Genomic DNA, 144,179 nt, shown 5'->3' on the forward strand with positions numbered 1-144,179 from the left:
ATAACTACATATTCTACTTAAACACAACCCTCCATAACTGGCTGAGAAGGTCAGTGTAATTCCGAATCAAACAGGGAAAATGTCAAGGGTAGAGACATACTTACTGTTCTGCCAGTTCCAGTGTGTCTCCACCTCTTTTCTGAAAATGGGGGCACACAACACTAGTCAAACCCTCCCCTTTTTACTGTAAAACCTGGTGGGATCAGCTCAAGTGTTTGGGTTTTTTTTATTCATTTCAAAGAGATTTTGCAACTGATTGGCAGATCAACCCGTTGCCCCTCCAGGTGTGGACAATGGAAACACTTTGCTATAGGCAACTAGTGTGCTCACAGTCCAAGAAAACAGTGTGGCAAGAGTGACATAGAAGTAATTCAAGACACATCTCAGTGGTTCTTCTAACCAGGCCCTGGGAGTGCTTTTTTAGGTTTTCCGACTCCCTGCCCTTCAGACATGCAAGGCACTTTGATTCATGTTAGTCCTTCACATTTCTACAAAGCTGATGAAGACCAGCGAGAGGCCTCTAGTACACATAGCTATTGGCTTCAATTCTTACAGTGAGCACTACTGCATGGACACCCCAATGGAAAAGGTTTCACTTGCAGGGGTTTGCTATTTTATAATAGCAGACGGAAGACGAGGAAATCAAACACTGCCTGAAAAAAGAAAAATATTTTTTGACATATGTCACAATTGCTGCTACTGTAATTTTCTAGGCTTGGGACAAAAAGAAAAAAGAAAAGATAAACAGCAGAATGTAGCTCCAGATCTGTTTCTTGGATACTGCACTTGAAATAGCAACAGAAACCAAGATGAAAAACATTTATATTGGGGAAGAAAGTGAAAGATGATGAATTTTTGTGAGATGAACCAATATACAGTAGGGCCCTGCTTTACGGCGCTTCGCTAAAGTGGCGGTCTCAATTAGATGCAATTAGACTAAAGCCCCACTCATACGATGCTTGTTCCGCTTTTACAGTGGTTTTCGGGCATCGCGTGCCAATCTATTCAATGACTTCCACTTTTCAGCAGTTTTCACTTTACAGTGGGGGTCCAGAATGTTGGAATGTATGAGGTTCAACTCCAACTTGTGGGTTGAGGCTGCATGGGGGTTAAAAAGGGTAGCCAGAGAGGAGACCTCTTGGTTGCTAGACTATACCTATCTCTTTGATCTCCTACTGTCTCTTTCTTCCTGCTAGACTGATATGCAAAGGATGTTGATCCCAGTTCCTTCCCTCCTTCCCAGTTCTCATCTTTCTTGAGAGGGGAGCAGACATCTTTCCTTTGTCTCTCCCTCTCATCCAGCATGAGGGCCAGCACTGGGATCAGTGCTCACTGCTCCAACATAGCTAGTTAGCTAGATATAGGACTCTTCCCTATCAAACATGTACTTCCAGAATAAAGTAGTTCTTTCTTATTTTAAAGCTTAAAGTCTCTGTCTGACTAATTTGCAAGGAAGGTAGAATCTTAGCAAAGATTCAAACACACACACACAAGCTCGCTGAATACTCTCCGTTCCGCTACGCAACTCTCTGCAAGGTCCTACAGGGCATTGGGCCCAGCGTCCTATACAGAACATAACCTGCCGTATGAGTGGGGCCCTACTGTATGCAAAATATTTTGGCTCAAAAAACCAACACTCTTTTTGTGTTATTTATTCAAAAGCCACTGAGCCCTTTTTCTTATCCTTTATATAGTATTTGTTTCATATCATCCTCACTGTTGTGCCCCAGACGCAGGGACAGTTAGATCAGGGAGAGGAGTTAGATGAGGACAAGGTTCCTTGGGGTGTTGGAGGAAGGGAGACAAGCGGGGAGGGTTCTGGCAGCCCTCAGACTCCCATGGCCAGCACCCCCATCAAGGCAGTTCCAGTCCCACCTGTGAGTTCCCCACTTGGACCACTGGAAAGCGTCCCTTCGCTGGTGCCAATCACCCCTGTGCAGGAATCCCTGCCAGGCACTTCAAACGCTTCTCCGTCAATCAGCATCCCACTTTCAGAGCCCGCGCTGTCACCTAGTGAAGCCCCGCTGTTGGATGGGCTGTCTGAGGCTCAACCCGCACGAGGAGGCACGAGACTTTCAGACGGTGGAACTCTGTTGGAGCCCATCATTTACGCATGAAGACCTTCCCTACTTAAGCAGATGCCTCCCAAGACTCTAGGGCTGAGCCAACTCTTCCCACACGCTGCAGAGACTGCTTAGTTAGGATAGTTAGGGAAAGTAGTGAGTCAGGGTAGACAGGTATATGAAGTGCACTGCTTTGGATGTAACCATCACATTAATAAAATGAGAAACAGACCTCGCCTCATCACAGTCTGGTTCCTCCATCTCTGGGTTGGACACTCACAATGAATAGATCTCTCTTATCCCAATTTTATCAATGAGGAATTAAGGCTGAGAGAGGAACGGTGATATGACCAAAGCCACACAATGAGCCAATGGCTGAGGTGTGGCCTGAAGTCAGGTTTCCAAGAAAGCTCAGTTTGGGACTGCAGTGTTTCACTAATTCAAATTAGGCTGTGATCCAATACCTAGGAGTAAGCGCCACTGGACTCAATGGGAATTCTGAGTAGATGTGTATAGGATTGCACCATTAGGCTACAATCCTATACACACTTACCTAGGAGTAGGGGTGGAGGAGAAATTTGATTCAGCTCACATTTAAAGCCAAATTTATCAAATTCACACTTCCTGAAACAACATGAGAACTGAAATACAGCTATCCTTCAAAATTCACACTTACCTGAATTTTGTGATGCAGTTCTCCAACTAAGTAATGTTTGGAAAAAAGCATATAAGGGAGAAATGTGCATAAAAAATGAATATATTAGTGACAATAGCATAAAAAACCTTATATTAGGAGAAATTGCTTGCAAAAATGTACACATTCTAAACAGCATACAAAAATGTGTTTAGCAGGAGAAATTGTCACTAAAATGCTAAAGAATTTTCATGAATTTTTTTTTTAAAAAAATCTTAAATTGCTGCAGAAATATGGAGAACCAAATTAAAGATTGGGGGGAAAATGAGAAACTGAGAAAGCCAAAATTGGCAGATCCATCCCTACCGGGGAGTAAGTCTCATTGGACTCAGTGAGATATGCTTCTGTTTAAGAAGTCGGAATGACTTCCTTCAGTATGAAAGGAAGCAGTATTCCTCTGAATACCAGTTGCTGGGGTTTACAAGTAAGAGAGTGCTACTGAGCTCATTTCCTGTTGGTGGGTGTTCCATGGGCATCTGGCTGACCACTGTAAGAACATAAAGCTGGATTAAATAGGCCTTTGGTCTCTTCATAAGTTCTTATGATTCGTCACATTGAGCATTGCACTGTGAACCTCACTTGTGATTGTCCAGGTAACTGCCATGCCAACATGAATCCCAATGAGAGTAGAAACACTTAAGCAAAGGGACAGGTGGCATACCTATATGTGTATTAATGACACTCTAAGCTGATGAGATGGGTAGATAAATGAAAGGGTAGATATATTAAGGCAGCCCCAAATGAGCAAGAGTACTCCGCTCTTATACCATCAAGTGTTGTTTTGTTTCTTAACATAGTGGCTGCTGTTCTGCTCACAAGTTTCTCTCTGTCCGTTACGTTCAAGGTCAACATCCTTCATCTCCATCTGGGTGGACATCTTTCCTGAGCCAGGACTTCAGCCAAACCTCAACTGTTAATCAGGAGACCTGCATTTCCAAAAGCAATTTCCATGCAGAGCCTGCACTGAATGAACTCTGTGCCTTAATGCCTTTTCCTGAGCTGGGGAGCAAAGGCAGAACATAGGGAATGTAGTTCCTTTGCAGTCAATTAGCAATTTGACAATAAACTTTCATTATTAATATGCTCCATAATAAATTGCTGGTGGTGAGGCTGATGAAAATTAAAACTCTCCTAAACGTAATCTGTCAAAGGGGCCCTCTGGATGAAATTTGCTGGAAAGGCCATCTCACAAAGTCCGTCTCACTTGTTGCTTAATAGATCTATCTAGAGTTCCAGAAAATGGATTCATATCTTGGCTGGTCCATTGGACATCCTGATCATATTCGTTTCAAAAAGATTTAGTACTCGTCCAAACACCAGGTTGGAGCATGGAAGGTGGTCATCCAGGGAAAGTACTTATCCAGATATTAGTTTGGAGCTTGTTCTGTAAAAATAACCATGCTTCTGCAGACATTAGTGTGGATACAAATGTTACTTAATACTAGAACACAAAAACCTGCTTTAAACCAAGTCAGTATAATTAGTCCATCTACACCATTTAGTATTGTCTACATCAGTGGCTCCCAGACTTTCCCCCCATAGACCACCTGAAAATTGCTGATTGTTTTGGTGGATTTTCCTGCCTCTTTTAGCCATTTTAATGTACTGTATTAGATGCTGTATGATTTTTTGTTTTTATTGCTTCTTTTATTTCTTATATTGTATTTTATGGTATTACGATTTGTAATACCATAACCTACAATATAAGAAATAAAGGAAGCAATAAAAAATTAAAAATCAGTATGAATATTTAATGCAGACATGCTGCAGATCACCTAAAGGAAGCACACAGATCACTGATGGTCCCCACAGACCACAGTTTGAGAACCTCTGACCTACACTGATGGGCAGCAGCTTCCCAAACTTTCAGACAGGCTTTCTCCTTGTCCTACCTGGACATCCGAGGGATTGAAACTGGGACCTTCCGTATGCAAAGCATGTGATCTGCTACTGCTTGAATTAAGAGTGTTTTACAGAGCCATTCATCTCTTACCCAGGGCCGGATTATCCATTAGGCTTAGTAGGCTGAAGCCTAGGGGCCCGGAGCTCTTGGGGGCCCATGGGGCACTGGCCCGAGGGCCCCTGGAGCTACAGGGGGCCCTCCTCTCTCCTTCCGCAATCTGCGGAAGCATCCGTGGACCACCATCCCCCCGCTATCCCCCCACTTTACCTACCTTTCCGTTTTTTTTGCGGCACGCAGATTTGCCATCAATAAAGATGGCGGCCGAGGTTTCCTTAAGGGGCTGAAGCCTCTGCTGCCATCTTGGCTGATGGCACGCATGCGTGCTACACACGGGCATTGCTGCCATCAACTAAGATGGCAGCAGAGGCTTCAGCTCCTTAGGGAAACCTCAGCCGCCATCTTGATTGATGGCAAACCTGCACGCGCCGCAAAAAACAACGGAAAGGTAGGTGAAGCGTGGGGATAGGGGCCCCCAAACACCAATCAGCCTAGGGGCCCTCCTCAGCTTTATCCAGCCCTGCTCTTACCTAAACAATATCAGTGGAGTATTATCTGTTCTCAGGAGTGAGATGTTTATCTCATAGGGGTTGCTCTGTTTGAAGTTAAACTAGTTATGAGCCACCTTCCACTAGCAATATATGTGAACGACCCAAATCTGATTAACATTCCTCCCTACATTTTTTAAGTGGGGTGTCCACACACCCAAATGTGGGAAGGGCAGAGTATGAGAGGTCTCTATCCTCTCCCCCATGCTATTCAACATCTATGTAAAGCTGCTGGGGGCCATCATCAGGAGATTTGGGCTGTGGTGCCACCAATATGCGGATGACACTCAGCTCTATCTCTCGTTTAAGTCCTCACCAGAGTTGGCAGTGGACACCATTTCCAAGTGCCTGGAATCCATAAGTGAATGGATGGGAAGGAATAGGCTGAAACTAAATCCTGACAAGACCGAAGTGTTGCTCGTGGGAGACAGGGGCAGGTTGGGGGATATAGACCTGGTGTTCAATGGGGTAAAATTGCCCCTAAAAGACCAGGTCCGCAGCCTCGGGGTCATTCTTGACTCCCGGCTGTCCATGGAGGCTCAGGTCTCGGCAGCTTGGTATCAATTACATCTGATAAGGAGACTGCAACCCTACCTTCCTGCCCATCTGCTCCCACGGGTGATACATGCCCTGGTCTTCTCCCGCTTAGACTACTGTAATGCGCTCTATGTGGGGTTACCCCTGAAAACGGTCCGGAAATTACAACTGATACAGAATGCGGCGGCACGTTTGATTAAGAACAGTCATCGCCGTGATCATATCACTCCGGTGTTAGTAGATCTACACTGGCTACCAGTTGCTTACTGGGCCCAATTCAAGGTGTTGGTGTTGACCTTCAAAGCCCTATACGGTTTTGGCCCAGTTTATCTGAAGGAGCGCCTCCAGCAGCACCAATTATGCCGCCTGACAAGATCAGCCACACAAGACCTTCTCTCGGTCCCACCAGTTAAGATAGCGAGGCTGGTACGGACCAGAGAGAGGGCATTTTCAATTGTGGCCCCTACCCTCTGGAATTCCCTTCCTTTTGATCTTCGCCATGCCCCTTTCCTGATAGGTTTCCGCCAGGCCTTGAAGACCTGGCTGTTCAGGCAGGCCTATGGGATCTCTGGGGTAGGTTGTTTTTAATACAGGTACATTAATTACTGTTTTGGTTTTCATTGGTTTTTATTGTATTTTAATATGTAAATGTACGTCGCCTAGAGTGACCATTAATTCGGCCAGATAGGCGACTCATAAATAAAATTTTATTATTATTATTATTATCTAGTTGTGATAGAGATTGCCTGTTTATTTATTTAGTTATTACATTGATATCCCATCTTTCTCCAGAGGAGCTCAAGGCAACACACATGGTTCTCTCCCCATTTTATCAACTCAGTCTGGGTAGGTTAAGCTGAGAGATAGTGACTGGCCCAAGCTCACCCAGTGAGATTCATGCCTGAGTAGTGATTTGAATCTGGGTCTTCCCAGTCTAACACTCTTACCACTATACCACATTGGCTGTTCTTGTTGAAAAATAACATGAGGTTGGAATTAGCACAATCTACCACTCCCTCCTTGTCACTCACATACCCCAAACTCTTAGGGACTGATGATTGTGCACCTGAGCTGCCATGGAATAGCCCTGGGACAAAGCAGTACATACCCTCTAACTCTTGGCCAGTTAGAGCTGGAAATGTTGGTAGCTGAAAATAAAACTAGTAATCTACAATTTTATTTCTTTCATCCTGGGTCTTAAAGGATTGGGGGAACTGGGATCAAAGGATGCATGCTGTATGGATCATGGGGAGGAAGGACTGAGTTTGAAGGACATGAACCTTTAAAGTTAAATTTTCTTGCCCCGTGACTAGTTTGTAGGTCCTAACTGGTCTATTTTATATCTGGCTATTAACAAGGCAACATCTTATCCCGCATCCTTAGATAATAATGAAGAGAAAGACAGCTTTTGAGCTCTGACCAGCAAATGGTTTTGCACATGTGACTTGTGATTTTTGTGAAACATTCATTCCTTACACCAAGCCAGGATTTCAAAATACCCTGACTTCATCACAGGCGAGCCCATCCCAGAATTTATTCTAGAGTTGAAGGGCAAGGAGGATTCTGGAAGAAAGAACTGGAGTCTGCTTGTGGCTGTATGTAAAGAGGAAACCACAACATTCAACTGCGCCTGCTAAGCTGAGTCCAAAATCCAGTCATAGGCCCTATCAACACAACAGAACACTGAGTGGACGGTGGGTGTGGTGGCCAAACTCTTTCCCCAAACTGGCCATCAGATATTATCCATCCCCTGGCCACACACACAATTGTCATCCTTCTGTTTCTCTGTGATTGCCGAAACATCTCTAGTGCCTTTATTTTGGCAGGACTCCTGTGCCTTTGACAGCTATATGATAACAGTTTGTGACTTTCCTATGTAGTTGGTCTTTCGCTGAAGATGACCTGTTTTCCTGACATCCTGCTGATGTAGCTGTCGCTCTGCCCCCATCCTAAACACTTAACGCTAGTATAGCAAGTTTGGGGATCTGGCTACAAGGGGAGACTTGCACAAATGGCTTGCTATAGGACAGGAACTTGTGGCCCTTCAGATGTTGTTGGACTCCAACTCCTATCAGCCTGTTAGCATGGCCAATGGTCATTGGTCAGGGATGATGGCAGTTGTAGTCCAGCAACATGTGGAGGTCCACAGGTTTCTCCATCCTTTCTATAGGGCAGTATGCCCCATGGCAACCACATCTGATGGAAATATGCTTTGTGGAGAAAGTATCAGCCCATTCTCTATTTTTGATCTAGAACAATTTAGTTGTTCTTTAGGTGGATACGGTACTACTACATTGTCACTTAATCCAGAGCATTTTGGGTCCAGATCAGCCCTGTAGCCAGCTTTCCTTGTTAGGTGGGGCAACTACATTTCTAGGTGGGGTATTGAAGGGGGGAGAGGCTCATAGCACCAGCCAATTCCCATCTCCCATCCACCTCCACTGATGGAGAGGATGTCAGGACTGGGAAAGGAAAAGACAGTGAACTTCCCCCTCACCCCTCCTCCATCCAGAGAGTGTGTCAACTTACATGAATCTTACATAATCCAAGTTTAACTTGGATGGCTTTTAAAGAGGATTAGACAACTTCATGGAGGATAAGTCTATCAGTGGCTTTTAGCCATGATGGCTGTGCTCTTCCACCATAGTCAGAGGCAGTATACTTCTGAAAACCAGTTGCCGGAAGCCACAGGGGTGGAGAGTGCTCTGGTACTCAAGTCCTCCTTGCGGGCTTCCCATGAGTATCTAGGCGGCCACTATGAGAACAGAATGCTGGGCTAGATGGGCCACTGGCCTGTTCCAGCAGGTTCTTTTCATGTTCTTCATTGGTTGAATTGTCTCACCCTTTTTTGAGAGATCCCCAGGAATACCAGACTCAACATCTTTACTTTGCTTATAGCTACAGTCCTCTTTCACCTATGATCTCTATCCCTGTGTTCTGATTCTTCATGAACTAAACCACTTCGGTAATGAAAGTGAGCTCCTGAGCTTGGCTTTGATGCTATATTAGGTATCTCAATTTTAGATTCCACCTGAAAAACAAACTTGTCCATACCACAAGTTTAGGGAAAGGCTGGGAGAAAAAAAATACTTTAGGGTTAGGGTTAGGGTTAGGGTTAGGGTTAGGGTGTGTTTGTTAAATCCTCCTTGAAAATCTTTCCTTCTAGTCGTGTTCCTGACCTTTAGGTTTTCCTTCCTGTTGGACAATCAAGAGAAAGCTTTTTAACCTGCTGCTATTTAAGATATTCACTGAAATGAAATGGACTGCCTTCAAGTCGATTCCGACTTATGAATAGGGTTTTCATGGTAAGCAGTATTCAGAGTAGGGTTGTCAGGTTCAGGGCCTGAGACTGATCCTGTATCTTTAGAAGAGAAATCAGCCAAGTGCAGGTGTTCTTGCAACCCTGTAATGGGAAAAACCACAAGGTGGAATTTTCCCTTTCCCCTGCACAACTTTAATATTTATTCACTAATAGGCAAAAAACCTTGCGGTTTAAGAATGTACCTATAGCCCACAGCTATTTCTATCAAACTTTAAAAAGCAGGGAAATTGGGCAGCTATAGTGAATGCACCAGGGGAGCAGGAGACCTGAACTCCTCTCTGAGATATTGTACTGCCCTACAAAGTTGTCAAAATGCAAACACAATTTAGGTTGGTCTTTCACAGTCCAATCCACTTCTTGTGTAGCTTGGAAGAATTTGGTAACATGTGCCTCTGAGCATATGGTGAGTGGTGGCAACACCTGCCATCTCCAAAGATAGAGAATTATATTTGTCTCTGTTTGTTGGTGTTCTTCTTACATTCTTACATTGCTTCTTTCTTGTGTTACTAATGTTTCTACAGAGAATGTGAACTAGAAAATTTTATTTCCCTCACTGTTCATCCCAGAAATCTGTGTCAAATTTATTTTTATTAATTTCAAAGCCTTTTTATTGGTCAGTGTCATATGATGGTGAAGACAGCCTTTTGTGTTTCAAATTGGAGGTTATGTCCTATTTCTGTTTTAGGTGCATTAACAGTTGAATCTGAAACTGCAGTTTGATGTAAAATCAGACTGATTCCAATATGTTGCTACTTCAGCAATGACTAGCTGTTAGAAAAAAGAGGATGCATGTTTTCAGCCTGCTATGTTTAAACCATTTCATTTAAGGCAACGTGGGCACGGTCAATTAAAAACATAGAGCACACCTAGAATTTTGCTAGAATATATTTCACCTCCCACTGTTTTATCTTGTGCAAATTGAGACACTCCTGAGGTCCACTGGAGACTATTCTGCGGAAGTCAGTGCCCTTATTCCACAATTATGTTTGGAGTTTTTTTAGTGTAAATTTTGCAAAATGTTGCTGTACTTCACATATTCACAGAAATAGAAACAAAAGAAAATGATTTCCTATAGGAAATGTCACTATTGCAAAGGAAATTGCAAAGGAAATCACACATATTCAAAGTGATAATCTGAACTATATCAACTGTCTTAATGTTGCTTCCTCCCTGCTAAAACAAGATCAACACAGCACATGTCTTGTTTCTGTTATTTGGGCTGATTGCAGGTGTTGCCACCACTCACCATATGCTCAGAGGCACATTACCAAATTCTTCCAAGCTACACAGGAAGTGGATTGGACTGTGAAAGACCAACCCAAATGGTGTTTGCATTTTGACCAATTTGTAGGGCAGTACAATATCTCAGAGAGGAGTTCAGGTCTCCTGCTCCCCTGGTGCATTCACTATAGCTGCCCAATTTCCCTGCTTTTTAAAGTTTGATAGAAATAGCTGTGGGCTATAGGTACATTCTTAAACCGCAAGGTTTTTTGCCTGTTAGTGAATTTCCCTGCTTTTTAATCTGGGAGGTAAGAAATGGGATCCTGTCCTGTGCAAGTTTGCTGAGAATGGATTGATCATTTGCATGTTTATTGAGTTCAATGGGATTTGCTCCCCTGCAATCATGCTTAGGATAGGTAAAACTGACCAGGTGGGGAAGGAGGAAGGGCTGGAATGGGCAGGGGAGGAGGAAGAAGGAGGAGGGGAGGGGAGGAGGAAGGGAAAGGAGAGGGGAAGGAGAGGAAAAGCCGGTCTGATCATTTGCATGCTTATTGAGTTCAATGGGATTTACTCCTATGCAATCATGGTTAGGATAGGAAAAACTGACCATGGCGAAAAAGGGGGGGAAGGAGTATATTGGAGGGGGGCAAAGGAAGGGGGAGAGGAGGGCAGGTTTGATCATTTGCATGCTTATAGAGTTCAATGGTATTTACTTCCATGCAATCATGCTTAAGATAGGTAAAACTGACCATGGGGAGGAGGAAGGGGAGGGGGAGGAGGGGATTGGAAGGGGATAGGAATGGGGAGGGAGGGGCAAAGGGGCAAGAGGGAGAGGATAGGAGGGAGGAGAAGGGAGGTTGGGTTTGATCATTTGCATACTTCTTGAGTTCAACGGGATTTATTTGTATGCAATCATATTTGAAAATGGAAATGGACTGCCTTCAAGTCGACCAGACTTATGGTGAGCCTTTGAATAGGGTTTTCATGGTAAATGGTATTCAGAGGTGGTTTTACCATTGCCTTCCTCTGACGCTAAGAGGCAGTGACTGGCCCAAGGTCACCCAGTCAGCTTCATGGCTGTGTAGGGATTCAAACCCCGGTCTCCCAGGTCATAGTCCAACACTGACCCAGGGGAGGGGCAGGGAGGGGAAGAGGAGGGGGAGGGGAGGATATTGGGTGGGTGGGTGGGCACTGGGCAGAGGGGAAGTCCCTTTCCTTTCCAAACGGAAAACCTTGTGAATACCGTGGAAGACAAACAAAGGGACCTTGATAGGCTGGAGCATTGGGCTGAAAACAACAGAATGAAATTCAACCAGGATAAACACAGAGTTCTACACTTGGGAAAAAGAAATCAAATTCACAGTTATAAGATGGGGGATACTTGCAAGAAGGATCTTGGAATTGTCATTGATCACAAGCAGAATATGAGCCAATAGTGTGATGTGGCTGCAAAAAACACAAATGCAATTTTAGGCTGCATTAACTGAAGTATAGTTTCCAAATCGCGTAAAGTATTAGTTCCCCTCTATTCAGCACTGGTTATGCCTCATCTTGAATACTGCATCCAGTTCTGGTCTCCGCACTTCAAGAAGGATGCAGACAAACTGGAACATTCATTACATGCCACAGGGGGTTTGGAGCAGTTTAAAGCAGACTTTTTGGAATCTATTTGTGGCACTATCCTGAAGAGCAGGTGTTTAACAAGCAACAGTAAGAGTCACATGATGACACACTGAACATTTAACAGACATAAATTGTATAATATTTATTGATAAATCACCGAGTATTTAAAGGAAAGGAGTGAATTTAGAAGTTAAAGACTGTAATTCTATGTTCACTTTCACTTCAGGAGTAAGCTGCAATAAACTCAGTGGAACTTACTTCTAGTGATGTGTGTTCCCACCCCTGCTGTCTCCCACAGCCTACCCTTTCCATTGGCTCAATCGCCCTGCCCCCACTTGCGCTCTCTCCCACTGCCTGCCTTCCCCACTCGCTGAATCTAGCTTGAGGGAAGGAAAGAGTCAGAAAATGGGAGGGGGGAGCTTTGAAGGTCTGTGCAATTTTTTAAAAGTCTACTCAGAAGCTCTGCTCCACTTACCTGGGAGTAAGCCCCACTGAACTCAATGGGATTTACTTCTGAGTAGACAATTTTCCTCCTTCCTTCCTTGAAGCTCATTGCTAGCACACACATGCTCTTCTCCACTTACCTGGGAGTAAGCCCCACTGAACTCAGTGAGATTTACTTCTGAGTAGACATTTTACCACCTTCCTTCCCTTCAAGCTCATTGCTAGCACACAGAACCTCCACTTACCTGGGAGTAAGCCCCACTGAACTCAATGGGATTTACTTCTGAGTAAATTTTCCTCCTTCCTTCCCTGAAGCTCATTGCTAGCACACACATGCTTCGCTCCACTTACCTGGAAGTAAGCCCCACTGAACTCAGTGTGATTTACTTCTGAGCAGACTTTTTCCTCCTTCCCTTCAAAATCATTGCAAGCATACAGAAGCTCTGCTCCACTTACCTGGGAGGAAGCCCCACTGAACTCAGTGAGATTTACTTCTGAGTAGACATTTTACCACCTGCCTTCCCTCAAGCTCACTGCTAGCACACAGAAGCACCGCTCCACTTATCTGGGAGTAAGCCCCACTGCACTCAATGGGACTTACTTCCGAGTAGACTTTTAAAAAAATGCAGAGTCCTTCAAAGCTCCCCCCCATTTTTTACTCTTTCCCACTCACCTCCATTCTGCTGCTGCTTTCTCCCTCCATTTTCTCTCTCTCTCTCTCCCTCTCTCTCACGTGCTTCCTCACACAGAGCAAGCTCAGCAGAAGGCCAGTGTGAGTCACATGTCTGTTGCCCACCAATCACAGGGGAAGACTTCCCCTGCTTCCTCCAAGTAACTGGAAGGGGAAGGGGAGGGGGAGGCAGAGTGAAATGAAATAACTCTTCTACGCATGTGGTATGTTATGATCCACTGTAATGCATTTTTTAATAAATTAATTAAAATAAACCATGCCATTTTTTAAATTTAAACCTACTTCAGATGAAGTACTGTGTATGGGGCAAGCTCAAGGATTTAATTAGGGATACCTTACAGTCATCTCTGATTTTTAATGAATTTCAACAGATTATGTCAATTTCTCAAAAAAAAGTCCAAACGGCTTCTAGGTTTTTTTCCTCCCGTTTTTCACTTTAACCTGTGGATTCTCCATGGGGGGTTGTGTATCACCAAGAAAACTTCCAGAGTTGTAGAGCAAGCGATTCTGAATCCAACAGTATAAGACCTGTAAGTTTTTGTTTTGAATTGGGACTATACAAAGCACCAGAAAGGGGTGAGGGGGGTATTTTCATTTAACATGGTAGAATGTGAAAAAATCCCTACTGACTATAAGTATACAGCCACTCTCGTGGCTGTATAAATATTTAATATGTAATTCTTCAATGGTGATGTTACTATACAGACTGGTTTTGGGGGGAGATCACTTAAGTAATTATAGGGTGATTGTAATCATGAAAAATTCACACTCAGTTAGGGGAAATCTTGAGTGAGCAGACTTTGGGGCTCTTCCAGATGAGGCTTTTGTTATTCACTTATTTACTGAATTTTTCAGAGGGTCCTATTCTTAAATTGCTCCTGTTCTTAAAACAAGCTGTCATTCTTTAAATGGAGGTTGTCATTGTCATGTCACAAATTAAAAAGAGGACAATTTCCCAGCAAAATCCTGGGGGGGGGACCACAGCTCTGGGGTGGGGTAGCTCCCCCATTTGTCCCCCTCTATCTACAGGCCTGGTCCAGATCATTATTATTCCATTATAACTTGCTACTCAATAAATAGCAATTTGCTACACAGGACAAACGAAGGGGTGCACAGCCTTAACTCCCATTGGTAGGACTTGTGCCCACAGCCAAAACACACACATACACACACAAAAACCCAGCAAGGCTTGCTAGGTCCACGAGGGTTCCAATTCCAAGTGTGGCTTCTGTTCTTATTGCAGCAATGTAGTAGTCAAGGCTAGACCTGGTAGAATCCTCCTTGGGAACTTGTGAGCCTTCAAATGCTATTGGGCCCCCATCTCCCATCAGCTCCAGCCAGCATGGTTAATGTCCAGGGATGATGGAAGTTGTAGTCTAGCAAAATGTGGAGGGCCACAGGTTTCCCACCATCATCTTAAAAGTACAGAAGCCCTCCCAGGGGTCTGCCAGGATAATCTTCCCAGCAGTTATGCAGCACAAGTGATTGCTACTTAGCAGCCATTTTGTGCATGCAAGCCTCCAGTTTAAGCGAAATTAGCCCATCTGATTTTTACATCCCATTTAAAATTCTGCATATATGCTCTCCATTACAGTTTTAAGTTAATACTGATCTAAATTTAAGTGATCTAAATCCATATATTTACCTAATCTGGCCTGATTTTCAAAGACTTCCTGAAAACACAGTGCCAGGTGGCAGTAATTCCTGGCCAATGACCCACGACCCCTTGGGAAATTGTCTAAGAAGCATGACGTTCAGTGCGTCACTGCTGCCAACGCCAGGGGAAGTGTTCTTGTCTAGCCAGCTGGCACTGCACAAATGGGAGAATAACAAACCCATTTACTCCCTGCCCCTGCCCATTCAGGCTGCACAGGGCCCACGTGACCCATCAGGTCTGAAGCATGGAGCTTGCCTTGGCATCTGGACAGTTCCTTGTCTTGGAGAGGCTTCCAAGGGAACTGTAAAAACCAAGCATGGCAGGAGATTAATTAACTGAAACTGAAGACATCTGTTGTTAATTAAGTCCCCTAAGCATGGTTAACTCTTCAGAGCCAATGAAAGGCAGAGCCAACCAATACTAGTGTTGTCCCCAACCTCTTCCCTGTTAGGTTTTACAAAAGGAGCACTGAGAGTAAGGAGGAGGAAGCTGGCAGCCTGTGCATTGGTTATAAGTAAGAAGACAGGCAGCTGGCTGAGGACAGATTAAGCTTAGTGGGGCAGTGCCCCATTTGCCCTACTCAACCAACTGCTGCCACCGCTTCTCTCTCTCCACACCATAGTCATTTGCTCTTTTCTCATTCTTAGTATCATCTCAGGTCTGTGATTCCCATCTTGGTTACTTACCACTTTTTTGTTTTCTCACCCAAAAGTGTCTCTGCACCGCCATTTGTCAACTATCCTCTCACTCTCTCACCATCCCACAGGTCTCTCTGTATCCTTTGTTATCCCCACCCTTTTCTCTCTCTGTAGCCAATACTGTGCTGTCTTTTGCATCTCCAGTTTGTTGGTTTCTTTATTAAGAGATTTCTGTACTGCCCTTCACCAAAACGGGTACATCTGGTTTGCATCTACAAACACAAGGATAGAGTGAGAGATGAGGTGCTCCCACTGTCGCTATTTTCAGATGGGATTCAATCATATACTGGCAAATTCAGGTTACACAACTGAAGTTGATTTGGACCTCTTGCAAACAAACGATCAGACTTTTTGTGATAAGGAATGTGACAGGAAAATGCACTGGGAAATGTGGGATGACAGTTGTGTTGACAAGTCATCTAACAGCCTGCAAACAAATTACGAGAGCTCATTAAATAGCCAACATCATCTAATTTTCCTGCAAAGGAATCAGGATGAATGCTCAATAAACAGGTTGTTGGGAAGTGCCCACATTTCTGTGGGCAGGTCTTCCACAGATGCAGAGCCACCAACTGAAAAAGTTCTTCCATGGGTCCCCACACACTTCAAACCTCTTTTCACTCAGTAACCATCAGGAAAGTGTCTTCCATTAGCTCTGTCTTTATCTCTCCCCACCCAGTCTACATTCCTGTGTTGTAAGAATGCGCTGTCCCCTTAAGTGTGTAACCCACATTCTAGACTCCTTCACACCTTCAGACTAGAAGAATCCTTGCTACAGACCTGTCAAGGGTGGATGTCAGACGGAACCTGCTGAGGCCCACACCCCAGCAAAGGGCCAACTACGGACCTTCCTTCTAGTTGCTGCTGCCTGTTCACCTAAATGTATGAGAAGCAACAGCACCTTCCGCTTGCCTTACCCTCTTCTTTTGTGCACTGGTACTGATTGGGTCCAATGAGAGTGGGCAACCACATGAGCAGTAGTGATAGGGGCATGGAGGTGGCCCCACTCTGGGGGGGAACCCACAGAGGGTATCTTACCAAAACGCCTCCACAAAATCTAGAGCCAACCCTGAGACCTATGTTTAGAATCCTATCAAGATCTATATAACAACCCTGTTTAATATCCTTGTTACATTACAAACCCTTTTCTGGAACCTGAGTAGCTGACATTCGTCTGACACCCATCTCCCAGCCCCCCCCACTTTTCTCTTGGTTTTGCTCTGTGTCTCACCCCACCCACATCACTGAGTTCAACAACAACAGCACATGAATTTTTCACTCTCAACAATTTGCGCAACGAGGATGTCTCAGGCACATGGTGGGCCATGCTGCATAACTGGCTGAATTCCCCTGTGTGCCTCTGAAGCCAGGGAAAAGAGAAGGTATGTAGCAATGCAGGCATTTCCCAAGCCTCCCCCCCCCGAAGGTTTGTGGGCAGGCCTTAGGCCCTCTTCAAATGTTAACACCAGCAGCATGGAGCCATATGGCAGCAGCACTACTTCATTTTGCACCACTATGGTAACATGAGAAATCCCTCCCACATTGAAATGGAAATGGACTGCCTTCAAGTCAATCCCGACTTATGGCGACCCTATGAATAGGGTTTTCATGGTAAGCAGTATTCAGAGGGGGTTTACCATTGCCTCCCTCTGAGACTAGTCCTCCCAGCTGGCTAGGGCCTGCTCAGCTTGCCACAGCTGCACAAGCCAGCCCCTTCCTTGTCTGCAATTGCCAGCTGGGGGCAACTGGGCTCCTTGGGACTACGCAGCTTGCCCACGGCTGCACAGGTGGCAGGGCACATAACCCCTGAGCCACTCACTGTGGGGGTGATCTTTAGCTGGCTCTTGACACCCAGGAGACACAAGCGGGGATTTGAACTCACAGACTCTGGACTCCCAGCCAGGCTCTCCTTCCCACTGTGCTATACACTGTATCAGCTCTTCCTCCTCCTTTCTGGCCATGGTCTCCTGACATTACCCTAGTGGTATGAGAAGGAGCTGCACTCCTGTAGTTCCCACACCACAACTAACCCTATAAATTTAGTCATTCTCTGTTCCCAGAATGATGGGATTGTTATTGGTATGCTTGCTACTCAGCTGGCTGTTTGATCTGATGAGGCAGACCCTTTCTTCTTGTTTGCCCCCTTTCTCTTGTTCGCTCAGCCCCACCAGTTCTTTTCTGGGCATCCATGTTTCTTCCACACTCTTCCTTAATTGCTTCTCCCCCAATCCAGATTTTTTCTTCCTGCATATTCCCATTTCCTTTAGAATTTTTGCTCCATTGCAATGCTTACGCCTAACCTATAAAGCCAGCTGTTTGTTTTGATTGGTTCTGGCACTAGCCTGTGTCTGCACTGCACTTATAGCAGCTTATCAGATGAAGTGCAAAGGTTGCTGGCTGGACAAAGGGTTCCCATTAAATTGGAATGTGTGGATCGCACCAATATTTTTATTCAACTGCCAAAAAATCTTTCAAGCGGCATCATGTATGTATTACATGCCAAGGGGTGGGCACAGGGGCACGGGAAGTTAAAGCAGGTTGACAGAGAATTGGATAAAAAGAAAACAAAGCAAAAATGCTTTTCTACAGATAATGCAGAAATGTTGGACATGTATCTCACTGGTGGTGAAAGAACTCCACTGGCTGGTCTGTTTCCAAGTCCATTTCAAGGTGCTGGTGCTTACCTACAAAGCCCTACATAACCTGGGACCCGGGTACCCATTGCAATCCTTGTTTCCATATCAACTTGTCCCTACACTGCAATCAGAGTAGCATAACAAGCTGCCTTATATCATATCAGACTCATTACTTCCTCTAGCTCAGTATTGTCTTCCCTGACTGGTAGTGCCTCTTCAGAGTTTAGACAGGGAACATTCATAGCCATCCTACCAGGAGGTACCAGGGACTGAACCTGGGCACACAAAGCACGTTCTCTACCACTGAGTGATGCCCCTTCCCCTAAGCTACAACCATAGGCTGGTGCTCCTGCCTTCATAGGCAAGGTAGGCAGTGACTAGGGAAAGGGGCCTTTTCAGCTGTGGTGCCCCATTTATGGAGGACATTACCAGTGAGGCTTGCCTGGGGCATGCCTTGTTGTCTTCAGCACCCCAAAGACCTTTATTTGTTCTTCTAGGCCTTTAAAGTATGTTAAGTACTTTGAAGAAGCCAGTCTCCTGCTGTTGTTGCCATTGTTTTATGCCATTTGTTATTATTGCTTGTTTTGTTTTAACATGCCATACACTGTCCTGAAATCCATGATGGAGAGGCATAGAATTTTAAAATTAAATTAACAGATGCAACTCTTATTGGGTTGTCATTCCCCTACCCATGTCCACCCCTATTTACATAACCAGAACTGGTTGGGTGTCAAACTCTTGAGCTTGGGAGGATACATTTAAAACACCCAAGCAGCAAAAGAGGATGCAGCCATTGCTCTTTCTTCATCGCTTCCCACATCACCAATCTCTTTGCTCACCTTATTTGAGTGGGGCAAAAGTGAAACTCTCCTGCTGTTTGTTCCAGCAGCAGAGAAGTGAAGGGAGGCAAAGAGGAAATGATGAAACTGAGGTTATCATACTTTGGACATATAATGAGAAGACATGATTTACTAGACAATAATGCTGGGAAAAACAGAAGGGAGTAGAAAAAGAGGAAGGCCAAATGAGAGATGGATTGATTCCATAAAGGAAGCCACAGACCTGAACTTACAAAATCTGAACAGGGTGGTTTACGACAGATGCTACTAGAGGTCACTGATTCATAGGGTTGCCATAAGTCGTAGTCAACCTGAAGGCACATAACACACACACACAACTCCTATCATCCCCGAATCCATTGGCCATGCTCACTGGGGCTGAGGGGAGTTGGGAGTCCTACAACATCTAGAGGGTCACAGGTTCCTCATCCCTACCTTTAAAGCCACAGAGATGATCTTCAAGACACCGAGCAATCCTATCAACAATTACATTTTATGCTGGGCAATTGCTGATGAGACAAGATATTTTGATCTTTTCAAGGGCTGCCACTTCTCTTTCAAGTCATTTAAATCTGTGATCTGCTTGTAAAACTGAGGTAAATTCAAGGATTGAAATATTGCATGCAATTTTATCTTTACATTTGGGGATCTCACCTTGGAATAGTATCTCAGCTCTTCCTTGAAAACCAACAGTTTAACAACACATTGTTGAGTGGGTGTTTCCCTCCCTCCATGTTGTATTTAATACCTAATGATCTGCCATGGTATTTTTAGGAAATAAGATGTCCATGAAAGCTAATTAGGAACATGTTAGCAAGTCTGCAATTAATTACTCAACATATTCCATATTTTGTAGAGGGTTTATGCTATTTATTCTTTCTTAGCAAAATGCCCATCATGGAGGGAGGAGGGCCCACGATAATTTGCAGGGACTTGGTGGTGAAGAAATGATGCATCCCTCCAAGTGTACCAAGAGAAGACAACCTCACAGGGAAACAGAGGGGGAAGTCTAGAAAAAGCCTGGAGAGCAGATATGACGTGAAGCAGAGGCTTTACTATGCCATGCTCCAGGATGTTCCAGTGCAATAGATTCTTTTTGATTTGAAGAGTAGATACATCTTATGTGCTTCTTTCAGTGCAGGCATACTTACTGAAGTACTTTCTTAGGGACCACACATTCCCAGCCTACTGCTCTTTTATGATGGACCATTCCATGCAATTGTGTGTACTAGAGATGGGCAATATTCAGGAAAGCAAATTGTCTGCATCACATCCCACTCTCAATCTCAACTTGCAATGACGTAAAGACATCTGCAACCAGTTCCTTGTCACTTCCCCTTCTATTCAATTTTTGAAAACACTGGTGGGAGAATGTTAACAAGATTGACAAGACAGCAAAAAAAAAAAATGGAAATATAGAATATAGACCATGTTGCTCCCAATTCCTGCACCAAAGCACACTGTGGGGTTTTGTGTGTGTGTTTGTAAAAAGGTGTCTTTTTTAAAAATGTGGGTACTGGCTCAGAGGGAGGAATCTGCTCCTTGTTACTGTCACTGGCTGTTTGTTAAACACCTGGCACTGGAGCAAGTGCTGGTGAGCTGCCAACAATGGCTAATTAGCACCGTAAGTGAGGCCTGTGGCTGGAGTCCGAGCAGGGACTTCAGCTCCCTGCCAAGGAAGCAGATTGTCTGGGTTAAAAGATTTATTATTATTATTATTATTATTATTATTATTATTATTATTATTATTATTATTATTATTATTATTATTATTATTAAATTTATATCCCGCCCTTCCTCCCAAAGAAGCCCAGGACAGTAAACAACAAGCAATAAAACAATAAAGACATCTTAAAAATAATAGACCCAATGAACTTGGAAAAACATTTTGCTCTTCCACCAATTTTTATCAGGCCCTTGTATCTACCTTGCTTAACATACATGGGCTTTCCCCACATAATGTGGTTAAAATGAGCATTGTATCCATGAGACATAGGTAGGCACTCGGTCCAGGCTTGGAGGACAGAAATTACTTAGAGGTTGTGTGCTGTCTCATTGGGCCTTTCAATGCTCTTAACGTATCCCCCCCCCGTATTTAACAATGAAATATGTTATATGTTAGGCCTCACAGCTACAGTAGACCGTTACCTGAAAATAGATAATTTAAAGTAAAATCTTTTCTTGAAGGGATTCATGTAGGCCTAGTTCATACTATAGGTGATGTCTGGGTTATATCACCTAGATACAATCAGGTGGAGGCTCCCATGATTGAACACTCATGTATACAAGTAATTCTCTCCACATAGATGTCAGGGAGAAAGCTTGTAGCCAATTCTAGCTTTTACATGCAGAGACTTGGGGCATGTGTGTATAGCCCTCTTTGCACATTACTCTCATGAAGGGGCAACACAGATGTAGAGGGATAGCTGGACCACATATTTAGCCCTAGCCCAAAGGTTGTAGGGCTCCTCTCAGCCCCTCACACTTTGGATAATCAGGGTTCTAAATCATGTAGGGTGAAAGCCAGTGTGGTGTATTGGTTAAGGTGCTGGATTACAACCTGGGAGACCAGGGTTCGAATCCCCACACAGCCATGAAGCTCACTGGGTGACTTTGGGCCAGTTAGTGTCTCTCAGCCTCAGAGGGAGGCAAAGGTAAACCACCTCTGAAGTCCACTTACCATGAAAACCCTATTCATGGGGTCACCATAAGTCAGGATCGACTTGAAGGCATCGTAATTACAATTACAAATCATGTAGGGAGCCTACAGAGATAGAAGAAGTATATCCCTTAACACAGGAGGGGCTGGGAGGAGCCCTGCAACCTTGCCAGCAGGGCTAAAATCATTATCATAGTTTATTTAATTTTGAAACCTTCATCCCATCAGATCCCAGGGCAGTTTACAACATAAACAGATAAAATGCCACAGAACAATATTTAGCCTCCTTATCTAAACATATTACAATCATAAGCAATTTACATATAGCAGGAGGCAAAATGAAAACTGTTGGGCTCCACATAATGTTCCTCTCCCAAAAGCCTAAAGGAAAAAATAAGTCTTCAATTGATGTCAAAAAGATGACTGGAGGGACAGCTGCACCTCTACAGGTAAGGAGTTCCACAACTAAGGAGGCCACATCCAGTGTCACTGGTAAATGAGCTAAGCCTGTTGATGGGACTATGAGCAGGGCTCACCATGCTGCAGACCTCAAGGCATAGCCCATAAGTGTGCAGTCCCACCGCTACTTGATTATCTGTGTTGCCCCTTCATAAGAGGAGCAGGTGAAGATAATTTATATAGAGAAGTATTCAGTCATGCAAAGCCTTCACCTCCAGACTGAAGCACAGCCCAGATATGAACAGCTTCATGAAAACAGGAGCTGAGTGCATGGAACAGCCAAGCTGCTGAACCTCTTTTCCTGGATGCAGTATAATTGGACCTAAACTGACCTTTTTATCCAAACAGCTTCATCGCTAAATCCTGGGCTCCTGCTGGGAGGAAGGGCGGGATATCAATCAATCAATCAATCAATCAAAAATGCTAAGGAATTAACAGATGTGCAAAGTTCAACACCTAAACTCCCAAGTCTGCTCCTCTGGAGCAGACTTGGGGAGGGTGTGGGGCACGCACAGACGGAGGAAAGGGGAGAAATACCATTGTACAAGTGACAATCCTTGCGCTGATGGTACACCTTGGTTGAAAACTGCCCATAGTTGCTGCTTGTGGACATTTTACAAAAATCTGATGCTCCAGGACTTGGGATATCTTATTGTTCCATTCAGTTATTTTGATCATTAATCTTATGTAATCTGTGTCCAAGGTAAAGGGAGCTAGCCTATCATCATTAATTTAATTTTTTTTAAAAAAACACCTTGTTTCAGGGAATGTTTAAAAAAAAGATGTAGAGTGAAGCTAACTGAATCAGAGGCAATTCTACTTCAGGCTATTAATGATCAAGGGCACCCAAAGCAGCCACAGCTGAGGGACATTGCTGGTGGGTTTACCATTTTTCACAAGACTCGTGACTGCCACTGAGGATCTTTTTGCAAAGCATCATTGTATTTACTGCACATACTCGCACATTTCCAACTGAGCTAATTAAATATAGCTTTAAAGTACCCTTTACAGCTCCCTGCTCTCATATTTCACTTTCCTTTAAAGCAATTGCTGCAGTGGTAAGCAGGGGAGAGGCCACACAGTCCAAAACCAGGAGTTTATACCAGGCCCCAAGGGTGACCCAAAAAAGGAGTGGCAACAAAAGTGCTCATTCTCAGACTTCTGCATGCACACTAGCTAATCTGCACATGTACCCAGTTGTTCCTCCACAATCTGTCTGAAATAAAATCTAGCAGAACAACCATCATTCAGAATATGCAAGTCAGCATGTTGATGGCTTTATCTGTCAGATTCAGTGCTTTCAAGAAAGTCTGCAGCTCAGGTGGTTTGAACATATCTTTAAAGGGCTTCATGTGTACAAAGGTTCCTACTAGCTCTTATTTGTGGGGGATGCCATTCAACTTTAAAATCCAAAAATGCTCCAAGCGTTTTAGGATTCTGAATCAGGCTTTGAAACATCAACACCTAACTGAGACATACTGCAGGCAGCATTTAAGAAAGCCATCTGCCTGTCTGTCTCTCATTCACACACACCTTATTATGTCATGTGGGAAATAAACGCCAACAAATTTATCCCCAAGAGGCTGTTGTCTGCTCTTACAGTTAGGATGGGGTCAGAATTTTGCAGTTCTTTCCATCCATCCTCAGATTCATGGAGATATATCTAGTGAGACCCCTTTCAGATATTCCAATCCAAGTTTTACTCCCTACCTGTCTCCATCCAAAAGAACAGCTACCCAGAAAGGTCCTCCTCTAAATTTATGCTATTTAAAGCAAAATATTTTGTGCTTAGGTATGATGCCCAAAATGCAAAATATACACAAGTTTATTAACTGATTGTTACTAGCATGTATTTCAAACAAAAGAACACAGACAAGGTAGGTAAAGCTTCATATACTCAGATATGTGGCATGTGTATTTTGTACTGGGGTGTCATATCCCAATTGGCCTTATGAAAGATACTTCCCTACCAGTGTGCAGTAGTTTCACTCCTAAAGCCAGTATGCAACAATGAATTATTCTCTGGGCCAGAAGTGATTTTTATTTTTATTATTTACAGTAACAAATAAAAACAGACAAAATATAAACCCATCACACACAGAAAGGATTTGGGGGCCTCCGTATGGCAAGACTGCCCATATTTGAGGTGGTATCCGTTGGCCCACCCTGTGGTCTCAAGACAAGTTACCAATTTAGCTCTTTTGGTAGGCTATCCTGTCAGTGTCCAGTATCTTGTTAAGAAGTTATCAAATGGATTGTTGCCTTTGAGTTAGGCCTAGCATGTTTGCCTGTTGTGGGAAAAGGCAAGAGAAAGAGCATTCTTTTATCCTCTTTCACCCTTATACTGCATCCCCATCCTCTTTAAAAGTCTCTCATTCAAACACCGGAAATGGCAAAGAGATCCTCAAAGGAGCATGGAGACAGGTGTGTACTGACTGGATGGGGCTACCCATAAGCGCCAATACGTCCACAGCAAAAGGATTAGTAAGGGATGGGGGCGGGACAGGGATGAGATATGATTCCCCTAAGAGTTCACAGAACAGGTCAGCTCCTGTAGAGGGATGCTCACAAGTCCTTTTCTCATTGGGTTAAGGGCTGCTCTGAGGTTTTGGTTTCCTTTCATCATGCCATTGGAACAATCCAGCAATAGCTACAGCACCAGGGATGGGCACAGAGCAGCTGCACAAAAACATCCCATCTTGGCTAGGCTAACTGCCATTCCCTTGGGCACCTAAGATGCTCAGTATCCAGCCAGGAGACAGCAATATTGCCAACTAGTACACTTGTCAGTACACTTAAGGTACTTTCACCAACCAAAAAGCACCAGAACTAGAAAAAAAAAGGGTGGGGGAATCCAGGACTTGGACAGCAGCAGGATCTGATTGCCAGTAGGTGGCATAGCTTACTGGCACAGTAGATCCAAGCAGCACAGCATGTCCATGATCTATGATTCTATGAACTTTGGGCTCTGTGTGACTGCTCCAGATCTCTGCCAAACAACGTAGCTGGATATGCAGATATTCTTCTCCTGCTCTCGGCTCAGGCAGCAGGAACACCGCTCTTCCCCAGCCTCCATTAGGAGGAATCTGATAGGAAGGGAAAGAGAGAGAGAGAAAGTGAGCTCATCTACCACTTGTCCTTCAGTAATCCCGCAAATCTTTAGTGTCAGTCTGGAAAAAGAAGAGCCACTTCCAAGCACTTTTTGAGCCCAGAATTTTGGTTCTGATAAGAGTCAACACCATCACCTCCTTGAGGCTCATCTGCTGTTTCAAACTTAGCTTCTTTGGATCCAGATTATTTGACGGTGGGAGAGAACACTGGAGCCCTCATTATCAAAGTTTTCTTCACACTCAGTTTCTGTTCAGGGAATGAGATCTGGTTCCAGGAAGGTTTCAGGAAGAGAAGCACAGGCCACAGCACTCCATGCAGATCTCGAGGCAGTCAGCCGACTCGCAGCATGCATCAATAATGCCACAGTCCATGTCACAGGGCAGGTCGCAATCGGCACATTCCCCAGAGCCACAGCAGCAGCAGCAGATGCAAGAATCCTCAGAACTGCAGGAGCCGCAAGTGGCACAGTCCAGCATGATGTTGCAGAGGGTCAGGAACTCACAGAAGAGGCAGGAGAGGATGCAGTGGACACAGCAATCTGGAAGCAGAAAGAAAAGAAAATAACAAAAAGCAAGCAAAAGGTAGCTGAGTGAAGGAGGATGAAATAGAGCAGGAAGAGAAGTGATTGGGCCAGAACTGGAAGGCAAGAAGCAAAGGAAGATGCTATTGAGCACAGCTTGGGCTCAGCAGGATTCTGCAAAGACATTGCTCCAAAAGTTTACTGACACCAAGAAGAGCAATCATGTTGACACTAACCAATTACATTTCAATTTCTCAAGGCATTTTGGACCAGCCTGGTGATAGGGCTTCTCAACATCCTTGCTTCTACTGTGCTATACCAGCTGTTATAGCATACACTAAAAAATGGTAATTGGGAGCATCAGTGCTTCTGCCGTCACATTTTCTACCACCAAGTCACTGGTGTGGCAGTTCTTTCTACTTGGCCTCTGGAGGACCAAACAAACACTAACTATAGCTGCAACAATATTATGGTATGGGGAGAGGTACCTTCCTGTGCCTCAGTAGGAATCTGACAGGATGCAGATTTGGAGCTTCCTTTACTCTTTTTACTGATCTGGCTGTTGATAGAGTGATGAGACTGTAGCTTCCGATGAGGCTTCTGGGAGCTTGACAGCAAGTTGGGTTCAGTGCACAAGACACCATTCCCAGCTTCACCATTAGAACTGCTGAGGTCTGGCACATGTCCAGCACCATTCTGCAGCAGAGGAATGAAAGTTGGAGTTGGAGGAGTCCGGACGGTTACTCGGCTTTGAGGCTGGCCTGTTGGGGACAGGGAGAAACAGATTTGAGCAAAGTACCTTCACAGTTGTGGCGTAAATATATCCAGCATTCCACACTGCACTCAAAAGGACTGAGAAATTTTAAATTCTTCTATATTTGCTTCTCTGGGGGAAAAAACCCTGACTTGGCTTTGCAATGTTGTCCCTCCCCATTTTGCTTTTAGACCCCCTTATCTTTCTTTTCATCATCATAAAAATAAGCAGCAAATGAAAAAGATAAACCTGGAGTATTTCAGAATATTAACAATATATCCTTCTTCTAGGCGTATAATATGCCTTGTGCTGTATGGTTAATGACCTTCACAACTCCCTGAACAAAATCCAAACAGAGTTTTGTTATATGAGACTGTAAGCTATTTTTTTTTCAGTTGAACAACCCATTATAAGATCCATACAGTTAAAAGCTTTATACCTGTGGTTCGCACAAACTATTGCATCTGCCCAAAGACTGATTAGGAAGAGAGAAAGAGCAGCTGGTCCTTTAACAGGGCTTGGTCCCAATCCAGAAATGGTCACACATAGCAGTGAGCTATACACATAAAATCTGACCTACATTGAATAAAGGGCGCTGCCAGTTTTGGTATTAGGCAGAAAAGGAAGGGAGTCCCTGGAATCAGTTCTACCACATCAAATGAGTGACTGACCATGCTACCTATCAGGTGTGGTATGTACAAATGCCCCTGTAGTCGCTGACGTTCTGGAGAAAACATTTTGATTCCTGACAAAGGTCACTTCCATGGTAGACCATTTAGCAATGAGGCATGGCTTTTTTAGAATCTGCTGAAAGTGGAAATTGAAATAAAGTTTCCACAAAGCATAGTATAGCTCTACCATACAGAAGTGTCTTTCCCCATGGCCAAGTTCCTTCTATTTTGTTTACTCACAGAAACATTAAAGGTCCCCTGCGATGTTAATTATAAGCTTCCTTGAGAGCAAGATAAGTAATAAGAAATAAGCTTGCAAAGAGATGCAGTAAATTTGTCCCAAGGAAGGTGCGACAATCTTGTAACAAGAAAGTTTCGTAATAGTCAAGATAGGACGATAACTGTTCATTTTAGGATTGCTGTGTAAAAAGAATAGTTTACATTCAAAAAAGCTGATCAGGTAACTGAAACTCATAATCTGACTCAGCCATCTAAAAGATGTAGTTGTAGTCCCCACTTCTACTCTTGGTCTGGATGCACAAGTATGGACTATGTGAAAAAACAAGGCATTTCTACATAGGAAATAGCTTGCAATCCATGTATGGATTGACAGGTATGATAATCATACATGCATATCTCACTGCATGTAGTATCACTAGATGTGATGGTTTAAGCAGGGGTGAGAAACCTGTGGCCCTCCTGATGTTTGTCTCCAGCCCCAGTCAGCATGGCAAATAGTCAGAGATGATGGGGGTTGTAGTCCGATATCTGAAAGGCCACAGGTTCCGCACCCTGATCTACATGCACATTGCATACTGTTTCCTACAAAGTAAAAAACTTTTGAGAACCAAACTATACCAATCTCTGGAAGAAGATATCTTCTGCAAGATGAGAAAAACACCACAGCAAAGGATATCATTGCTAGGTAAAAAAAAAATGTTACTAAGTTTTTATCATGTATTTTTTCTTGAGTGGGTTTTATTTTTGTTATTGTCAGTCACCTTGGCTATTCTTTTGGATCGACAGGTCAGGTAAAAACATGAAAATATAAAAAAGACCCAAAAAGTTTCCATGCAAAAATGTTTGAGGTACCTCCAAGGCTCCTTTTGGGAGCACTGCTTGGTACCTTTTGTTTTCTGAACTGACCATTTCCTGTGGGTTCAGATATGTCTTCATGGGCCTTGGCAGTGTTTTTTTTTAAATACGTACTTAGAAAAGCGGGGTAAGTCATTACAGGAGCTTTGACCTATATATTACACAAAGCCATAGTGAAATTAACTAAACACAGTATTTTTGTCAGTGAATAGTATTTTAACTGATTATTTCTCCCCCTCCCCACTTTTTACTTCAATGATGTCTGAAAACAAAAAGTTATATTGGGTACAAAGGAGATGCTGTGGTTAACATCACATGCAGTTTTAACCATTCATACATCCACAGTAATCGAGAGGTATAATAAGTGGTGACTGCTGAATACAGGATATTGTACTGAATAGTAACACATGTGAAAATCAATATATGTGATGGCAAGTCTACAGTTGTGCATCTGTTCCCACAACATAAATATGTTTGCATGGAATGTGTGGTCCAAATAGTTCATTCATGTCCCTGAATAACTATGGGGATTTAAAATATCCATTCTGATGTTATTTGAATTGTACATACGATCACAGCCAAAGACAAACATTAAACCATCCTAAACAATGGGGCCATCTGGGAAAAAGCTGCTTGGACAATGCTGAGGTGGTTGTCTCCCATTTTTGTTCTTCCTTGGTGGTGGGGAGAACAGAATGTCTTGGGGGTCTACAGGCTGCTGTGGAGCCTTGGGAAGTGGCCGTCTCCATTTTATACAGCTGCAGTTTCCTTTCTGGGCAGAGCCAGACAAACCGCTACTATGAAAGGCATGCATCTGCTGGACTGGGATCCCCTCCTAGCCTCAACTATAAACCATGCAAGAATAAAAGAGCAATTTGATTACAGATCATTGTTTGGTTGTGTCAATTTGGGAGCAGTTACGTGGGATGTATGGCAGGAGAGGCATATGCACAATAAAGGCCCCCCACTGTTCTGCCACATATAATACTGCACTAGCAGATTTCAGAACATGTACACCAGCTCATCAAGAAGGGAGAATGTAAGCAAACACACTCAGATCTAAATGGCAGCACTCTATTGATTTCAATGCAACACTTACGGTGATGCAACTTTCTTACTTGAAGTGTAAATATACATAAAATGAATTTAAAGAGAGACAGGAAAGTGAAGCAAGGATGTTAGCAACATGCCAAAAGCCACCATTAAGTAGGTAGCAAATCTGAAGTCAGTTGTTTCTAATAGCATTAGTTTTTATTATGATATTTATTTATTTATTTATTTATTTATTTATTTATTTATTTATTTATTTTATATCTCCCCCCCCCTTCTTCCCAGAAGGAGCCCAGGGTGGCAAACAAAAACACTAAAAGCACTTTAAAACATCTTAAAAACAAAAAAAAATTAACACACATTAAAACAAAAAATCTTTAAAAAACAACTTTAAAAACATCTTAAAAAGCAATTCCAGCACAGATGCAGACTGGGATAAGATGCCTACTTAAAAGGCTTGTTGACATGTCCAGACGCCTTATTTGTAAGGGGTTTTCACACACCGCTTCAGTGCAAACATGCTTTGCAATCCAGATAATACTCAGGAGAGAACATGAAACTAGGTATTCAGGCAGTCAAATACAAAACAGTCTTATAAAAAATAATCCGAAGTGATCTCTCTACTATCTTAACTGAAACTAAGCCAAAACTTCACCAGAAAAAAGGGGGTGTGTGGCAGGGCAAAATGAAAAGCTGGAGAGAAAGCTGTGTGTTGGGGAAACGACTCAAATCGTTTTCAGGGGGCAGACAGCTTACCTGGAGACAAGTGACAGCTGTCCTTCCACCCTCTTTTTAAAAGTCATTGCTCTGCTGCTACAAATAACATCCCTGTGGCCACTATATTAAAATTTTGCCAGGCTAATTAGAATTGCCCCCCCAAAGACTGATCTACCAAAACTTTAATCAGTTAAAGTTTGGCTAGATTAAATAGCTGATCTTCCAATAAAATCATGTTCTCCTTTAAATGTTTAATGAAAAGCACTCCCATTGGAAAACAAAGAATGTACTGCATGTGAATACAATGAGCCCATCTTCCCTGCCTGCATACAGAACTGAAAACCATAAGTGAACTGGGAATGACTAGCTCAGAAAGGTGGAAGTTGTGTCCCAAAGCATCTCAAGGGCATCAGTTTACATAACGTTGGTGCACTCACATTGTACATGCGTTTTCTGCACACTGAACTGTAATACTCAAATAATGGGGAAACTATAAAGTTATGAAATTCACAAACCTAGAGCCTTCTTTAAAAAAAAGGGGGTGCCAAGGAGGCAGGGTGTTCCCCTTAATTCAAGCATGATAGAATTGATAATATTGAATGTAAAATGTGTAAAGCATCCCTAAGTGCAAGAGATTACAAACTGCAGTTTAGCAGTTGCCAAGTCATGGAAACAATAATTTAAATGGTCTTAGCCAAGAACGATATTTTGGGATTTGCAAGCACAATTTGAACCTGCACCCCTTATGTATGCTTCTAATTTTCAGTTAGAAGCAGACAGAATCTAGATCAGGACAGGGTTAGGGAAAAGGACAACAAATACCCCTCCACACCTTATTCCACCCATCACCCCAGCTAAAACTTGCAGGGGTTTTTTGTCTGCTAGACTTTACATTTCTGTCCTCTCTCTGATATGTAAACATGCAATGATTCAGTAGAAAGGCTTGAGAGCAGAAATTATCTTGAGCCAATCCAGGGAATAAACACTGCATTCTCTTTGGGGTGTCAGCTGGACAGGGCTCCTGGATTTTTGGGATGAAAAGGGCCAGGACTGAGTCATAGTGAAAGCATGATGCACAACCTTCAAACACAACATGTTTCTTGTCTCATGATACTGGAGGAGCCAGGCAATGCACAGTAGGTGGCAAAAAAAGGCAATCTCAGTTTCTCCAGTTTGGGTAACCTACCAAAAGGTGTTAAGTTTACACAAGATTCTATTATGACACACATAAGAGCTATAGGCACTGAGAAACATAGCTGCCATTTCTCCAAGCTGAACAGAGAAGAGGACCTACTGACCTGATTTTGGCCCTGCCAATGAAGGCATTTACCAGATACAGTAAAAGCAAGCTGTGCATGAAAACTGAACTGAGCTTTCTACCTATCTCCTCCCATCCCACACCTGGTCAAAAGGAAATTGACACTGTCTGCTGATGCCAATATTGGTTGGTAGTGGCATAAGTCCTTGTGTATGTACAGCTTGGTGTTGCAGGAGAGCATCTCTGGATCAGTATCCATAATTTTATAACTGCAAAGCACCGGACTGGCCACCTAGTTATCCTTCATGATAATCTGTTCCATTGCTCAGAAAGCATGTGAAGTCACTCACACGGAAAGAGGAATGGCAGACATTACGTAGGAGAGACAATTCCTTAAAGACTTGTAGGGAAGTATTATGGAGCCCTGCATTAAGCAAAGAGTTTCAGCCCAAAGACACCAGACCTCGCACATAAGGGTACGCTAGACAGGCAAAGCATCAAGAGGATTCTTTGCACTGAGCTAGTGCTGTTGGTGTTCAATAAAGGCCTCATAAAATAAGCATGGGTATATATATGGGTAAGTTCAATTTTGCATGATCTTCTCTTAAGGCAGCCTTTCCCAACCAGTGTGCCTCCCGATGTTGTTGGACCACAATTCCCATCTTTCCTGACCATTGGCAATGCTGGCTGAGGCTGATGGGAGTTGTGGTCCAACAACATCTGGAGGCACTGGTTGGGAAAGGCTGTCTTAAGGTTTTACCTAGGAACTGGAAAAGTGGGCCTTGCTCTTTGTAAGGGTTACTTTTCTGGTGGAGAGTTCACGTTCAGCTGAGGAAGACTGCTGGCCAATCAGTGCATTTCATCCTCTATCATTGCTGTTTTTATTTATATACGAGACTTCTATACCACTTTTCAGTCTACACTCTCAAAGCAGTGTACACATCATATAAAAACATTATCTCAATATTAGAAACTGCAAAAGGTCCCAGGTTCAATCCACAGTGTCTCTGGGTAGAGCCCCCCTCTAGGATGCACACCTTAACGTCGTGAGGGGGTTTGAGAGTGTTGAAGAAGCTAAGAGCAATGCCGTCAGGAGTCTAGACCAAGAGGCTAGACTCTTAGCAGGGGCACCCAAGGCGGAATCGTCAAAGATGAAACACGAGACTAAAATGCATCCAAACTCAGAGGAAAGCAATGGTAAGCCACCTCTGAATAGCACAAAATCCCTATGAACAGAGTATCCAAAATGTAACACGAGATAGTGCTGGAAGATGAGACCTCCAGGTCAGATGGCACTCAACGAGCTACTGGGGAAGAACAAAGGACACATACATGTAGCGCTGTGACTAATGACGCAGCTGGGTCAAAGCCGAATGGAAGCCCAGAGGCTAATGCACACAGATGCAAAAGGAGAGTCCGGAGTTGTACAATGCACACAATAGGAACATAGAATGTGAGAAGCATGAACCAGGGAGAGTTAGAAATTGTCAAGCAAGAAATGGAGCATATCAACATTACAATACTTGGCGTGAGTGAACTAAAATGGACGGGAATGGGACATTTTCAATCAGGCAACTACAAAATATTTTATGCAGGAAATGAGAAATTAAGAAGAAATGGGGTTGCTTTAATAGTGAGAAGTGAGGTAGAAAGAGCAATTAGGAGATACAATGCAAGGTCTGAGCGAGTTATATCAATGAGATTAAATGGGAACCCTATCAACATAACCATCATCCAAGTCTATGCTCCGACGGCAATTGCAGAAGAGGAAGAATTGGAGAGATTTTACGCAGAAATTGATCACACACCAAAACAAGATGTGCTGATAATCATGGGTGATTGGAATGCAAAAGTAGGGAACAGAGAAGAATTAGGAATTGTGGGGAAATGGGGCCTAGGAGACAGAAATGAAGCAGGAGAAAGACTTATTGAATTCTGTGAAGCCAATAATTAGTTTCTTGCGAACACATTTTTTGAGCAACCGAAGAGACGACTGTACACATGGACATCACCAAATGGTCAATATAGGAATCAAATTGATGATATAATTTGTAGCAGAAGATGGAGAAGATCCATACTTTCTGCAAAAACAAGACCAGGAGCAGACTGCGGTACAGATCATGAACTGGTCGTATAGAAAATCAGAGTAAAGCTAAAAAACAACAACAAAGCAATCATAATGCCAAAATACAGTTTGAATAACATCCCAGAAGCATATAAACATCAAATAAGGAACAGATTTGAGGCTTTAAACTTAGTTGACAGAGAACCAGAAGAAGTATGGAATGAATTCAGAAACGTTATCAGGGAAGAATGCAAAAAGACAATACCTCTAGTTAAAAAGAGAGAAAGACCTCAATGGATGACTGAAGAAACTCTTAAAATGGTTAAAGAGAGAAGAAAGCAAATGCAAAAGGAGATAGAAACACAGTCAGAACCCTAAATGCAACAATACAGCGACTAGTACGAAGACACAAAGAGAACTATTACAATAGTTACTGTATAGAAATAGAAGAGGACAACAAAAAGGGTAGAACAAGAGCCCTGTTCCAAAAGATTAGAGTAATAATAGGAAAATTTAAACCAAGAGTAGAGATGTTGAATAATCAACAGGGCAGCACACTGACTGACCGAGATGAAATCAAAGGAAGATGGAAGCAATACACTAAAGAACTCTATAAAAGAGATGCCAGGATGACAGATTCATTCACGGAGGAACAGTATGATGAAGAACCAGAAATTTTAGAATGTGAGGTGAAAGCTGCTCTTAAAATACTTGGAAGAAACAAATCAGGAATAGATGGCATACCAATAGAGTTGCTACAAACTACTGAAACTGAATCTGTCCAAATTTTGACAAATCTGTCAAGAAATATGGAAAACTAAACAATGTCCCACAGACTGGAAGCGTTCCATATACATCCCAATTCCAAAGAAAGGGGGTCCCAGGAAATGCAGTAATTATCGAACTATTGCTTAATATCCCATATAAGTAAAGTAATGCTCAAGATTCTACAACAAAGGCTCTTACCATATAAGAAGCCAGATGTCCAAGCTGAATTTAGAAAGGGAAGAGGCGCCAAAGATCATATCGCAAACATACGTTGGATAATGGAACGGATCAAGGAATTTCAGAAGGAAATCACCCTGTGCTTTATAGATTACAGCAAAGCCTTTGACTGTGTAGATCATGAAAAACTATGGAATGCTTTAAAAGAAATGAGGGTGCCACAGCATCTGATTGTCCTGATGCGCAACCCATACTCTGGACAAGAGGCTACTGTAAGGACAGAATATGGAGAAACCCATTGGTTCCCCATCGGACAGGGTATGAGACAGGGGTGTATTTTATCACCATATTTATTTAATCTATATGCAGAACATACCAAACGGAAAGCAGGATTGGACCGAGATGAAGGAGGTGTGAAAATTGGAAGGAGAAATATCAATAATTTAAGATATGCAGATGATACCATACCACTAGCAGAAACCAGTAATCATTTGAAATGAATGCTGATGAAAGTTAAAGAGGAAAGCACAAAAGCAGGACTACAGCTGAACGCCAGAAAGACTAAAGTAATGACAACAGAAGATTTATGTAACTTTAAAGTTGACAATGAGGACATTGAACTTGTCAAGGATTATCAATACCTTGGCACAGTGATTAACCAAAATGGAGACAATAGTCAAGAAATCTGAAGAAGGCTAGGTCTGGGGAGAGCAGCTGTGAGAGAACTGGAAAAGGTCCTCAAATGCAAAGATGTATCACTGAACACTAAAGTCAGGATCATTCAGACCATGGTATTTCTGATCTCTATGTATGGATGTGAAAGTTGGACAGTGAAAAAAGCAGATAAGAGAAAAATCAACTCATTTGAAATGTGGTGTTGGTGGACAGCTTTGCAGATACCATGGACTGCGAAAAAGACAAATACTTGGGTGTTAGAACAAATTAAACCAGAACTATCACTAGAAGCTAAAATGATAAAACTGAGGTTATCATACTTTGGACACATCATGAGAAGACATGATTCATTAGAAAAGATAATAATGCTGGGAAAAACATAAGGGAGTAGAAAAAGAGGAAGACCAAAGAAGAGATGGATTGATTCCATAAAGGAAGCCACAGACCTGAACTTACAAGATCTGAACAGGGTGGTTCATGACAGATGCTGTTGGAGGTCACTGATTCATAGGGTCTCCATAAGTCGTAGTCGACTTGGAGGCACATAACAACAACAACTGAGTAGAGCTGGGGAAGACTCCTGACTGAAACCCTGGATAGCCACTGCCAGTCAGGATCAACAATGCTGATCTAAATTAATGGTCTAACTTGGCATAAAGCAGCTTCCTAAGTGCCTATGCCCTAAAATATAAACATGGACCAACAAGCACAGCTATAAAACATTAGAGGTTAATCATTTCCAAAAGCACAACAGAACAAGATCATGTTAACTTGCTACCAGTTTACCATATATGAGAGAGACAGAGAGGTGGGGGCTAATTGAATAGCCCACAGAAAAACATTTAAAGCATTGGGGTGACTTTAGAAGATCCTCTCCTATTTGTTGGACAGGTGCCAGATATTGTCACTGTTTATAGTTGCTAAAGATAGTTTCCAATGCCAAGTATAGACTGATAACCATGCCTGCAGTTAAAGGAAAGGAGGAGAGATGGAAGGAAGGACAGGTCTGAGCTTGCCAAGATGGACAAAGAGACAAGAGCCCTTATCCAAGTGTTCTGAAGAGTGTGTGTGAGGAGGAGGGAAGAGCATGCACAAGTCTGCTAGCTCTGCACCCTTCCCTGCCACCCTCTGTATGTTCCAGAGTGACTGTTGGCAACAGGAAATCCTCCAGGACTTGTGGAGGCTCCCACATGAACCCTGAAAAATTATGATGAGAGCATGAAATCCAGCCCAAATGAAATTCAGAAATCCAGCCCAAATGAGCTCAGGGATGCAGAGGCAGGCTGTTGGGAACATCACAGAGGGGGCAGAGCCAATGGGCACACCCCTGCTCTCCCTCATGCAGTGTGAGGGGAAACAACTGAATGAGGTTTAAGAGGGGGATATGAATCTTGTTGCACTTACCCACACCCTATGTCCTACTCACTCCACCACACTTGTCTTATTCCTACTGTGACATGGTTAGGTACTAATCTGCTAGCACAAGTTTGTTTGCCAATGTCGCTCTTGCTAACAGAAAGCCTTTTCAAATTAATCTGTCTATTAAATAGAATAATTTTTGATGCATCCATGACCTGTGTGCGCAACAATCAGCATTTTGAAAACAGTTTGTGCTGAGGTTTTCATTCTGACAGAATGCTAGTTGTAAGGTTTCTCACTGCCTTTTGACCTCAGAAACCACACATTAGCAGGCTAATGTTAGCAGGACACCCACTGACCACACCTGAAAGTCTCTCGCTCAGTGAAAATGGATTGCAATATCCAAGCATACCTACAGCTCCTTGGCTCCAACCTGATGGCAGCAGATGCTTTCTTTTTAGTTAAAACTTTTCTGTGAGGGAGACACTCTTTGCTATATGCACATCTGTCTAATTTTCAGTTTCAGCTTAAGGCTAAGAATGAATTTCACCAGCTGAGTTCAAATAGAGCCCATGAGAATATGGGTTCACACACTGACATGACCTTAAGTGCAGTGGCATGAGTGAACCATTATAATCATCATTATTTCAGGGATAAAATTATAGAGTGGTGAGTCCCCTAATCAGATAATTACAGGTGGGAATTCCACTGATGATAAGAATTACATTCTCAGACATTTATTACGGTTTTTTTCCCTGGCTTTTCAGCACAGTCTCCTTTCTCAATCCAGGCCAACACCCAATACACCATTAGCAACTTGGACTGTTTCAAAAGGTCTCTGTGTTCCAGGGGTGAATAAAGGGCAAGTAGCCTGATGACCCATTTGGTACAATCTACAGGGAGCGTCTCTTATGCAAGCCCACCAAAGTGAACAGGAGCTGCACGCATATTCTATTCATACGTCTTGTTTTCTGGAAAAAATAAAAATGAATTTAAAAATTAAGCAAAATTTTATAAATAAAAAATCTTTTAAAATAAAAATATTTTAAGCAGGGATGACTAACTTCTAATCTGACCCTGAAGCAAATTTTCCTGGCCTCCCAGGGTGGGGGCAATATTCTGCATGGATCAGCTGAGGATGAGGCCTGTGGGCCTGTGTATGAGAGAGTGTTGGGTGGCCACGTCCACTTTTATGTTATTTTATTTATTTATTGAAGTATTCATAAGCCACACTTTTCATAAAAGTACATCAAGGCTGCTTACAACATACAAAGACATTATAAAATATTTTTAAAAGTAAAAACCAATAAAAACATCATTAAAAACAAAAATAAGAGCATCAACAAATACTGCATCGGTTGGGGAAAAAAACCATGTTATAAGGGTTGTCTAAAAAGTTCAGCTTTCAAGAGATGCCTGAAAAAAAGAAGGGATGGTTCCTGCTGAACCTCTACTGTTAGTGAGTTCCACAGGGCAGGTCCTGCCACACTAAAGGCTCGGTCCCTGGTGGAGGCCAGCAGAACATCAAATCCTTCGGATGACCACACTCGCCATTGGCAAGTGGCCCCAGGAAGGTTGGCTAAGAGTGAATGTGGACACCCTCCCCCCCCCGTTTTTAAACAGAAAGCATAATCAGAAATATATTTTTATTTTAAATTTGGAGCAAACTAGATTTTGTTTTTCAAGAGAAGGGATATAGCTTTTGGGATGTTTTTGGGAAGGGGCATTGTTGAGTGGTAGAGCAACTGCTTTGCATGCAGACAGTCCCAGGTTCAACACGTGCCATCTCCAAGTAGAGTTGGGAGAGACTACTTGCCTGGAATCCTGGAGAGCTACTGCCAGCCAGGGTAAACAATACTGAGCTAGATGGACCAATAGTCTAACTCAGTATAAGACAGCTTCCTAAATTCCTAAGAGTGTGTTTTTATAGTAATGAAACAAAATCAAAATCTTGGTTTCTCTCTACCCAGTACCAACTAAAAAGTGAAGATCCTACCTGCTATGTAAGCATAGCAAAAAAATTCTGATGTAAGTGCCACAACTAACAGAAGTATCATACTCTGGTAGATACAGTAATGCCATGATTATTCCCTTGATTTGATCGCCCTATTCATATTGTTGTAATATAGCTAGCATTAGATTAGGGGTGGGGAACTGTATCTGGCCAGATCCTTCTCTCCCCCACCACCTGTGAGCCAAGTCTGACAAATCAGCCGACACCTCAAACACACCAGAGTTACAAAGCCCGATGCACTGCATTTTGAAAGCCCCAATGATCAGTTTATCATTGGCGCTCACAAAACCTCACTGTACACTATGCTTTGCAAGCCCAGATGATTAGCTGGTTGTCTGCATTTGAGAAGGGCTGATCAATGGTATCAGCAGTAGTTGCAAACTCCCTTCAGCTCAGCCACATCTCTACCTGCCCCTCACCTGATGACATGTATGACATCAGCGGTAGGGCAGGTAGGCGTGGCTTGGCCTGGCCAAAATGGAAAGGCCTGGGGAGAGGGGTCTGCAAGCCAGAAGTTTCCTACCGCTGCTCTAGATTAACTAATTTATTTCAAAATGGATGGTTTTATTCATAAAGTTACAAACATACACACTAGCACCAAATCCAAGAGAACTGGGTGTTATACAAAGCTGCTCACTACTCCGATCTGCCACTGAATTTTGTAATGCAACATTCTGTTCTCCATGCATCAAGTGGTAGGGTTGGGTTTTTACATAAAAAATAAAGTAATCAGTGAAGCTCTTACAAGTAAAGATGCTACCATTTGTAATAAGTGAGCCAAAGTGTGTACCTGAGTACTCCTTTAACACAATTTCATATTTTTTTGCATTTACTTTTTGCCAAAATTTAGTTTTGTTTTGAAACTGATGGATTGGAGTGACTTAAATCAAACAACAAGGCATTGCCAGTTTAAGATGACTGGTCTACTTCAGGTGACCTAGTCATGATGATACTGTGAGAAATAATTCACATACCAATCCACTTGAATATGGAGATGTGCCATGGATCAGTGGTGCAAAAAAAACTTTACTCTCAGTGATGAGCTATGTGGTATAGAGAATTGGCACAATTTATAACATATATACAAAATCAAAAGGTTCTCTTAAGGAGAAAAATCTCTGCTTACTTTCCTTCAAGAAAATCACCTCAAGGAGTGGTCCAAGGGCCAATAGAGGTGTGTGTGCATGTGTGCATGAATGCTTGCGTAAAAACCTACAGCAGAGGCACAACTTCTGGGAGCCTAGCTGCTGAAAGCTCACTCTCTGCAGAGGGTGCAGCATGACTGCAGAGTGACTCATAAATGCAGAATGTCAACAGGCAAGCAGCCCAGCATCAGATGCTCACAGGCAAGCATGTGGCCTCAGAATTGCACATTGGTTCATTGCGACAGTAATTCTAGTACCTTTTCCCCAGTCATCTTTTGTTCTACACATCTGGCTATACAACGGACGATTTGCAGAACTCATACAAAATCTCTCTTCTTGTTCTCCTCCTAAATGGGGGAAATCCTTTGTGTGACATTGGGGATACAAGGCCATTTTAGTACACAGAAGGAATTGATGTTCTTTGGGCAATGCATAATGGTAACCCAATGTTGTCCCCTGTTGGATGTTGGATCTGACGCAAGCAGATGCCCAGGATGCAGAACAGTATAGTGACAGGCTAGATGCCAGTTGAAGGAATGAGCCGGACAAGCAATAAGTTTTAAGAGTTACTTTACTGACAATACATCACAGCTCTCTCTGTACAAACTCCTCGACCCCCACACTCACAAGTGTCTGCTGGCCCTCTATATAGATAAGGCCAGCTGCCCGAGCCTACGTGTCCTTGAAGATGGCTCGAGCTCTGCCAACTTTCGCTTCTAAGTCACGTAGCTCACTTGTGGAAATTTAACCTCTGCTTTCTCGGTTTAACAGCCAACAATCCCCCATCTTAAATTTCCACATTCAGCCAGTTACATTTCTCTTCCATTTACATGTGTTACATTTTACATGTCATTACATTTACATCATTTGGTTTTATTCTTCTGATACATTTCCTTTTATTTCAGTTTACATCACTTTCATTTGTAATACAGTTACTCCATTGCAATCTCAGCATCATTTTCATTATATTTCATTACTCTTCATGATTTCCATCATCCCACTTTTTCCAGTTACTGAAGTCTATATGTTTAATGGAATTTATTTTAAATCTAACAGGTGGAATACCTTTTGTTGTTCTCTCTGATCTGCGTGGTTGTATTTCTGCCTTAGTGTCTGTGTCTGTGTCAGGCGATTCCTCTGTTTCTCTCTCAGAGCTAGAACTTGATTCACTACTGCTGCCTGTTTCTTCTTGTTTTATTGGTACTGTGTCTGCCTGTTCTTGTTCATTACTACCTTCAGTGTTTCCCAACTCCACATATGTTTTCTCTTCCCAATCCTGCTCTATTGCTTGCACGCTTCTGCTTAACACTACAGACTTTTGTTTTGGCAGCCATATTCTGTAATACGTGTTTTCAAATCCTAGCATGTACCCTTTGTCTGCTCTCCTTTGCAGCTTCCCTGTCCTTTTATTTTTGGGAACATGTACCCAGCATTCTGCTCCAAACCTAATCAAATGGTTTAATCTGGGTTTTCTGTCATACAATTTCTGATAAGGAGACATTCCAGTGGCCTTATGGAATATTCTGTTTTGAATGTAAGCAGAATACAGAACACACTCTCCCCAGAAACCTTGTGTTAAAGAGGAGTCACATAGCATTGATCTTATTGAGTCCTGAAGCAACCTGTTCCAGCGTTCAGCTAACCCGTTCTGATGAGGACTATAAGGGGCTGTTAACTCCTGTTTTATTCCTCTTTTATCCAAGTATTCAGTAAAAGAGTGTCCTAAGAACTCTCCTCCTTGATCTGATCTTATTCTCTGTATTTTGACACCAAACTGCACTTCAATTATTGTAATAAATCTTTTCAGTTTCTCTGCAGCTTCACTTTTAGCTTTTAGTAAATAAACAGTGCAGAATTTTGAAAAATCATCAACTATTGTCAGGAAATATCTTGCACCCCCCTGAGTAGGTTGAAATGGCCCCACTAAGTCCACGTGTATTAATTGATAAGGTGCATTTGTACTGGGCATGGCTTCTTTGTTCTTTGCAGCCACAACTGCCCTAGTTTGTTTACACACGTGGCAGTCTACATATTTTTCACAGTTTCTCAATGTCACATCATTACTGTTCTCTGTTGTTTTCACCACATTTTCATATCCTATATGGCCTAGTTTTCTGTGCCATAAATGAACACAATTATTATGGGGTTTCTTATTAGCACACATGAGTACATGATTTGTTTGTTTCACGTGTAAGAAGAACAATGAGTTCCTCACTATTCCTTTCATGAATATTTTTTCTCCTCTCATAATATGCACTGAACCCCTTTTGAACATTACAATGAACCCCATTTCATTGAGTTTCGACACAGCCATAATGTTGACTTCAATGTCAGGAACAAACAGCACATCTGTCATAATGGTATTGAAACCTGCTAATTTCACTGTACCCCTACTTTTGATCTGTTTCTTAGATCCATCAGCCATTATCACATGATCCTCTACGTCACAAAATGTATGAAACATGGATTTATCTTTGATTATACTATTTGTTGCCCCACTGTCAATTGCCCATAAATCTTTACAGTTATTTCCCTGCTCATTGTTAATACATTGCTTATTTTTACTAGCATAGATCACCTGTACACATGGTTTTCTTCCTCTTTCTCTTCTTCTTGCTTCACAATTCCTTTGAAGATGTTGCTTGGAACCACAAAAGTAACATGCTTTTTGTCCATACAGTCTCTCTTGTGCTGCTTTGTTGTTCAGCTTTCCTAAGTTGTGTTTAGACTCAGTCCTTTCTTGCTTTGCCATTTCTTGCCTTCTTTGAAATTCTTGTAAAAGTTTTCCTTCTATATAATCCATATTGAGATTTGCATCATCCATTGCTTCCAAAGACCTCACCAGACTATCATAACTTGAATCTAGTGAAGCTAATGTGATATACACTTTTTGCGTTTGAGAATGTTCAATTTCACGTTCTGACAACTCAGTAAACAGTCTGTTTATTTCCAACAAATGCTCTGACATGGTTGTATCTCCAGATAAGCGCATCTGATACAATCTTCTGGCAAGATATATTTTAGAACTGGCAGTCTTTTTCACATGAATATTTCTTAAAGTTTCCCAGGTTTCCTTTGCCGTTGTTGCATCACGCACGTGCAGTAATTGAGAATCATCAATAGCAAGAACAATTAACGCCTTTGCCCTCTCATCCAGCCTTCTCCAATCTGCTGGAATAGGCACCCCGGCGGGTGGGTCTTCTGCGATAGCTTTCCACAGGTCTTCTTTCACTAGAAAAGCCTGCATTCTCTGTTTCCAAGTGCCATAATTTTTCCCTGTCAGCCTTTCCAAGGGAATCCTGGCCGATAACGTAACAGACATACTTTCACTTTTCACAGTTCACCGCCTTTGTAATTAGAGCTTCTCACCTCTGTCCTTCAGTTAGGTTTTTTTTTCCCCACGACTCTCTCACAGCTTTCAGCTCAGCTTTCGGTTTCTCCGTCTCTCTGCTGTTTTACTCGCTGGTCTGCAGTTCTGGCTTTTCTCTGCCGCTTTTCTGCAATCCTCAGCACCAGGTAACCATCAGCACCAGGTAACCATCCTCTGCTACCACTTGTTGGATGTTGGATCTGGCGCAAGCAGATGCCCAGGATGCAGAACAGTATAGTGACAGGCTAGATGCCAGTTGAAGGAATGAGCCGGACAAGCAATAAGTTTTAAGAGTTACTTTACTGATAATACATCACAGCTCTCTCTGTACAAACTCCTCAACCCCCACACTCACAAGTGTCTGCTGGCCCTCTATATAGATAAGGCCAGCTGCCCGAGCCTACGTGTCCTTGAAGATGGCTCGAGCTCTGCCAACTTTCGCTTCTAAGTCACGTAGCTCACTTGTGGAAATTTAACCTCTGCTTTCTCGGTTTAATAGCCAACATCCCCCTCCCCTTTTTTTGTTTTCATGTTGTAAAAAAACCTGCTTATGGTAGGCGCAATTGAGAGCAAATAATGGGTGCTATCCCATTGCTTAGCCACTGCTGCTATGGTGCTGATAGAACCCTCCCAAAACGTCTGGGCGGGGGGAACAGATTATTGGGCTAACATGACATATGTTACCTCTAATGTGCTGTTTGGCCCTTATAGTGGCTTCTGATGCTACTTCGTCTCAACATAGATCTGTGTCCCAAGATCAAGGTGATAAAAGGCGCTTTCAGGCGACCTGTGTCCTTGAAAATATCCCTGCAAACAAATCAGGATGAATGCTCAATAGATTTGTTTATAGGGAGATTATACAACATTGGCTATTTAATGAGCATTAATACTGATTTGTTTGCAAGGAGGTTAGATGGCATTGCATCAAAGCAAGTGTTATCCTACATTTTCCAGTGTATTTTCCCATCACTTTCCTTATCACAAAAAGTCTGATCTTTTGGGGAAGTGGGTTTGTAGTGCAAGACCTCCCAATCAACTATAGCACTGTGCAACCTGAATTTGCTGGTATGTGACTGAATCCCCCCAAAATAGCAAGCAGCTTAGAAGCACCCTAAACGTGGGTTATCTTTAATCCAAAAATCAATCTCACTTTTATTAGGTGACTATTACTTCCTTGATACACAATTCTAGGCTCCACCTCTGGCTCAAAGGCCTGGAATTACAGACCTCTCCTAGTGTTACTTTTAATTAGCACAGATTGCAAAACTCCTGCATTAACATATGAGCTCTTTGGCCAGTCATATATTCTGGAATAACATCTTCTGAACCCACATTAATCTCTATTTGGTTTTAATACTGAAGAGTGAATCAGAGGCTGCAGTAAGTTTAAAAAGCATCACTGGCTAAATCATGCACACTTAAGTCCTGGAATAAGTTTCCAAATTAACAAATAGCAGAGTCATCAACAGTGGTATGTGGTAATGAGCAGTGTGCAAGGATATACAGAGTTCCCTAGAGAAACAGTAACTTGTGACTGCTTCACAGATACCACAGCAAGAAACACCGGTTTGCCACTGAGTGTATGCTTAATAGAAAGGGTTCACACAGAGAAGTGGAACTGACAGATCCTTCCATTCCAATTTAGGAGTAGGGAATGAAAGATCTGTCAATTTCAGTTCTCTCCCTTTCCCAGTTTTCCAATCTTAAAGTCAGTTGTCCATATTTCTGCAGCAATTTGCAGTTTAAAAAAAACCCTCGTGAAAATTCTCCAGCATTTTAGTGTGAATTTCTAATAAACACATTTTATAGGCAGTTTTGACTAATGTATACATTTTGTGAGCAATGTCTCTTAATATAACACATTTTATATGTTGTTTTCACTAATATATTCATTTACTGATATTTGTATACCAAAAATGAAATAAACTGTGGAGGAGAAGGGGATAAAGAAAGACGTGGAAGCAGGAGAGAGCTTTAAAAGGCAGTGGGCAAACGACAGGTGAGCCAATCATGGAGTCTTATTAGATTAACTTTTTTTTTTTATTGGGACACCAAAGCCAACACTTACAAAATTGTGGAGGGCAGGGTGGTCAGTACAATATGTGATATTGTTGGTATGTGCCTCCAATAATTTGAAGATCTATGAAGATCTTGAAAATTAAAAATGAAAATAGGACAAACTATAATTCCACCTCTGCTTTTTCCTGCATATGACCCAGCTATGCAACACTTCTGGCTGGAAATGGTTAAGAAAATCAACAGGATGACAAAATATAAACACATCTTTAACTTCCAAGTTTCACTTATTGCACTTCAAAATGAAGTAGTATTAATGCTACAGTATCTTTACTAGGAGCACCTAGAATAGTTGTTGGTAGACACTAGCAAAAACGGAAAATGCCTATTATTTAAAAAATGGTTTGGCAAACAGCTCAATTACTTCACCTGAGTGAAACAGTTGTCCTAAGAGATGGTAAATAGAGCACTATTAAATAAGAGTTGGTGACCTTATTTAGCGGAAGCAAAGCATGGTATTCTTAATAGTATAATTTAATTTATGTTTTGACAATTAATTACTTGTATCAGATTCTTTATATGAGATAATCTGATTTGTCTTTGTGAATTTACAGCTGGGCAAAAACACTCCAAAATTCACTGCCCTATTTACAGTTAGTGAAGGGGCGGGTGGCAATTTTTTGAAGGGGGAGATCTGCAAAAGTTTTGTGAGGTAAAAGATGTTTACTATTGGTTAGGAAGGAAGGGGTGGTAGTTGACATACGTGTTATAGCTTCTCTTGCTTCTGTAGAGTCATCCTCAGATTTCCTCTTTGAAGGTGCTGTCCCATTTACCAGACATGTATGAGACACTGAATGTTCTTGTGATGGGTTTTCTTCCTTCCCATCTGTGGTCTGATTTTGAGAAAGAAGAACTGGGGTAGGTGCATTTGGAGTCGCCGGTGCTATCGCTGAATTCAGCATGGAGGAAGGGCATGAGTTTGTAGCTTGGCCTGAAAGACAGGGGACAGTTCTGACTTAAGCATTGCTTTATGCCTGAGACCCCACATTCACTTGGTACCTGAAGCCCTGAAAAGCATGTATCTTCAGAATACCTCTCACCTGATAAGAAGGACATCATCACTGTAATGAGTGCTTTTTTTGGTAAAACAATTGCTTTTTTGTGGGTGCCAGCATAAAATGGCTTCCACAGGCAAAAAAAAAAAAAAAGAGTTGCTGGTACTCTGTACCAGTGAGTACTGTCACAAAAAAGCCCTGACTGTAACAGATGGATATATTTCATCTCTCTCACACACACATACTCACGCACACAGAGGATATCAGGCACACAGTAGGCAGCTTCCCCAGGTTTTTGCTCTTACAGGAAAACCCAGACAAAGAAGTAATGGAGTTTTCAGGAAGTGAGGGCACCCAAAAAGGCTACAAAATGCTGATTTGTAGAATGAAAGAAAGGACACTCACAAACTCTCTCATCCACCTCGAAAGTCAGATAGGTAGAACAAAAAACTGCACCCAAATAGTGACCATTTTCACCAAATCCCCCCCTTTGATAATTTTTCAACGTGATTTCTTTTCACATTAATTGGAAGAGAATGGGGGGGGGAATAAAACACATTTTCAGCGCAGCATTAGTTGAGACCTGTGCTTTCATCCTCAGTCATCACACCACCTCTTCCCTACTTGTTGCAATGCATCAATGTTTAATGGATTTATTAGCCATTGCTTCCTATTAGCTCCAACATTTGAAAAGGAGTGGGATGGGATGCCACCTCATTTCTTTTCAGATACACCTACAACTATCATACTTCTTTTCAAATGGACATAACTGTCCACTTAACTTTCAAGTGGGAGAAAAAAGGGAATCGGAACAGTTGCTCCACTTTGAAACCAACATCTTTCCTTCCAAACTTCCTTTCTCCCCGCACTTTGGGCACTGATTATATCTAAACTGAGAAAATGATTATCAGGATAGGAACAAACGAGGATCTTCAGACTGTGGATTAAGATTCTGGCTTGTTCCAGTCCTATTAACTATGATTTCACCATTTGGACATAATGGGAAGCTATGGTTAATTAACCCAGGAAGTGTTGGATTGCAGCATGCCGAGAAGGAAGGAGGAGGAAAGGAGTGTTACAAAGTTGGAGAACATGGGCACAAAGCTCATATGTAAATTGACTTAATAAGCCAATACATCTACATTTAAATCAAGCCACAGAATTGTGATGCATTAAAAGTTTAAGTAAAATATATCCCATTAACATATTTTTACTACCCTGATGGAAAGGACAAAAGGGTGATTCAAATGTGTATTAAGTACTGAGCAAGGAAGAGAACAGTTGAACTGTTACTGTACAAATGCATTTGTAACAGTGATTGTGAATTAAGAAATAAGAGGAGATACTTTTCCGGGATTACCAAGGTCAGGAATGAGGAATTTGTGGACCTCCAGATGTTGCTGTACTCCTCCACCACCCATCAGCCCCAGCCAACATGACCAAAGGTGAGGGATAATGGAAGTTACAGTCCAGCAACATCTGGAAGGCCACAGGTCCCCCACCCATTAATTAGGAAATGTAGGGAGTCTGACTTTATGAGAGCTCCCTAGGCCACAGGTAGTCTGCAGGCCAGTTTGTAGTCCTAAACTAATTTGAATTAAGCCCTTCTGTCTCCCTACCATTTGGCCTCAAAGTGAAGGAAGAGTTCTGATGCCATAATCTCCTTGCCATTAATGCTAGACACGGTCACTTACACTAAATCAGTCAATCACCTCCCCGGCCCTGCCCCAGAGTAATCTCCCATTGACTCACAATTCTATTTCACATCAGGAAAGAGCCAGAAACATTAAGTGGAGGAGAGACACTGGAATATTTATATCGTAATGCCATTGACACTCAGAATTAAATTATTTCATGTGCGAATCTCAATTATCATTGCCACTTTTCTTTCACCATACAGTGCCTTTTGGCACAACAGGTGCAGCTTTTTCCACCTCTGTACCCTCTGCCTTGGGGAAAGCTGCACCGGCTGAATTTCTGCCTGACACACACCTATCAAAAATTGGCAGAAAGAAGGCAGAAATCCTAATTCTGAAGACTCTACAAGTGTGACTAGTAAATGGATGGAATCACCAAAAGCAATATTTAAAAGCAAGCAATATCTAGAAGTTGTTTTCGGCCAGACCCATGAAACTTGGTATGCACTGCATATCACCTCTAAGAATGGTGCCTCTCTCTCTCTCTCTCTCTCTCTCTCTCTCTCTGTGTGTGTGTGTGTGTGTGTGTGTGTGTGTGAGAGAGAGAGAGAGAGAGAGAGAGAGAGAGAGAGTGAGAGAGAGTTCTCACACAGAGTTTTTCTGTAGTCATTAACAGTGGTTTCAGCATTCCTATACACAGCTGAACTTTAGCCCAGTTTAATCTGCTGTACTGGGTCTGAAGCATGCTCAGACCCCCTGCTGACCATTTGTCACACCTTGGGAGGGTGAGGCCCACCAGAGCCTTCATCTTCCCTTCCCCATTTGGCCCTTCAAGCTGCCTTATAGCTCTGCCCATCTCATCTCCTTCCAAGGCAGAAAGTATGGGGCTGGGGCAATGGGAGTAATATACGTAATATAGGTCCATAAACTGCAGTCCATAATTTTGGTACATAAATCATAGTTAATAATATAGGCAAATAAATAGCAGATTGCAGGGTCCAATTAAGGATAGGTGAATCTGTCAGTTTTGTTTTTTCTCCATTTCTCATTTTTCCAATCTTTATTTCAGTTCTCCAGATTTCCACGTCAGTTTGCAATTTTTAAAAAATCTCATGAAAATTCATCAGCATTTTAGTGCAAGTTCTTTCTAACATGCACATTTTTGTATGCAATTTTGCCTAATATACACATTTTTGCAAAGCAATTTTCCCTAGTATATAATGCATTTTATGTGTTATTTTCATGAATATATGAATTTTTATGCACACTTTACCCTAGTATATGATTTTTTGTACACATTCCTTGGCTGGAAAATTCCACTTCAAAATTTAGAGAAGTGTGGATTTTGAAGGATGATTGTGTTTCAGTTTGCATATTGTTTCAGTGAGTACAAATTAGATATGCTCACCTTTGAATGTCAACTCAATCAAATTTCTCACAACCCATAGGCCCAATCCACACACACATATAGTGTACTAAGCCCAGAAAATCCTTTTGGCACTCTTGTGTGTACCCAGTTGTGTAGTACAACAGTGGCCTGTACACAAGCAAAGATGATTTGTCTTGACAAAATACTAGATACAACTGAGGAATTTTATTGGGTCAAACGGGACCTGTTCAAATAGTAATCGCGCACACACAAACACACTTAAATCTTGGATCAATGGCCAAGCTCCCACCAAGACTCTGGGAGGGAGGGCCTACTAACCCTTCTCTCTATCCTAAGCATCCTCCAGGTTCAGCCACAGACCTGTTCACTCCCCCCCCTTCCTGCTCGGCACTCAGAATAGCAACAATTTACACACAAGATGAGCAGCTTGAGTGTAGCAGAGTGAGAGGGGTGGAACCACACTTTATATAAAGTAAATTACACCTTAGGTGAAGAGAGTGAGGCCAAACACCCATAATTACACTGACGGTAACAACAAGACCAACTTGCAGCCAGGCAGGGGGGCTGAGGGCAGGAAGCAAGAGGCCCTTGGACCCATCATTATATTGAATATAACAAGAGGTCCTACATGCAGGCAGACAGGGAGGAAAGAAGACAGACCGCACACACGTAATTATAGTGACTACAACACAGAGCCCTGCATGAAGAGAAAGGGCTGCATCCACAGGCCATTACAATTAATAGGCTACTTTCTATAGGCTTCTGAAGACTCCTCATCAGCCAAAAGGCATATAGAGTTGGGGTTGATGGCACAGCAGCATCTTAGTTAAGCTTGTATCCTACGATTAAAGAAATCCATGGAAGGAAAGTTTCCTGTCCCCGCCTTCCCCTTGCAAACTCCTGAAAAAGCTCTCTAGACTAGGGTCAGGAAGCCCTCCTAGACAATGTGGGATGCAGTTCTGGGTGGGGAGAGGAGAATCACACAAAACTGGCAGATCCTCCCCTCCCACAGCAGCCCCCTGTGACTCATCTCACATTGTTCAGGAGGGGCCCCCAATCCTCTGGAAAGGCTTCTCAGGGGTCTACAGGGGGGAGGAGTACAGGAAACTTTCCTTCCATGAACTTCCTTAAATTGACCTATCTTAGAATACAAGTGATTGTAAATAAAAGCAACTAACATGAAGTCCCAAGAGAAAAAGGGGGGAAAGGAGTTGAGGAAACAGAAGAAAATGAGATGGAGAAATAGACCTTGAACATGCCACTCTATACAGGAGAGTTCTGTTTTGTTCTAGGAACGTGTTGGGAAGCTGCTGTATGTATTCAGTGCTTAATTTCTGAAACAAAAACAAAAAACAGATACTGGAACTCAGGTTTCCCTGGAAGTTACATATATTACTCTACAATTTCTTTTTAATAATAATAACTGTAACAGGAAACAAGCTGTGATTTTTGTTTTACTTTTTAAATCATTCAGTAGACTTCAATTGTTTCAAGCCCATAAACCACCTTTAATTATAATCTAAACACATCACTTCCTTCAATTTGTATGAAAGCCATCCATATCCATCATCCTTCTTTTCTCTCTAGGGCAGTAAAGGAGAACCTGTAGCCATCCAGATGTTGTTGGAACGACAACTCCCATCACCCCTAATCTTTGACCATACTGACTGGGACTGATGGGAGTTGGAGCCCAAAAACATCTGGTGGGTCACAAGCTCCCCTTCCCTGCTCTAGGGCATGTAGATGAAATAATAATGGGTGGGCTCCTCCTAGCTTAAATTAGATTGATTTGGACATAAACTTCTCTCCAAATCTGGAAGTATAGTTTATTTTTCAGCACACTACAAATTCTGCTACTGCCTGCAGGATCAATTCCATACATTAGCACTGGGGAGCATCTCAGCACAACGTGGACCTCTTGTCCTGCATTTTTTTTAACATCCATACGAAGCTGTTAGAGGAGTGGTTATCAAGGATTTGGGGGCAAGGCATCATCCATATGTGGAGGAAAGCTCAATTTCTCTTTGCCATCCAAGCCAGGTGAAGTCTGTAATGGGTTGGATGAGGGTTAACAGCAGAAGCTGAATCCCCAAAAGATGGAGGTACTATGGATTGGTGGTTTCCCAAGTCCAGGAAATAGAAGGGCAGCCTGTTCTATAGAGGGTTGCACTCGCCCTGAAGGATCAGGTGTGCAGTCTGGGGGTACTCCTGGATTCTATGTCACTGGGGGCCCAGGTGGCCTCAGTGACATGGAGTGCCTTTTTTCTTTCCAGCTATGGCAGGTTCACCAGCTATGGCCAGTTTAGCCTGGCCACAATGGTCCATGCACGAGTAACCTCCAAGCTGGTGTACTGCAATTTACTTTATGTGGGGCTGCGCTTGAGGATGGTCTGGAGACTGCAGCTGGTGCAAAATGCAACAGCCAGTTTTGATGGGCATATTGGCATTGGATCATATAATACTGGTCCTTAAAGTTCTGCTCTGGCTGCCTATTTGTCACTAGAGCCAATTCAAGGTTTTAGTTTGATATATAAAGCCCTAAATGGTTTAGGACCTAGTAACCTGAACAAGTGCCTCTCCCCATACTGTCCTGCCTGAGCTTTGTGGCTGTGTGTCCTATTTTACAGATAACAATCTTAAATTCTGAAGGTGTCCTCTATTTAAAAGGATGCCTGGTATGTATGTTTTTCTATTTAATTGCAGTCATTATTTCTAAATTTGCATATGTACATATAAATTACCATATGCAAATTTTGTATAAGACAGCATCCTCTTTTTTGGCCACCCTATTTTTATTTTTATAATATTTTTTATTAATTTTCAGATAATATCAATACCACCATTCAAAGGACAGTTAATATTACTAAATAACAAGTAAATTAAAAGAAAAAACTAGAATAACCAGGTAAAACAAAATGTACTTCTATAGCTTTGACCATTAACAATATCAAAAAGGAATGGAACAGAACATATAGCAAATAATATCATTTTCTATTACAGAGATGGAAAAAGAATCAGAAATTATCCGAAACCAAAATTATTGCACTGGATGAGACAGATATAATAGTGCAACCAAATCCACTTAGCCGCCACTGATGGGGTACACTTATTGGTATAATCTACAAAAACAAAAAAATAGCAATAAATTTGTCTTTTTGACCTTCTGTGACCCTTAGTTTGTACATTACTTTTTCTAATAGTAGTACCATTTCCCAGACCGCATACCAATATTCTATGTCTGCTCCATGTAAATCTTTCCAGAACCTTGTAAATGTGGCTCTTGCTGCTATCAACAGGTGGTTTATCAAAGCATGATTAATCTTGGCCACCCTATCTGATGTCGGTTGGAGAGGCACTTCTGGCTGTGCCATCACTGGATGAAGTCAGAGGGCCTTTTCAGTGATACCATCTCACTTGTGGAACACTCTCCCCACTGAGCTTTGGCTGGTGCTTCTTCTACTAGAGCTTTTAAATGTACCGTATTCTGTGGCTGTAATGCATACATTGGATATATGTGTTAATTACTCTGTTTTTAATTGTATCCAGCCCTGAGATCACTTGTGATGAGACGGTATATAAATTCTATAAATAAATAAACAAATAAATTAGGATGGTTAAAATCTGAAACGGAGAAGAATTGGAAGATGGGCATAATGCTAGCCTAGTACTTGAAAAAAGTATTACAAGCTCCCAAGACTTGTTTTTCTGAGCCTGGAAAGGATAGAGGAGATCCTGCATCTTTAACTGTTGCACAGCAAGACAGAATTTTAGTAGCCACAGAATGTTGTATAGGGCATTATGCTTGCTAAAAGCCCATTTTCTGGCCAACTGTTAAGTGTACAGAGGCTTGTCCACCTTTGCTTCCAATGACTTTTTCTTCTAAACAAAGATGGCAATGCTGCAACTCACCATGGGTGAGAGTCTGACCACTTACATCCCACCTTGGTGGGCTATGTCAGGCCCTCAAGGTCAGCTCACAATAAAAAAGCCAGTACGGTGTAGCAGTTAAGAGTGTTGCCTAAGCCCTGTGAGACCAGGGTTCATAACTCCACTCATGTATGAAGGGCAAGTCACCGCCTTTCATCCTAACCTACTCACAGAATTGTTGTGAGGATAAAATGGGGAGAGAGAACACCATGTACACCACCTTTGGAGGAAAGATGTGATATAACACATGTGTAACAAAAATTAATAAAATAAAAACACATGTATAAAAAATGAAATAAATATCTAAACGAAGGAATGAGAAGAATAAAACTATCCATAATACAGTAGTAAAATTATAATAATTACCGTAAAATGGATAATACAAATATAACATAAATGCTCCAGAGGCATGTTCAAATTAGTGAAATGTTTCCAGATTAGTGAAGTAGGAAATGATCTTCATAAGAGCATAAGAGCAGCTCTGCTGGACCAGACCAAAGACTTACCTAGTTCAGCATTGTGCTCTCACGGTGGCCAATCAGAAAGTATTACCATTCCTCTAAAACAACAGTGGGAAGCCTGTGGACCTCAAAATGTTGCTTAACTCCAATTTTTTTCAGCCCTAGCTAATACAGGCTATGATCAGGGACTATGGGCGTTATAATCCAGCAATATCTGGAGGGCCATAGATTCTCACCCTTGCTCTAAAATCCAGCAGTGAATTAGTCTGATGGGCCTCCCTAAAAACAGAATTCCAAAGGTGGGTACCACCCACTGAAAAAGCACTGCTCTTCACAGCTTAGCCACTAAGGACTATGGCACTCAGAACATGGACTCATAAATTATTCAAACCTATGGAAAGGTTAAGGTGGCTTAATCAGCTGTAAAGGATGAGACAACCTGCTCGTTCTTAGAGGTCATTTTCTTATTGCTTAACATTTTCCTATCCAGAAGCAAACACAGACATAAATGTTGTGGTGGCTTTCTGTTCTATGCACCCAGAGTAAAAGTCACTTGAACAGCCATTCACACAAGATGTTTTACAGCTTTATAGGTTTGTGATGTGATTATTAGGGATGATTCATAGCTTACTTGCAGGTGTTGCAGTCATCCTGACATGATCTTAACTGAATCATTTTCACACTGGTTGAATTCAGACACCATAACCAAAGCATGCTTGGTCACACGTGAACGCTCCCTCCTCTTCTCACACATTTCTAATTCTCTCCCGTGAATCCTGGTTCGCAGAAACAACCTGTATGAATCAGGCTGATGAAATTAACTGCTGTGGTGTTACTTCTCTTTTGGCAAGTGGGCAGGGAGAGAGAATAGGTTTTGCTTTTAGGCGGGAGGAAAGATGTGTTGGAATTTTTTGTTTTAGATATGTTACTGAGATATTGCTATTGTTACATTTTGTAAGTTCTGTTTTATTGTTTTGCTTGACTCTTGACAGTTGCCCTAGGGCCCATTTTGACCAAAAGGCAGCATAAAAACGAACATGACATATGCAGCTAGCCATAGCTTGTCCTCAAAACTGAATTGGAAAAACCAGTTTCCATCAATTCTGATTTGGAGGAAAATGATGGTTAGCAGTAACCATCGCCTGGCCAATGATAGCCAAAATGATCCATTGTGAATATATTCATTAAATAACCCTCATGAATGAGAGTTAGAATTACTATGGTATTTAAAAAAGAAAAAAGGATTCACTTTAGCGTGATAAATTTCCTGTCTCATCACAAGAGGGAAGATTTAAGCAACATATTCACCATACAAAATTGATACAGTTAGGATCACAGCTATATGTTTTTAACAAGCCCCAAAATAACAGTCCATAATCTCCAGAAAAACAGCCTAGAGAAAGGAAGAAATGTCAAGGAGCCTAAACCCTTGCAGCTAAGGAAAAGACCAGGCAAGCTCATACTTTCCATGGAATAGATAAGCATGAAAAGTGTATTGCACTTTTCCTGACCCGGTTCAGCTGTGCTCATTGAGCTACACTCCAGGGAACTTTACATGGACGGTTCCCTCTACAGTCTTCATGTCAGATTGGCCCATGTTACAAGAAGGGGCTCTCTGAAAGCCCTCTCAGAGACACACATGCAGCCTTGTGTCCAAAAACAGGAAAAACAAATATTGGTTTGGCATACCAGGTTTTTTCCTCCTCAATACGGGAATTATTTTAAGACAAACTCTCTTTCTGCATATACTTTTATCAGCAAAATGTCTCCTAGATTAAAACTGATTTTTTTACAAAATCTGGAAAAGGTCCAAAACATTATCCAAAACAGTTTTATGATAATAACAGAGTATTTTTTTTATAAACACAAAATGATTTTGAAATCCTTATTAGCAATTCTAATATCAAGCCCTGCAAAAGACAGCCGACTTCTTGCTAGGAGTGGATGAAGAGGTATGGCAGAACAGAGAAGAGGCACAGACCATGAGTTCCTTCAGTTACTCCTGGCTTGACTAGAGGAATTTGGTTGCATCACTGCAGCAAGATTTTTTGTTTGTTTGTTTAATGAAGGATCTTGCCAGAATACATGTTATAAAGGTGCAGAGCATCCTGAATTTAAAGAGGTGTCATTGGGGTTTTTGCAACATGGTTAGGGCAGCTCATTGGTAGAAGATCTGCTTTACATGCGGAAGGTCCCAGGTTCAATCCCTGCCATCTTCAGCTCGGACTGAGAAAGACTCCTACCTGAAACTCTGTAAAGGCATTGCCAGTCAGTATAGACAATACTCAGCTACATGGACCAATTGTCTGATTCAGCATAAGGCAGCTTTCTAAGACATTTTAAAATTAACTATGGTTTTTCTTAGACACCCAATAAAATCCAATGAACAGTGCAGTCTACTCAGAAGTAAACCCCATTGAGTTCAATGGGACTTACTCCCAGGCAAGCGTATAGGTTTGCAGCCAAAAATCTTTACTTAGATTTACTTTACTTTGAGTAGAGACAGAAGGACCTGTAAATTTTGGTTCTCTTGCGTTCTCATTGTTCCAATCTGAAATTCAGTTCTCCGCATTTCTGCAGCAATTTGCAATTTTTTAAAAAAATCATGAAAATTCTTCAGCATTTTAATGCTAATTTCCATTTACACTTTGTCCGCAATTTTTACTAATGTACACATTTTTGCAAGCAATTTTCTCCCAATATACAGTCATTTACTTTTGTATGTTTTTTTCACAAGCATATTCATTTTTATGCACATTTCCCCCTAACATTGTTTGGTTGGAGAACTGTAAGTGCAAATTTTGAAGGATGGCTGTGTTTCAATTCTGATATTATTTCAGAAAGTGCAAATTTGATCGATTTGATTTTAAATGCAAACTGAATCAAATTTATCCCCCGTCCCTAGCTTTGAATGCATCTGTTTTCTGTGTTCTTCCAACATCTTGAAGTATATATCGGTAAATTCCATCCACTTATGATTTTCTAGGTGTAGTTACTTACACTGAGTGAGACCTGGAGAACCATGGAGGCAAACAGGCTCCATATGACTAGCAGACATACGTGCACAGTAGCAGCAGACCAGGCTGCAAGGGTGGGGTTGCGGTGCCCTCCCATCTTCCCAACACTGCAAACCTCTGCAAGTTACTGAGAAGGAAAGGAACAAGGCAACGGGGAATTTTGCACAGTGTGGCAGAGCCAATTCAACACTCCCAACACTGCACCTGCACCAAGCTTCCCACTGCCTTGCCCCCCCCGGTAGCTGGCAGCAACATAGTGTTGGGAAGTGGGAAGAGCAACTCAGCCCCAGCTGCATAGCTCTGCCAGCCCCTATTGTACATACACAAGCAGTAAGTACCTGCTCACAAATGGTTGGGGCTGGATGGATGAGAATGCAATTTTGTGTTCAGAGCCTGCATTCAGCCTGAACTCTAACTAATCTTGCCTCAGTCTGCCCGGTGCCCGGTCTGAGTTCCACCTTACCCAGCCTTAGCACAGAGCATGACAACAGCTGTATGCTGATATAATGGACCCAAAGGTTTCACCTTGCCCCTCTGTTAATATAAGCCAGTGATAGGCCAATTTCACTCAGCTCAATGTGGAATCAAGTCTGCAATTGCAAGCCTCAAGAGAGAAAGCTCTGGAAAAAAATTATTTCATTTTGAGTACTCTAAATTGATGGGACACATGCATGTTGTTATAGTGCTGCTTCATAATTGCAGAAGTGGGGAGAGGCTGCTCCAGCAGCAACACTGATGGTGCTGTCACCCACTAGATAGGCAACAGATGCCACCCAAGAGAAGATTGCCTGTTGCTATGGACAGGCTCCTTCAGTTTTTCCCCAGTCCTTCTCTGTGGAGACAGATCCTGGTGACTATTGTGTGTTGTTGTTTTTAAGGTTGCTCACCAATACCAGTCAGACTCATGAATTGCTTTAAAGGTCATATTTCATGCTGTATGCCCTTGGTACATAGCAGTTTCTTCAAATTTTGACGTTTCCAATCCCAAAGGATTGCTCAGAAGCCAATGTACTGTTCTGTAAATTATATTCCCATTTTTAAAAGTTCTAGTCAATTGCAGTCAAGGATGGTTTCATCGGGAGTAAGGGGTTGAATTGACTGATATCTGAAAATTGCACCCACAGTGACTTCTGGCTTAGAGCACCTTAGTTTTATGAATGCAGACTGCACAGCAGAAAAAATAACTTTAATAGTCTCATTTTACATTATGAGGCAAGGACGTTCTTTTAATACATTTGGGCATTATAAACTGGGGAAAGCTGTATTCCGAAACCATAACTTCCAAACTTCAGTGGCAACACTAATGAAGATGCTGACTAGCCAGTTTGATACATGAGAGTAGTTGAGGCTGAACTAATATGGGGGCCCATTTCTGGAAGGTCCTCCTCTCTGAAGTCTGCTTGGCATAGACTCTTGTTTCATTTTGGTACCACTTCTCTGCCTCCATTGCATCCTCAAGTAGCTGTCCAGTGGAGCTTTTCTGTATTGTCAGGGGTGTGTTAACATCAACTCCAGGAAAATGAATTTTAGACCCTTTGGAGGCCCACTGTGAACTGTTTGCAAGGCACTTTGAGGGTAAAGTTGCCCACCTCCATAGCAATCTTAATGCCCCATCCACATCTGCTGTAGCCCCAGTAAGGTATCCAGTGCAACGTCTGCTTCAACTTCTTGGGATTGGTTTCAGATGATGTGGCCTGATGACATGGACAAGGCGCTTGCAACAATGAGACCAGCACCTCTCAGCCCATGCTCTTCTTGGCTTATTAAAGCTTTGCCAAGGGGGTATGACCGAATGGATCCAGGGTGTGGTCAATGTGCCATTGCAGGAGGGAGTGGTCCCAGCCACTCTGAAAGAGGTAGTGATCCAACCGCTCCTGAAAAAGCTCACCCTGGACCTATTGCTTTGTGACAACTACCACCTAGTCACAACTACCCCCTTTTTAGGGAAGGTGATTGAAAGAGTTGTGGTGCAGCAATTGCAAATCCTCTTGGATGAAACAGATTATCCTGACCCACTCCAATCTGGGTTCAGGCCTGGTTATGGAACTGAATCGGCCTTGGTCGCCCTGATGAATAACCTTTATTGGGAGAAGGATAGGAGGACTGCTACCCTGTTACTCTTACTTGATCTCTTAGCAGCTTTTGATACTATTGATCATGGTATCCTTCTGAGCCAACTTGGTGAGATAGGTATCTGACGCATTGTTTTACAGTAGTTCCGATCCTATTTCCAGGGTTGTTTTCAGTGAATAGCATTGCATGCTTGTCTTTTGGCCCCTTAGCTGTTGTGCTGTGGAGTGCCACAGGGTACCATCTTGTCTTTAATGTTTGACATCTATATGTTTGTTTGCTGCCCTGGGCTCCTGCTGGGAGGAAGGGCAGGATATAAATCAAATAATAAATAAATAATAACCAATGCAGCTGTTTTAAAGCAGGGGTTATACGAGTTCTAAAAGGCACTCAGCCAGTAATCTGGCTGCTACATTTTGGCCAGTTGGAGCTTCCGAGTTGTCTTCAAAGGGAGTCCCACACAGAGTGCCTGGAAGTTACCAGAACATGGAGTACTGTGGCCAAATCATCTCTGTCCAAAAGGGGCCACAGCTAGCAAACCAGCCTGAGCTGGAAATAGACTCTCCTAGCCACTGAGGCCACCTGAACCTCCAGTGACAATATTGGACCCTTGAGTACCCCCAAGTTACAAACCTGCTCCTTCCAGGGGAGTGCAGCCCAGCCCATAACAGGCTCAAATACTTAGAACATACAACATCCCTGTCCTTTTGGGATTCAAGTTCAGTTTATTGGCCCACATCAGCTCAACACTACCTCCAACCACTAATCTAGCACCTCAGCTGCCTTTCCTGATTCAGATGGAACTGAGAGATAGAGCTGGATGTCATCCACATATTGGTGACACTTCACTCTAAAATTCCTGATGACAGCTCCCAGTGACTTCATATAAATGTTAAATAGCATGGAGGCCACAATGAAACCCTCTGGGATACCACAGGCAAGTTCTCACAGTGTTGAACAGTAGTCCCCATAACTACTTTCTGGAAACACCTCTGTTGGTAGGAGGAGAACCACTTAAGTACAGTGGCCCCAACCTGCACCTCCCTGAGCCACTCCAGACAGCTACCAAGGTCAATGGTATCAAAAGCTGCTGAGACATCAAGGAGAATGAGCAGGGTTGCACTCACCTCATCTCTCTCCCAAAGAAGGTCATCAACCAGGGTGATCAAGACTATTAGAGTGCCATGACAAGGTCTGAAGCCAGAATGAAATGGATCTAGATATTCAGTCTCCTCCAAGCATGCCTGAAGCTGAACTGCTATCACTCTTTCAAGCACCTTGCCCCAAAAGGGGATATTTACCATTGAATTATAGTTGTTTAAAACGTCTGGATCCAGGGAGGTCCTCTTAAGGAGGGTACGTACCACTGCCTCCTTCAAGATGGATGGTACCTCCCCTTCCTCCAATGAAGCATCAATGGACCCATCCTCTGCACCTATTAGTAGTGTATCAGTTAATAACTTCTTGTTTAGGCTACTCCAATGCACTCAAAGACAACCTGAAGGCTGCTGCTAGTGCAGAATATTGCTACCATACTGTTATGTGGGATAGTGAGAAAATGATCAGTCCAATATGACACTAAAACTCTTCACTGGCTGCCTGTTAGCTACCAACAGCTCAATTCAAGGTGTTGGTACAGGTATACAAGTCCTACATGACTTGTGGGCCAAGCACTTAAAAGGAGCACCTTTTCCAATACCTGCTGACCCATCAGCAGGAAAAGCCCTTCTTGTGGTATCATCGATGGGCATGGCCCATGGACTAGAAACATGAGACAGGGCCTTCTGGGTGGTGCCCCCCCCATCTGTGGCATTCCCTTGCATATGAAATCCAGCTGTCCCCCATATTGACAACATTCAGGTACAAATTACAACATATGTATTTGGCCATGTATTTAGAACATAACTGATGTGGAACTTAACAGTCAAAGTTTTATTGCCTGTTGCTTAAGTTTTAATTGTTGATCTAGATAGCAATATTTTAATTACTGTTTTATGTCTTGTATTTTATTATTGTTAGCTGCCCTGGGTTCCTGTGGGAGAAAGGGCATGATACCAAAAAAAACAAAAACCATAGATTATCATGACATTTCAGTCAGCAAACTATGGTTAATCCTTGTCCTTCAAAGCAAAATCAGAAACCTTGATTCAAAGTAGTTTTTGCAATTTGGTGGACAAACTTGCCTCAGTTTGCCAATTCAGATATCTTGGCAAATTATGGATAGCATTCAACAGGAAACTAATAGGTTAATTATAGTTTATATCTATGTCACCTTTAGCCAAGGTGGCTCACAAAGGTTCACACAAATACGAAATTCAAAACAATCAAATGCAATTTACAAAAAATTAGGACAGCAATATCCCAACAACATTTTTAACAAAAAACCCTAAACCTGAACACATTGTCTCCCCTACAAAAAAAGTCCCCCAAAATGTCAAAGAAAAAGCAGAAATTCTCCCAAGGTAACTTCCCCTTAGGCAGTCACCTTCTAAGCAGTAGCTCCTTATAAAGGTCCTATGCAGGGAACTGGGACAGAGAAGGTAGGAAAGCTAACCCCTGATGTTTCCAAACACAGTCTCTTCCATCATGTGCAAGAGGAATTGTGTGGACCTGCAGCTTGTTCCAAATTCACCCAACAATAGTTTTAAGGAGAGTCTGAACTGAGTCCTCGAGTCTTTGATGCAATTAGGTCTTATGGTAAACAGAACCTAAAGATGTCATCAGCTATTTCTGCTACAACCTCACATTCCTTTCATGCTACATTTGTTATCACCCATAAAATTGTAGATTTATCTCAACAATGCTGCTGTCTAGCTAGTTATCCACTACCAGTCTTCCAGCAATTAGAGTGGCAGATAGTAAATCTGAATTCTGTTTCTTGTTTTGTTTAAGGGCTCACCTACTTGGTGGTTTACTATGTGTTTGGTGCTACTCATATCTCTTAAATATGCATGTTTTACACGACGTTACCAGGAAACAGAAGCTATCACACAGTTTTCTCCCTGTAAATCCATACCAACCCAATCCACTTATAATATGAAAAGGGGAGAAAAAACATATTCACACCCTTTCTCTAGTGCTTGCAAACACTTTGCTCCTATGCTTTTAAGTGGGTGTGTCAATTGTTATCCTCTCCACGCCCACTATCTCCTCCTCCCTTCTTTCATTTTGTTTCCTGTAGGCTGACAAGCAACTTCCAGTTGCTCTCCTCCGTTCTGCTGGCCTTTTTTATGTTGCTGCAAATGCAGCCTTTATTTTCTTTTTCCCCATACTTGTGCTCAAAAGCATAACACTGCTCAAATATTTGTATTTCAGCTGTATCCTATCAGCCATATACATGGAAAACACAGATATTCACACTTCCAGATTTTTTATTAAAGGAATCTACTGCAGCTGGTAGAACAGACTGAGCATGCTCAGTCACCTTAGCAACCAGAGGGAGTGGAAATGTATAATTAGAAGGCAGGGCCACCAAGAAACGGCAAGACTAATCCTTCCCTGAGGAATGCCTACTTGTGTGAATGGGAAAAAGCTATTGGCAGCCACCTTTGAGCAGGAGCTGTGAATGGTGCAAATTTATTATGAAGGTAAATATAGTGTATTTCCTACGAAGAAATGCTCCCATGTAGATTAGACCTACGTTTCTAGTGTTACTTACAACAAAAGACTGCCTTTGGCTTCTTAAACTCCAGATTTAATCCAGATTTATTATTGAATAGGCTTGGTGGACTAAATGCAAGGGCATCATCAGTTGGCTAGGTACAAACGAGGAAAACGGAGGAAATGTCATACAAACTTGGAGATATGAACAGGGCTGTGCATACTCTCTGCTGTATAATTTGAAACCAATATAACCTGAATTCTGCCTGGAGAACTGAATTCTCACTCAATATACTGTATGCAATATACAATTTAAGCAGACCTGCAAGTTTTATTTTGCATAATTCATTCTGTTGCTAGTCTTGCCATTCTGGGAGCCTTTTTCAGCTGAACAGCAGAGTTAAAATACTTTAAATAAATAAATATAATGGGAAACTGATACCTACTGTGTTAATGTGTCATCTGTTTTATCTTATTGCTTTTAGTTAATTATTTGTATTGCATGATCATTTCCTCTTCTAATCTATACTATTAGCCACTCTGCGCACATCAGTAGAAGAACAGGCTGGAAGTAAGACTATTGTTGTTGTTGTTGGAAAATGAACTATGCAAAGCATGGAAGCTCTGTCCCCCATATTACTTAAAATATTACTGAGCTGGGGGTGCTGACCTCACCTGGAGAAGATGGAGGCATAATCTGTATCTTCATTCCCTCACTGCTAACCTTTTAGCCATATCACCTGTTAAACTTTTCAAATCTTTGAATTTTTACTATCTTCTGCTAATATATGCAACAAAGACTACAACCTCAGCCAGAAAAAAAGCTTCAAAACTTATTTTGAGCCGAGAAAGCAAGCAGTTACATTGGAGGTATCTGACATTGATGAGGACGGGCCCAGCATGGCCACCAAGCAAGTGAAACTGTCAAAGAAAGACAAAGCTGTGGCAACATTTCTTTTAGCAGAAATGACAGCCAAATTTGATAAACTCCAAAATGATCTTACAGTAGAATGGAAAGCAGCTATTAAGCCTATAGATGACAGAGTAACTAAGGTAGAGAACACCCTTTCTGAAACTATGGCAGGGGGAGCAACAGATTTAACAGTAAAGCAATCAGAAAAACTAAAAACCTTATCGCACAATAACTTTACAAGTCCAACTGGAGGAGGCGGAGAATGACAGATGGCACTTAAATCTGAAAATCTGTAGTCTTACTGAAAGCCCTGAACAACAGGATTTACTCTCCTTTATGCTCCAATGGCTAAGAGAGAAACTAAAGATAGAAGGGCTGGTGGAAACTGACATTGTTTCTGCCTTCCAAAGTCGCTCTGAATATCCTCAAAATGGGAAACGTCCCGAGAGATATCATCCTTTGCTTTCAGAAGTAGCTCACTAAAGACGCCATTTTGAAGCAGGCTCAAAATCTAGAACACATTTCTTGGCAAGACAACACTACTCAGCTTCTTCATGACTTAATCCCTGAAACTCCTCAGTGCAGGCACGATTTTCGCACAGAGCAGCTTACACAGAGAAGCTGCAGAAGGCAGGAATCAAGTATAGATGGGGTTTTCTCTTCCATTTGCTCTCCACTGTAGATTGCGTAGTTCACCGAGTCTCTACCCATGAGGGCATGAAAAACATCCTCTATCTTCTGAACCTGGGATCAGCCTCTCCTTCACAGAGAGCCACTGATGACAGCTCAGACGCAGATAGCAAGCTGAATTGGCACAGAAAACCCTGGGCCCAGAAGGCACAAAAGAAAAGATTCAAACAGACAGACATTTTATCCAATGGGAGTCACGTTGCATTTCCACTTCAGACAACGCAGATGTGCCTGAGGAAACTCCTTCCACCTCTCAGAAATCCTAGTTAGCTCATATTTTCTTCCACTTAACTTGGATGTTTTGGCGAAGATTCTGTAATTCTTGTTACTTATAGCAGTGGGGGGAAGGGGTGAGTTTCCATTAAGGATGCATCTTAATCTCTGCAGGAGTTCCTTACTGGGTCTCCATCTGCCTGAATGTTGGATCTTTTTCCTTCATCATGGGAATATCCCTTGTTGGTACTCCCATCTGGCATACTTGTCAAAGGAATGTTTTGCCATAAGGTTTAATAGTTTAAATTGCTTTATTCGTTTAAAGTTTCATTGCATAAATGCTAAGCCAAATCTAATGCCTCTACCTAAGATTCTATTATGGGTCCAGATACCTTAAAAGTTCTGACTCTTAATGTCTGGGGACTAGGCAACCCAATTAAGAGATGCAAAATGTTAAATGGCTTATGTAGAGACTCCCTTGATGTGGTATTTCTGCAGGAGACACACCATAGAAAACTCACAGATTGCTTATTGAAACATAGGCGATATCCACTACAATTTACTTCCCCAGGCAAGTCTAAATCTAGAGGGTTGCACTGCCTTTGGCTCGCACACTTAATTTTAAATTAATCTCTTTCCAAAGAGATAAAAAAAGCCAATATATTTTCATCAAAGGTATCCTGGATGGTAAAGTAATCATGCTTGCATTGGTTTATGGTCTGAATTCAAATCAGTTCTCCTTCCTGGAGCAGACCCTTACAGATTTGGATCTGTTCAGGGAAGGAGAGTTGCTTCTTGGGGGAGATTTAAATATGGTAAGTCAACCTAAACTAGACAAGCAAAGATCGAGAGGTTCAGATAGCCAACCCAGTCATTCACTTTCAAAACTATTGACCCAAATTTCAGATGACTGACATCTGGAGAACTCTTCACCCCACTGAGCATAATTATACTTATTTTGCCCCGAGAGTCTAAAATTATGCAAGATTAGATTATATTCCTGCTTCTACCATCTTGGGGGATAAATTGGTTGATGTGGGAATTAGCTCTTTGGAACTATCTGACCATGCTGCTGTTTGGGCCCTACGAAGACGCCTCTCTACGCATCATCATGATCCCAGTTGGCTACTCTCCTTTCTTGCTGCAAAACAAAGTGTCTCAGGACAATTTGGAAAAATCTATTAAGGAATATTTTGACTCGAATTCCCATGATGACTTATCTTGCTCAATTGTATTGGATACAATGAAATCTGTTATCCAGGGGGTTTCTATCAGTGAACATACGGTACATAAGAGGTTCAATCAATTAGAAAGAAATAGTTTACTAATGGAAATAGCAGACCTAGAGTTAGAACACAAACGTGCGGGGGGGGTCTAGAATTGACCACTCTCTCATCCAAAAAAGGGCAAAACATGAAGAATTAGACTTTGCAAAACTCTCAGTGCAACTGAGGCATACCAAACAAAAATACTTTGAATTTGGGGATAAAAATTCTAAATTGCTTGCCAACCCTATTCAGGAAAAACAGGAGGATAGGAAGAGTTACTCTATCCAGTCCAAAGATGTGAGTTTAATCACTGATTCCAAAACCATCAGTAATGTATTTGCTGAATGTTACTCAAAACTCTACTCTGAAACTAGTTAATCAGCACAAACAATCAATAGACCAAACTGCTTTATGCCAGGTAGACAGTTTTCAGACCCAGTTCAAAGGCTTTTAAATGGGCTACATCATAGTAAAACATCAAATTTCCCCTTGGCTGTCCTGTTGTTAGACACACGTAAGGCCTTTGACAGACTGGACTGGAATTATCTCTGTATACTAATGTCTAAACCTCAAAATAGCCTGGGGCCCAAGGACCCAGGCATGCCTGGCACTGGACCTGGCCACTTGCAATTGCTATTTGCTGTAACCAGCATATTGTTGGCCCATTCATCAATGGAACCCAACATGTCATTAGTTTATTCTCGGACGACACAGCTTTGATGTTGTCAAACCCACAGGAGGCAATTGGAGAAATATCGAATGCTCTGTCTAATTATGGTAATATAACAGGATTCAAAATTAATATGCTGAAATCCAAGATTATGTATCTAGAAGCTTCACCAGAGGAGAGGGGGTAGATCAGGAGAATGTCCATTTTAAAGAAATGCCCTAACAAACTTAAATACCTAGAAGTTATCTAACCAAAAATCTAGCACACTTGGGAACAGAAAACTATACCCCCTTATTACAGCAAATTCATCTGGAACTAGACTGAGTATGTCATGGTTGGGTTGAATAGCAGCAGTGAAAATGTCTGTTCTTCCTAAATTCTCATTCCTTTTCCAGATTTTTCCTGTGGCTAGTCCCAACAAAAGAATGCAAATATGGCAATCATTGCCTAATAAATGTATACACAGAGGCAAAAAAGCTAGTATTAGTAACAAAATTCAATATAACATGGGATACAGGGGAGGCTTAGGGATACCACACCTAATATTATTTTGATGCTTTTCGGTTACGACAGATATGTTCTCTGATACGCAATGACATAAACTATGGATTGGCATAGAACTTGTGAACCCATTTTACAGGGCTCTGCCATTCTTCCCCAAAGAATGGAAAACAAACAATATACATAACTCATGTTTAAAATTAACTTTTAAGGTTTGGAACTCTTGGTATAGGAAACTCTCCCCACCAATCTTTTCATTAACACCTGTTGCCTTTTACCCTCTGTTTATTCAGGTTGGTGATGTTTTTAAACTACCTGATTGGGAAACAGGTGGTTTATATAGGCTGAAAGACCTGTATGATAACAACTCACCATTGTTTAGAAACTTGATGAAACAACTTGTCCCAGGCATCAATTTAAACTGGTTTCATTGTAATTAACGGATCCATTTCTTCCTTAAAGCCTACAGTGATGAGGCAGGCATCACGACCTCTTACTGTCTTTGAAAACTTAATGCTACTTGCACAGAGTGATTTGCAAAAACTAGGATTTACAGAGCGTTACTAGTAGAATCGATGGGATCTTAAATAGGTACCAAACTGATGTGGGACCAGGAACTTAATACTGTAACAGAAGTAGAGCAATGGACTGCTATATGGGCCAAATGCCCCTTCAAATCTATATCCACTCAAATCTGAGAAAGCTCTTTAAAAGTCATACACAAATGGTACATGACTTCACTTAAGCTGTCCCACTTCACTAACTCTATTAGTCCTGACTGCTGGAGGCAATGTGGCACACATGGAACATATCTGCATATGTGGTGGGATTGTCCCTGTGTCCAGGCCTTTTGGGTAATGGTATTCTCAGAGATTACTCTAACTGCGGGACAACCTTTGATGCTGTGTCCAGCACTAGCATTGTTAAAACTTTTTATTAATTTGAATCAAGATATACTTGTTAAGGAATTGGTTCTACTGCTATTAGTAGCAGCTATGCTTGAGATTGCTTCCAGAGAAAGCTCTTCGAGTGGCAAACACTCAAGGGGCTTTCTTTGGACACATGGTGTAACCATGTTTGGTCGATAGCTTTGGCTGAGAACTTGACATCACATATATGGATAGAGCATCACAAATATGGATAAAGTACATCAAAATAAATTTGATATCACATGGTACCCCTTTATTTAATATGTTAATTCCTCAGACCACATACATAATCCTCCAATATCTCCACTATGGAGATACACACTAGGAAGGTAACAAATGAAACAGATACTAGAATTCTTTTCTTTTTCTTATTTTTTGTAAGCAACTTTATTACCGGTTTATACTTATGTGATTGATTAGTATTTTGTATTTTATATACAATTTGTCAGATTTCAAATAAAAGTTATATTTAAAGGGGGGGGGAATAATCTTACTGAGCTCCTTTCTGGCTCCTGAGTTTTATATCACAATCCTATCCATACTTACTCAGAATTAGTTCCGCTATGTTCAGTGAGGTTTACTGCTATGTAAGGATGGGGGAGAAGTTTGATTCAGTTTGCAATTAAAACTGAATCTATCAAATTTGCATTTCCCAGAAGAATATGAAAACCAAAACACAGCCATCCTTCAAAATTCACATTGTGATGCAATTCTCCAAACCAAGAATGTTTACAAAATGCATATATTAGACGAAAGTGTATATAAAAAGCAAAACATTCATGAAAATAACATACATTTATTAGGATAAATTGCTTACAAAAATGTGTGCATTAGTCAAAACTGCAAACAGAGAAATTCACACTAAAATTCTGAAGAATTTTCATTAGGATTAATTTTTTTAAAACGCAAATTGCTGCAGAAATGTAGAGAACCGAAATTAAGACTGGAAAAATGAGAAACTGAGAAAACTGAAATTGACAGATTCTTCCATCCCTGCTGCCAGGTAAACATGCTTAGAATTCCAGGATTAGCCAGCTGTTATCCACAGATATTCAGTCCTATCTTTCTAGCTATGAGGGCTAGAAACCAATTTAAAAAATAAAGACCAAGATGCACTTCAACCAAACCAAACCCTACGGGTTTTCTATATGAAAAATGCACACAGACCTGAATACATGCCCAGCCAAGATAAGAGAACATTTGATACTTGCAATTTATTCAGTAGGTTGCTGGTATTATTATTTCACATGTATGTACCTCCAGGCTTCTGTGCCAGATGCACAGCACAATCCTAAGCAATTAGACTTCCTTTCCAGTAAATGTGCTTAGGCTTGCTGCCTCAGGGTTGCATTGCAAAATGTGGCATTTATTACATGTTTGTGCAGTGTGTACCACAAAAGGGGCCCAAAATGCAGTGGACACTTCTAGGCAATGCTGTAATATAAGCACTAACTATTAGCAATTCTAAGCCTTGGCACAATTTCTGCATTCATGCTTTTGAATGTGTAGGAAGAAAACAGCTGCATACCCCCCCCATCAATCATTTGTGTTTGTAATAGAGAGTTTTAGATGCATTGGCAATGAACCTTCCCCCAGTTCATTGAGATTTTGCATCATTCTTTCAGAGAAAGACACATAAAAATAGCTTTGGTTGCAGACAGAAACCCACAACTGGAAGGATGTGTTTTGGTGGCAGCTGGGTTCTGTGAATTATCATCAGAGTTGTAACTCTTGTGGGCAGGTACTTGGGGCTTATAATAGGGAGGTCAAAGCTGTGGCTTCATGAGGTCTATAGCTGCAATCCTGCATGCAATTTACACTTGCCAGTGTCTCATTTTCAAGTAAGAGAAGACTTCGCATATCATGCATTCCCTCCCAAAAAAGCTCCACTCTGTGTAGGAGAAAGAGAACTGGTGTGATGCAATAGTTTACTTTGTCACAAAGAAATGGGCCAGTGAGATACTGCATACTTCCATCTTCTGACATTTTGCCATGCTACACAAGCAATTGCTTAAATGTTTTTCCCCGTCTGCTGATTCCATGAGAAGAGACTTTTAAACAAATCTACCTAACCAAATGTGTTGCATCAGGGTTTTGTCTACATGGAGAATGGGATTAACCAAAGATGTGGGGCACTTCCTGATGGGCTACTTATTCCCAGAAAATTTGATTCTCACACACTTAAGAAGAAGAGCTTGCTGGGTCAGGCCAGTGGCCCATCTAATCCAGCATCCTTCTCTCACAATGGCCAACCAGATGCAATTAACCTGCCACTTTTCTAATCACAAAAAAAGAAATAAGAAAAGGGATGGAAAACTATTATTATTATATTTATATCCCGTCTGTCGGAAGGCAGAGCTGGGGTCCCAATCCCGGGGAGCTGGATCCCAGAGAGTTGGGAGAAGAGTATTTGGATGGATGGCAGAGGGAAGGGGGAGGAACTTCCCCCCTTTGGAGCGAAGACGAAACAGAGGAACTGCCAGTGATAAGGTCGCTTAGCAACGGGGAGCCTGAGCCCTCCCTGGACATTCTCACGCCTCCCCCTCTTTCAGGCTCAGAGCAAGAGGGGGAAGAGGGAGGGCTGCTCACAGCAGAAAAGCGGGGAGGCAGTTTACCATCAGCCCCTCCCCTATCCCCCATCCTGGAATCGGAAACTTCAGAAGAGGAGGGGGTGATGCTTCCCCCCTCACCGCGCACACGCAGACAGCTGAAAAGACAGGAGAGAAGGGGGGGAAGGGGGGCAGTACCTGAGGGGCAGTTAAGGAGGAGCGAAAGATTGCGCGCCCGTTTGGCCCCTTCTTAAAGAACAGGTGGGAAGAAGTCCCTTGCTCTGTCAACTTTCTCCCAATGCCGCAGGACCTGTGTCCCTGTATTGCTTCATGAGAAAACGCAGTCTTTGTTTGGACATTACCCTAATAAAACACGAATTAACTACAGCCGTTGGTCTGGTTCCTGAGTCACATCCTGGGCCTGACACCGTCCTTCCTCCCAGTAGGATCCCAAAACTACACTGGAAAGTGTTACCAACCACTAGCTGACAATGTCATATTACTTCCATGTAAGCGTATCAGGTGGAATGCTCGACAGCCAGTATGGAAGCTCCCATGAATTTAAAGCAACAATGACAATTTAATCTAGTTTAAAGTTTTTCCCCATGTTTTTCCCCATTATTATACAGCACTGTGAAGCAGGGCAGAGGGAATTAAATGAACACACCAGTGCAGAGCCACAGCAGCAACAATACTTACAATCCTGGTCTATGAGTTGTTCTCCAAATAGCTCACTGACATTCAGTCTGAAATTAAAGCACTAGAACAATTTCAATTCAAAGCTTTTTAGAGAAAGGGCAGTGGAGGCTAAATCATCTGATGGCCCAAAAAGTTATGGTTGCAGAGGCACACTGTAAAAAAGTTCATGGCATCATGAGATTTGTCATGTTCTCTGTGGGCGAAATCCAGTGCTGGATTCTTGATCTAATGGAGGCATCTAATAATGGAAAGTGATTTTTTGACAATTCTTGGAAAAATGCTGCATCTCCCTGCGTCACCTTCCATGATGTTGTGGAGGGGCCACCCTCAAGCATTGGGAATAGTTTTTTGTGGGTGCAGAGGACTGTAGCAGGAAGGGGAAACCAGCGAAATCAGCCCCTATTCTCTTACATTAGCGGAAAGCTTCTCAAGATCCCGCATTGGATTTCATCCTTTCTCAAATTTACTATATTTGTAAGAGGTCCTTGTACTACAGTTTTAAAATGCATTTCTTTTAAATTTGGCTGAAAATGGTAGTTCCTATTCAAAGTTATTTCTTTTTAAGGAAAAATAGCTCATCAAAAACAAAGACATAGGACTCCCCACAATTCATTTTATTTCTATATAAATGCAGAGATGAGCTTGAAGGCTGGGGGAAAGATAAATATGGTAAAGATCACCTTCAAGAGGTTTTGGAAACTGCAGACCTTTCACACAGACCATCATGCCAAGGAAATTATGGAGAGTCTAATTAAGGACATGCTGGTACAGTAATTGTATAACCTTCTCAGGTCAAACCAGCACAGGTTCTTCAAGGGAAAATTGTGCTTCTCTAACCCATTAAGAGATCTTTTGAGAAGTTAATTGAAGATCAGATATATGGGAGCTAGTTGACATCATTATTAATGAGAATTATAATTTGAACACATCCAACTCTTTCGTTGCAAGTTACACTCATCCCTTAGCTTAGGCTTTATTGAAATGGTTTCATCCAAGGCAGTGACTACATAATATCTCCCCACATTAGTTTCTCTATTAAAGTTCAATGCCTAAATGTCCATCTACAGAAGTATCCAAAAACCCGTTGCCTAAACACCACCCTAGATAAGATCTAAGGATGTGAGCACAGTACCTGACTTCTATGTGATTATTTTTAACCCCACAATAGCACCAAGTGATACTAACTCTGCATGCCAAATTGAAACAGCCTGGAATTTACACTCTTTGTTGACTACAGTTGAGATCCGGATGTAACAGAGAACATACACAGCAACTTTTAGTGCTTGCAATATGTAGATTCGTGAAAAGGTGCCAATATCTTACACTAACACTTTCTGCTATGATGAGTTAGTAGATGGTTATATATCAACTGATTCTCTAATGGCAGTATATTTAAAAGAAGCTCTTATCTATACTGGTGGGTGTGTGGGTGTGTACACCGTCCCCCAAGATAATGCAGTTCTATTCCAGTTATAACAAAATTGTGTAATCTGTACAAGCAAAGCATGTTAGGATTTTTTTTTTATATTCTGCATTTGCTAGTCATGTGGAGCATCAAAGAACAATGCATGACCTAATCACTAGAATTCTTATTCTGCTCCCCCTTCACTTATTTGATTTCACTAGGCATTAACAATACATTTCCAATCCTATTTTCATAGCCTTAAGGCTGTTTTGAAATACTCAGGTTTTCAGGAAATCCAATTCTGTAATCTGAACCAGTTTCTCTGTTCTTGTGCCATGCAATCCCCATAATTGAAAGAAATGGACTGCCTTCAAGTTGATCCTGACTTTTGGCAACCCTATGAATAGTAGAATCATGGTAAGTGGTATTCAGAGGTGGTTTTACCATTGCCTCCCTCAGACTAAGAGGCAGTGACTGGCCCAAGGTCACCCAGTGAGCTTCATGGGTGTGTGGGGATTTGAACCCTGGTCTCCCAGGTCGTAGTCCAGCACTTTCACCACTACACCACAATGGGTTGGTATTCCACAAAATTGAGGCACGATGAGGATCATCAGTGTAATGAAGGCAGGCCAGTACATAAAGCAGAACTGGAAGGAGACTGTCACCAAGCTCAACTCTCTGCAAAAATATAGCATTTTCCATGCACCTACCTACCTACCTACTCATCCTCCACACCACTGTCTGTCAGAAGTAAAGAGCAAAAAGACAAAACCCAGGACAGCGAAACATTTTGACTTGCATAGAAAGTAGAATCTGTCTGCTCTACCTATTATTTCTCACTACACTCTTCTCCCAGAGAATGTCTTCTCCATCACTTTAAAGGTCTGTTTAAAATGGTTCAAGCCAATATCACATCTGTCTTGAAGTTCAGGACACCAACTCATCTCTAGACCACATACACAGCTGTGGTACCAATACAAAGTAAGGTTTCTATCCACACAAGCCCCAAATACTCTGCTGACATCTTCAGTGTTTTACTCAATTTGTTCCTCCACATAGCAAAGAAAATCAAGGAACAAATAATGCATAACCACCACCTGTATGACAATACACGTCAGATAAACTTGGATAGCAACACTTCCTAAACTGTGTCGTCGTGAAGTGACCGAGCTCCATGAAACATATTGCCGACTAGACAATTTTGTGGCTCTCAGCATGCAAAACTGTTGAGGCAAACAAATCACAAAGATAAGGGGCAATGCAAATTACAGTCCACAGAGGTAGCAATCTCTAATTGCATTCCATTCTACCTTTCCCAAGAAGACTTTGTACAAAGGCTTACAAATCACAATTTAAAGTTGTCAAACTGGGTAAACAAGTAGGATGGTTTATGAAAACAGCTGGACTGACAGCCTGAACTTTATGTCTTTACAGACAGACAACACTTGCAGTCAAACCCCAATCCACACTTTATCTGCCAGAGACATTTGCTATATATACACTCTATAGAAGTGTAAGTAAACACATCTGGACAGTGGATACGAGCAAAAAAAGAGTCATGGTTGTCTGTAGCTTCTAGGCATGTGTTCACCACATGTTTACAAACAACTGCTTCTCCTTCAAACGTTATGGTGTTCACCATAATCAAATAAATTTGATTCACCTACTCAGAATTCACCTGTGCCAACAATGTACCTACATTTCGACTTTGGAAGAAAATTGTATGCTCCATCAATAACACTCGTGTTCCAGAATAACTACCAATTACTTAATAGTAAAAAGACAAGTGGAGTTGTGATGCTATCACTTCACTCCCAGCTCCTGACTTCCCCAGTTACCAGTAGGCAGGACTAGGTTTGAAACAACATAGTTCATGCTTATGTAAATAAAAAGTGTAATGGAAAAGGTGTGACACTATACTATGAAAGCTGAAGCAGGGCATCCTGGTCCCACACAAATGGGAAACAGATCAACTGGTGTCAGCTAGTGCTTACAATTCCATAAGGAAGCTTTCAAGTCTTCTTCAGCCTTAAATGTGAGCTGAGGAATGTTTTGGAACTACATTTATTCCTCACTCCAATCTGCAGAATCCATAGAGTCTCTTGAATGCCCATATACTCATTGAGCAGCTGGTGAGGGGTAACTGTTAAACAGGAGTACTGCACTTCCACACACAATGTTCCTTTAGTAACTAACCAAGCCACCACAAATGACAGGTTCCAGAGATGACACTGAGATTCTTTCAACAAATGAAATTCAAATATAGGCCAATTTCCCTCAAATTCAAATACTAAATAATTTCACACTACAGCACTTAAATGCCTCAGATCTCATGGTGGCCTTCATGACAAGAATTCGGCTTTCCCCAATCCAGCCATCACCACCACTTTGCACTACTTGGCAGAAGTAGAGTAGTTAAGAGGTTCTAGTTCATACTGTGAAGGCTGAATTAAGATTCCAGGCTTCAAGGCATGGTGCCTGGCCCTGACAGTAGGGCAAACCTGAAACCATTTCAGATAAAACGTGAACTCAGAAGTCTAAAGTCCAGTCTAAAATTGATCAATTTTTATCAGGCTCTGAGGATCCAGGAAATCACACTTGCCTGACTTGGAGGTATATTTGGACCCCAATGAGATTTCCAATGGAAGGATGGGGTCACTTTGTACTCCAGAGATTCCCCCCCTTTTTTTGGTCACCATGAGTGTGCTTGACACCATCAAAGCACCTAGAGCCAAAACAGTCATTCAGAGGAAGTAGACTTTTTCTGAGCAGTACACCTTGGCTCTTCCTCTGTGCATATTGAATAAACTGGGGTATTTTTGGACCCCAGTGGTGGTAAGTTTTGTTTTGTTTTTGGCTTCTAAAAAGAAAAAAGGTAAGTGGTAACTGGTTGAAATTTGGGGACCTTGTACAGGTGACAGTTTGTGACAATGTCCTACAAGGACAACCCTGCAGGTCTATTCATGAATAAATTGCACAATAAAAGGCAGAAATTTCTCCCCAAGTATTTGTCCCCAAGGAAATTTGTCCTAGGGTATTTTTGGACCCCAGTGGGTTTTTTGTTTCCAGAAGAAAAATGGTAAGACGTAAGTGGCTGAAATTTGGGGTTATTGTACGAGTGACAGTTTGTGACAATGTCCTAGGACAACCCTGTAGGTCTACTTGTGTGTAAATTACACAATGAAAAGTGCACTTTGGGGTCCAAATTGACCCTAGAAGTCAGGATGAAGGTTAAAGGAGAACGTACCTAATTTGCATTCCAGAAACAATACATGAATCAAATCACAGCCATCCTAAGAAATTTACTTTTCTCCAAATTTTGCAGTGCAGTTCTCCAGCCAAGTAATGTGCACAAAAATGCATATACTAGGGTAAAGTGTGTATAACATTGCATATATAAGTGAAAATATTAAAATGCATTATATTAGAGGAAATTGTTTTGCAAAAATGTGTATATTAACCAAAATTGCCTACAAAAGAGTGTGCATTAGGAGAGATTTGCACAAATACTGATGAATGTTCATGAGGACTTTAAAATAAATTGTAAAGTGACGTGAAAATGCGGAAGATGGAACATAAGATTGGAAGAGTAAGATTCCCCCACCCTTAAGATTCCCATCACCCAAATTTATATTAATATATTTACCTCAGCCCCAGGAGGGGGGGCAGGGAATGCAGCCCTCCAGTCCTCTCTCTCTAGCCCTCAGGAGTCTCTCTAAACATTCTTGCAACTTTCTGAAATCATCCCTCCCCACCCAGAACTGACTTTGTCATACTCCCTCATCACAGCAGCACCCAGTCCACCTCTGCACTCTGAGAGGCCCACCCCATAACAGTCCAGAGAACTTGAGTGATCAGAGAGAGGGAAGAGGTCACTGACCCTGAGCCATCAAGCTCTCTGCCTGGCCTCTCAGACTCCAGTCCTGAGGCCAGCTGAAGCCCAATCCTACTAGTGTGGTGAAAAGTAGTCCCTCCCTATCAACAAAGAAACACCACATGTGCCAATGTCAAAGCCTTTATTGATCAGCACCAGGAATGGAGTAGATTCTGAATGGGAAAGACATGTATATGGCTTTGTCAATCAGTCATCCCAGCAAGGCTCCTGAGCCTTGGACAGTAGCTCGATAGACAGCACACTCTTACAGATCTAGGCCCCAAACCCAGGCACAAAAATGTAAATCCACGCACTGTGCATTTTTTAAAAGGTTTGTGTAATAGGTTAGAGCCTTGCTTCAAGTTCTGCACCCCAGAGCTTCTGCTGATGTCACATGCCCTTTAATCCTGACCCCCCTCATAAGCATCCATCATAGCCTACTTGGAATTTACAAGGTTGGCTGATGTGGACAGTTGATCTTCTTTGAGAGAAAGAGCAATAAAAATGCTTAACGTACACACACACACACACACACACTCTGTTGGGAAAGACATGTTCCAGGTGCTCCAAGCAGACCTTGAGGGGAATAGAAACCAACAAAACAGTCATCTTATCCAAAAAAATCAACTGATTAAGAGCTGGCCAGAGGTCAGCTAGCTAGTTCTTTACCTCTCCCTCCCTAGCAGGGATGAATAAACCTTGACCGGATTTTTATGCTTCTGTAATCTCCCATATCTTCCAACACTGTGGGACAGTTTTTCCTTGAAAACATCATACTCCTCTTGTCCCACCCCAGATTCATTTTCTAACCCATTTTGAAAATATTCAAAATATGCTATTGCAGGGGTAGCCAATGTGGTGCCCTCCAGATGTTTTGGGCTACAACTTCCATCATTCCTGATCATAAATCATACTGGCTAGGGCTGATGGGAGTTGTAGTCCATTAACATCTGGAGGACACCTTGTTGGCTACCCTTCTGTTATTACTGCAAGTCAGAAATAAATAAAAGTGTAACACATTTGAAATGTCCCCACTTTTGTTTAGCTAAAAATAATTGGAAAATGAAACTGAACCAATTTTGACAAATTTGTGAAACAAAAAAACAGGGCAGCCCCTAATTACATCCATTGTCTCAGGCCCTTAAAAGTAAAGCCAATGTCACTGAATTCCACTAAGTGATAATCTGTTAATCATTATTGCTTGGACCACCCTTGAACACTCATTGTTTTATAACAAGATTCAAGATCTTTATCTTGGAGCCTTCTCAGGTCCCACCTAGAAAGTAGTAAGAAAAAATTTAATACAAGCATCTGGAGTATCTGGACATTTCAGAAATCAGATGTCCTTTTCATTATTGCTTATAGCGCAGAAGGGATAGGGAATCTGTAGCCCTCTAGATGTTGTTGGACTACAACTCTCATCATCCCATTAGCCAATCATTTTAATTATTATTTGTATTGGTTTTAATAGGATTTTATGATTTATTGTTGTACATCACCCTGATATTTTGATATGGAGATACAGAAATACATTCATAAATAAACCCTTGATCATAAGGCATGGTGGCTAGGGCTGATGGAGCTTGGAGTCCAACAACATCTGAGGGGTCCCAGGTTTTCTATCCCTGTACAATAGAGAATGAACAGCATAAAAAAACCACCAAAGTTCCATTGTGGTGAGCACTGTAAAAACGCATACAACATTGCGCATGGTTTGTGGTTTGCCTCTTCACCCCACCCCCAATCTATACACAACACAACAGACTAGACATTTAAAGGCTGATAGAATGTAACAAATTGTATTCTGTGTTTGCAGATGACATACCCGAAGTTCAGAAATGGTGAAATTTCCAAGAGAAATTTCTTACCCGTACACCATCTTTCTTGGAGCCATAGTATTAAAAAGAGTCCTGACCTCAAAATGCTGATCATCAAATCTGTTAAATTAGGAAAAACAAATACAATGCAAGAAAGTGAGAGATGCCAGAGTATAGCAGCTTGAAAACTGAGCCATTAATCAGGAAGTCATGAACTCATACTAGATGACCTTAAACAAGCCACTCTTGGTAAGTCTCAGTTCCCCACCACCACCACTGCCATTTGCAATAATGACTTACCTTACAGGGTTGTAATCATAGCACTGGAAGGCACCTCAAAAGGTTATCTAATCTAACCCTCTGCCAATACAGGAAAATATTCTGCTTAATAGACTCCAAGAAAGAAAAGTCTGTCACTTCTGAGGCAATCTATTAAATTATCAAGTAGTTCATACTGTTATTGTTAGGAAGATCTTCCTCAAATTTACTCAAAATCCCCTTTCTTGTAATTTGAACCCACTGGTTCAGGTCCTACCCTCTGGCACAAGAGAAAACAAACGAGTTGCATCATCTATGAGACAGCTCTTCAAATATTTGAAGATGGCTACTACATCACCTCTTAATAGTTTCATTTCCAGGCAACTAGAAAATGCAAATGAAGTGCTTTGAAGGTGCTATGCCAATGTTAGTTAGTAGTATAGTTATTGAAATTCACAATTCTCACAGACTGCATCTTAACATTATGTAACTGGCTTACCTGGCTTCTTTAGTTCAGCCTGGCTGTGAGGAATCATCATACAGCAAACCAAAAACACAAAACAAGGAAGGCCAGAATAAGCAACTCTGCATTTTGTAGCACTTAATGACCCAACTTTGGCTTAGGCCTATCAAGATAGATCAAGTTAGGGAGCCTATGAGTAGAAAGAGCACAGCCTGGAGCCTGGCATGCATGTGGCTTTACAGTTCTGGGAAAGAATGAGAATATGAAACTCAAGAATACCCAAATGGGATGCTGTTTGGTTTCTGCAACTAATAGAATCTAGTCAGGCAATTTCAAAGGAAATCGAATTAGAAATTAGTGCAAGAATGCAATGCTTAAGCAGCAGAGAACAGATCCCAGAAGGGGGATTTATTTGTTTTGCTTTAAAATTGGAATCTTTGCAAAGCTGCTTATTGTTAAGAACATAAGAACATAAGAAGAGCCTGCTGGATCAGGCCAGTGGCCCATCTAGTCCAGCATCCTGTTCTCACAGTGGCCAACCAGGTGCCTGGGAGAAGCCCGCAAGCAGGACCAGAGTGCAAGAACACTCTCCCCTCCTGAGGCTTCCGGCAACTGGTTTTCAGAAGCATGCTGCCTCTGACTAGGGTGGCACAGCACAGCCATCATGGCTAGTAGCCATTGATAGCCCTGTCCTCCATGAATTTGTCTAATCTTCTTTTAAAGCCGTCCAAGCTGGTGGCCATTACTGCATCTTGTGGGAGCAAATTCCATAGTTTAACTATGCGCTGAGTAAAGAAGTACTTCCTTTTGTCTGTCCTGAATCTTCCAACATTCAGCTTCTTTGAATGTCCACGAGTTCTAGTATTATGAGAGAGGGAGAAGAACTTTTCTCTATCCACTTTCTCAATGCCATGCATAGTTTTATACACTTCTATCATGTCTCCTCTGACCCGCCTTTTCTCTAAACTAAAAAGCCCCAAATGCTGCAACCTTTCCTCATAAGGGAGTCTCTCCATCCCCTTGATCATTCTGGTTGCCCTCTTCTGAACCTTTTCCAACTCTATAATATCCTTTTTGAGATGAGGCGACCAGAACTGTACACAGTATTCCAAATGCGGCCGCACCATAGATTTATACAACGGCATTATGATATCGGCTGTTTTATTTTCAATACCTTTCCTAATTATCGCTAGCATGGAATTTGCCTTTTTCACAGCTGCCGCACACTGGGTCGACATTTTCATCGTGCTGTCCACTACAACCCCGAGGTCTCTCTCCTGGTCAGTCACCGCCAGTTCAGACCCCATGAGCGTATATGTGAAATTAAGATTTTTTGCTCCAATATGCATAATTTTACACTTGTTTATATTGAATTGCATTTGCCATTTTTCCGCCCATTCACTCAGTTTGGAGAGATCTTTTTGGAGCTCTTCGCAATCCCTTTTTGTTTTAACAACCCTGAACAATTTAGTGTCGTCAGCAAACTTGGCCACTTCACTGCTCACTCCTAATTCTAGGTCATTAATGAACAAGTTGAAAAGTACAGGTCCCAATACCGATCCTTGAGGGACTCCACTTTCTACAGCCCTCCATTGGGAGAACTGTCCGTTTATTCCTACTCTCTGCTTTCTGCTTCTTAACCAATTCCTTATCCACAAGAGGACCTCTCCTCTTCTTCCATGACTGCTAAGCTTCCTCAGAAGTCTTTGGTGAGGTACCTTGTCAAACGCTTTTTGAAAGTCTAAGTACACTATGTCCACTGGATCACCTCTATCTATATGTTTGTTGACACTCTCAAAGAATTCTAATAGGTTACTGAGACAGGACTTTCCCTTGCAGAAGCCATGCTGGCTCTGCTTCAGCAAGGCTTGTTCTTCTATGTGCTTAGTTAATCTAGCTTTAATAATACTTTCTACCAGTTTTCCAGGGACAGAAGTTAAGCTAACTGGCCTGTAATTTCCGGGATCCCCTCTGGATCCCTTTTTGAAGATTGGCGTTACATTTGCCACTTTCCAGTCCTCAGGCACGGAGGAGGACCCGAGGGACAAGTTACATATTTTAGTTAGCAGATCAGCAATTTCACATTTGAGTTCTTTGAGAACTCTCGGGTGGATGCCATCCAGGCCCGGTGATTTGTCAGTTTTTATATTGTCCATTAAGCCTAGAACTTCCTCTCTCGTTACCACTATTTGTCTCAGTTCCTCAGAATCCCTTCCTGCAAATGTTAGTTCAGGTTCAGGGATCTGCCCTATATCTTCCACTGTGAAGACAGATGCAAAGAATTCATTTAGCTTCTCTGCAATCTCCTTATCGTTCTTTAGTACACCTTTGACTCCCTTATCATCCAAGGGTCCAATCGCCTCCCTAGATGGTCTCCTGCTTTGAATGTATTGATAGAATTTTTTGTTGTTGGTTTTTATGTTCTTAGCAATGTGCTCCTCAAATTCTTTTTTAGCATCCCTTATTGTCTTCTTGCATTTCTTTTGCCACAGTTTGTGTTCTTTTTTATTTTCTTCATTCGGACAAGACTTCCATTTTCTGAAGGAAGACTTTTTGCCTCTAAGAGCTTCCTTGACTTTGCTCGTTAACCATGCTGGCATCTTCTTGGCCCTGGCGGTACCTTTTCTGATCTGCGGTATGCACTCCAGTTGAGCTTCTAATATAGTGTTTTTAAACAACTTCCAAGCATTTTCGAGTGATGTGACCCTCTGGACTTTGTTTTTCAGCTTTCTTTTTACCAATCCCCTCATTTTTGTGAAGTTTCCTCTTTTGAAGTCAAACGTGACCGTGTTGGATTTTCTTGGCAATTGGCCATTTACATGTATGTTTAATTTAATAGCACTGTGGTCACTGCTCCCAATCGGTTCAACAACACTTACATCTCGCACCAGGTCCCGGTCCCCACTGAGGATTAAGTCCAGGGTTGCCGTCCCTCTGGTTGGTTCCATGACCAACTGGTCTAGGGAATATTCATTTAGAATATCTAGAAACTTTGCTTCTTTGTCATGACTGGAACACATATGCGGCCAGTCTATGTCCGCGTAGTTGAAGTCACCCATTACTACCACATTTCCTAGTTTGGATGCTTCCTCAATTTCATATCTCATCTCAAGGTCTCCCTGAGCATTTTGATCAGGGGGACGATAGATCGTTCCCAGTATTAAGTCCCTCCTGGGGCATGGTATCACCACCCACAACGATTCTGTGGAGGAGTCTGCCTCTTTTGGGGTTTCGAGCTTGCTGGATTCAATGCCTTCTTTCACGTATAGAGCGACTCTGCCACCAATACGTCCTGCCCTGTCCTTCCGATATAGTTTATATCCAGGGATAACCGTATCCCACTGGTTTTCTCCATTCCACCAGGTCTCCGTTATGCTCACTATATCAATGCTCTCCCCTAAGACCAAGCACTCCAGTTCTCCCATCTTGGTTCGGAGGCTCCTAGCATTAGCGTACAGGCACTTGTAAGCAGTGTCTCTCTTCAAGTGTCTTTGGCACTTGTGGTTTGGCCTGTGGTAATTTTGCTCTTCTGAATTTATATCCTGTGCCCCTGCTCTCACAATGCCTACTTCTAGGCCTACCCCTTTTAAAATTTCATCATTTCTTTGGTTTTTATCCCAGGGGGGAGGTTTATTCCGAACCGGACCTTTCTCAGCTCCTGTCGGGTTTCCCCCTCAGTCAGTTTAAAAGCTGCTCTGCTACCTTTTTAATTTTAAGTGCCAGCAGTCTGGTTCCATTCTGGTTCAAGTGGAGCCCGTCCCTTTTGTACAGGCCCGGCTTGTCCCAAAATATTCCCCAGTGCCTAACAAATCTAAACCCTTCCACCCGACACCATCGTCTCATCCACGCATTGAGACTGCGAAGCTGGGCCTGTCTGGCTGGTCCTGCGCGTGGAACCGGTAGCATTTCAGAGAAAGCCACCTTGGAGGTCCTGGCTTTCAGCATCCTACCTAGCAACCTAAATTTTGCTTCCAGGACCTCACGGCTGCATTTCCCCATGTCGTTGGTGCCAACGTGCACCACGACCACTGACTCCTTCCCAGCACTGTCTACCAAACTATCTAAACGACGGGCGATATCTGCAACCTTCGCACCAGGCAGGCAAAACACCTTGCGGTCTACACGCCCATCACACACCCCACTGTCTATGTTCCTAATGATCGAATCACCCCACTACAAGGATCCCTCCACCCCCCTGGAGATATATCCTCGGCACGAGAGGATAGCTGCTCATCCCCCAAGGAATGGGTCCCTTCTAAGGGATCGTTTCCCTCTTCCTCAGCTGGATGCTCTCCTTCCCCGAGACCATCGTTGTCCATGATAGCAGGAGAGCTATCATTGTTGGAGTGGGACACAGCTATAAAGTCCCTTGAGGCCTCCTCCACACACCTCTCTGCCTCTCTCAGCTTTTCCAGGTCTGCCATCTTGGCCTCAAGGAAATGAAGTCGTTCCCGGAGAGCCAGGAGCTCATTGCACCGAGAGCACACCCACGACTGCTGTCCAACAGGCAGATAGTCATACATGCTGCAGGCATTGTTCTTCCCTCCCCTGCCTTTCTTCAGCTTATTATTATTTTAAGCATATGCAGATATTTCTCAAGTTGCAATAAAAGTTGGCAAATAGGGTTGGTACCTCATGAAAGAAAACTCTGGTGACAGGGCAGGGCTGGGGAGGTATGTGAGGCGTCCTTCCCTGGCTCTCCCTGTCAGGTTCCTACCTGCTCGTGGTTACTGCCTGTCACTAGGCACCACCAGGGACACCACCAGTCCGGACTGTCCTCTCTTATGGTTTCTCTCCCCGCTCTAGCACAGATCTCAACAGATCCCCCTGCTAGGCAACCACCAGTCACGTCCTAATACTAGTATTCCCAGAGACTCTGAATACTGGTATTGTTATTCTCTTCACCGCTGCCACCATTTGTTACAGTTCCCCTTCAGCCTTGGTCATTACCTTACCCTCCCTTCTGGTCTGTGAAACCTCAGTCAAGGATCAGGCCTTTGGTAAACTAAATTAAGTATTTATTAAAGATAACAAAGCTAACAAGATTAACAAGATTTCTTCTTAAAGCACATAAGCATATGGTTTTACTCAATACTAATCCGAACTCCACCTCCCTCCTTCTCCACTCTCTCCTGTCAAACAACTCTCTAAACCCCACCAAGCAACCCACTCAGTTCTCTTCTCCCCCCCTGATTCCACTCTCACTCTTCCTTTTATACGTTCAGCCATTTTAAACACTCAGCCAATCATCTAGCATTCTACTGCCCATTCACTCCCCCTCCTCTTTCACTACTTACCATATATATTCTAAACAACCAACACTTACCATATATACATTAATATAGGAACATCACATTTCCCCCCCCTTAAAACAACGGCAGAGTATTATTCCTGTTCCAGGATTTATACGTCACGTTAACAAATAAAAGTCTCTATGGGGAAAATGTCTTTCTTTGTTCCTCCGTCTGGTCACGTCACTGCAGTCCCAGCCACTTGGCTGGAAAGTCCATCGGCCAGTACATTGTCCTTGCCTTTGATGAACTGGAAGTCCACTTGATAAGTCCTGTAGGGCCCAGGACCACCTCTGCAGCATAGTGTTATGGTTTTTCATAGTCTGCAACCATAACAAGGCCCGATGATCCGTAGTCACTGTGAATCTTCGTCCCCACACGTATGGGCGCAACTTGTTCAGTCCCCACACGACCGCTAGGCACTCCTTCTGGACCGACGAATAGTTTTTCTCCCTCGGCGTCAGCTTGCGACTCAGGTATGCCACTGGATGTCTGGTGCCTTCTCTCTCCTGCAGCAAGACGACTCCCAGCGACAGGTCCGACGCATCTGTAGCCACGATGAATGGTTTCTCATAGTCTGGTGCTATTAATATGGGTCCTTGGCACAAGGCTTGCTTCAGTAGATCAAAAGCCTTCTGACATTCATCCGTCCATACCACACGCTCAGAACGCTTCTTCTTTGTTAATTCATGCAAGGGGGTTGCTATTTCCCCAAAATTTCTCACAAACTTCCTATAAAATCCAGCCACACCCAGAAATGCCCTTACTTGTTTTTTGGTTAAGGGGATCGGCCACACTTGTATTGCCTCCACCTTGCTCCATAAGGGGGTGATTTTCCCACTCCCCACCTTATGTCCTAAATAGATTACTTCCTTTAGTCCAAACTGGCATTTCTTAGCTTTTATTGTGAGGCCTGCTTTTCTTAAGGCCTCCAATACTGTTGTCAGGTGTTGGACATGCTCAGGCACCGACTTGCTAAAAATGGCCACGTCATCGATATAGGCCACTGCAAAATCTGACATGCCTCGCAACACAGTATTGATTAGCCTCTGAAATGAACTTGGTGAGTTCCTTAGTCCCATGGGTAAGGTCACAAACTCATATAACCCATCTGGTGTACTGAAGGCAGTTTTGGCTCTGGATTGCTCGTCTAGTTCCATTTGCCAAAATCCTTTACACAGATCTAGTGTAGAGATAATGGTTGCTGCCCCCAATAACTCTAACATTGCGTCTACCCTAGGCATAGGATACGCATCTGGGACAGTAATTTTATTGATTAGCCGATAATCAATGCAAAACCTGCTCGTTCCATCTTTTTTCGGAACCAGGACAATACTTGAGGCCCAGGGACTGATGGATTCCCTGATCACTCCTAATTCCAGCATATCTTCCACCTCCTTTTTGATCTCATTCAAAACTTTCCCATTCACACGGTACGGAACAGATCTGATTGGGGCATGATCTCCAGTATTAATGGAATGTATAACTATACTGGTTCGGCCAGGTTTGTTGCTAAAGAGATTCCTATAGGTTTTCAAAACTCTCAGAATCTCTTCTTTTACTTCCTCCTTCACCTCCTCTGACCATTCCACTTGATCTACCCCTCCTTTGTCTTTGCTTTCCTGTACCAAATCTGGAAGTTCAGGCCCACTTCCCTCAGGGAATAAGGTAACTTGCAACACCTGTGCATCCCTGGTATGGTAAGGCTTCAACATATTTACATGAACCACTTTGCTTTTGTTTAATTGGTCTGTGGTGATTACATACGTCACTGTGTCAAGCCTTTATCTGATGGTATATGGTCCTTCCCAGTTAGCCTGTAATTTGTCATGTTTCCTGGGTATGAACGCCATAACCATATCTCCCACATCATACACACGTTCCCTGGCTGTTCTGTCATACCAGTAACGTTGCTTCTCCTGTGCTTGACTCAAATTCTTTTTCACCATCTCCATCACTGATGTTAATTTATTGCGGAATTCCAATACAAAATCTACTACAGATGTTTTGTACTCTCCCAGGGTTCCTTCCCATGAATTTTTTAATAGTTCCAAAGGTCCCCTCACTTTTCTAGTGAACATGAATTCAAAGGGTGAGAAGCCTGTTGACTCCTGAGGGACTTCTCTGTATGCAAACAAGAAGCATCCCAACCGTTCATCCCAGTCTTGTGGGTGACCTTGAACATAGCTTCTGATCATGCCCTTCAAAATGCCATTGAATCTCTGTTAACCCATTAGTGGCGGGATGGTAAGTAGTGGTCTTTAGATGTTTTAGACCACAACATTTCCACATACATTGCATCACTTCTCCCATGAATACACTGCCTTGATCCGTCAGCACTTCATGAGGGAAACCCAGCCTCATAAAGATTTTTAATAAAGCCTCTGCCACTACAGGGGCTTCCACGGATCTTAGTGCTTCTGCGTCTGGGTACCTGGTGGCAAAATCCACCACCACCAATAGATATTTCTTGCCATGCCTTGTGGGTTTGGAAAAAGGGCCCACCAAATCTATCCCCACTCTATAAAAGGGTTGTCCAATTATAGGAAGGGGCTTTAAGGGTGCCTTAGTCTTTACTCCACTTTTTCCCACCTTTTGGCATATTCCACAAGATAGACAATGTTGTTTTACATCTTTGGAGATGTTTGGCCAATAATAGTGTGCTGCCAATCTCCTCTTGGTCTTTTTTATTCCCAGATGTCCTGCACATGGGACATCGTGGGCTACCTCTAGCAATCTGGTTCTGTATTTGCTAGGTACTATCAATTGCTTCACTGGTTCACATTCATCCTTTCTCTCAGCAGGCATCCACAGTCTATATAAAATCCCATTCTCACACAGAACTTGATTCCTCAGTTTGTCAGTGAAAGGAATCTGTTGGGTCAGAGGTTGTTCCTTTATCTGCTTCAAACTTATATCTTTTTGCAGCTCTTCCCTGAATTGATCTGCCTCATCATTATCAGAGACCACTTGATACAGTTTGTCTCCTTCAGCAGGCCTGCTAGTGGTTGCTATGGTGACCTGAGGCTGGTTAACAGATTCCACCCTGTTTGTTTCAGCCCCCCTTAATATGGCTTCTTTTTCTCTGCCAATTTGCTGTCTGGTCACTACATAGATCTTTCCTTGGGTGCCCATTACATCTCTTCCCAGTATTACTGGTTCTTGTTGCTGGGCATTAATGCCTACTTTATATCGGCCCTCTCGGCCTCTCCAAGTCATTTCCACCAGGGCCACAGGCAAACTTTCTGGTTGACCCCTCACTCCTTGGATAGTCACAGTTTCCTGAGGTAATATTACCTCAGATTTTATTAAATCTGGCCTCAGTAATGTCTGGGCGGCACCAGTATCAAGCAATGCCCAATAATTTGCCCCTTGTACACTCACTTCCTCTCTCAGACTTGAATCAAGGTCTGTCACTTCTGTCCAGTTTATCTGGCAGAACTGAACCTTTTTCGCTGTTTCTAAAGCCTTGGGCTCTGTTTTCACTGCCCTTGTCTGAGCAGGATTACTAACGGGGTTGGCAACCTCACATTGAAAACATAGGTGCCCCGGTCTACCACATTTGTAGCATAATTTCTCCTCACTTTTAGGGTACACAGATCCACTCTGGGGTGTCCTGTGCCCTTCAGATTTTACTGGAGGACTCACTCTCTGTGGTACCACATCCCTTCTGCCAGCGTTATATGGTCTGTGTTTAAAATCTCTTGATGTTTTCCCCACCCAGCCAGTTCTGTTGGAGGCGAAGTGATCCGCCATCTCTGCGGCCTCCTGCACCGATGTAGGGGAACGGTCTTTGACCAGGAGCCTTATTTCTGATGGTATAATTGATCCAATATCATGAGGTTTTTCACCTCCTCCACAGACTGAGCTTTTGCCCTTGTCAGCCATTTCCCAAATATGTCCATCAGTTTTGCCCCCAGCTCCACAAAAGACCTCCCTGTCTGTATCTGGCAATTTCTGAAAAGCTTTCTAAAATAATCAGGCCCCAGTCTGAATCTTTTAAACACTGCTTCTTTGAATTCAGCATAGGTGACGGGCCTGTCTGAGGGGAAATATTGGTATACCTCAGCCAATTCCCCTTTAATCAGGTTTGATAAATACTGCATGTATTTATCTTCAGGTAGCCCCCACAACTGAGCTGCTTTTTCAAAGGTGCTGAGGTAAATTTGAGGATCTTGACCAGGCTCATAGACAGCAAAGTCCTTTGGAGTAATTTTTATTCTTGCTCCATCTCTGTCCTTTCTTGTTTCATCAGAATGAAACTTCTCTCTTTCAAATTTTAACTTTTCTACTTGTAATTCGGCATCCACTGCTCGTTGCTTATTCCTCTCCTCAAACCCCAATCTCATTCTCTCAATTTCTAACTCCCTCTGTTTGTCTTTTTCCTCAGCCTCAAAGACCCGCTGTTTGGACTTCCGGGAAGGGTGACTTCGCTTGTGCCTGCTTTTGGGACGGGCTCCCGCCTCAAAAGAAGCTTATTCAGATATAAATCAGTCAGAACATTTTTTTTTTTTGACTGATGAAATTTCTCCCGGGCAGGGAGAAACGTAGAGATCAACCTCAAAGCCTGTTTTTGTTGGGAGGACTGGATTTCATTAATTTATGAGATAAGGTCCAGCCAACAATGCCGGACGGACTTCCTAACAAGCTCTATCTGCTTAAGCGATACGTTTATCTTTTCTTTAAAGAGAGAACGGACTAACAGGCAAGCACCCTTCTTTCTATTATTTTTTTTACTTGGTTTAAATTGTTGCAGCAAAAGGAGATTTGTCAGATTGATCGGCTTTGGACAACTTCTGGGTGAGATATAGCTCTTCTCTGTTATTCACGAAATTAACAGCTTATCTCTGTTTCTGTCGCAAAAAGCTGTCCTGGAAGTGCATTCTAAAGATAATAAACAGAAGAGGGATTTCTATTCCTGATTTCTATTCCGAGGAATATTATATTGTCTGGGACTATTCTCTTTTTGGTCCATTTTATTTTGACGAATCTGCTTCTTCACGACGCCACTAACTGTTTTGATGCTGGGAACTAAATTTGTTTTGCATTCTTGAACATAGAGAGATAAGGCAGGTTGCTCTGTTTATACTGTGATGTCATCAAGCCTGGAATATTAACCCAATTGTTGCTGAAATAAGAAGTGGTTCTTCTTTATTTTTGTTTTGCTTTGTTTTCGTGGTTTTAAAAATGGCAATCAAGAAAGTGGCTGAGAATCTGGAAGTAATTATGTTTCAGAAAATAATGGATGAGATTGAGATAACGAAACAAACCCTGCGACAGGGTAGTAAGGAGCTGAAAATTGAACTGAGCAAAATGACGCAGGAGCTTAAAGAAATAGGGGATCCTGTGAGAGAGGAGAATGAGATCAGAGATGAGAAAAGAAAAAATAAAGGGAAGATACAAGCCCTGGAGATTGGAACAAATGTGGAATTGGAAAAAGATCTGGAGTTTATGGATTTTAGAAATAAAATCTACTGTTTGGAATTTAACGTTATCTCTGAAGAAATTAATGAAGATATTAGAGATAAAGTTATCAATGGCTTGGATAATCTTCTGGACTGGAATGATGTGATGGAGCTTGATATAGAGAAAATCTATGGAATTAACTGCAGCCATGTGACAATGGAAAAACTCTTAAGAGATGAGCCAGTGCATTTTGTAAAAAAGAAGAACACAGATATGACTTTACAACAGTATTTCAGCAACTTATTCAGAATGGATGGCAAGAAAATATTTGGGATAGAGGAAATTCCCATCAGACTCTTATTATATGACTATGGCTACAACAGCAAGATTATTATGGAATACTGATAATGGAAGATTGGACACTGAAATTACTGGACTTAACAGGACTATTGAAGATGGAAGATGGAACTAATAGGGATAATGGAATAATGGCTATTGAAATTATTGGACCTAACAGATTCTGATGAGATGGATTAATCGAAATGTTTATTTGGACTATGGTTATGACAATAAGATTATTATAATTATTAACGAGATGGATTAATTGACATGTTTATTTGGAGAAAAATTGATAGATATATTTCTTAAAGAATTGAAACCTCTCTGACTTTTTGTGGAAAGAATAAAGTAATGTTTATGAGATTTGATGATTAATTAAGATAACTACTGGAGGAAAGTGATTTTATAATATGATTTAAGAGACAGGATTGTTATATATTGTAGACCTATAACTGATTTGATATGTGACAAATGGGAAGTCAACATTTTATTTTTTTTTGTTTAATCATTTTTGTTTTGTTTTGTTTTTTGTCTTTGAATGTTTTATGATTTTGTTTTCTATGTTTTATGAAAATTTGAATAAAAATTATTGTAAAAAAAAAAAAAAAAAGACCCACTGTTTGTCTTTTTCCTCAGTCTCCATCCTCATTCTCTCAGTTTCCATCCTCAACTTCTCTCTCAAGTACTCTATATAAGTGGGATTGCTTAAATATCCTTCTGGGGTCTCTTCTCTGACAGGTTGTTTTTGCTGGGCAGTTGCAAATCCTATAAGTGCTACCCTCAATTCATCTACCCCTTTACCCTCATGAGGTAAATTGAATGTTACGCACTTCTCCACCAGCTCCTCTCTTTTCATTTTTATATATTCAGCCATGGTGTTTGAGATCACTCACTCTTTGCCACACACTCTTTGCCAGTCACTCTCACAAGTAATCTTGTTTTGTTATTTCTGTTTGCCACACCACTGGTAGGGATTCTCTAGTATTCGTATCTCACTGCTACAGCCAACACCTGTGACGTAGTCTCCTTTGTTCAGATCTGGGTTCTCTGTTGTTCGTATCCCACCGCTACTGCCACCACGTGTGAGGCGTCCTTCCCTGGCTCTCCCTGTCAGGTTCCTACCTGCTCGTGGTTACTGCCTGTCACTAGGCACCACCAGGGACACCACCAGTCCGGACTGTCCTCTCTTATGGTTTCTCTCCCCGCTCTAGCACAGATCTCAACAGATCCCCCTGCTAGGCAACCACCAGTCACGTCCTAATACTAGTATTCCCAGAGACTCTGAATACTGGTATTGTTATTCTCTTCACCGCTGCCACCATTTGTTACAGTTCCCCTTCAGCCTTGGTCATTACCTTACCCTCCCTTCTGGTCTGTGAAACCCCAGTCAAGGATCAGGCCTTTGGTAAACTAAATTAAGTATTTATTAAAGATAACAAAGCTAACAAGATTAACAAGATTTCTTCTTAAAGCACATAAGCATATGGTTTTACTCAATACTAATCTGAACTCCACCTCCCTCCTTCTCCACTCTCTCCTGTCAAACAACTCTCTAAACCCCACCAAGCAACCCACTCAGTTCTCTTCTCCCCCCCTGATTCCACTCTCACTCTTCCTTTTATACGTTCAGCCATTTTAAACACTCAGCCAATCATCTAGCATTCTACTGCCCATTCACTCCCCCTCCTCTTTCACTACTTACCATATATCTTCTAAACAACCAACACCATATATACATTAATATAGGAACATCACAAGGTGCCCGTAGAAAATGCACTGTCCATTGATGTAACTATTCCAAGTAACACATACCAAGAAAAGCATTACGTCTTACTTGATGGCATATTGCCAAAAAGCAATACAACCATATGAGATACTAGGTCTTTATACAGGTCGTTCTTACACAATCCAGACTCCAACTGTGACACTAGCAGTAGCATAGTGGCAAATTCAGAAGTGCAAGGTCGCTTCACAATAGTTACAGCCACGCCCCCCCTTTTGCTCCTGGGTTGAGAATGAGATCCTTGTTAATACCTTCTCCCACAACAACAGATGTCCCTAGGAGCCAATAATCATGAAAGGGGAGAGTGTTAGCTACTAAAAAGGATCTTCTCAGTGGTTGACTCCCCTCCTTTCACTCTGATTGGCTTCAATCAGCAGAAAAGGACAAGGAAGCATGTTAGAAGGCTCTTCTCTGTGACTAACATACTTACCTTTCATGCTGATTGCCTCATGTGATGCTGGAGACATTGGGACCCTGCTCCCAAAAAAGTAAGGGGTCTAAGACACCCCCCCAAGACCCTGGACAACTATACCCCTGGACACAAGCAATAACTCAAAACAGGTGAGCTCAACTACAGACTATCACATGAATACCCCACAAATACACAGCTTATTAAGGAATTAAGACATTAAGGGTACAATCCTGTGGTCCCTGGGAGGGCATCCAAAGGGCCATAAAATAGATGTTGAAGCAGAGAGAGACAGAGCTCTGACTTGGGGAGGGGGAGATCTACTGTTGGAGCCTATGATGCCAGCTCCTCTGGAGCCCTGACCCAACCAACCTCCAAGGTTGGAGGGCCCATAAAGGGGGCACTATGGGAACATGCTGGAAGTGGCTTGAATGTGAAAGATCCAAAGACCTCCCAATCATCAAAGATCCCCACCCCAAACTGGGGGAGATGTAGTCACACTTCTGAACGTGTTTACATCTCTCTCCCCCTTTCTTCTCCCCTCATTTCCAATGGGAGGGTAATTTTTAAAATATTATTTTTAAATCAGGAAATGGGCAGAGGAACACAACAGCATTCTTCCAGCCTCTCTTCCATCCTGAGAGCTGGAGTTTGGCAAGACACAGAATATGACAATACAACCCCCTTCATATTCCCTACACACATACCCTCCCCACCCCTATACTAAGGGTTGCAGCAGCAAAAGACAGTCTAGAAAACAGTTTACTCATTTTACAAATGGGAAAAACTAGAGCCTGAGAGTCTTTAGTGTGAAGATAATCAGTAAGGTCATAACTGAGAAAAGGGAGACAGCTTCTCCCATACCAGTTCATTTGGCTCATCCCGATTGTGCTCAGATGCTCATCTCTTGGTGCATCTACCGTGCCAGATAACATGGATAGTGTTTCGGGAAAGGGCCTTTTTGGTGGTGGTCTTCAACCTTTGAAATCCCCCCCCCCCGCTGAGATGAGCCCATTCTATTGCCTTTTCAGTGCAAAACACTATCTTTCTTTTCCCCAGGCTTTTAGCCTTTTAAGTAAATTGAGAGTTGTGATTTATTCCATTCTGTTTTCTGAGTTTTATCTGCCTCATTATGTTCTTATTTTGTTAATTTTTTAAAATAATTAAGTTGGGACTGTATTTTATTTTAATCTAGGCTGCTCTGGGAACACCAATGTGTTGAAGGTGCAGGATATAAACTTAGAAAATAATAAAATAAAAACAGCCACACACTATGCTATGCCTTATCAAGGCACTTATCAAGGAGATAAGTGTATAAAAACGTTTACCCACTGTAGGCTGCACCCCCTTGAAATCACACTCTCACATACAAATGCTAATGGAGAGAAATATGACATTAAATGTCATGTTATAGGTACCAAAAGGAAAACACAACGTATTGATAAGAATCCATTGGTGAGATTATAATCAAACTGGGAAACTGTCAAAATATAAATTGAATGTAGATGTGTTACTTGTAACACCAGGCTTCTTTAATGAAGAATAAGGATATTAATTGGGAGTTTGCAATTACAAGGACTGTGTAGTTGTAATAATATTATGGTATGTGTTTAAAAGGAAAGAGAGAGAGATTGAGATGTCAAGTTCTGTGAGTCTTTGGAAAGGAACAACAGGTCTTCGTTATTTCATTATTTTCAGAAATGGCATTTTAGCACGTTAAAAGATGGAGCACATAAGCACTCCACTTTGAAAAGGGTTATTTCCTAATTGAATTTAAAATATCCTAAAGGCTTTTGATCAAAACTTTATGGTTTGTTACAAGAAGAGGTAGCTGTTGAAAAAATATCAAAGATTAAAAATTAAATGGAGTAATAACTGTGAGGAGGAAATAACTTATAAAAAGTGAAAAGCCACCTTTACTAATGAGATAAGCCAATAGAAATATAATAATTAAAGAGAAAATTATAAAGTTTTCTCTAAATGGTATCTCACCCCTTGTTACGATAAGCAAGTTCAATACAGGTAAACCAGATTACTTGTTGGCAGTATTCAAGACGGACTGCTGATGACATCTCTATGCAGTGGAAGTAGGAGATCATTCTTGTTACAAAGAAGCAGAAGTTATTACATATGAATCTTTATAGTCATTATCTATGTCTCTAATGTAGGTTTTTGCTCAGATATATAGAAGAACTGATGCAAAATGAAGAAATGCTGACCAATTTAATGGTGCTGCAATAACAGCAAGGAATAAGAGTAAACAAAGAATAGAAATAGAAGACTGTTGGAAGGTCCTCAGTCTCTAGGCTGGCTAAAAAAGACCTTTCAAGCACCTTTATATATCTATCTATATTTATATCTATATCCATAACAAAAATTATATATATATGGTGATGAAAGAGAAGTTAAAGCTGCAATCTTCTACCCGGTTACCTGGGAATAAGCCCTACTGAACTCAATGAGGCTTACTTCTGGGTAGACATGTATAGCACTGTAAACAAAGTAAAAAGCTATTAGAATAATTAGAACTAGTTTGCAATCTACTGCAATAGGGTTTAATTACTATGTTTTATTAGAAATTCATGGTAGGTTGAAATGTATCCACTGATACATTTAACTGATACTCTTGCTATTGACATTACTGAAGTTGGCAATTTATCCAGCAAGTTGGAATTTTTCTGAAAAGCTATCTTTTTGTAGGAATGACGCAATTTATATTAGACAAAAAGGTGCAAAGGCTGCAGTTAATTATTTTAATTATGAATATTTAATGCATTATGTATTTTGTATGTTATAACCAATTTTTTAAAAAATCTGGAAAGACAATGAATCAATGCAAGATTTTTACGAAAAAGATCCTGGTTTGTTTTAGGGCAAAAAGAGAACAATTGCCAAAGTCCATATGAGAATTTTTAAAAAAGTTTTCCTTTTGGGAAACAATTTTGTACAATTTACAGGCACAAGAGTAGCTTTATTTGAAGAGGTTTTTCTGCAGTTGCATGAGAAAGAAAAACATGGTCCCACATTAACAAGTCAATGAAATTCCAGGTTTCTATGTAGAATTCATTTTGACCACCATACATGGATACGTACATGGATCATCATTACAACAGTCTAATCTTCACTAGGATTTTCACATGGATTAGTTTAACTCTGATTAAAGCATATTTTCTCCTGTTGGGACTTGGAAACACAAACTTCAATAAGCCAACCTTCAATCAAAACTCACACAGTTTAAAATGAACTCTGGCCCTAAATAAATGCACTTCTGCATGCATGAAGAGTCCCATTTGTGTTGTGAAAGGTAAGCAACAGATTCTTCTAATGACAACTCCTGCATCAAGAGACAATCATATGCACACCTACCTGGGAGTAAGCCCCACTGAACAAACACAGGATATACCTCTGAGTAAACCTGCATAGGAATGCACTGTGGCAGGCAAGTATTGGTAGTGTCTACATCTGTGACTGCACCACCTGAGTGAAACCAATTTAAAAGAGTTTTATGTTAAGCCAAAGAAAAGTAAAGTTAATTGTGAAGTTTGACAATCCTGCAAATCCAGGTTAGCAGTGCCCTATCTAATTCTAACCCTCCCCCACCCTGATACCCTTCAAATGTTGCTGGATACCAACTTCCATCAGCCCCGCCATCCCTAGGAACATCCAGTCTGTGGGCCTAGTTAAGACTCCTCATTTGGGCTGCAGCATGGTTTGGCCCAAGCCACATACCCCTGTCCATCATATAACATCAGGCATGGGTCAGGTAAACAGGCAGGGCCAAACTGAAAAGGCAGAATTGGGAGCACACTCTAAGCCACTGGGAAAAATCAGTGCTTTTGAATTTGACATTAAAAAACATTACCATCAGACTAAGGCACCAGATTCCATCTGGAAAGAAATAATCAGCAGCACACTTAAAAGTGCACTCCCAATTCTTTCTTTGTAGCCATAGCTTCAATTCAAGCCATGGCTGTAAAGAAGGATTTTCTTAAATTCAAGCTGGGGCTACAAAGGAGGAAAAGAAGAATCAGGAGTGTACTCTAGAGAGGGCTCCCAAGTCTTCCTGTGCAAGCTGCAGGTTCAAAGTTGAATTGCGTGATGTCAAGTGATTGACAGCTGACCTGTCAAAGTAGCCTATAGAGTGTGGGGAAGGTCTAGCCAATGGTCAGGAATGACGGAAGTTGAAGTTCAACAACACAACATTTGGAGGACATCAGTTTGGGGAAGGCCAATCAAACCCAACATGACTGACAGTTTCTCTGGAAGCCAGAGGCTAGACTTCTTCATGAAGTATATATGCTTCTTCACCAAGTAACATAGTCCCTCCCTGTTCTCAGACAATGTGCTTACTGCAGATATGTGTGATCGAATGTTTTCATGCCAAGATTTTGCCTTTTCCCTCTCCCCTCAGTTCTCATCTACACAGTGTTCAATTATTGACATCCAGCACTCCTCCTTTCCTACAAAGAGACAATGTCTGTTTGCTTTGGCACAATACCTTCAACCAGATGCTGTCTGGAAGTTTCCATCTTTAATAAGATGGGGGAAAACATATCCCACAACGACAAGAACAATTGTGACCTCTGCTGTACAATCCCGTTACTGGCCTTGTGCTTTCCTGTTGTTTTTACCTGCCACAAAGTCAGGCAGTAAGGTTGGGTAAAGGCAGAGCCAAGTAACTGACACATGAAATTATGGCTTTAATATATCATGGAAGGGTCTCCATATGAAGAAAACTGAGCATTTTGGGCAGAACAATGGACTGACTGGAGGCCACATCAGCATTCTGCTTGGCTGGAGCGGCTGAACTCTGAGCAAAGTATCAGTTGAGCACTCTGGTGAAAGATGCATTGTTTAGGACTATCCAAGCCCAGCTAAGTCAAGAATGGTTTTCAAACCCACATTACTCTACAGGGCAAACTTAGAAAGCTGCTCTGTATTATGCCCATAACAAGTTAGTGCTGCCAGCCACAGAGCCCTTGGCCTGGGTAGCAAAATAGGAAGCCAGGGGCAGAAAGCCAACCATGGGCACCCCCCCCAAACTAGTGATATCCTCGGGAAATATGTGCATATCGCAGTTTAGCGCTCAAAAGATTAAATGGGCTAAATCAGCCTACTTTAACCTGGTGCCCTCCAGATGTGTTGGACTACAACTCCCGTCAGCCCATCATCATGGCTGGGGCTGATGGGAGTTGTAGTCCAAAACATCTGGAGGTGACTTGGTTGGGGAAGGCTGGGCTAAATTGTTACACAAAATATGTAGTAGAGACAAAAGGGGGGAAAGAAAAGGACAACACTGGAAAGAAGGAGAGGGTAAGTCTAAATAGGATGTGTGCCAGAAAGATCTTTAGGATGTCACATACGTAGCAGCACCAGTTTAGTCCAGTTGCATAACTTTTCTGGGCTTTGTTTTAGGTATCATCTAGCTCCTATGTAAGGGTGAACAATGAATCCTATTCTATTTGTTGTATTTTAAGAAAAATGTATTAGTGGTGTTCACTTAGCCTCTTCTATTCATACATCCAGCACATGGAGGGAACCATAGGATGGCTTCTCCCAGGTGATGTTATGCATGCTGCCGGTCCTGCCCCTAACATCCCATGTGTTCAACACAACATTTGAAACTGGAGCCTACACAGATACCATTTTACAGGCACAGGCTCTCCATGTGATCAGGAACCTTGCATGATCTTGGCTGGCGATTCCATGAAGAGCCTACGTGTGTACACACCTAGGTCCACTTTCAAGACATTACACTGAACTGGGAGTCTCAAGTGCCAAGCTATTTCATGACACCCAGGAGCATATTTACCCAATGCCCCAAATTGTGTATGGTCTAAGAGATGCCATAAGATGTGTTCAATGATAGAGAAAAACTAGTTGCTTATTTCAGTTATTGTACTTAGACCTTGAGGATTTGTCGTAGGTAAAAAGAAACTGCAAAACCTGGAAAGCAGGGGAAATAAACAGAGTGCTGATGCAAACAAGTTCTCTCCATGGCTGTGTCCACTGCAGCGCCTTTGGCTCCACAAAGATCTGGGGAGCACACAGGGGAGCAGAGGGTGGAGAAGTTCCATTGTGCAAGCAGAAGTCCTTGCTGAAAACAAGCCACAGAGATATAAGCTGTGGATGTTGGGTCCAAAGAAACTGTGCTTCCTCAGTGAAATGTCATGAGATGAGCATGGCTTGGATCCCAGCTAAGTGTCTGGAAACAGAAGGGCTACTTCAGTTCATGGAAAAGACCAATATCCAACAGAATATCCAGCAGAAGAAGTAAGAAAGCAATTTTTGCTGATTGCCCATACAGCCACCTGCACTGCTTCTCATGTTGTTCCAGAGGAATCTCCCCGCAACCCTCCAGAGCAAGTTTTCAAGAAGTACAAGGGGCTGCAGGGATGAAAGTTGCATTCGTCCACCCCACCCCTCCAGCGGCAAGAGCATCCTATGAGCAGAACTCCACTCAAGGGATGGTCCTGATTCCCAGCAAGTTAAGGTTCAAGCCTTTGTGGGAAAATGTGATATTTCCAAGAAGAAATAAACCGCTAGGACCAGATATCTGATAGACACATATTGAAAAAAAGCTAAAGGAAGCAGTTGTCATTAGATGCTGCACATAAAAAGCTCCAAACCCTATACTGAAATCCCATTGCAACATATGAGGAGGAAGAGGAGTACCTGGTATGTTCTGGGCTTGTGAAGCTGAGAGTCTCCAGCAAGTTCTTAAAGCCACTCAAATTTTGAAGAATGAAAACCATAGTCCAACTAAGTAATTTATCCCTGTGTACAGTAGAGATACCCAATATGGTGCCCTCCAGATGTTGTCAGACTTAACTCCCCATTGGTCAACCTGTCTGAGAGTGATGGGCGTTGGAATCCAACAACCTCCACATTGTCTTCCCTGGTGTAGAAAAAGTCATCTGCCCTTCTTTTTTTAAGAGAACAAATCAATAAAATGGGAAATACAATGGCTTCCCTGGGCCATCTACATGTTATTGCGATGGCCACCCTCTTCTCATTCAGACATAAAAATAAATCTTGGATCCCAGGTCCTTAAAATGAAAAGTATTGAAAGTTTGCTAGAGATCCCAGCCAGGAACCTCCAACCTTCACATGAACGTGATCAAGGAAAAGTTCAAACAACATTTACATAGTACTAGCTGTCTGTTTAGCCATAGTCAATGCATTGATATGCTACATTTTCCACAAGTACATTTGTGCTCAAAGCAGTTTACAGAAAATAAACAGTCTAAATAATAATACATAATCTTAATACATAAAATAGTTCTGCAATGTAACACTAACTGGCACTTCATTTAAAATACATCATAAAGTTATCACAAAGCAAACCAATTGCCCAATTAACATATATAATACCTTCACGTCCCAAAGTAGTTCCAAACCTGATGGCACTATTCCTAGTAACACCCACACCCACACACTTTTTACCTAGACCCAGCCACTCAGAAAATGCCTTCCCCCCCTCCTTCTGGCAGCAGCTCCCTTTTTTTGAATGATTCCGGGGCCAGAAATGGGGCAAGGTAGGTGGAAACAATCATCCCCTAATGGCAAGCAGAGTCTCTCTCTCTCTTCCTTCGAAGTAATTAGTCCCTTTGTTCTGTGTTTTTGCAGTGCCTTGCACAAGGCCCTAGTTCATTGCTAGACATTACTGTAATAAAATAGAGCAACTCCTGCCAAAACTGCAACTTTCTTGGGTGGAAGATTCATGGATTACTACATGTACCCCTGAAATCAGCTGCCTTGCAAAAGGGAACAATAACAGCTTGACATTTGTACAAAGCTTTGAAAGTTTTAAGTCTTTTGAATACATTATCTCATTAATATTTACAACAACCCTGTAAGATAGATCAGTATTATTGCAGTTAAGGAGATTGAGACAGAGTGTCTTGCCAAAGGACACCAAATGAGTTCACAGCTGAAGTGAAATTTGAACGCTCTTACCCACTGCATCACACACTTCATTTCTACCCACTTGTAAGATAAAGTCCTTGAGTTTCTAGTCTACAGCAAATACTATCTCCACAATAAAGCAGTTGAACAGACAACTGTTCAAAATGCTTTACACCATGAGATATCAAGAGAACCAACCATTTCAGAGTATGTCAGGGATTGCTTATGGAGAGTTTAACATGCTATGACAACTTTGGAAAAGTAGCAGTAAATCCTGTGCCCAAGGAAGTGTGCTCTCCAAAATCTGGACCTAGCTCTCTGCAACAACATGGGAGGATGTATACCATAAAAGATGTGGCCACTTCCATTTCACAGGATACATGCATGTGTGCATGTCCACATCTTAAGCCTTAAGGTACCACTCTAGCCCAGGGGTAGCTAACATGGTGTCCTTCATCAGCCCCAGCCAGCATGGCCAACAGTCAGGGATGATGCGAGATATAGTCCCAAACATCTGGAGGGCCTACCACATACATAATAGCATTAGGACAAAATATAAAGTTTAGTGCTACATGAGCAATCCTTAGGCTTGTACCCGCCTCCACCCCGCAAGAAGAGGTAATTGGACGAATTTGCTTTTCTCAACTAACCATGGTTTGTCATTATGTCCAAACAAACAAACTTCAACCATAGTTTATGACCCTAGGTGGTTCAGACAAACCACAGTTAAAATTAACTGCAGCTGTTCCAGTATGGACATAATGACAAGCCATGCTTAGCTGAAAACAAAAGCAAATGCTTCAGATCTCACGGTCAGTCTGGAAGAAGGGACTGGTTAGTGTTACGTTTTGAACCACATCAATAACATTTAGTCAGCAATCATTTATTAGGCTGGCAACACCTGTCAATCAAATCCATTCTCTATGTGCTCACACCTACATTCTAAGGATTTCACCAGACTGCAACAGGCACACTAACCTCTGAAGTGTATGAGTATTTTAAGCTTCATGTATGAGAATAGTCACCCATGAGCATTACTTGAATGATTTATGTAATTATTTGGGTCACTCTCAAGGAAGGAGACAGTACAGAAATTTAATGTGCATCCACACAATAGTTATGAAGAGACAGGCTGAATCTACTGCAATACAATGCCATGGCTTCAGCCTGTCTTGATTGCCCATTTGTCTTGACCAATCAATGCAAAATAGCCAAGAAAGAAGTCTCCAAACCTGGCGGCAGTATGAGAGACTAATTGTTAGAGCCTGGGGAGGACAAACAATAGAGTATGAAGAGTGGGGTACCACAGGGCTCGGTCCTGCTTTGATTTGGATTCCTGCACTGAGCAGGGGGTTGGACTTGATGGCATTATAGGCCCCTTCCAACTCTACTATTCTATGATTCTATGACTATTATTTCTCTGCTTTGAGCTTCTCAGAACATCTGGTGTGCCATTGTTTCAGACACATTACTGATCTTCCTAAACACTTACCACAGAGAAATCTCCATTGAATGTAAAGAGACTTACTTCTGAATAAACATGCTCAACTTTGTGCTGCAGACCATTTTTTGGCTTACTTCAGCCAGGTACTACTTTTGGGGCCTGTGGGCACGTTTCCAAACTGTAGAAGCTGTTATGGGCACTGCACATGCAACACTTTTATATACAGTCCATCACTGTGCTCTGCAGGTGAGGGCCTCCTACAGTTATGATCTTATCAGGAGGTCCATTCTGCACAACACAGGAAGCAGACCTTTAGTGTGACAGCACCTACCCTATGGAATTCCCTACCTTTAAATATTAGTCAGGCACCATCTCTGTTATCTTTTCAGCACCTGTTGAAGACCTTCCTCTTTCAACAAGCCTTTTAAGTTGAGACCTTATGCCAGTCTGCATCTGTGTTGGAATTGCTTTTTAATATGTTTTTAAACTTTTTTTTTTACAAAACAATATTTTTAACCTTGTTTTAAAAAAGATGTCTTGAAAGCTTTTTTTAAAAAAGTTTTTAAAGATGTTTTGTTTTAATGTATTTTATAGTCTGTTTTTATGTTTTAAAGTGTTTTTAGTGATTTTGTTTGCCACCCTGGGCTCCTGCTAGGAGGAAGGGTGGGATCTAAATCAAATAATAAATAAATAAATAAAACAGTACAATCCTAAACATACTTATTCAAAAGTGCTGATGAGTTCAACAGGATTTGCTTGGAAGTAAGCGTACATATTAATACAGCCTTGTGCTCCAAGGCTATGCATGCACATTCACTTTGATTATAGGTAGAAGAAAAACCTTAGTTACAAAATATATAAAATACATCAAACAGGCTCAAGTATTTATCTAAGGGGGCAGGGGGATCTTCAAGCGGGTAAGTTGAGCAGTGTAAATAAACGTAGCCACTTGTAAGGTTGTTAGTTTATCAAGACCAGCCAAAATATGTTGTAAAAGTATAGTTTGGCCCTGGAGATCTAAATGGCCTCCTGGAATGTCACTTAAGACCATCTCTTATCTTGACTCCCCTTTGGGGTTGAGCCTGAAAGGCCACATAATTGACGCCCCCGATCCCCCTTCCGCTATAACTACCTATTCTCTATTGACTTCTGCCCTGAGTACAATTATGAAATCCAAACCACCTGTCTCCAAGTCACAACTCACATTAGGCCTTCCCAGGTGGTTTGATAATGCTTATCTTCAGGCCAAATTAAAATTAAGAAAGATATACCTCCAATATAGGAGGGGAAATTTAAATTTGCTCCCCCCAGAATACTATGCCACTAAAAGGCAATACAAACACTTTGTTCACTTTACTCTCTTCTGGTAAGTGCTTGAAGGTCTGCAGTCTGACGGCCAAACTATATGTTATGTGCAGGGATGTGTCACCTTACCCAAACAGTCCTTTTTGAAAGGTGGTGGTGCTTGAAATGGAAATGGTCTGCCTTCAAGTCGATTCCGACTTATGGCAACCCTATGAGTAGGGTTTTCACAGTAAGCGCTATTCAGAGGGGGTTTACCATTGCCTTCCTCTGAGGCAGTGACTGGCCCATGGTCACCCAGTGAGCTTCAGGGCTGTGTGGGGATTCGAACCCTGGTCTCCCAGGTCATAGTTTAACACCTTAACCACTGCACCACACTGGCTGTTAGCCTTTCATTAAGCTTTCATGTTGAAGCCCTGCCTGTTTCCCCCAATCCAAATCCTCCTCCAGCAGCTTCACACCCCCAGAAGTTCCAAATGCAGGAAAACATTAATTTAGAACTCCACAGGCAGGAAAACTGCCTCCATAGGCAGGAAAGAAAAAGGTGTTTCACCTTTCCCCTACTTCTTCTGCAATACAGTAGGGCCCCACTCATACAGCGGTTTACGTTCCGGACCCCTGCTGAAAAGCAAAAAGAGATGAAAAGCGGAACTCATTGAATAGAATGGCGTGCGATGCCTGAAAACCGCCGTAAAAGCAGAACAAGCGCCGTATGAGTGGGGCTTTAGTCTAATTGCGTCTAATTGAGACCGCTGCATTAGTGAAGCGCCGTAAAGCAGGGCCCTATTGTACCAATTACCAGCTTCCCCCACCCCCTTTTAAGTAATGTTACCTGCTTAAAAAGTACTATTAGGGTAAATTTGGTCCTTGTTTAACACATGTGTGAACTCAGAATATTGTCATTCCTTATGACTGAGAAGATATGCTTAGAAGTGTTTCAGTAGCACCTGGTGAAATCTCAGAAGCCAGAATAGTTGCAGAATTAAGTTTTCAGTAACTGGAGGCCAACACTTAAGTTAATATAGCTTTTTTGTCCCTCCTAAAGATTAACAGAAGCAGTCTACATTTACTGTGCTGTATAAATAATATGAGAAATGCAAATGTGCTTGATTTGCATAATTTATACAGGTTGCAGAAACTCTTAGTGTTTCAGGATTTTGAGTTATCTTTGCACATAATTTTGATAGGAGTACACATATATGCTCTGACCCATCAGCCACCACTCGCTTAGAATAGGAATAGTTTGTTGTACAGAACAATCCCAGAGCCAGCATTGAAAGTGGGGCCAGTGGATGGCATGCAAGGTCTTGATAGGGGAGATATAGGCTTCAAACTACCCCTTAGTCATGAAATCCACTGAACGGCTTCACAGAGTGATTTGTTCAAGATCTCATGGTACATCTGATCCCTAAAGGCCATACAAGACTACTGAAGGGTTTTGTCTCTGCTGCTCACCTCTCTGAACTGCAGATGAAACATAAGATCAGCACAGTCTACCTAGATCATGTCAAAATATAGGAAGACAGGAAGCTGTCTTATACCGAGCAAGATCATTGATCCATCTGGCTCAGTCCTGTTTACATTGACTGGCACTGATTCTTTAGGATTTCAGACAGAGGACATACCCGGCCAGGAATTGAACCTGGGACCCCATGCAAAGCAGATGCTCTGCCCCTGAGCTACAACCCTTCTGTTCCCTGGAGGTTGGAGCAGCTTCTCCTATGCTACATCATACCTCTTTAGAGTCAGGGAATGGAAGACTTTCTGCACTTGTAGCTTAGAAGACCAAACCAGAGGGCATAGGGAAGATCCTGCACTCCTAAACTGTAACAACACTACAAAGATAAATTTAAAATAAGACCATTCTTTAACAAATTCTGATTCTTTGGGGGGTAGAAAGGGAAAATGAAGGAAAACCTAGCAGAATATATCGGCGCTGTTTAAAGCCATTTTGGGCAACCACCATGCTCAGAGTGGACACCTTTTTTTCCAATCTCCATGGCTTATTTATTTGTTTACTGGATTTGCATGCTGCCCAAATACAAAATGTTCTCTGGGTGGCTTCCAATAAAAGAACAACAATTAGATACCAAAAAATAAATCAAATAACCATACTTAAAAAAAAAATTAAAAAGCAAAAGCAGCTATGTTGGTCCATAAGGAAAACAACAACTCTAAAATTCACAGCTGGCAAAAGATATATTTATTAGGACTGAATAAAATCTAAAGCCAGGAACAGAGAATAACACCAGTGGAATAAACTCACAACAGGACTGCAATTCAACTTCCAGAATCTCAAGGAGTCATGAAATGGAAATGGACTGCCTTCGAGTTGATCCCGACTTATGGCTACCCTACAAATAGGGTTTTCATGGTAAGAGGTATTCAGAGGGGGTTTACCATTGCCTCCCTCTGAGGCTAGTCCTCCTCAGATGGCTAGGGCCTGCTCAGCTTGCCACAGCTACACAAGCCCGCCCCTTCCTTGTCCGCAACTGCCAGCTGGGGGGCAACTGGGCTCCTTGGGACTATGCAGCTTGCCCACGGCTACACAGGTGGCAAGGCATGTAACCCCAGAGATAAAAGAAGTTAAAACCCTGGGATAATAAAAATGTCTTCACCCAGTCCTGAAAAGACCAGAGGGTTGGTGCCAGGTGAGATTCTGATCTGGGGGGGGGGCATTCCATAGCTGGGGTGCTGGCTGTTCATGGTAAGCTTGACATGGGATGCAAAAACTGTCATCTTCTTCACATAGTGAAAAAGTCAGACAATCTACTCATAAGCATGGAAGGGAAGGGGACAAGCAGAAGCAGGGGGAGGGTCATGTGCATTGGCCCTTGTATGAGAACAGGCAGAAATAAATGTAGGTTGAGGCAGTCACACCATCACTTCACCCCACATTCAAGTCCTGATTTGCCAGTGCCAGCCAGCAGTTTACCACGCCTTTTTTGTTTAACACACACACACACACAAAAGAGTTAATACAAAGGAAGTATAGTACATTTTTCAAGACCATAAACTATGATCTATGAAGTCTGGGTGGAGTTCAGATCTCCACCCTGTATGAGTTCAGTAGAAGGGACTTAGACAAGCCGCTCTCTCAGATTTCATACCAGGACTGGTGAGATCCAGATTTAAATTCCCAATTCAGTCATGACCCTCACTGGTGACCTTAATGTCTCTCAGCCTAACTTCCCTCAAAGGGTTGTTGTGAAGATAAAAATGGGAAGAGACCTTGTATGTTGTTTTGAAATCTGGATAGGAAATTCAACATATAAATGACATAAATACATCAATAATACAGACCTACCTTATGGGGTTTTGCAACTACTACTACTACTACTACTATTATTATTATTCCCAGAGTGGTTTAACAATCAATCCCTTTTCCCAGGGAACTCTGCAGCACCTGTACCAAACTACAGTTCCCAGAATTCTTTGGGCAAAGCCGTGACTAAACAGTGATGGTGAACGTATGGTGTGGATGGGGCCCACTTCCAAAACTCTTCAAATAAGTGCTACATAAAATCACAAAGTATTAATACTTTGGAGACTTAATGATCAGTAAGCTCAGTTAAAAGACAACCCATTGGGGGGGGGGGTGATGCACAACCAAAAAGTCATTCACCATGTGCCAGAACTTGGCCTACATTCCCTCAATCCACTTTTAAAAACCAGTTTCCAGCATCATGTGAATCAGCCGTAACTCAACAGGTCAACAGCGCCAGGAAGAGGCATCTCTCTCTGCTGAACCCTCTCCATCCCTCCCCCCAATCCAGTTTGTTACCAAGAGTGCTGCATTGGATACTGGAATGTTGCCAAGACTGCTGCATTGGATACTGGAATGTACACTCCCAACTTTGCAATACAGCCCATTCCCCCAACCCAGTTATACAGCCTGAAGCTGGATCTGTTGAAAGGATTAGATGGAACAAAGAAGAAATCTCTTTTCCTGGCTACAGCTCTGTCTAGAGGATGTTATTAAATTTAAAACGATCAGGCCTCAGAGTGGAGGAAAGGGGAAGCGGGGTGGGGGGAGGAGGAGACCGAATCCCACAAAGAGTTGGCCCAGGCCCAGCAATACACGATGTCTGATGGAAGACAAAAGTTCTTGTGAGAAGCTCGGGTCCCGTCCCATACACACCCCATCCCCCAACGCCTAGAAGGTCCCCCCCACCCCCCGCGCCAAGTGTTTACGTTCTGCCGAAGCGAATGGCGCACAAAAGAGGAAAAAGAGAAATGGTAGGTTTCGTCTCGGAGGAGGAGGAGGAGACCCCTCTGGCACACAAGCCTCCAGCAAACGGGCTCTAGTGAACGCCCTTCGGTTCCACAGGGGAGGAGAGCCAGAGCGAGAGATCAACTCAAGAAAGAGCCAAGGCGCTGGAGCCCAAGCGGCTAAATTGTGCTCGCAGGCTTCGGGAAAGAGGAGGGGGGAAGTTACAGCGTGCGTGTGTGCTTGCGAGAGTGCAAAAAGAAAAAGAAGAAAAAAACAGCCTCCCGAACACGCATGCTGGGCCACTGCTTTGGCTGATGGGGGAGAAATTAGCGTTTCCCTCAGAAATTAAGGGGGAGCAGGGGGTGAAATCTGCCTTGTCAGACTCTGCGCCTGTGTGTGCGCGCACACGCACAATGTGGGCCAGCTGGCACAGATGTCAGGGCCTTTAAAAGAAAATAATTCATACACACACGCAAAGTTTCGGCGAGGGGGTGGGGGGAGCTGGAGGAAGAAAAAAAGTCAGCCTGTCCCCCTCGCTAGAGGCTACTGTTCTACAGGAGATGAGAATCGGGCCCCCACAGCTAAACACACACCACGGTCCTCTATACAAAATTAAGAGTACAGTAAAATAGCTTCCCTACTACCACCAAACAACAAAAGTATCTGGAGAGTTTCAGAAATGCCCGGTTTTGAACTTTCGGGCACAAGCGCGCTCTGGTACTTACCTGTGCTGGGGGATGGGACGGGCGCCAGATCCACCTGGGGGTCTCCATGGAGTGAGTCAGAACGGCGGGGCGGCTCGCTTCTCACCTGGGACATCGGACTGAGCCCTGCGAGAGACGCCAGACGCAGAGAAACACACAGACACAGAGAAGCTCATTGAAGACGCTCCCTCAACAGCCGGCCCTCAAGGCGCTCGCTCGCTCACTCGCTTTCTCTCTCGTGGGGATGAATCAGCCGTTTAGGTGGAGAAACCGCACCACGCCATCCCAGGCTCTTAAGCCTCTCGCCCTACAGCTTGCCCCCAAAGCCATCCCCCCGTTGCAAAGAAATTCAAACACAAAACTCCTGCACTAGACACCTTCCCGTCCTTTCCCAGCTGCCTGGCGTAATCCTGCAACACCATCTCTCTCACTCTCTCTCTCTAACCCGCCCTTCCGTAGAGAAAATAGGTAGATTGGGGTGTGTTTGTGTATGGAAAGAACTTACTTTGGGTTGAATCTATTAACAATGTTCCAACAAATTGAGGGTCATCTTACTGTCTTCTCCATATGATTCTCTCCCGCTGCCAGCTCTCCACCTAACCCCGTCTTCAGCCTCCTTTAATTTTGGCTAAAACAAAACTCAAACCAAACTTGGCTTCTGCTCTCCACCCCGTTTTTATGACGATTGCATACACTTCATAAATTTTCCCGCATAAAGTAATGGGAAACGCGTTTCCCTCCGCACCTTGTCCTTTATTGCAATGTTTAGTTACAAATGGACAAGTTTCTGCCTCGCCCCCTCGCCCCGAAAACTCTGCCTCCAGCCTCTTCCACAGGAAATTGCACTCAGCCTTGATTACTCAGTTTCCTTCAAGCAGGAGATATTCAGAGGTCATGCAACCTATAATAAGTTGCTTGGAGCTGAAGTGGTTTTTTTAGCAGCAAAGGTAAGCAAATGTAGACACACAATTCCACAAATCCACTTTAGCAAAAAAAAAAAAAAAAAAAAATTAAAGGTGGGGTGCGGGTGCTGGTGGGAGGCAAAGCAGAATTAAGTTGATTTACACACTGCCCTGAGAACAGAACCCTAATCTCCAAATTTACATGTGGCCGATCTTCAAAGTCTACTTTTATGTCAATGTTGCTTCTATCCACTTTTTCAAAGAGCAACTATGGTAAGAATAAGCAGTGGTACTAGCAGATGAAGTATTTAGGAAGTATCGTTGGTTATTTGGAGAAGCACAGGGAATTCTGTTTCTCTAGTAAATTTTTCAAAGAAAGTAACCCTAGTATACAATTTCTAATCCCAAACCTTTTTACACAACAGTGCAGTAGCCCAGGACAAAATGTTTGAAAATTTTAATGTGGCTGGACTGTTAGGTGCAACTGCTTCTCTAGCAATCAGTCCTTGAAGCTGGCATATCTTAACAGTGTCATAGTAGCAATGTGCGTAGAGACTGTCAGAAAAGGGATGAGAGAGATTTTCTTATGGTGCATCATGGGATAGTGCTCTAGAATTGAAAAACTGGCCTAGTTGCCCCTCCCTTCTACAGCTGGATTAGTTTAACTGGGGTATGAGACATAGTGGCATTCTTTGCCACCCCACTCCAACATTGATCCTGGGTCTGGTTGATTTCCCATCAGGATCAAAAGAACTGGCTAACAAATGAAGCCCAAACAAACATTTGCTACTTGACTGCTTTCCCATAGACTACAGTCTGTCTGTACTCTAGCATTTAAAGCACATAACTTCCCCCCCAAAGAATTAGGAGAACAGTTGTTTCCCCTCAGAGCTTCCTTTTCAGCACACTTAACCAACTGCATCTCCCATGGTTCCTTGGGGGAAGTCACATGATTGAAATGTGGCTTGGATGTGATTTAAAGGTATGGTGTGGATCTTTTTAGATTTGCATTAATTTAGTCCTCAGTTTGGTAAAAGTTACTAATTTTACTACCAGCTACCCCAAAGTGCCACAAATTAGAGTTCACATGTTTGATTGAACTCACTGAATAGGTTTTGTTCAGTTTCTTTTCTTGCTACTGTGTCTTCAAGCTGGCTGGAGCTGATGGGATTTGTAGTCCAAAACATCTGAAGGACACCAACTAGGCAAAGGCTGCTCCTACACGTAGAGTAAAACTGGAGTTTTAGGCATAGTATCCCGAGTATGAGCCTCAAGCTTTTGCTATAGAGTAGTGTTTTTTAGACTGGGTTATTCTTTTAATTATCTCGTCATTCAAATATTTCCATTATGGAAGTAACGGGGCCAGGGGTGTCTCACTGCATCCAGTATCAGGTTTGATATTTTAAATAGCATAGTTTGGTATTGTGCAGTGACATTTGCAGTTAGCCGGCAACTTTATACTGTTAGGATTTTATTTCAAACTGGCTTACTCAGCTTTATTTATTTATTTATTTATTTATTTATTTATTTATTTTATTTATATCCTGTCCCCCCTCCTAGCAGGAGCCTTATATAAGTTGTACATATAAACATCAAACTAACACCAGGTGTATTCAGGTAGGGTAAATACAATTACATTGTCTTATTTGGTTTTGGTTCATACAGCTCATTTATGGTGAGAAAGAACATACGTCCATGAAAATGTCCATGGGAAGGTGCACTAATGTGTTTTCTTACTCATGTAAACAATAAAATCATACCAGTCAGCTGTAAAGGTGTCAGTTAATTTATTTCCTTTAAGCATCCATAGCTTCTGTTGAGGTGAGGTTCCAAACTTTATTATGATATGATCTATAATAGTACCCTTTAGAACTTTCCAATATTGGGCAATTGTGAGTCTTGCTGCCACTAACATGTAGCTTATCAGTGTTTTACTACTTAGATCTATATTTTCTTCTGTAAGTTTTTAAAATTTAAAATAGCTAGTAAAAGTCAATACGCTACACTTTCCTTCCATGGGTGGCAGTCTGGCAGATTGTTCTCAGTATCTCAGGATGAGATACAGTATATAGGAAAGGAGACTACAGCACATGTTACAGTACATATTAAGTAAAAGAATCATAAGTAGCCCTGCTAGTAAATATTTAAGCCACAAATAACACAACTGGCATCTACCTGAGTCCCTGGAAGACTACTCCAAGTCAGAGTAGACAGTATTGAACTAGGATGGTCAGACCTGGTTTAAGGCAGTTTCCCGTATTCCTAATCCACTAAAAGTAGAAATGGTATCATTCAATTTAATGGTGCCGTTTCTACTTTTAGAGGATTCCTGGTCTATTATAGAGATAATTTCTGCAGAATTTTCAAAGGGCAGAGAGAGAATCCTACTCATTCATAGTTCCACTAACAGTGCAATTCTATACACATCTACTAAAATCTAACTCTCATTGAGTTCAATGGAGCCTACTTGGGTAAAGGGATGTATAGGATTGCATCCTTAAAAACTACTTGTTTTTTACATTATAATCCCGTAGAGTTGATCATGAAGTTGATGTTAATGAAGAGTCTAAGATACAAAAAAGTGAAATAATTTAATCCAGTACTTACTTTCCTTCAATTAAAAAGAAAAAAGAAAATACAGATCTCTTGCTTCAATAGTATTTTTAAAGGGAGGTAATATGGAATATATTCACCATAGATGGTGATGATTAGCAATGCACGATACAGGGGAAAGAACTCATATTCAAAAGAAGTTTTTTTTTTTTTAATGAAATACTAGGCTGAAGCAACAGAATGCAATTTGAGAAAGACAAAATGAAAGACATGTACTATGTGCAGTAAAGACAAAAGTTAGCAAGGTGCTAACTTTGCTGCGCAGGATCTAAGAGTTTGAAGTGCAATCTATTTCTGGTGTCTTTCTTCTGCAATACTATCATGCTGCTAACACTTTTTTGGTTGTGCACAGTGCTTCATATAGTGCAAGACCCAGGAAATAATCAATCTATGTATGGTGTAGCCAATGTCCACTTCCAGAAATAAAAGGATGGTTCTATTTAGCGTTCATTTACTGGCTAGGACTCAGATGTCTGATTTATTCTACCATATCCTAAGCCAGGCAATAGCTTTTTCAGACAGCTGAGAGAGTTTGAACGATGGATTATTGCTCTCACTTTTGCCTCTGAATAACATGTTACAAGTATCTGTGAGAACCTGCATATGTCCCCCCATAACCATCTGACCCCTAGATCACATTTTCTAGAGAGGTGAGCTCTTTTGCATAATTATTGTACAGAAATAGAAGAGGACAACAAGAGCCCTATTCCAAAAGATTAGAGAAATCAAAGGGAAATTCAAACCAAGAGTAGGAATGTTGAATAATCAACAGGGGAACACACTGACTGTCCAAGATAAAATAAAAAGAGGATGGAATCAATACACTGAAGAACTCTATAAAAGAGATGCAAGGATGACAGATTCATTCACAGAGGAACCGTATGAAGAGGAACCAGAAATTTTAGAATGTGAGGTGAAAGCTGCTCTTAAAATGCTTGGAAGAAACAAATCACCAGGAATAGATGGCATACCAATTGAGTTGCTACAATTTAATGAGATGGAATCTGTCCAAATTTTGACAAAAATTTGTCAAGAAATATGGAAAAGAAAACAATGGCCCACATACTGGAAGCATTCAATGCACATCCCAATTCCAAAGAAATGGGATCCCAGGGAATGCAGTAATTATCAAACTATTACTTAATATCCCATATAAGTAAAGTAATGCTCAAGATTCTACAACAAAGGCTCTTACCATATAAGAAGCAAGAAATGCCAGATGTCCAAGCTGAATTTAGAAAGGGAAGAGGCACCAGAGATCATATCGCCAACACATTGGATAATGGAACAGACCAAGGAATTTCAGAAGAAAATCACCATGTGCTTTATAGATTACAGCAAAGCCTTTGATTGTGTAGATCACAAACAACTATGGAATGCATTAAAAGAAATGGGGGTGCCACAGCATCTGATTGTCCTGATGCGTAACCTATACTCTGGACAAGAGGCTACTGTAAGGACAGAATATGGAGAAACCAATTGGTTCCCCATCAGAACGGGTGTGAGACGGGTGCATTTTATCACCCTATTTGTTTAATCTATACATGAAACATATCATACAGAAAGCGGAATTGGACCAAGATGGAGGTGCAAAATTGGAGGGAGAAATATCAATAATTTAAGATATGCAGAAGATATCACACTGCTAGCAGAAACCAGTAATGATTTGAAATGAATACTGATGAAAGTTAAAGAGGAAAGCACAAAAGCAGGACTGCAGCTGAACATCAAGACTAAAGTAATGACAACAGAAGATTTATGTAACTTTAAAGTTGACAATGAGGACATTGAACTTGTCAAGGATTATCAATACCTTGGCACAGTCATTAACCAAAATGGAGACAATAGTCAAGAAATCAGAAGAAGGCTAGGACTGGGGAGGGCAGCTATGAGAGAACTAGAAAAGGTCCTCAAATGCAAAGATGTATCACTGAACACCAAAGTCAGGATCATTCAGACCATGGTATTCCCGACCTCTATGTATGGATGTGAAAGTTGGACAGTGAAAAGAGCGGATAAGAGAAAAATCAACTCATTTGAAACATGGTGTTGGAGGAGAGCTTTGTGCATACCATGGACTGCGAAAAAGACAAATACTTGGGTGTTAGAACAAATTAAACCAGAACTATCACTAGAAGCTAAAATGATGAAACGGTGGCTATCATACTTTGGACACATAATGAGAAGACATGATTCCCTAGAAAAGACAATAATGCTGGGAAAAACAGAAGGGAGTAGAAAAAGAGGAAGACCAAGCACGAGATGGATTGATTCCAAAAAGGAAGCCACAGACTTGAACTTACAAGATCTGAACAGGTTGGCTTACAACAGATGCTATTAGAGGTTGCTGATTCATGGGGTCGCCATAAGTCGTAATTGACTTGAAGGCATATAACACACACACCTTCCAGCCTCTCATTTGGAACCCTGCACCTGGAGGTGAGAAACCTGCCCTGCTGGTCAGATGAGTCCCCTTTGTTAATCTAATAGAGTGGCCAGGTGAGCTAATGGGTCTATGAAGTGCCCATTCACTGGGACAGGGAAATACCATTGTTATTGAAACTCTTCAGGAAGCCTTCTCCCTCCTGGGGCCTAAGAGAGACTTGTGTTTTTAGTTGACTTGGAGGAAAGGCTGGCAACTGGAGACAGGGAGAGAAGCTGGCTCCCTGCACCATGGCTTTAGGGTGCCTCCTGTAAGCCTGATGGAAAAGCAAGATATTGGACTGCTGATGCTTTGAATGCCTCCATCTTAAGCTCAGGTTGGAATGTGTGTAAATAAAACCATATTTCATAAAGACACCACAGACTCCGCTGACCTTTCCAAGGAAATCAAACACAGGGACCCCTGGAGATCTCTCACCCCTTGGAGACTGGGGTGGCACAGGGCTGTGGAGTCGGTACACCAAACCTTCGACTCCAACTCCTCTATTTTTCTACTGTCCAACTCCAACTCCGACTCCACCCAAAATTGCTTCCAACTCCACAGCCCTGGAAAGGGCTGTAAATGTCTTTTTAAATTGGAAGCTCTCATAGGAGCATTTTTATCGCTGCCTGAATATGCGCTGATCTTGGCATCACAGCATTTGTCTTCATCTGGGTCCTGTGTCATACACTGATACACAAAATGTTTTCCATCCTGAGTTATGGTGAAATGCTCGACTACAGCTGACTTCATGGGAAGCTTCTTTGACATTGTGAATTTATATTTTAAAAAAATTGTCAATCAAAATTTATTTTGAAGCTGGAGTCGGAGTCGGTACATTTCTACTGACTCTGAGTCCGACTCCACCCAAAATTGCTTCCGACTCTGACTCCGTGACTCCGACTCCACAGCCCTGGGGTGGCATGCAACAGTATATACCTTGAGAGCCTAGCTTTGGTGTGAAGAAGCATTGTCGCTAAGATAGCTGAATAACAGGGCTAAAATCTATGCTTGAAGTATGATCTTGGATTCCATAGGTGTGTATGTAAAAAGTGGAGGACTATGATGATATGATGAAAAATAGTAAGGGGATGGGAGTTTCCCTTCCTACCTTCTAGAAAATGTGAAACTTCAAAAGGTTAGAAATTCCTATGCAAAATGGGCATCTGAGATGCCAACCTGCTTACCGTCACATATCTATGTATGGCTCCAGGTCATTAGGAATTTGGGATAAACACTATTATTCTGCTAACTAGCTTAATTAACATTTAAGTTACTTAAGTGCCCAAAGAAGTGGTATCTGTATTTGACCAAAGAGATTCTCTTTTTAGGACTAACTAGGACTTTTAGTTATCTTTGTGCACCAAATGGTTTATCAATTTGTTTCCTCATTCCCGTAAAAATGTAAAACTGTCAGTATACTGGTCACGCAGCAAGTGGTAGAGAGAGGGGTTCAAAGAGGGCGTAACATTCCCATCATGCCAACCCCTTTCGTCAATTATGAAGCCAAGTGAAGGTTTACCATGGGCAACCATAATTGCAAACAAATGTAAGAACTGCTTCCTCTATCAAATCTCTTTCAGCTCTCCGAACACCTGTTGTCTGTCTCCACCCTAAGAACCATGCACAAACTGGAGACAATTCAGAGGAAAACAACCATGGTGGTGAACAAGAGTATGGAATGTACAGCCCATGTGGCAATGTTAAAAAGGCACAGGCAAATTTACAACACAGAACATTGAATTGGGTTTTTTTATTTTTTTTATTTATTACATTTGTTAGTCACTTTTCTACAGAAATATGTGCACTCAAAGGTACTTATAATTAATAAAAAATACATGTAAAGTTAAAGTAAAAACAACAACAACAGTATATAAGGCAGTGGAGCAATCCTTCTTAGGAAGGCATGGCTGGCAAAAGGGCATAAATTTAGAAAGCATTCCAAAGATTGTAATCACTAGGTGAAATATAAATGGGTCATTTGACTACTCTAAACAGGGATTGCCCCACTGAGGAAGACAGCCATACCCATTTAGGACTGCAAAGGAGCTGGTCCCAAATGTATATGATGGAACCGTTTGTCAGGGACACAGGAACATAGGAAGCTGCCTTATACCTAGTCAGACCATTAGTCCATCTAAGTCAGTATTGTGTACACTGACTGGCAGCAGCTGTCCAGAGTTTCAGGTAGGGACTCTCTCCTCGCCCTATCTGGAGATGCTGGAAACTGAATTTGGGACCTTCTGCATGCAAGCCAGATGCTCTACCAGTGAACTACAGCCCTTCTCTGCAGCTAAGAAAGAGTGCATGGTTTTGTTATAACATGGTTTTCTATTCAGAGCAATACTTTCAAGGGGTTTATCTTGTATCATGTATTCATATAATGCATTTTTAAAGCTTAGCACTTACTCAGCAGTGTAGTGGCAAATTCAGAAGTGCAGGGTCCCTTCATGATAGTCACAACCATGCTCCTCCCATCCATTTATTTCATTTTGCTGTTGAGTTGAGAATGAAATCCTTGTTAATGTCTTCTTCCACAACAACAGACATCCCTAGGAGCCAATCAGCATGAAAGAAGAGAGTATTAGCTACTGAGAGGCATCTTCTCAGTGGCTGACTCACCTCCTTTCCTTGTGATTGGTTCCAAGCAGCAGGAGAGGAGAAGGAAGCATGGTAGAAGGTCCTTCTCAGTGGCTAATACACTCCCCTTTCATGATGATTATTTTGTAGGATACTGGAGACATAGGGATCCTGTTCCCAAAAAGGTAAAGGGTCTAAGACTCCCTGAGTTCCTGGACAGCTACACCCCTGCTGATATTAAATGGTTTAAACTGTCTTCAAGACGTGTGTTTTCTCTTTGAATCTGGCTGCTGCTGATAACAACTTTCTAGCAAGTAAATTCCTGGTATGACTATAAACTGGAAAATGAAGGGATGTGGTTGGTCCAACAGTTGCTGATGTCACAGAAAGCACTGTTCCCTGGGGCATGAGTCTACAGAGCAGGAGTAGCCAATGTGATGCCCTCCAGATGTTGTTGGACTCCAACTTCCATCAGCCCCAGTCAATGTGATCAATGGGAATTAGAGCCCAACACCATCTCAGAGGCACCATGTTGGCTAACAGGGACCCAACAAGAGATGTATGGAACAACAGAGGATTGATGAATTGTACACGTGCACACAATTTTGCTGGCTTCAGCTCTCAAAATTTTCTACAGTTTCTTTTTCCCTGGGGCTTGTACAGGTCAAACTGGCACTGGAAATTCCCCCCACTCTGCTTCAGAGAGAGAGAGCCCATGTTAATCCGACACTGTGCTATGCCAGCCTGTCATGGCCACCAAAAAGACCCTGCCAGTTTTTTCACAAGGGCTCATTGACCAACTATGACAGAGAGACTGGCATAATTTGTGACATCCAGCGAGTCTGACTGCAAGCATGTCTCACTGGGTGTGGCTTGGATTTCCTGACTACTAGGCCGTGTGGCTGTGAATCACCCTCAAAACATGTCAGTGCAGCCACTTTGGCAGCGGCTGCTTCTTGTTTGTTTACCTATGTGACTGATGCATTTTTTCAAATCTGCCTGATTCCCTCCCCTGCCCCTCCCGCTGCTCTGATTTAGCAGCTGGTTGGGGTAGGCTGTTTGTAGAAGGACTCTGCTTCCTGTCACACATCTGCACCCAGTTCCCCTCTTTATCTTTATGGTCCTCATCTGGGAATTCTGGCCTTTTCACCCCACCCATCTCACCGTCTGCTCTTTGGTGCCTTTACAGATGAGAGGTGGCCCATGTCCCCACGAATGACAGCAGGTTCTTTGATGATGAAATATGCTAGCTCACCACTTTCATCTACCTATTAAGATTCATGCTCACAGGCAGGTGATGTGATAGAGATCCTTTTTTTCTTTTCCTCCTGATCGTTCTTTATTTATACTGAAACAAAAGTGGGTGTTTTAGTCTGCCTCCCCTTTTGCTTATAATGATGGGGAGTTAGAGAGCACCTTTCATGTGAAATTTCATAACCACTAATTAAGCCTGCTGGCCCCATTGCAAGGGAGGGCAGAGCTGTCAGTCCAGTTTTGCAGATGGATAAGATGAAGCACAGGAAGACTTAAGTGGGTTGTCAAGGTTGCGCATGAAATTTCTGGCAAGTTTGGAAATGAACTAAAGGGTGCATTTTTGAGATCACTTCATGCAGATTAGTTGCTCCTTAACACCATTTATTCACTCAGTTTGGGTGGTTCCAGAATGCAAAGGCATTCACTTCCCCATCTTAGCAGTTTGCATAGGGGTGGCTCCACAGTGGGTTAATGGCTAAGGAAGACTGTCAGTATCAAGAATGGCAGCAATTTCATATTAATTCACCCAGAATGTATATTCCACTTATTAATTTATACAGAGCTTTTAGCCCTTATTTGCTAGAGCACATTACAGAATTTAAAAACAGTATCTTATATTTAGTAAACAGAAATAAAAAGAGATGTTATTAATTTTGACCAAAATTCAGATTTGAGTGATATATTTGAAGTGGGAGCCAGAGATGTCAGTAGATTTCCAGTGGGGCTGAGTTCCATACGCTGGTTCCCAGCCCAGAAATAGTTCAAGCCCTCCCTTCCTCCTTTACACCCTTATCTTGCAGTAAAAGGAAAGCCTCACCAGCAAAAACAAAAAGTATGGGGAAGTGTTGAGGAAGAGATGGTTGCCCACTTGTTGAAGGCACCATGTTGGTATTAGTGAGGCAGCCTATTCTTCCCTTGCTGCTTCCATCTGTAATAATCCCTTGTTGATATATTGTTTTTCTCAAGCGTTCCTTCCTTCCTCCTTCATCTTGTTATTTAGATAGATAGTGTGTGTGAGCACTATAGAGCCTCTTGACTCTATAATGGCCACGTATGCTTATACTCAGAATGGCTTTATTTCTCAGTGGTAATAAACCTTGTTTCTTCATTCTTGCAACCACCAATCTTCGCAGGCTACTCATTTCCATGCTACGCTACATGTACCAAACTCCAATAATTCGAACCTACATGATTGGTGTTTTTACACACACACACACACACACAAGATCTCATCAGAAGCACCTACTACCTTGCCAACATAGTTCATCCCTGAATTCATGCCCTGGACAGAAAAGCAGCTCTTCTCCCTGAAGCCACAGGGGTGTTTAGTGTCTCTAACACCAAAGAATGAAGAGTTTATAAAAGCACAAGCACTAGCAGGAGCAGGAAAAAAAAGAGATGGGTTTATGCCTTTGCACATCTCCAACATGAAGGTGAGATGGGGATACATCTGTTAGGAATCAAAGCCTTGAAGGAATGTCAACTATATTCTCCACTATAATATGTTTGAGCAAACCCCTTCAAAGAGCTTGTATCTTTTCAATATTATGGAAACCTGGCCTGTAAAATAAGCACCTTTTTCAGTCCTGTCACTTCCAATGGGTTTCCTGTCATAAAAGTCATCTCTGTTGAGGCAGCAGTATATCACTTTGCCACATTACAGCAAAGGCACTAAATGGAAGGAAATGGATAAATCAGTCACTGTGAAGCAAGTATATGAAGACAGGGCAACCTAGTGTAGCCTGAACAGGAGTACCAAAGAAAGTCAGCAAATCACAAGAGTACTGTAACTGGATGCTAAACAAGGAAAACTGCAAGCCTGGCCTGTTTTTAGCCTGATCTTGCAGCAGGATGTCTTGTATGTAGGTAGGTCCGGAATAGGGGCATAGAATGCTCAGGCCAGAGTGGCCTAGGGGAAAAGGTTCCAGGGGACCACAGACATCAAGTAGTCAACTTGCTGCACTTACAGATGTTCTTGTGTTACTATCAAAGCCAACGACAAGTTGACAAGGGAGGAGGACAGATCATGGGTCCACTTCATACAGAACTACCTGCCAGGTCTTGACCCATGGACGTTGGAAGTAAATGGAATGAGGACTTCCGGGAAGGATTGCTTAGCTTGTGCCTGCCTCTGAGACGAGCTCTCGTCTCAGAGGAAGCTTTTTCAGTTTTAAAACCAGCCAAAAGGTTTTTTTTGACTGGTAAAAACTTTCTCCCAGGCAAGGGAGAAACGAAGAGATTATCCACAAGCTTCGTTGTGTTTGTTGGGGGACTTGAATTCATTAGGAACGAAGGACCTGCCAGCAACGTTGGACGGAGCCAGGGAATTTCAAGCAAGCTCAAACTGATTAAGCAAGACTTTTTTTTTCTTTAAAGAAAAACGTATTCTAACAGGCAAGCATTCTTCTATCTACTCTTATCATTTTGTTATCGTTATAGTAAAAGAGATTTGTTAAAGGATCAGCAACAAAGAATCCCTGGGTGAGTTATAACTTTCTGTCATATACACGGAATTAAGGAGGAAGAAAATCGAAATAGCCTATCTTTGTTTTTTATTGCAAAAAGCTGGCATGGAATTGAGCATTTTAAAGATATAAACGGATGAGGGGCAACTAATCTAAAGAGGAAATCTGATTTTATGACATTTGAGACTATTTTTTCTGGACTACTTTTTTTTTTTTGACGAATCTGCTTACTTTTTATGCCACTAATTTTTTGGATGCTGTGAACTAAATTTGTTTTGCACTTTTGGACACATAAGAGATAAGGCGGTTTGTGCTGTCTAGAGGGTGATGTCAGCAGGCTTGGAGGATTAACTCCTTTGTGACTGGAAGAAGAAATAAACTGTTCTTTGCTTGGGAATAGTTAAGAATGACAATCAAGAAGGTGGCTGAGACCCTGGAAGTACAGGAAGGGGTTCTCTATCTAGATATGTTTCAGAAAATAATGAATGAGATTAAGCTGGTGAGACAGGAGCTGAGACAGAGCAGACAAGAGATGAAAAGTGAATTTGGCAAAATGAGACAGGAGCTGAAGGAAATTCAGGATTCTGTGAGAGGGGAGGTGGATGAGACCAAAGATATGGCTGGACAAATAAAAGAAGATGAAAGAAAAATTAAAGGAAAGGTTCAAGCCCTGGAGATTGGAATAGATATATCAAATATGGACTTGGAAAAAGATTTGGATTTTATGGCTGTGATGGATCCTGGAGACAAATATCACTGTTTGGAATTCAGCGCTGTCTTTGAAGGAATTGGTGAAGAGATTAGAGATAAAGATATCAACGGTTCAAAAAAATTCCTGGATTGGAAGGATTTGATGGAACTTGAAATGGAGAAAGCTTACAGAATTAATTCCAGATGTGTGACAATGGAAAAACTCTTGGGAGATGTGATGGTGCATTCTGTGGAAAGGAGGAGCAGAGATGCAGCTTTACAACAACATTTCAGTGGTACATTCGGAATTGATGGCAAGGAAATATTTGTGATGAAAGAAATTCCTATCAGACTTTTATTATATGACTATGACTATGACAGCAAGATTATTATGGGTGCAAGGATGGAGATGGAAGATGGAATTAACACTGAGAATGGCTATTGAAACTACTGGACCTAGCAGACTTGATGAGATGGATTAATTGACATATTTATTTGGAGAAAAATCGATGGATATATTTCTCAAGGAGTGGAAGCCTCTCTTTGACGTTTTGCGGAAAGAATAAAGTAATGTTAATGAGATTTGATGATTAATTAAGATAACTACTGGAGGAAAGTGATTTTGTAATATATTAAGAGACAGGTTTGTTATATATTATAGATCTATATTATAGATCTATAACTGATCTGCGACAAATCGGAAGTCAACGTTTTATTTTATTGTATTAGTTATTGGGTTTTTTTTGTTCTGTTTTGTTTTTTGAAACTTTGAATAAAAATTAATGATAAAAAAAGGAAGTAAATGGAATGAAAGGTGTTTCTCAGAGACTGCAGTGAGAATGAGTGCCCTTGCAGATGTACAGAACCCCCCCAGAGGCATGGTACCATCAGTAGAACTCATAAAATTGACAAGGAGGTCATTAGGAGTAATGACGGGACAAGGGAGCACAGAGTACGAAAGCACTTAATAGTCCTCTCGTGTGTGCTCTTATTCCACACATAGCCCAGTTAGTTGTCCGTATGTACAAAGCCCATAAAAAGCTTTGCCCATTATAGGGGACTCTGGGGCTGCATCTACAGAGTCTCTTATTGTGCGTTGAGCTGTTTTCGACCATGTAACTTTGAGTGTACCTCTGAGGTGGCTGTTGAACCTTGCCGAATGCTGCTGAAATGCTGCCCTGGAAGATAGGGTTTGGCTAAATTTGGAGAGGGAAAGTGGGATCCAAAAGGATGGCAGGATCTAAAGTTCTTGTTTCGATATCTTCCATAGAAAACACGGGCCTTCTACAATTTTCCACTTACACAAAACACCACTATGATTATTGTTTATGATAACACAACCTTTGCTTTATTTCCTTTACCAATTCTATACCAGGACAAGTCATACTGAAAATTAATGACGTCATGAGACAGACATGAGCTCTGGATATATACTGCCTTCAAGTTGTTTATGGCGACCCTATGAATAGGGTTTTCATGAGGCTGAGAGGCAGTGACTGGCCCAAGGTCACCCAGTGAGTTTCATGGCTATGTGGGGATTCAAACCCTGGTCTCCCAGGTCATAGTCCAACACCTTAACCACTACACCACACTGGCTCTCAAGCTCTGGATAAGTATCAAGCACATGGGGTATTTCCCTGCATTTTTAAGGGGGAAGGAGGGTTTTAGATACTACATAAAATAACCAGCTCATATTTCTTTATGTATAGAACTTGCTAATATTCAGCCATATGACACTGGAGCAAAATTGGGGTTGGGGGAGAGATTATTATTCCAAATCCTTAAGTGACTTGCCAACATAATGCTGATCTATATACTTTCAGGCTGCTTGATTACATCTGTGTAATGGAGTATCCCAGGCCAGGCCAACCTTTGTGTCTTCTCCAATGTGCTTAGGCCAAGGTAAACATAGTGCTATAAATTGACAGCTACTGCACTAAACTGCAACTGTGTGAGTAACTACAGCAGCTTCCGTGAGAAGAGAAGTTGTCCAGCTCTTGCCCTCTGCTGCCAATGTGTTTTGCCTGAACAGGAAAGAACTGCTCTCCTCATTGGCTCTTCTCTACAACTTGAAAGTTATGGAAATTCAGCAAAACTTTTCACACATATTCATTCTTGTGCTTAAGGCCAGACCAGATATGATGCCTTTAACCTTTCTAGATATCTTTTGATTTTGACATTTTGGTTAAACCTGCTCTTAAATTGTTGCATGGCTGGTTTTTGTATTTTAATATTTTACTGAAACTGTAAGCTCTTCAGAGGATGTTGTTTTGAGGTGGATTTATACAGCCACGAGAGATGAAGGCAATGGTAAAACCACCTCTGAATAGCATTTACAATGAAAATCCTATTCACAGGGTCGCCACAAATCGGGATCGACTTGAAGGCAGACCATTTCCATTTTCTTTTTTTTTATCATTAATTTTTATTCAAATTTTCAAAGACAAAAAACAAAACAAAACAAAAACAATTAAACAATAAAATAAAATGTTGACTTCCGATTTGTCGCAGATCAGTTATAGGTCTACAATATATAACAATCCTGTCTCTAAAATTATATTATAAAATCACTTTCCTCCAGTAGTTATCTTAATTAATCATCAGATCTCATAAACATTACTTTATTCTTTCCACAAAAAGTCAAAGAGAGGTTTCAATTCCTTGAGAGATATATCTTTCAATTTTTCTCCAAATAAACATGTCGCTTAATCCATCTGATTCAAATCTGTTAGGCCCAATAATTTCAATAGCCATTCTTCCATTATCTATATTAATTCCATCTTCCATCTTCAATAATCCTGTTAAGTCCAGTAATTTCATTAGCCATTCTTCCATTATCAGTATCCCATAATAATCTTGTTGTCATAGCCATAGTCCAAATAAACATATCGATTAATCCATCTCGTCAAATCTGTTAGGTCCAATAATTTCCATAACCATTCTTCCATTATCAATATTAATTCCATCTTCCATCTTCAATAGTCTTGTTAAATCCAGTGGTTTCAGTATCCATTCGTCCATTATCAGTATCCAATGATGATCTTGCTGTCATAGCCATAGTCATATAACAAGAGTCTGATGGGAATTTCCCCCATCACAAATATGTCCTTGCCATCAATTCTAAATATGTTGCTGAAATATTGTTGTAAAATCACATCTCTGCTCTTCTTTTTTACAAAATGCACTGGCTCATCTCTTAAAAGTTTTTCCATTGTCACATATTTGTAGTTAATTCCATAAATTTTTTCTATGTCAAGCCCCATAACATCATTCCAGTCAAGAATTCTGAATATGTTGCTGAAATATTGCTGCAAAGTCATATCTCTGTTCTTCTTTTTTACAAAATGCACTGGCTCATCTCTTAAGAGTTTCTCCACTGTCACATATCTGTAGCCAACTCCATTGATTTTTTCTATGTCAAGCTCCATCACATCATTCCAGTCCAGAAAATTATCCAAGACATTGATAACTTTACCACCAAAATCTTCATTAATTTCTTCAGAGACAACGTTGAATTCCAAACAGTAAACTTTATTTCTAACATCCATAAACTCCAAATCTTTTTCCAATTTCACATTTGTTCCAATCTCCAGGGCTTGTAGTTTCCCTTTAATTTTTCTTTTCTCATCTCTAATCCCATCAAACTCCTCTCTCACAGAATCCCCTATTTCTTTAAGCTCCTGCGTCATTTTGTTAAATTCAATTTTCATCTCCTGTCTACCCTGTCTCAGAGTTTGTTTCGTTATCTCAATCTCACCCATTATTTTCTGAAACATAATTTCTTCCATGGTCTCAATCAGTTTCCTGGTTGCCATTCTTAAAACCACAGAAACAAAAATTATTTCAGCCACAATTGGGTTAATATTCCAGGCTTGCTGACATCAGTGTAGACAGTACAGCCTGCCTTATCTTTTATGTGTTCAGGAATACAAAACAAACTTAGTTCCCAACATCAAAACAATTAGTGGCGTCGTGAACAAGCAGATTCGTCAAAATGAAATAGACCAAAAAAAAATTTTTTTTTTTCCCCCTCCTCGAAATAGAAACCCCTCTTCTGTTGGTATCTTTAGAATGCACCTCCAGGACAGCTTTTTGCAATAAAAACAAATATAAGCTTTTTCGATTTCTTTCCTCCTTAATTTTGTGAGTGAAAGAGAAAAGCCATAACTCACCCAGAAGTTCTTCACAGCTGATTCATTGACAAATCTCTTTTTTGCTGCAACAATTTAAACCAAGTGAAAAAAGAAAATAGAAAGAAGGATGCTTATCTGCCTGTTAGAGTCCGTTTTTCTTTGAAGAAAAGATAAACGTGTCGCTGTAATCAGCTAGAGCTTGATGAAAGTCCGTCCGGCATTGCAGTTTGAACCTTCTCTCATAAATAAATGAAATCCAGTCCTCCCCACAAAAACAGGCTTTGTGGTTAATCTCTACGTTTCTCCCTGCCCGGGAGAAAATCTTTACCAGTCAAAAAGAACGTTTTGACTGATTTTAAAGCTGAAAAAGCTTCTTCTGAGACGAGAGCTCGACTCAGAGGCAGCACAGGCAAAGCAACCCTTCCTGGAAGTCCATTTTCAAACATGATTGCACAGAAATAAATCCCAATGAACTCAAAAAGCATGCAACTGATCAAACCCACCCTCTCTTCTCCTCCCTCCTAACCTCTCCCTCTTGCTCCTTCCCTCCTGCTCCCCTCCCGCTACCCTCCCCTCCCCCTCCCCATGGTCAGTTTTACCTATCTTAAGCATGATTGCACAGGAGTAAATACCACTGAACTCAATAAACATGCAAATGATCAAACCTGCCCTCCCCTGTTCCTTCCTTTGCCCCTCCCCCTCCAATCCCCTCCTTCCCTCTCCACCTCCTTCCGCTCCCTCCCTTTCTCCTTCTCTCCCCTCCCCCTGCTCCTCCCCCAGTTTTACCTATCCTAATCATGATTACATAGGAGTAAAAATCCCATTGAACTCAATAAGCATGCAAATGATCAGGCCTGCCTTTGCCCTCCTCCTTCCCTTCCCCTCTCCCTTCCTCCTCCCCTCCCCTCTTCCTTCTTCCTCCTTCCCTGCCCACTCCAGCCATTCCTCCCTTCCCCCCCGGTCAGTTTTACCTATCCTAAGCATGATTGCAGGGGAGTAAATCCCACTGAAAATGTAATTCTCCATCTCTGGAGATGGCAGGTATTGCCACCACTCACCATATGTTCAGAAGCACATGTTACTAAAAACACTCTAAAACATAATAAAACATAATAAAAACAGACTTTAAAATATATTAAAACAAAACATCTTTAAAAACATGTTTATTTTAGTAGATCCTTCCCATGCTTTAATGTAATAATATTCTGTGACACCACCCCCTGCACCATCAGCAGCAGCTGCTTGTGAGGGAAACACAAAATTCCATGTCATCAGGACACAGCAGATCAGAAATGGAGACACTCATGTCTGGGGCCTGCCTTCAGGCCTCTCTATACAGCCTTTAGGGCTCACAGTCTAGGCCACTCCCCTTACTCAGCCCTATAGCTGGGGGGGGAGGAAATGGGGCAACCCCCCAAACTGTGCTTCCCCCTCATTTTTTTATTTTTTATTATTGAAAAATTGACTTTTTAATTTGTGACATAACAGGCAATGACAACTTCCATTTCAAGAATGACAGCTTGCTTTAAGAACAGGAGCATTTTAAGAATAGGACCTTCTGAAAAATTCAGTGAATAAGGCAGAGCAAGTGCACAACAAAAGCCTCATCTGGAAGAGCCTCCAAAAGTCTGCTCACTCAAGACTTTCCCTGACTGAGGGAACCAACCTATAATTACTTAAGCGATCCTGAAAAAAACCCAGCCTGTATGGGAACTTGACTCTTGAATAGTTAAATATTAGAACTTTGTATTATGGGCTAGAGTTAGACTCTACCCTGTGGACTTTTCCTTTGCTCAGCTTTTCTGTTTTAATTTCAGTTGTGTTCTCTACCCAGCCAGCAATAAAGAAACATGTTTGTTTGCCTACAGTAAATAGTAAGAGTTTGTTTATTCTGCAGTTGTTATAATGAGTAGAGCAGGATTGGGTGCTTATTGGTGAAGGGTGAAATAAAGAGATAACTTAAAGGAATCTGGAAAAATGGCCATCCTAAGTTAACTTTACTCACAATCATAGTGGCTATTTTTTCTTCTTTTTCTTGAGTATTTAGTGGTAAAAGATGAAAAGAACTCTAAAGAAATAGAAATATTGCTTGGTACGCTACAATTACCTAGGCTGTAACTCAGGCCTAATTTCTGATTTTCCTAATATGTGCAGCTTAATACGAGGCCTTTTCAGCGTTTCTGGACAGTAAAACCAACCCAGCAACCAATAAAAAAAAAATAATCCAAATGCTTTCCACAATTAGTTTCCAATTGCTTAGTTATACAGCAGCCAGTTAAAATTTTCCTTTGATTGTCCAACAGGAAGGAAAATTTAAAGGCCAGGAACAAGACTAGAAGGAGGGACTCTCAAGGAGGAGTTAACAAACACACCCTAAAATATTTATTTTCTTTCTGCCCTTCCCTGAACTTGTAGTATGGACAAGTTTGTTTTTTGGGTGAATCTAAAACCTAATGCAGCAGAAAAGCCAAGCTCAGAAGCTCACTATCATTACCAAAGTAGTTAACTGCATGATGAATCATGAACATGATGAACACAGGGACAGACCATGGGTGAAAGATGACTGTAGCTATAGAAAAAGTTAAGCTTTTGGCTATGGTATTCCTGGGGATCTCCGGAAAAAGTGAGATGATTCAACAGATTAAACTTCATTCATGTAAGTTAATACATTCAGGAGGATGAAGGACTGCCTTTCTCTTCCCTTGGCCTGCCCTCATGTTCTCTCCACCAGGGATTGGCTGGCACCATGCGCCTCTCCCCCCCAAACTGTCCCACCTAGAAATGTGGCTGCCCCACCTAACAAGGAAGGCTGGCTACAGGGCTGCCCTGACTGGCTCTGCTCCATGCTTTCCAGAGCTTGGAAAAGTTACTTTTTTGAACTACAACTTCCATCAGCCCAATCCAGTGGCCATGCTGGCTGGGGCTGATGGGAGTTGTAGTTCAAAAAAGTAACTTTTCCAAGCTCTGCTTTTGCCAGGTTGGAATGTGTTCTTGAAGTATGCTAATGTTTCTTGCTTGCCTCATAGGGAGAAATGTGTATATACATATGTGTAGAAACCTCAGACTTCTGCGTGGCTGGAATGTAGCCTACGGTACTAAGGTAATAGTCATGTCCATTGTTCCACCAACTTTTGCTCTCATTATGCCCACCATTGGAGTATGCCCATGAGGGAATGTAGCCCTTAGGCTGAAAAAGTTTCCCCACTCCAATCTAGATATTATGGGCGCTAATGCAAATGTTCTGTCAGCACAAGGATTTCTCCTTGCATACTAGAATGTTATCGCCCTCTCTTCCCCCCTCGCACTCCCTAAATCTATTCTGGTGTTTTCCCCAACTCTGCAAAGCAGATTTGGGGATGGCATGGTATGCACGTGGAGGAGGTGCTAATCCTTGAGCTAGCACACGAATTCAATTTAATACCGTCCTATGCAGGGAACCAGAGTTAGACACGCGGCTGCCATTTTGGTGGAATCCCTGCATTTTGCATCACATTAAATTTGGTGCAAAAACACAAGATATAATCCATTTTAATCAATGAGAAAGCCGCAACTGAAACATGCTCAGATTCCACATAACATTCATATGGCTACACAAAGCTTTCCCACACATTTAGAATTGAGCTACAGATTCACTACAATTAAATAGCAGATTTTTTCTTTCTTTCAGTACACTAGTGCAGAATGATGCTGGAAGCATGTGTTTGTGAATATTCCTTCTCTTCAAACATTCCTTACCCATAGATATATAGCCTAGCCTAGCCTAGCCCTCTCCCTGATGTGCTAGTTGTTGTTATTATTATTGATAATAATAATAATACATTTATATCCTTCTCCCAGTAGGATGGAGGTTTTTATATCACAGGCCATTAAGAAAGTGACAGCTTTAGTCACATCTGCAAGCTGAAGAGGACTATTGTGGTGTGATTTTGCAATCACTCAGACTAGCCTTTAGAATACCCCTTTAGAACTAAACAAGGTATGAAGAACATGTTTCCTTGGGGAAGAGTTATCTTTCTTGCCTAAAGGCTCCCCACCTCTAAGCCATTAGGGATGGACCTGAGGCTGCACTCTCCTGTGCAAAGACCCACAGAGCCATGTCTTCTCATATATGTGTAGCTTTAGGGAAAGGAGCATAGCTTAGTGACAGAGCAATTGCTTTGCATGCAGAAGGTCCCATGTTGAATCTCCAGCATCTCCAGGTAGGGCTGGGAATGTCTCCTGAATTAGTTCCTTGGAACATAGCTGGTGGGTGCTACCGATATTCTCTTTCAGATCCTCCATGTGGATGTATCCAAATGAGGGCTCTTGTTCCAAAAATAGCTTTTAGTGCTGCTGCTGATCCTCTCTATCCCCCAAGTAGGAATGGGGGAGAAAGTATATCAGAAATTCTATTAAAGATGAATTTATTGAATTCTCACCTTCCAAAAATATGAACATGAAAACATAGCCATCCTTTGAAATTCATACTTACCCATATTTTGGGATGCAACTTACAACAATTCATATATTATTATTTTTTAATGTTTTAACATTGTTTTGTTTTAATGTATTTTAAGGTCTTTTTATGATGTTTTAAAGTGTTTTTAGTGTTTCTGTTTGCCGCCCTGGGCTCCTGCTGGAAGGAAGGGTGGGGTATAAATAAAATAATAAATAAATAAAATAAAATAAATATTAGAGGAAAGTCTGTGTAAAAATGAATATCTTAGTGAAAATACATTATATTTGGAGAATTAGTTTATTAGTTAAAACTGTATACAAAAATGCATTTAGTAGGAGAAATTCACAATAAAATGCTGAAGAATTTTTGAGGATTTTTTAAAAATGCAAATTGGTGCAGAAATGTGGAGGACCAAATTTAAGATTGGAAACAATGAGAAATGGAGAGAAGCGAAGTTTAGAGATCTTTCCATCTCTACTCCAAGTGGCAGATCCTGCAGCAGGGTCAGGCTTAATATGCTATGTGTGTGCTGAAGTTTCGTGACTAATGTTTGCAGATTGTCGTATAACTTGCCCACATCCCACAGAGCATCTAGAATAGACAGATCTCAGATGCCTTAGTAGCCACAAGACCCTACTTCCCCTTCAGATCTTCAGGGTGATGGATTGCAAAATATTCACACCATAACCCAATAGACCCTGGCTTAAAGTTCTGAACTACATCCTCAATACATGTGAGTAGTATTGATGTTAGGGAGACAGGAAAGTTAAGGAGATTTATCATAGCTGAAAATATCCCATCTTTAATAAGACTGCAGCACATGTTTCTTTGCTAAGTCCAACAGTAGGCAACATTTTTCTTCTTCTTAATGTGTGCATGTATGCATACGCTTACAAAATCTGAAAAACCTTATTTGCATCAGAGTGTTAAACCTTGCACAAACGGCCTTGCATATTACAGTTTGCCTTTTAGCACAAAGCACAGCTGTAACAGTGTTTGGCTAGGGCTGGTGGTGACACAACCTTCTAAGCTGTCTAGAGTAATTGCCATCCTTTGCACACAAATTGAAATCACTTTTTTTAAAACCTCAACATTCTCAAATCACTTTATTCAAGGGGAGGGGAGGGATAAACCTTGGTATGGTTTGCAAGTGAATGACCCCAGTGTTTTACATTTTCCGCTAAAAGTTTTGATGAGTCACAAGCTGCTTCTGTAAATACTGAAGGGAAAAAAATGAAACAGGCTTTCAATATTAATCCTTTTGAAAGGTTTTTTTTACATTCAATGTCCCATATTGATCACTGGAGAGGTTATTTTTTTAAAAACTACAGGGGACAAAAAGACACATCCGTGCTTCAATTACAGCCAAAGAGAACAAGGCTTTTCGAGTTCAAGAATAATATTCATGTTTTAAATGATATGAGCAATCTTTGGTTTCAATTTTGCTCCGATTAAGATTTTCTTTTTGACTTTTTACATTTATTGTGTCATGTTTTGCTCACTAGAAAACTGGGGTATGACACTGGGCGACAAGATGGCACAGTAGTAGCAAGCAACCTTCCACGTTTATATTTAACTTGTTTTGGGACTGCTTGTTCATGTGGTTAGCTAAAATGGTTACCGTTGATAAACACTGGTGTGATTTTTCCTTACAAATCTCACAGATTTCTACTTGGATTTCTTGTAGTTCTTTGGGACTTACCTCCTAATAGGCATGGTTAGGACTGCAGCTGTATTACATATAAATGTATTGCATTGTTAACTAATAAATATACCAGTTTTTGAAATGCCTTATTTTCTAATTATAATGCCTGGGGAAGAACATACAGGAGAAGATCCTCTGTCATGAATCCTGGGCCCAGTCCATATTGGGTTTTAATGATTAAAACTAGCATCATGACGTTAGCCCAGGGAGTAACTACCTGGGAAGAGTAGGTATATCCACGCTGGTCAATGGGTTTCCTGCTGTAAATATATCTATCTGTTATCCCATTTTGCAGATGGGGAAGAGTGACAGGGGGAAAAAGATCTTTCTCTCTCACACATGGAAACTATAGGGAAGCAAATCAAATCAGATGAGCTCTTAGATTGCTTCAGTAGATCACATTGGGGTTGTGGATGGCTGCATCACATTGCTAATTGTGCCCTTTCTGTTTCTGCCTCTACCACAGGTGTGGGGACCCTTTGGCCCTCCAGATGTCGTTGAACTACAACTCCCAATAGCCCAAACAAGGGAGCTGCAGTTCAGTGACATCAGAAGGTCCAAAGGTTCCCCACATCTGCTGTCCCACAAGGAAATTACCAAGGAAATGTAATAAGCAGCAAGCCCTGATTTGCCAGTTACTGCTTACTCTCTTCTGGAACCATCAGTGGGAAAAGGATAACAGGCTTTTTCCCCATCCCCAAACTCTCATGTTTGTGGAATTTTGCAAGATGCAGCCATTTGGCTACAAAACACAATTCTGACATGTTCCCACGCGTTCAAAGTGAGAAAACTGAGTCCAAAATTGGACCAACATTCCACACATTTGCCCTCCTCCCCATTTTAACCTAAGAAAACTGTATTGGCTTCAGGGAGACAGTTTGCAGCTGTTCCAATCCCAGCCCATGCCAAGATCCGTGATGTAGTGTATCAGAGACTGGCATAAGAAAAATGCATACCATTCAAATGGGCAAAAAAAAAAAAGGAGATATACTCCTTTCACATTAAGTTTACAGGAGTGGCTGACAGTGTGGCACTGAGCCAGCAAAAAGAGAATAAGCTGCTTTCCATAGAAATGGGTAGCAATCTTCCTGTCCAAAAAAAGTTTGAAAGATTAGCTGTAAGTCTGGCATTTCTCTAAGAAAAGAGCCACATATAGCTCAGGGTCAGAGCAAATGCATTGCATGTAAAAGGTCTGAGGTTCTATCCCCAGGTAGGTCCGAGAATGACTCCTGTCTGAAACCCTGGAGAACCACAGCCAGTCCATGTAGACAGCAGTGAGCTGGATGGACCAGTGGCCCTGCAATGCAATCAGAATATACAGTAGGTCTGATTTAATTCCATTTTTCTCCCCACCAGGTAATTGTAAGGCTGTGGTTAATTGCCTTCAACACTGCTCACATAAAAGCCATTTTCAGGCCATGTGGATGCCTGCCGATACTATCCCTGACACCTCCCTGACCCTCTCATGTTGAAAAGTGGGGAGGGATGCATATGAAACCCCAACCCAATGCCCTTGCATGCTCCAGCTCCACTTCAGACAATCCCACATCAAAAGGACAGGTCTGAAGGAGGATTGTAAGTGTGTTGTGGTGAACATGCTCAGAATCCCCTTCACAATAAGGCATAGTTCACAAGCATAGTGCATACATCTGAATACGCTGAGAATCTCCCTTTAGGCATTCTCTCTCACTGCAAGAAGGTCTGTAGTGGAGCCGGCACATGGAGGGATGCTGGGGGTGGGGCTTACATATATGCTTCTGTCCCCTCCTCATATATTGCCACATATATTTCAGGCAAATGCTTGAATTAGGCTCAGCCAGAACACACAGAGTTCCTGATTGTGGGATGGATGATAAGGTCACATCCACACCATACATTTAAAGCACTCTTTAACAGTAATGGCTTCCCCCAGTGAATCCTAGGAAATGCATTTTGCTAAGGGTGCTGGGAATTATAGGTCTGTGAGGGGTCTCCTAACAACTTTCAGTCCCCTTAACAAACTAGAGTTTTCAGGATTCTTTGGGGGAAGCCATAACTGTTAAAATAGCATAAGAGTGCTTTTACATGTGAGGTCTCATGCTCACTCTGAGGACAGAATTTAAGAACACCTCAATAGGGCAACTGCTTCACAGGAAAGCAGGCCTACTCTGTCCTTACTGAGGTACTTTTGGGGTCTTTGGTGGCTGCATGTACTGGTGTGGGTGGGAGAGGATGTGGGGTCGGGCAACAATCTTGATGTGAGTGAGGCATTCTCCACTCTCTTCCCAGCACCCAGCCCAGGAGATTTAGCTGCCATTGGAGGACTGCAATCATTATAATTTAGCCCCTATGACCAAACTAAGAGTTTGGGGAAGCTCACAATAAAAACAGTTCAATATACACCCCTTGCCCCCTGTGCTAAATGCTGATTATACAGCCACAAGATGGCTGTATACTGTAGCCAGCAGGAATTTCTCGCATTCTGCAATGTTAAATTGAAAATACCCCCCTTGCTACTTTGATGATTCCCATAAGCTCATTTCAAAACAAAAGCTTACAAAACATATAGTCCTGAACTTAGAAACACTTGCTTAACAACCATCTAAGTTTTCATAGTGATACACAAAACAGTCAGAGAGAATTGAGAGTTCAAAGTGTAAAAAGAGGGGGGGGGAAACCCAGACCCCTTTTGGACTTTTCCTGTCAGAGTTCTCATAATTTGTTGAAATTAATTAAAAATCAGCCATGTTCACAGAGTACCTGTAATCCTATTACTGACCTTGCCCCATACTCTGACCTTCATCTTCTGCAGTTTAAAAGTTAAAAAAATGTCTGGCTGATTTTTAATTAATTTAAGAAATTTAGGATAGAACTGAATGATAAGGCCAGGCATGCTCAGTAAGAGCCAACAGTCAGTGTTCCAAAAGCCAGACTCAAAGCTGCTTGGCTTGGCTAATCAGGGGCCCACACCCACACCAGACCTTTATTTCACTTTAGAAAGTCATAGCTTCCCCCAAAGAATCCTGGGAAGTGTAGTTTCTGAAGGGTGCTGAGAGGAGACTCCTATTCTACTGACAGAGCTCCAGTGGCCAGAGTGGTTTAACAATCAGCTGCTCTGATTGAAGCTCTGTGAGGGGAACAGGGCGTCTCCTAGCAACTCTCAGCACCCTTCACTAACTACACTTTCCAGGATTCTTTGGGAGAAGCCATGATTGTCTAAAGTGAACTAAAGGTCTGGTGTGGATGTGGCCAGGGATAGCTTTGGTTTAAATTTGGGTGGGAGGCTACATGTGCCTGCTGTAGAATAAAAAAGTAAGGGAAACCCTGAAAAAGAATGATACTGTTCACATTGTTTTCCTTTTGGAAAGGACATAGGCATCCCCTCTGCCCAGTGCCCACCTATCCAATCTCTTCCTCTCTTCCTCCTCCTCCCCCTTCCCTCCCCCTCCCCCTCCCATTCCTCCCCTCCTCCTCCCCCTCCCTGCCCCTTCCCCAGGTCAGTGTCACCTATCCTAAGCATAATTGCACAGGAGTAAATCCCACTGAACTCAAAAAGCATGCAAATGATCAAACCTGCACTCCCCTCCTCCTCCTCCCTCATATCCCCTATCTGTTTCCCCTTCCCTCCCCCTTCCTTCACCCCCTTCCCCTCCCACATCCCCTTCCAATCACCTCCTACCTCCTCCTCCTTCCCCTCCCCTCTGCCCTCCCCCTCCCCATGGTCAGTTTTACTTTTCCTAAGCATGATTGCACAGGAGTAAATCCCACTGAACTCAATAAGCATTCAAATGATCAAACCTGCCTTCCCCCTCCTGCCTGCTTCCATCCCCCTCATCAATTTCATCTATCCTAAGCATGATTGCAGGGGAGTAAATCCTACTGAACTCAATAAACATGCAAATGATTAATAAATCTCAGCAAACTTGCACAGGATCTCATTTCTTACCTCCCAGATTTAAAAAGCAGAGAAATTCACTAATTGGCAAAAAAAACCTTGCTTTTGAAGAATGTACCTATAGCCAACAGATATTTCTATCAAAGTTTAAAAAGCAAGGAAATTGGGCAGCTATAGTGAATGCACCAAAGGAGCAGGAGACCTGCAAACACAATTTGGGTTGGTCTTTCAAAGTCCAATCCACTTCCTGTGTAGCTTGGAAGAATTTGGTAACATGTACCTCTGAGCATGAGTGGTGGCAACACCTGCCATTTGTAGGGCAGTACAATATCTCAGAGAGGAGGTCAGGTCTCCTGCTCACCTGGTGCATTCACTAGAGCTGCCCAATTTCCCTACTTTTAAAAGTTTGATAGAAATATCTGTTGGCTATAGGTATGTTCTTAAACCGCAAGGTTTTGTGCCTAGTAGTGATTTACAATTACATGTGCTTGAACTGTTCCCATTACTTGTCCCTCATATATAACTGTCCTTGCTTTCACCTGTTAGGGATGCCTTCATAAAAAAAATTGTTATTGTAAGTGACTGGAACTGTCATTGTTAAGGCTCAACAGCCCCCCTACTCTTACTCATCTCTAGAAGTTAAATCTCTGAGGAGAGAGGGCTGCATGTTGTTTCTAGTACACATGTGTTTAAATGCATATACTCAATAAGGGGTGAGCTACACCTGATGTTATTCAGGTGGTTTGCCGTTGAGCACAAATTTTGTCTTTCACAAGCAGCTATTGAGAGTGCTCCTGAGCTGGATTGGGACCATGGTGTGGGGAGGGGCTTCAGTCTTTTGCCCCACCCCACCCTGCTGCAGTCCCAACCTGAATCAGGTCCCCACACCTAGTATTTGCCTGAATAACATTGCCTGAATAATGTCTTATGTGGTTTCACCCTACAGTACCATTCAGTACACAGCCTGCCATTTCATGTGCTGTAGATGCAATGGTGTAGTTTGAACTGGTGAGTATGTACTGTAGTAAAATTATATATTCCAAATATAATATGTTCTGAACCCAAAGAAAGATCACCCCTGTGTTTTTTTAATAAATGTTTTTCAGAGAAAACCAATAGGGGGGTGAGCTGTAGGTGGGGGGGATGTGACCAGAGCTCCTTGATATGAGGATGGGCTGTTTTAAGCATGCCCCTGCTTTAATATGTGATATATTAAGGGGGTATGCAATTAAAACAGATATAAAACCCACACAGACAAACAAATGTACGATAATATACAAAGAGTCAGGATCACTTCCCAATGTTTTCCTACAAGGAAGATCTACTAGTTTCACACTTAAAGTTGTATCCCAGTTAAGTTCTACTCAAACTAGACCCACTGAACTAAATGAGATGTACATTCTGTTATGTCTATTTCTATTTATTTTATTTCAATCTCTTCTAAGTAACATTTCTATGTACACACCATATATTTAAAGCACATTACTCCCCCCCCCCCAGAATACTGGAAACTGTAGTTTGTTAAGGGTGCTGGGAATTGCAGCTATAATTCCCAGGATTCTTTGGGGAAGCAATGTGCTTTAAATGTATGGTGTATACACAGTCTAGATTGCAACAGTGGTCAGTCTTTTTTGCCTTTTTGCACATGCTAAACTAATTTAATGGCTCTTAACAAAGTATGGGTTCAGTGGAAAGCAGGAGTGTTGCCATTTTAGATCCTTCCATAACCATACATGGTATAAGTATATGCAAAAGAATCTAAGATATTTAACACCTATGAGATTAAAACAGCCATACTGTTTTGGAAATCTGGAGATGAAAAAGAAAGAGCAATTGAAAGAACAGTGAAACCATATTTGAAGAGGAAGTGAATGAGAATTAAAAGCATTCCTCACACCAAGTCAAACACATTCTCATTCTCAAAGTCTAACAGCATAACCCTATGCATGTCTGTTGGATTTACTTCCAGATTAGTGGGTACAGGACTGCAGCTTATTTTACTTACAGAATCTTAGACTTCAAGCAAATATAAGAAAACATTAACTCTAGTAATGAAGTAAGGATAATAATGTACTGAACAAGAAGCTACAATTGGAAAGGTTATCATCAGTTTATTAATTTTGTTCTACAATCATCTCAAGGCTATGTAAAATAAAAACAGCTTAAAAAGTTAAAAACATAGAAAACAACAGCAGAAAAATGTAAAAACAATATCAAGTATTAATTTGCTATTTACTGGTAGTGAGAAAGTAGGTGCAGTACCCAATAAATAGGTACAAGAGGAGGCAATGGAAAACTTGATCACACAGAAACTCTCACACCTATGCCAGTGGCGAGTTTCCTACACCTCTGGTTGGCTGCTTTTTCTGAAGGCTCCTGGTGGCTGTAACCGGAACAAATTCAACAGAAGGCTACTCATCCTTTTAAACGTCTCCAACTTGCCAGGAGGAGTCTCAATGGAGAAGTAGTTAGACAACTAATTGTACAGGAGCCCTCCATTCTTTTGATTCCCAGTTAAAACTAGAAGAATGTGCTTTGAAACATCAGAAGCCCCAGAGAAAAGCTAGGAGGAGGGCACCATGAAGCTAAGGACATTCAGAGCCAGTCAATCTCCTAGCCATCTGTGGGAGAACTGAAGTCAAGTATAGATGTGCTGCTGGCTGAATGGAGCTGACAGCCCGCCCCCACCCCCGTCTTTAGTTAAGAGCGTTGGACAGAGAAATCGAGACTAACAACCCCTTCGGTGAGTGAAATGGAAGGAATTAAGCAAACAAATATTTAACTCAGGAAATATCTTTGCAGTGTAAGGTAGGGAGGAGTGTTGGGATGAAGTCCAACAGCGCTGGGGTCTTTCTACAGTTAGCACCATTGTAAAAAGGGGGGAGCTGAGGGGGTTTGTGCTCTGGAGTGACTACTGCTGCTTCTCTCTCGATTAAAGGGTGGCCCAAAAGGAGCATGTCTGATTTCCCCCCAACAGACCATTCCATCTGGCTTGTTCTCCTGCAGCAGCTGACTCCTCTAAACATATTAACAGCACAGCCTGCTGGGAGGGCTGATATTAGTCTAAACTTTTGATCCAGTTCTTGGCCAAGCTTGGAGGTAGATCATTTTAGCCTCATCTGGCGTCTCTGTGTTGCCTCCACTAGACAAGAAACCCTTTGTTCTCCAGCACTGAGCTATGTACATCATAAGGTGGCGGCTGCTAGAGTTTATTTTTGTAGGTTGCCTTGTTACCTATGAGTTTGATTAGTATTATGTTTTTGAAGTTGATTGGGTAAACTAATGTATTTCTCCATTTATACCAGCTCATCCTAAAAGTTCTATGTGTGTGCTTAACCAGACTGAAAATAAACTTTCTTCTTTTGGGGGATCTTTTTGCCTCGGAATTTTACCCTGTTATTATAACACTGTGACGCAGATAATCATCACTGCCTAAAAGTGCTTTTTTGGATTAACTCTTGTGCAACTGATGGTGAGTTCTTTTAGTCCAGCGTCCTGTTTCTTACAGTGGTCAAACAGAATCTTCAGAGAATTTAACCAAGAAGAGCCTGAAGGCAATGACCCTTCTCTGCCCTGGTCCCTCAGCCATAGTTATTGAAAGGCATACTACCTCTGAAACTGGAGATTTCATTTAGCAATCATGGCTAATGATCCCATAAATTAATGATGCATCTTTTGAAGTACCTTCTTTTGTTTCTCCTCAATCCGCTGCCAGACAGTTTCATTGGATGTCCCTGAGTTTAAGGGCCTCCAGACCATCAATGTGTTGTGGATTCAAGCAGAGGATTCAAGTGCTCTTTTGCCCCAGCGTAACAAATCCACTTAAAAACACACACACACACCAGACTTTTTACGGTTTGGAAAGTGATGGAGTAAATGCATTGAAACCGTGGGATAAATGAATGATTAATGGGAAGATGTGTTAATGCCCTGCAAATACATCAGAATGAATGCAGGATGAATGCTCCTTGTCGTATTACTGCCCCATAAACAAATAAAGATTGGACATAGATAGTTTAATCACTGGCATCATGTAAGCTTTGTGCAAGCAAATCAGGATGAATGCTAAACGAATAGGTTGTCTGGGGGAGCCCGTGATCTGATGTTTGTAAATCGAGGGGTGGGGGTTGGTGGTACTGGGGGATGAGAGAGAACCAGAACAGGGTCATGGTAAGACGGGGAGAGAGTATTTAACCTTTTGCCCTCACTACAGTCCTGATCAGAATCCCCCGTATATGCACCTTATATTTGCAGTGGTTTTGGTGCCAATTGTTTTGCCCACAGTATTATAAAAAAGTAAAACTTCTCTCTCTTCACTTTTTATTTCGCAGACTGTGTATACTGCTTAATTGTGCAGAAATCCTCTAGGTGGTTTACAAAAAAATAAACCTGCCCAATTTTGTAAATGTGATCACCCCCACATGCCACTTCCCTGCTTGGGGTGCAATCCACGTCCTATTTGCACCGGGCTGGGGGGAGGTGGAGGTGGCTGACCCGCGGCTGAGCTGGCAGACTCAGCCAGCAGAAGCCTCCTATTCCAGCTGAGCTGTGGCACTTCCAGGACTCTGTGGCACCACCAGGGCTCCTCTGGGAACAGCCAGCCCAGCGGAGGGAGGTCCATCGCAAGCCGGTGTAGCTCTGAAAACAGGGCATGGCGGGAGCAAGCCATGGGCAGAAGAACTTATGCGACATCCAAGTCCCCCTTGGCGCACTCCCACGGGTCCCAATCCCCATGAGAATTCTGCCAGCTAATAGGCTGGCACAGTAAAAACATTCCCATGGTGGCCAATGGGGATCACTTACTCCATAGTATGCACATTCATGGGAGCTGGCTCTTCCTTGCCAGCTCCTGTGAGCAGTTCCTGACGGAGCTGATGTTTAACCACACCGGCGGCTCCCAAATGGGAAATGGATGCCGTGGAGCTATTTGCTGGCTTCCCCTCCCCTTCCCCCTCCCCCTCTCCTATCTCCCCATCATTTGGATTGCGCTGCCCATCATCTTTCTTTCTAAACAAAAAGCCCCAAACAGCTTTTCTTTGTAGGGAAGGTGCTCCAGCAGCTTCATGGTCTGAGTTGCCTCTTCCTGCACCTTTTCCAATTGTTTTACACCCTTTTTGAGAGGGCAGAACCAGCACTGTGGAAATCATTCCAAATGTAGCTGCAGAATGGGAGGCTGCCTTATACCAAAACAGAACATTGGTCCATCAGTACTTTGGTTTTGAGATGTTGCAAGATGTTTTTAGTGTTTTGTCCTTTGTTTGCTGCCCTGGGCTCCTTCTGGGAGGAAGGCAGAATTGAAGTTAGATTAACAAATCAATAAAGAAATCAATAAAATTATCTATACTGATTGGCAGCTGCTCTCCAGGGTTTCACACAGGAGCCTTTCCCAGCTTTACTTGCAGATGCCAGGGCTTGAACCTGGAACCTTTTTGGATGCAACAAAAGGTATCTACCAGAGCTTGGACAAGTTACTTTTTTGAACTACAACTCCCATCAGCCCCAGCAAGCATGGCCACTGGATTGGGCTGATGGCAGTTGTAGTTCAAAAAAAGTAACTTTTCCAAGCTCTGGTATCTACCTCTGAGCTACAGGCCTTGCCCAAAGATTTATACAAAGACATTATCTTATTGGCAGTTTTACTTGCAACTCTTTTCCTAATAATCCTAATCCCCAGGGACAGATTAGGTGTCCAGGTATTGTGTTCAAATAAATGTTATACAGACCAGTCTATTCCCTATTTTCTCCCTACAGTGAAAGTATGGGAATAAGATTACCTAAGACTCATACCAGGTTGAAGAATGATTGAACAAGCTCAATGATGCACTAAAGCTAAATATCTTTGTAAAGGTTGAATTGGTTTTGGCCTATGAGGCTTGACATGTACAGGCAATGACTTGAAGATATACCATGCTATATCATAATATTCAAAAACTGCTTATGTTATGGATGACAATGACAGCCCTTTAAGCCTCTAGTCTATTTTGAAGTTTCAGTTCCAGTTCCAATTTAATTTAAATTTTCAAGTCTGGGCATAGAACTGTTAAACTTTGAAGTTTCATCTTTGATATGTATGAACTGGAAATTCTTACATGTGCCATGTTTGTGGGCGATGAGAGAACTCTGAACCACAACTGAAATCATTTGTTCTCAGGGTGATAATAGTCAGATATCAAATCTGAATTTTTAGTTTGTGATTTCAAATCTACAATGCTAAGCTTTAATTTACAGAATAAAAACTGTGCATTTGAGTTGTACTCAAAATATAGGAATGTCACCAAAATGTAGCCACCTGAGGGCAGAAATAAGTATCACAAAAGAAGAATCTCACTGAAAAAGATGAGATGAATTCTGAAACAAAGGAAGCTGCGTTATACTGAGTCAGACCGTTCATCCATCTAGCTCAATACTGTCTACACTGATTGTCTACACTGACTGGCAATGGCTCTCTGGGATTCCAGACAGGGGTCTATCCCAGCCCTACCTGGGCTCCTGCTGGGAGGAAGGGCGGGATATAAATCAAATAATAAAATAAATAAATACTTTGGAGATGCTGGGGATTGAACCTGGGACCGTCTGCATGTAAAGCAGATACTCAACCACTGAGCTACAGCCCTTACTCAAATTCTGGGCTATGAGATAAATTATTTGCACACAGCTACGACTGCCATTTTATTGTGCTTGTTTCACTTGAACAGCATGGGTGACATCCTGCTAAACCAGCCTTTCCCAACTAGTGGGCCACCAGATGTTGTCGGACCACAACTCCCATCAGCCTCAGCCAGCATTGCCAATGGTCAGGAAAGATGGGAATTGTGGTCCAACAACATCTGGTGGCCCACTAGTTGGGAAAGGCTGCCTTAGTCCCTCTCCCAGCACAAAGGGCAAAATAAGAATATGGGAGCCACAAGAACCTCCCACTTTCTGCAGTGCCCACTTGTGTTGCCAGCACACTCACATTGGCAAGGGGACCAGCAAGCCTGTAGCCAGGGGAGCAAATGGGGGCACCATCCCCCTGCCAGAGCTGTGCTTTGCTCCCCCTAGGATTTTTGAGGAAAATTGTCCTCTTATTAATTAATGACATGACAGACAATGACAACCTCTGTTTAAAGAATGATGGCTTGTTTTAAGAACAGGAGCAATTTAAGAACAAGACTCTCTGAAAAATTCAGTGATGAGGCAAGGCGAGTGCACAACAAAAGCCTAATCTGAAAGATCCCCCCAAAGTCTGCTCAGTCAAGACTTTACCCAGTGGCGTCACTAGGGTTGGTGTCACCCGGTGCGGTAACTCCTTGGTGAACCCCCAAATGTCCTGCTGAGTGTGCGCGCATGCGTGCGCACAAGACCGGCCAACCATGCCCCTGGCAGGGTGCACGCTGGAGGGGCACCCAGCTGGAGAAGCAGGCCTGAGAATGCCGGTGCGCCTCCCTCACCCCACCGACACTGCTCCCGGTCTCGCCCGCCCACCCACCTGCCTCTGAGGAGGAGTTGGCTGCTCTGACGCCGACCCTGAGCGCTTCTCGGCTCCTTTGCCGGGCAACGGCGCGGGCGCCCTACCCCGCAACAGGGCAGCTCTGGGTGTCACCCCCCTCATGGTTTCACCCAGGTGCGGTCCGCACTCCCCGCACCCTGCTAGTGATGCCACTGACTTTACCTGGCTGAATAGCCACAGAGGATACTTGGGCCTCTAGTGACAAAGATGAATCCAGGAGTACCCCTAGGCTACAGATCTAGTCATTCAGAGGGACTGTGACCCCATCCAGAACAGATAACCTGCCTATCTCCTGGACATGGGAACCACCTACCCAAAGAGACTCCATCTTCCCAGGATACAAGCACAGTTTATTGGTCCTCATCCAGCCCACTACAGCATTCAGACACCAATCCAGAGCGTTCACAGTCTCTTCTGATTCAGATGCTATGGAGAAATAGAGCTATGTGTCATCAGCATATTGCTGACACTGTGCTCCAAAACTCCTAATGACTGTTCCCAATGGCTTCATATAGATGTTGAATAGTACTGAGGAGAGAATAGTACCCTGCAGAACCCCGTAGCACAAGTGCCAGGGGGCCGAGGAACACTCACCCAGTTAGTCGCTGGACATGACCCTGAAGGTAAGAGCAGAACCACCCTAATACAGTGCCTCCAATACCCATCCCACTGAGTCAGTCCAGGAGGATACCATGGTCAATGGTATCAAATGACGCTGAGAGATTGAGCAGAAGTAACAAGGTCACAGCCCCACCCATCTCTCTCACAATAAAAGTCATCCATCAGAACCAAGACTGATTCTGTTTCGAATCCATGTCTGAATCCAGATTGTAATGGATCTAGATAATCAGTCTCATCCAGGAATACCTGCAATTGCTCTATAACCACCTTCTCCTCCACCTTTGCCAAGAAAGGGGTGTTTGCAACTAGTCTATAGTTGTTATACTCCACTGGGTCCAGTGTGGGCTGTCTAAGAAGTGGACACACCACTTCCTCTTTAAGGGCAGTGGGCATCACACCATCATGCTATACCTGTGACCCATTCAGTCACCCCACTCCAGCTAGCTTTAATAAGCCAGGGTGGACAAGGATCTAATGAGCAGGTGATCAGGAACATCACTGCAAGCATCTTGTCCACATAATCAGGCTGCATTAATTGGAATTGATCCCACAACACTGGGTTCAACATTGCATTGGTCACCTCGGCTGACACTACCACAACAGTAGCATCTAAATCACTATGGAGCCAAGCAACTTTGTCCTCGAAGTGTTTAGCCAGGTGGTTACAGCTGGAAACCGTGTGCTCCAGAGGTCCATCCCCCTGGTCAGGAGTGACCAACCTCCAGACCACAACAAACAATTCAGTCAGATGTTTCCTCAAGGACACAATGGAAGCAGGGGACAATTGCTGCTATAAGACCAAAACTCACCAGGAAGTGGTCTGACCATGACAATGGGGTGATAGCCATCCCACCAATTTCCAGACCACCAACCTCCCCACATGGAGCGAAGACTAAATCGAGGGTGTGTCCTACTCTGTGTGTTGGACTGATGCCTATTTGAGTCAGGCCCACAGTTGCCATGAAGGCCATGAACTCCCGAGCTGGATCTGAGGTGACCTCAGCATGGATTTTGAAGTCACCCAAAACAACTGTTCTGGGTTCCTCCAACACCACACCTGAGAAACCTCTGCCAGCTAGGTCAGGGAGGCTGTTTAGCAGCAGAGCAGGTGGTTCACCAATAGCACTCCTAATCTGTCTCTTCAGCCCAATGTTAGATGCAGGCCCTCCTGTTCCACACCAAGAGAGAGGAGCTTCCTGGTGATAGGGAATGAACTTCTTTGGACTACAGCAACACTTGCCCCCCACCCCTCCAGTCTTGGCTGCCCAGCTCTCCCACCCATGTCTTGGTGATATATGTCAGGTAAGCCCATTCATCCATGATCAAATCATGGATCAGCATGGTTTTATTATGGACTGACCTGGCATTCAATAATAGAACCAACAGACCGCTGGGGACAGTGGTAGAACATCCATTAGTAACAAGTGTAGGGGAGACCCCAGAGAGGGATATCAGGTGCAACCACCTATTATCATCCCTCCAATGTTTCCTTCTGCCATGCCTACCCCTCCCATCAATCACTGAGATAGATTGCACAACAACCCTGCCTCCTGTATTCTCCCTCCAGGACACATCGTATATGTAGAAACACTGCTAGAATTTTTAAAAAAATCAATATACCAGGCTATGCAGACATCAATACACAACAATTAGACCACAATACAGTCCACCCTAGATATGTTTGTTTGCCTGCAGTAAGAAGTAAAATTTGGTTTATTCTGAGGTTATTATGAGTAGAGCAGGATTGGGTGCTTATTGCTAAAGGGTGAAATAAAGAGATAAAGTGATATGGAAAAATGGCTATTGTTTACTCTTTTAAAGCACTCACTATACCCAAAATCATAGTGGGTATTTTGTCTTCTTTTTCTTGATTACTTGATGCCAAAGGATGAAAACAGCCCTAGAAATATTGTGGTGTACGCTACAGTTAGCTAGCTGGCTGGCTGGAAACCTAGGCTGTAACTCAGGCCTA

General features: G+C 42.1%; 1 protein-coding gene across 1 annotated transcript; it reads right to left on the reverse strand.

Annotated features, from left to right (window-relative positions):
• Positions 1 to 23,647: 23,647 nt before the first annotated feature.
• MDFI (MyoD family inhibitor) lies at positions 23,648 to 107,930 on the reverse strand. Its single transcript, XM_061630391.1, has 5 exons — positions 107,527 to 107,930; positions 107,043 to 107,147; positions 45,580 to 45,807; positions 26,171 to 26,443; positions 23,648 to 25,700 (listed from the first exon to the last, which is right to left on the reverse strand). Exons 2-5 carry the CDS (start codon positions 107,134 to 107,136, stop codon positions 25,444 to 25,446), a joined length of 852 nt encoding a protein of 283 aa, XP_061486375.1. The 5' UTR covers positions 107,137 to 107,147; positions 107,527 to 107,930; the 3' UTR covers positions 23,648 to 25,443.
• Positions 107,931 to 144,179: the final 36,249 nt, after the last annotated feature.

This window comes from Rhineura floridana, chromosome 6, assembly GCF_030035675.1.
Source record: "Rhineura floridana isolate rRhiFlo1 chromosome 6, rRhiFlo1.hap2, whole genome shotgun sequence".
NCBI lineage: Eukaryota > Metazoa > Chordata > Lepidosauria > Squamata > Rhineuridae > Rhineura > Rhineura floridana.

Coding starts and splice junctions, on each gene's coding strand:
- MDFI (XM_061630391.1), bottom strand. CDS start 107,136: ATGTCCCAGGTGAGAAGCGAGCCGCCCCGCCGTTCTGACTCACTCCAT. Junction 45,808..107,042: donor CGTCCCATCCCCCAGCACAG/GTAAGTACCAGA, acceptor CCTGTCTTTCAG/GCCAAGCTACAAACTCATGC. Junction 26,444..45,579: donor AGCAAGAGAAGCTATAACAC/GTATGTCAACTA, acceptor TGTCCCCAACAG/GCCAGCCTCAAAGCCGAGTA.